At 38.5% G+C, this 144,179-nt stretch overlaps 2 protein-coding genes and 2 long non-coding RNA genes across 5 annotated transcripts; 3 read left to right on the top strand and 1 right to left on the bottom strand.

Annotated features, from left to right (window-relative positions):
* Window positions 1–78,899: 78,899 nt before the first annotated feature.
* Window positions 78,900–115,770, top strand: LOC135719182 (protein FAM107B). 2 transcript variants are annotated; one of them, XM_065241767.2, is made up of 5 exons: window positions 78,900–79,045; window positions 96,572–96,632; window positions 109,008–109,248; window positions 111,992–112,148; window positions 112,240–115,770. In XM_065241767.2, exons 1-5 carry the CDS (start codon window positions 79,022–79,024, stop codon window positions 112,354–112,356), a joined length of 600 nt encoding a protein of 199 aa, XP_065097839.1. In that variant the 5' UTR covers window positions 78,900–79,021; the 3' UTR covers window positions 112,357–115,770. The 2 variants fall into 2 exon arrangements, with proteins under 2 accessions (XP_065097839.1, XP_065097840.1); XM_065241768.2 differs by lacking the exons at window positions 78,900–79,045; window positions 96,572–96,632 and adding an exon at window positions 98,368–98,545.
* An 8,343-nt stretch (window positions 115,771–124,113) lies between these two features.
* On the top strand, window positions 124,114–125,259 carry LOC141280714 (uncharacterized). The gene is made up of 3 exons (XR_012335004.1): window positions 124,114–124,234; window positions 124,665–124,722; window positions 125,125–125,259. It is a non-coding gene; the product is annotated as an uncharacterized lncRNA (long non-coding RNA).
* On the bottom strand, window positions 124,994–127,050 carry LOC135719181 (uncharacterized). Its single transcript, XR_010521028.2, has 5 exons — window positions 126,480–127,050; window positions 125,846–125,939; window positions 125,614–125,747; window positions 125,430–125,531; window positions 124,994–125,319 (listed from the first exon to the last, which is right to left on the bottom strand). It is a non-coding gene; the product is annotated as an uncharacterized lncRNA (long non-coding RNA).
* Window positions 127,051–127,667: 617 nt separating this feature from the next.
* ccdc3b (coiled-coil domain containing 3b) lies at window positions 127,668–143,752 on the top strand. The gene is made up of 3 exons (XM_065241765.2): window positions 127,668–128,363; window positions 138,176–138,350; window positions 142,467–143,752. Exons 1-3 carry the CDS (start codon window positions 128,008–128,010, stop codon window positions 142,749–142,751), a joined length of 816 nt encoding a protein of 271 aa, XP_065097837.1. The 5' UTR covers window positions 127,668–128,007; the 3' UTR covers window positions 142,752–143,752.
* The last annotated feature ends 427 nt before the right edge of the window (window positions 143,753–144,179 follow it).

The following is a 144,179-nucleotide window of genomic DNA, read 5'->3' as shown; positions in this document are numbered from 1 at the left end:
TTTATTAACTGATGACTGATCATAGTAGTATAGGTTATAGACGGCTTCCTCAGACGCACGTGCACGGTCGTGGTTACGCCTGTGGACGAAACTGTTTGTTTAATGGTCTGGCTAGTGGCTAAACTTAATGCTGGAACAAATACCTAATCGAAAATAATACATGTTTTGCTTTCCGAAAGACGAGGGGAGATGGCGATCATGGATTACCGCTATGTAAAGGAAGGTCTGGCCAAACAAAGTAGTTTTGCAACGAAACACACAGCGTCTGCTCAACATGGCAGAAACAACAATGCTACAGCGTGATTGAAAGTTACGCCCTCTATCTTTGCATGTACATTAGGGCGGTTTTATTTAAATGCTCAAATTAGTATGACGTCTAACTGCATGGGCGTGTTTGAACGAGCCATTTTAGGTAGGAGTGGATGAGGCTTAACTTTTAAAAAAAAGATATCTTTGGATTTGAAACCATTTTTTGCAACTTTACTGATCTTTTATGTGCACAGACATCTTTTACCACTCAAAAAATATGAAATCGGGTCATATGACTCCTTAACACATTAAAACATGGACAAAATTCATATTTTTAGCATTAAGAACTTGCCGGTCAATATTTTTGACAATGTTTTGCGCTTAAAGGTGCAGTGTGTAGATTTAAGCGGCATCTAGTGGTGAGGTTGTGAATTGCAACCAATGGCTCAGTTCACCGCTCATCCCTCCATTCCGAAACAAATAAAGTAGCTACGGTAGCCTGCACAGGACAAACATGTTGTCATCAGAGACGCACTCTGTAGAGCGGTTTGTCCATTTAAAGCTACTGTAGGAACATTATGGCGACTTTCATGTAAGGGGACCTGCGGTGTATGTAGATAAAGATGGCTCATTCTGAGGTAATAAAAACAGTTCATTATGTAAAATCTTTATACACCACTGCAAATATAGTTATGTATATTATATTGCATTTCTGTCAAGAGATCCTCCTAAAATGTACACACTGCACCTTTAAGCTTCGTGGATTTCAGACTGACTTCCTGTTTGAGTGGAAATTATGTCAATCCATCAAACACAGCTGCGCATTTAAAAGCACTCTTTAAAGCGTGATTCTTGAAAAATGTAACATTTGATTATGTAAAACAGTGTTTAGGTTCACAATCCTAAATTCCCCTTCTTTAAAATCAGCAGATAAAGGTTTCGGATAGACCTAAACGTTTACCTGTGATGCACATCGGTGTCTGGGAGCCGGGCTTTCAAAGCCTTCGAAACTTCAATCCCTTCAACTGACAGCTGAGAAATCAACTGTTTGCCCCACCAACCTAAACTCCATCAATACAGCTTTCAGTCTGATTACACAAAGCAAATGTGGACTCAGTGAGTGGCAAATGGATAGTTTAGAAGAAAGATTATGCAGAAATGAGAAATATGTGGAGGCAAAGAAATCAAAACACTTCAAAACCCTCCTGCAGCAGTCACACTCATCTACATGAGACGCACGCACTCTTCTGAAGCAGAGTCGCCGTCCTCCCTCCACACGCATTTACACACACAAACTCACCTGCTGTGACATGTGAATAATGTCCCTTAGCTCACCGCCCCCACTGAGGGCCCGGCCCCTATATTCTATTACGTTTATGAAGATATGTATCTGACGGTTGTGTAGGGATATGAGTCTGAGTGGCTTTGGGGGACAGGTGATACATTTCAATAAATCTAGAAAGCGGGAAGTGAAAGAAGTTCACCTCAGATTTTCTTCGCTGCTAAGTTTCTATACATATTTTAGCTTTTTGAATAAAGAAGCTCTTTTCTAAGACCGTATTTGGTGGGAGCTTTGAATAAAAAGCATGCGAACACTGACATTTGGACATGTTTGGATCTCGGGAAGCTGAAATGTTATCTCTGTCAAACAGCATACGACTATCTCACTGTTCTATAGGTGACCGCTTCCAACCTAAACCATTATTCAGCAACGTTTGAATTTTATTTTTCCCCATGCATGAACGCCCTCTCCTTACGCAAAGTACGCCAACTCGGGCGTTAATACGTCGATGTCATGGCACCTGTTTCCTTCAAATTTGTCCTAAACGCTACGGCATCCTAGCCGGTTTTTGTTTCCAACCACTTGACATTTCCCCTAAATGCTGGCGTGCCACAGCGCATCCGAAAACAAGTTTGAAAGGCGAGCCATTAAAGCCAGAAACTCCTGCCTTGGGCTGTTCCATTTTATTTGCCTCTCTGTTGTGATTGAAGGGCAAGCGCAGCTCTCCCGTGGAAAAGGCACGGTTTTACATATATCTCTGTGGCTCATTCGCTCTTTAAACCCTACCCCCGTGCCTCGCCATGAAGGCCAATATCACTATTATGGGATGAAAAAACAGCGTCATGCTGTCTACAGCCACATAACCACAATTGAAAGGGACTAAGCCTGTTCACCTGGGGCTGAGAGTGAACTGAAAGCGATCTTTTCCCCGCCACTGTCTGCGGAGATTAGTATTGATTCGTCCCTTTTAGATGACTTTGCTGCACCTTGCTGGGCAGTTTTAATCTGGCAGTGTACCAACAGCGCTAGGGAGCCACTTGGCCCCCCCTCCGAGTGTATAATCTCCACCTTCGTGATGGTTTCATCATGGTGTCGGATCAGTAGGAGAATGCACGAACTGGCCCATTTTTCACGTTATTAGCCATTGTAATGCATACTCGTTGGGTGCAAAGCCAAACACGGTGAAAAGGTTATTGGTATATGCCAGCTCCATCAAAGACATGAATCTGAATTTGTATAGTGTGCTCTGAATGGTGGGGTGACTATACTGGTATAACTGGTGTGCTATAGTATAAACCAGACAAAGATAATCTTATTTAAACTGGTCTTATAGGGATTTTGACCCAGGTCGGCAAAACCATCTACTGTAAACCACCAAATGCTGTCCAGATCACATTTATAGCACACAACAGTCCTTTGCACAGCTTTCAGAGAAATGCAATAGACTGTACAGTATATTAAATTGTGCTTGTTATAGGAGCTTGGTTCTCCTTTCTGTTGTGCCGTTAACATCTAAACAGCTCTGACCTCCATGCGAGACAAAAGAGAGGAAAGGAGCGTGGGAGATGTAGTTTCAGGTCAGAGACGTCTTTAAATGGATTAAGCTACTAGCAGAGCAAGTTTTCTCATTAGAGAGGAAACCAAGACTTCACTGCTGGTTTTATGGCAAGCTTATGGGTTTAAATGACAGCTAAAGTTTTAGGATAGTACAAAGGTAAAGTCGAGGTCATGTTAGTAAAGCTATCCATTAGTATGTAGGGGTCATGCACAAAAACAGAAATGGGCTGTACATTGATATTAAAATTTACGAAACAGACATAACCAAGGGTTTGAACCGGTTCACGAAACGAAAACCAGAAACTTTTGATGTTTTGCAAGGAACAGAAACGAAACCAGAAACTTTCAAAAAATATATGTTCCGGAACAGAATCGTTTATTTAAAATAATGCTAACCGTTAATACCGTTATTTTGTTAGTTCTTTGGCAAGTAGCCTATTTAAGCCCAAGCATCAAATGCTCAATCATAAGAGGTAAATATTGTAGGCTACCAAGTATCTCAAGATGGTTTTTTACTAATATTATCAGTTGATTTGGGATCCGTAAAGATCACGACCCACGGTTCGGCTCGCATGCGATTCGCGGATAAATACACAAATATAAAATATGGTGAAAGTTGATCATTTGCACGTGTTTGAAATGCTTGCAAATGTTAACACTTAAGTGATTTTAAACAATTTAACCGCAAACGGCGCTAAAGTGAGCAATTTTCTGTATGCACAGACGCACATGCGGATGAATGTGTCCGGTCCAACTCCAATCAAACTTGATGATCCCTATGACCTTCAAAGATCAGAACTCTTGATGTATAAACTTGAGAGAGAGTTGTGCTACTGTGTCTCATACTGTATTCCATTAAAATACATTCGGGGAATAAAGCACTGAAAAATAACGTAATTTTCACTTTATGTGGAGCGAGTTTGGAATTCGTCCTCCGTCTGTGTGTGTGTGCGCGTGTTTAAGTGCACTCACAAATGTAGGATAGTCAGAATTACAGTTATGCCGCTTACATAATGTAGCCTTTTTTAATAATAATTTAAGTTTAAATGTCCTAATGATCAGCCTATTTATTTATATGTCCCACAGCTGGCATGGAACGTTATTAACCGGTTCGGGAACTTTATTTTTTTGTTCTAACTGGTTCAGGAACGTCAAATTTAGGGTTGATCCGTAAAACCGGAAACGTTAAAATACTGTTTCTGTTCGGAACGAACCAATTGGAAAAAATCTGATTCAAAGCCCTGGACATAACTAATTGAGCCATCATGTGTTAGAAGTAGATAATTAACTCTTTCACCGCCAGCGTTTTTAAAAAAAAGTTGCCAGCCAGCGCCAGCGTTTTTCATGATTTTCACCAAAGTTTAATGCCTTTCAGAAAATGTTCTTCTTTAAATATATAAACATACAATATTCCAAATGAAAGAACAGACCCTCTGCTTTCAAAAAAAAAAAAAAAACGTTTCATCCTACCTTCAGTGGTTCTTCTGTAATCAGCTTTTGAATATGGGTAGGTTTCTGCAAAAACACCACATTTTGAGCAAAAAGCAGAGATAATTCAATTTTTGTGACAAGACTTTTCATAGAGATCCCATTCAGAGCGATCTTTAAAACAGACACGGATGTGAATTGCAACCAATGGCAATACTTCCGGGTTTAAAAAGTTGCGGAAGGGACGGAAAATTCCGTCATTGGCAGGGAACCGTTTTCTCTTAATTGACGAGATATCTCGTCAATGGCGGTGAAAGAGTTAAAGCACAATTGTTTTTGTGCATGTCAAGCCCAGACCCCTTATAAATGCAATTCTGCTTGATTTGTTCATGTAGGCTACTTTATTTTTTCTTGTTTTTTTTAGATATAGGAGATACAGGCTCTTTGAATTTAAGGTCTTAAGGTTCAGCACAAAATGAAAATGTTATCATTATTTACTCACCCTCATGTCTTTCTTTGTTCTCCAGACCTCAAGTGTAGATGAGTGTTTCCATTCTTTCAGTACACATTCTCTGTGTCAGAACTGTTGTTTAGGCAGTTTTATGATGTTTAAACTGAAACAACAGCGATATTCACAACCAGAAAGTAGAAGAGTAAAGCCGGAAGTATACTAGGGATGTCCGTGTATACGCGTTGTCCGCATGACGTCATTTTCGTCATCAGGTGGGTCCGCGGCCATCCACATGCACTGTCCGCATACTGCCCAAAATTAGTGACCGCACGGACAAACCGCGTCCGACAGCACATGCGGGTGAAAATGTTGAGGCAAGACACTACACTACAAACAATTATACGGCAATATACAGCGTTGACACACACCATCGTCTTTCTTTCTTTTATTTTTACTTCATTCAAGAACAGGAAGCTATGGAGCATTTTTGTCACCATAATGTTTGATTTCTGTGCTTTGTTTTCCTGTTGTTAGTTTTAAACTTTGTTGGCATTGGTGAATCCGCTTTTCTTCATCTATCCAAATTTTTTTTATGTACCGTAAATGTCGTGAATCAGAGCTGCCCTGACGGCTGAGTAGAGTAATAACTTGAAAAATATATCTTTTTTTTTTTTGCTAACTTGTCGAACACGGCCATCTGCGCGTAGCCGCGATGGGTATTCTTGGAAAGCTGCACGACGTGTGTACACAGACATTCAACGTATGCGCACTGCAACAAAAAGGTATGCATTTCCTGGGCTACATACAACATTCTCATGTACACCCATACACGACTTACACGTACCATGTACATAAAAACGTATCAATACTTCGGCCTTTAAAGGGGTGTAAAATTAAAATTATCCTATGATTTACTCACCCTCAAGCCATCTGAGATGTATATGACTATTATCTGTAAGATGAACACAATCAGAGTTATATTAGAAGCTTTTTCTAATATCCAAGCTTTATAATGGTAGTAAACGGTGTTAAGGATTTTGAAGCCCAAAAAAAGTGCATCCATCCTTCACAGACGTAATACACATAAAAAAGGAGTGTATCTTGCAATCTATAATAAAACATCCATATTTTAAACTTTATAATAACTAGCTATACGGACTAGAATATGTTCACTAAGGATTTTCTTATGTTTTTGTTCATTCTTATATAGTCTTTTTCTGTTTAAATCAGTACATTAAATAATTTTTGAGAGTGCAGTTCTGATTTTACTTATTCCCACATAATCCACAAATATAATCACACATGCATAAGAACGTACTGTGTTAATGAACAATAATGTCTTGCCTAGAATAAAATGCTACTGCAAGCTCTCCTGTGTGCTATAACATCAGCTGAAGCCACAGCTTAATTACTTTTGTGCATAAGTTGATTAAAGCATATTTAAAATGCACATAATGCACATTACGTACATTTGAAAAAAAAACTAATTTTACCCACCTTCCTAGCAAGGAAACACATTAAGAACTTTGCCTCGCCACCTACTGTATTTTCCCATCACGCCTTTCTTCTCGGAGGCTATAATTCACACAGTTAGTGGAGGCTAAGATGGGCAGCCAGTCTGCTGGCAGATAAGCACATGTTCTGGATGTTACAGGCGTGAGCTGCGGGGTTGGAGGTGGAGGCGATTTCACAGTGTGCTCTGTCTCTCTGTTAACGGCGGGTTCATTAGCTCTAATGGGACATTAGATAAAAGTCAGGGTGATTCTGCAAGGCCCCGGGGTCTTCAGCACAAGGGCAATTAAAAACACAGATTGTAGCATAAAAGCCATTTTAACGTGCGGCAAATGCTCACTCATCACACGTAGGGCCGTCCCCTTGGGCGAATATCGTTGTGAGGGATATCTCATTTTTTAACGTGTAATGTAGAATTATCAGAAAAATGATCAATTTTATCGGCTCCAAATTCAGAAGTATAAGAATATTCATGAGCTGCATGAGCTAAAAGGGTGTTATGGGTCAGAATATTAAACAAATAGAGTATATTCTCTGATTTTCTTGGTAACACTTTACTTAAAGGGGTGTTCATAAGACTGACATGACACCTTCATAACACGTGTCATGAACATGAAGGAGATTTTATGCACATTTATGACAACTGTCAATTGTTCGATTATGTCATTTTTAATGCAAAGATGACATTGTTTGAAATATCTTTGTTATGATATAAACCAATACATCATAACTTGTCATAAATCTGTCATAAACGTGACATAGCAGAATAATTATTAAACTTAAGAAACTACCTAGCTGTATGGGTTAATCTTACATTAAACTATAATTAAAATGTCATTAAGTGTTAATACTATGTCAAATAATTTTAAATACCTTAACAAAATGCAACAGACATGTCAAAAGATTATACTTAACTTTATGTATGTGCATAATACATTTAAAAAAATTATTCACACAGCGGGTTCTGAAATTTTCTGACATAGAACAAAAAACTAACAAAACATTTAATTAATTTAACTTAATGTAATTAACTTAGCAGCGATATGGACCCAACGCTGCATGGCTTAACCCATTATTGAACTGTTTTCATTTAAGTTTACATGAATCTGTCTCCAAATGCTATAAAATATAATTGTATCAATTTTAATTATTATTATTATTGGTATATTGATTTTATTTCTTAAACACATGGATGAAACTGTCAGGATCCTGCCAGATCCTTGTTTGTATTTAGATCTAGTTCAGCATGGCAGGGTTCTGACAGTACAATGTTCTATGTGGGAGATGCGTGGTTTTAGTATTGGTTTATTCTGACCACGCATTTCCCGGGTCTCGTCACTTTTCCCCCGATCCCTTACTTGTAATGATTTCCAGGTGTATGTCATTTATTTTGTTCGTATTTAAGAGTCCTTGGGCTCTATTTTAACGATCTGAAACGCAAGTGCGAAGCGCAACGCGCAAGTGAGTTTGTGGGCGGATCTTGGGCGCTGTTGCTATTTTCCCGGCGTGAGAAATAACTCTTGCGCCGGGCGCAAATCAATAAGGGGTTGGTCTGAAGTAGGTTCATTATTCATAGGTGTGGTTTGGGCGTAACGTCAAATAAACCAATCAGAACGCTAGCCAACATTCCCTTTAAACGCAAGGGCGCAAGTTCCATGGCGGGTTGCTATTATTATGACGGATTTACCAGGCGCACGCCAGGAGTGGTTCACAGCCGAGGAGACCGACGTCCTTGTACGGGGGAATCCCACGCTTGCCAGCATAAATCGGGCACGCCGTGTAACGGGAGGTGGATCTGCCTCAGGACTTGACGCCAGCAGAGGACATCGCTGCGTCCACCCTCACCGCTGAAAGGGTTTGGGGGCTTTGAAATCGGACCCAAGAAACGCAAGCAAGGTCCAACCCCAAAGTACTCTTACAAATCAAGTTCATATACATTAAGGTTTCTTATGAAAACATTTTAACTATTATTTACATAAAATAAACGTAATACAGCCACACAACAAAGTTATGAAAATATTTTAATCGTTATTTGCATGAGAATAAATAAAAACTATCACCACAATGCTCACCACTATGATTCCCCTTATCTCGTGTATTAATATTTTTAAGTGTAACAATTTATGATTTGCAAAAATAACTGTTGCATCTGTGTAGATTAGATAAGCAAAGTGTATGCGCGTTGTGCACGCTATACATTATGGTCAAGCATGCGCCCTTAAAATAGCATAATGAACCACGCGCAACGCGCCACTGACTTTAGACTAGTTTTTTTTTGTTAGTAGCGCAATTGTTTTTTGAAACGGCAAAATAGCATAAGAGATGGTTTGCGCCGCAACACGCCTCCTTTTTGCGCTGAACCGCCCAGGGAGCGCAAGTTCATTCCCTAGTTTGCTGACGTGCATCTGTGGAGGGAAAAACCCCGCTGTGCGCCGGCGCAAAATACGAATGATACATGCGTCACTGACAAAGTCAATTGCGCTGGGTGCAAGATAGGGCCCCTTGTGTGTGTTGTTCAGTACGGGTTCGTCTGTATGACTACGTTGGTTTTGCCAGTCAGTGTTTCCATTGTGTTCCTGTTTAAGTTAAGTGTATTGTGTTCTAGTTTAAGTTTAGTGTTTGTTTATGTCATGTTTAGTGTAGTTCTGTGTAGGTTAGTGTTTGCCCTGTTTGTTTGCCCCTCGTGGGTTTTGTTTTCAGTTTGTCCCTATCCATTTCTGCATTTGGGTTCTCTCTGTGTCCTGATTCCTGACAGAAACTTAAAAAAAACATTATGAACTGAAGAATATGCATGACATTGTTATAAAACTATTTGACAGAGTATTAACACTTAATGACATTTTAATAATAGATTATAAACCACTGTAGTTGAGGTCAAGAAAAATATTAATATTTATGCTATTTTAACTTAACAAATTAACTTGTTTTTCTTAGTTATGTCAACTTATCACAAGTCAAGCCTACAAAAATAGTAGGTTAAAGGGGCCATGAATTTGTCGATTTTATTGTTTTATACTGTTGTATGAGGTCTACTAAAGATGTCTGCGTGGTTTTTACATTCAAAAACATGAAAAGCAATAAGTAGGCTATTTTGTAACATGGATTAGTGATTCTCTGGAGAAATGGCTCGTTTGAAGGGGCGGGCGCATTGAAGACCTGGACGTAAACACCCACTGCTATGATTGAACAGCTTCATTACTCGTCATTACATGTGGGGAAATGTTTTAAAAACATTAATGTGTAAAAATAGCAGCCTAACACATATATGTTTGAGCCACAAAAGATTTTGGGTGCTAAAGATGATACACATAAATGACAATACGTATAGTAAAGTAGAAACAAAACTTTAAACTTCACATGACTAAATTACCGTAAACAACACAGTAAACACGCATCAGAATCTAAACCGCGGCTGATAAATCCTTATCAAGGTTGCTCTTACATACACATAACGTTATGTACCACAGTTATATGATAAAAACCTTTGTTGAGTGTTGGACCTACAAACGAAACTTGCCTAAATTATCGTATACAATACAGTAAGCGGGCATCAGAATCTAAATTGCAGGTGGTAAGTCCTTCCTTATCACTAACTTTGTATATTTCTACTGTTATATTAGAGTCGTATTGTTAAGTGTTGCACCTTATTAATCGTTTAGTGTTTTTAGTAAATTAAAACAGTCAAACATACGTGTTCAGACACGGATGTTACAACAGGACATCTCTTACAAAGCCATAGTGAAACGCAGTAACGTTATCTTCAATAGAGTAAAATGTTACTGTGTATACTGCTGTGTCATTTTTGTCAGATGAAATATTAGTGGTGCTTTTAATCACAGTCTCTCTGCAAATCCAACATCGACTTTTGGCTTCTTTGAATGAATCTGCTATACACAGAGTAAACAAACACTCCCCACGTGAGCTGGAACTTCTTCAAAAACAAACTTTAACCACACATTCCTAATGTTATGTTCCGAGCCTCCAAGTTAAGGTATAAAGCATCTAAAATTGATTAGTTTAGATTTTTTTTATTCAAGAGTAATGGTTTAGATAGACAAATATTAATTGTGCTGGTTTTAATATGTTACAATATATTTATATTTAACGATTTGCGATGAAACATGCAATATAATGAAAACGATTGGAGAGTGTGGCTTTTGAGCTGAAAAAAAGTATAATTAAAGTAGTCACTGTGCACTATTTCAAAAGTCATCTAAAGCTGTATGCTTTGTGCGGGGAAAAAATAACATTTAAGTCATTATCATTTGTTTAAAATTGTCTTTAAGCCTTATCTTTCCAAATCTGCATGCATTCAAATATGACGCTTTGGCTTGATTTAAGCAGCTATTTACTGTTATGTACACAGTTATAAACATGTTTGTTTGTGTCGTTCATGGTAAAAAAATATACAGAACAGCAGAAAAATTAAAAGTTAACTTCTTTTTGTATGAGTATATAATTCAAGCTGAAGTTATCGGGCTGAAGTCTGTTATGGGTTTTGTGTACTGTTAAGATTTCACCAGCATCAGCCAAAATCTTTTCCCGAGATCATTTCCCGTGAACATTTGGCGCATAATGGGTGCAGTCTGTCTTATGTGAGTTACAGCGAAACATTAAAGGTTTCTCATCTAGTTTAACAACACGCTGTCTGTAACAGCAGGGGTTCTTCAACAAGTCTCTGTTTGGACTAAATGAATTTGAGCCTAGTGAAGAAGCATAAATTACTATTGCTTCTTCTCTTGTCAAAATTTATTTATTCATTGGCGAGACGCTCATTAAAACATTCGGTAGCAATTAAAAAACAAGCATAAATCCATTTCTGTATGGATGGTGATAAGTTGCTTTGGTGATGATAATTCTTGGCGTTATCTTCACGTGCAATATTTAGATCATGTTGCAATTTGCATTTCTTCCTGCCTATTTCCTTTAGTCTGTTTTTTAACACCACCCATCATGAAATGACTTTCTGAGATTAGAGGTTTTATCTGTAAACACTGTGAAAAATAATTTCTACTGCATGTGTTTGTACTGGGTTTGCGATTGTATTGTTTATAGCAATTGAGCGCTTTTCCTAAATACCTCTTATACCACACGGCTGTTGAATGCTTTATTCTCATTGGCTAATAAATGTTCCACGGGTATGAATTATTTTTCGATAATTTCTTAGCAATGTCTGTGGTAACTGTGGTATAAGCATAATAATTGACTCTAGCCCTTTGAATTATTTGAAAATAATAACGCGGTGTGCATTATTATTAATAATTTCGGATTTCGGATCCGATGTATGCTGAAAAAAGTCTGAACAGTCACATTTCTTGGTCAAACAGGATTAGGTTATTTCATAAAAAAAAAATCGATTTGTGGCCTTTGAGAATCGATTTTTAATTGACCACGTAAAAACATTTAGATTGACTATATGATTAAAAAGTAACTATATTTGCTCACTGTAAAAAATTTGCTGTAATTATGCAGCTGGTTGCCAGTAACTTACTGTAGAAGATAAAGACTAAAAATGTTTTATGTTCATTTAACTTTAAACAAACTGTTGCCAGTAAATAACATAAATGTAAAATCTACAGTAAGTTACTGGCAGCTAGTTTCCAGTAATGCCCATTAATACTGTAATTTCTATAGAATTTTTTTACAGAGTACTTCAATTTGACTACAGTATTATTGGTTTATTTAGAGAAAAAAATGTAATGGACATCTATTATGCATGTGTGTGGCCATAAATGTGTGTTGGCAGTGTGTGAACACAACAACCGTACAATGAAAAAATCCACCCACTCCTTCTTTTTAATCTCAATTAAACCATAGCACTCTCATTATAGACATGCTGTTTTGATTCTCTTGTTAATGTGATGTCACATTGATGAAGCCCCGCCCATGAGCTTTTCTAAATCTGTTTGTTAGCATGTTGTTTTACCCACTGTCTGTTGGTAATGGAGTGAGGGCATTGGCTCATTTGCATTTAAAGGTACACACATGAAAACAGCGCTTTTTTGCTCCCACCCAAATAAGGGCATTTTGGACATGATATAACAAATGATCTGTGGAGTATTTTGAGCTGGAACTTCACAGGCACACCTGAGACTAAAAATGCTAATATGTGTCCTTAAATGTCATGTACAGTCTTGTTTCAGTCATGTACACATTTGTTCATACAAAAGTAAAAAATGATTAAACTCTGAAATTGTGCCCACATTCACATTCAATGCAACATTCTACACATCTAAAATGAACAAATCATTGTTGATAAGAGATGCCTTTAGCTAAAAGAGGCAGATGTGACCTTGTTTGAGTCCATACTTTGTCAAACAGATTCAGATCTTTTTCCTCTGAAGTCCCTGGAGATGTATGGTCTTTTCAAGCATCTGATGCCTTTGCGTCCTTTAATCATTAAACAAAAGAAAATGAAAGTTTGTATTGATATTGATACTTGATATGCATTGTCACTACAATACAGAGAAAGAGAGGGTAGTGGAGATAGAAAGATAATGGCTAACATCTACTCCAAATGTGCCATAAAAAGAGCCAGCTGTCCTTTAATCACAGCTTTATCACTTTAATTAGGACCCTGTGAATGCAAACACACGTGCTGAATTACGCCTGTCACATGCAGTTTACATCTTTAATACATCAGATCTGTCCATCTTACTGTGCCTCATCACTATGTGTCACTTTTTCATCTGTACTTGACTCAGATGATGTAATTTCTACATCAGTGCCTGCAGATCTCCTCTACGTTCATTATATCTTTAATAATAAAGTTACATTTTTTATAACAAACTTGTTATTGTTAACCGTACAATGTCAACACTCTGTTATTGCACAAACTTGGAATGTATCTATTTTTTTTTAGCAGGGATCAGATTTTTTCATCGAATATTTTATTATTTGTAAATATAATTATTTAACAAAAATTGCAGAATATTATGGGGCATCAAGAAAACACCCACATGATTCATAAGTTGTCCTTATGATATTTTTATAACAAAGTTTGGAAGGAGTATGTTCAGATAATCAAATAATTATGCTTAGATGGATAGATGGATAGAATCCTATATATAGATATATAGAGCGTTCTCTCTCTGAGCTAAATTTGATTATATGTAAATACAAACTCGTGAATTCAGGCATTTTCATCAGCCAAGCCTGTCCACAGCAGTCCAGAAAAGTTAAAGATGTCTTCTTCATAACTCTGCATCCACTTTCTCATCTTCAAACACAATGCTTTGCTGTTATTGTACAAACTTAGATGGTTTTATACTTCGTACTTATCAACCTCCCTGTCTATTTCTGTCTTGTATCAATGTCCAGCAAGTATCATTATCCATGCGTTTGGTTTTATTGCTAAAGGGCACAAACACAAAGGGATTTGATGTTTGAAAACACCACATATATTTGTATTATGCAGTATATCTATTTTTGTTTCAAAATTCAGTTCACATGTTGTGTGCCAAAATAATGCCATTGTACTTCGAATAATCATTTCTCACTAATATATTTTGCTGAATCTCACAGTTGCTTCAGACCTGTCGCGGTAACTAGCAAAGCCCTTGAAGATATGAGTGTTGATATTTAGTGGGTTTGCCGCAGACGCACGGGCCTTGTTATGTTTAAAGAAACCATCAGACTGCGACGAGCTAAAGCGTGTTTGTGAAATTAAAAAGCACTGATGCAAAAATACTGGGCAATAAGGCCAAGCAACCGAGGGGCGTTTACTCGGCGCTAAGCACCAATGACGCAGAGAAGAACTGATGAAAACTTTCTTGGTGATGGAGACAATGTCAAACGGCACAGTGTTGTACGCAAAACAGATGAAGGAAGGACACGGGCTGAGTGATGTCATATTACAAGTAAATTTACACTTGAGTGCTCTGTTAGGGGAAAGTGTGTTTGTTTAGTAAGTAGTATGTGTCATTTTGGTTGTGTTTGTGAAAGATAGAGGAAAGCAGTATGTACAGTAAGATGCCGTTAGAAATCATCCCGTTGAGCGGTGCCAAAAATGTAAAGCTGTCTCTGAAGCTTCTAATTAATAAACAATTACACATGCAGACGGTGTCAGCCAGACAGGCCATATATATTACATGGTTTAAACGCTGTCTTGTAAGTTTTCACAACAACAGTCAATTGAATTGGGGTTTATTGAAGAAGAAAGACATGTTAAAGCTCATTAAGAGTCCATTAGCAGCCAGCTGATGATATCGTATTGATAAGATCACATGAGCTCTCAGAATTCTCTGATTAATTAAAAATTAAGTAAACTACTGAAACTAGATTTATCTGATGTTCCTAAATGTAAATTAGGGAATCCATTATACAGATGTCAGACTTTCTTTAGACCCTATAGTTTCTTCAATCTCTCCCAAAGACAAATGATTAACTCAATTTAAATAGGATCAAGGCCTGGGTATGCATCACAGACAGGTGTATGTAGGCCAGGATAGGTACTTCAAATTAAGTATACTTCATTAAGGGTACGCCTGCGAACGCGTAAAAAAAAGTCTACTTGCACCTTTACGTTAGAGTTACCAAGAGTTGTTTGCTTAGGTTAGCATTGCTATTGCTGTTTGAGTCAGGTATTTGAACAAACATTTGTATTACTCAAGAGCAAAGCAACCACATATGATTAAATAATCGTCTCATTGCGATGATTTCAGATCACTGCAATGATTACACAGCTCTTTAAAAAACATAAGGGGGAGCTGCAGTGCCTGTATAAACGAGAAAGTATGAGATGGCGCTCTTTAACTGACAGTGTAACGGTATACATTGCAAGGCCAATCAATACAGTGGCATTTAAAAAAATCATGCAAAACTTTGATAAGAAGTATGAACTGCCAGGTTAACATTTCCAAAACAGCAATTTCAAATTTAGGGAAGTGAAGGATGCTGTTCTTAAGGATCTGTAAGGAATTCATTTTTTTGCAGCCACTACAGACATGTGATCCAGTACTTATATGACGTGTTCTGGTATATTCAGGTTATTTTTATTGCATTATTATTATTATTACACTTTAATGTGTTTACTTCGTATGAAAAATTTTCAGTTTTGAAAGATATATTCATTAAATAATTACTTTTAAATATGTGTATGTGTATTAATATTTACTAAATTTATATAATCACAACAATGTGTGAAAATTATTCCATGAACAAACAAAAAACATGAATTAAATGTAAAAGCAATAAAACAGACATCGTCATAATCGTCAAAAAGTCTTAAAACAGGCAATTAATCGTCACGATTTGTTAGACAATTAACTGTCAGCCAAATGTCACAGGCCTATCTGGCAATGGCCCTTAGCACCAAATTCACATATATCAATGCCCTGACAACCAACTACAACAACTTAGCAACCATATAGCAATACCCTGACAACTACCCACAAGAACTTAGCAGCCATGCAGCAATGCCCTGACGACCACCCATTATAACTTAGCAGCCCTGACAACCACCCACAACAACTTTGCAACCTCATAGCAATGACCTGACAATCACCCGCAACCTGGTGCTTAGCAACCCGATAGCAATGCACTGAAAACTACCCACAACAACTTAGCAACCATATAGCAATGCCCTTGCAACAATTCACATCATTTTAGCAGCAAGAACATAGCCCTGTCCTGACAATCACCTGCAACAGCGTTGGACCGAAGCAGGGTCCATTTTTTATGCGTACATGAGGGTCCCCGCAATTTGAGTGCGCACGTACTCCCATACGCCAAAAATATATATTTTCAAATATAATTGTTTAAATAATTTTGAAGTATGTTTACAAAAATTGATTTTTCACCAATATATTTTTGTCCATTTTTTGTATATTTCGAAATATATTTTTCTATTTTTTATAAAGCATTTATATTCACATTGAAAGAAAAACTTTTTAAAAACTTTTAAAATATATTTTCAACTGCAAAAATACTTATACAAATAATACTTGTATATTATACATTTTATACAACTTATATATTTTGGCAAGAAAAAATATATTCCGTACTTTCCGGACTATAAACCGCACCAGAGTATAAGTCGCATCATTCAAAAATGCGTCATTGAGACAAATGCTATATAACATAAGCTATATAAGTCAAAGTGGACTATGTCGCGTTTATTTAGAAATATATTTCACAAAATCCAAGCCGAAGAACAGACATATGATATAATCTGGAAAGGCAAGTTATTCAATTAAACAATAGCGGACATTTCAGCTATTATCAGTTATTTTAACGATAAACCATAGCATACAGAACTTACCTGGAAGGTTGAATGGGCTAAATTTACCGAACAAGCCAACTAGCCTGACGTTCGTATACTTGTCATTCCACATTACTGAATCCATTGAATTACATAAATACAGAAGCAGCATATGGCGGACTCTCGCGGCTGTAGAAGGTAATGTTGTCTCTTGAAGTTCTTGCCTCATTAATGTCAAAAAATTTTCATACTGACTTACAAGGCGCACCTGATTGTAAGACGCAGCACCAGCCAAGTTATGAAAAAAGCGGCTTATAGGCTTATAGACCGAAAAGCGGCTTATAGACTGAAAAATATAGGGTTATTTGCCCTATGGGTTGAAAAACTAGAAATGTACTTGTTGCCCCAGAAATACACTTTCTACTAAATGTATTTAGCATATATTTAAAACATATTTTTGACCAGAGATGTTTTATTTTGGGGGGGGGCTGTACGTGCCAGATTTTTTAAACCTCATGTACACTATACTCATAGATCGCACATGCACTTACAGCCAGAGTGTAGCCAAGGAGATGCATTTTGTCGCAAAATGTCTGTTTACACATACGAGTCAAATAAACTATGCTTTGCAAGGCTGTGTGTTTACCGTGCACGTATTTTCATGTACACATAAAAAACAGCTTATACTCCGGGCACCACTCACGTTTCCTTCAGTAATTGTTTTAATGTAGTATTGTTTGCTAGCATAATACAAAAGGGTCAGTGATTACAGTGATGCATTGCTTGCGCCAGGCATATGGTGACAATATCGGCCACCAACGTGCGTTATGCCTCGGCTAGAATGGAATGTGACTTTGTCCAGCAGTATTAGCTGTGAAAGAAATTACTCTTGGCTTGAGAGGCTCTGGCAACGCAAGTAGATAATGATGGTTGGCAAACACATCACCTGCTGTTGTGCTTGTTTTCCTCCCATCTGAAAATGGCAGTTTTTCAGCATTTGGTACGTTGCCAAATTGAAGGCGTTTTGTGGCTATTGTTGGTGAGGAATTTATCACAGATATGACTGCGATTCACACATTGGAGAGGTGAGGCTCTGACATTATTCTTCCGGCACCATCGTTCTTCACGCGGCAGCCATTATTCTGGGCCTATCAGGCTCTGTGGCCATATGGTGCTTGCAAAGTACACCTAATCAAGGTGGCTCTTAGCTTTGTATCACATGCTGTGGCCAAGCCATTTCGCTCGCTATACTGCCATTTGTACTGGAGTTATTCTGTGAAATAGTAGTTTTTATCTAAGGTTCTTTAAAGTGTCAGTTTTGTCCAAATGCTTAGTTGCACTTGGTTAAACTCGGTTATGATCTTAATATGGACAGCTGCAAAATCTTTAGCTCTGTTCCAGAACCTACAATCATAAAGGGAAATTCCACTTTTTTTGAAAATATGCTCATTTTCCAGCTCCCCTAGAGTTAAACATTTGATTTTGACCGTTTTGAATCCATTTAGCTGATCTCCGGGTCTGGTGCTAGCACTTTTAGCATAGATTTTGCACAATCCATTGAATCTGATTAGACCATTAACATCGCGCTAAAAAATAACCAAAGAGTTTCAATATTTTTCCTATTTAAACCTTGACTCTTCTGTAGTTACATTGTGTACTAAGACAGACAGAAAATTAAAAGTTGAGATTTTCTAGGCAGATATAGAACTATACTCTTATTCTGGCGTAATAATCAAGGACTTTGCTGATGTAACATGGCTGCAGCAGGCGTAGTGATATTACTCATTGCCCGAAAATAGTCCACTTGGTTACTTTCATTGGCAGGGGACTATTTTCAGGTGCTGCGTAATATCATTGCACCTCCTGCAGCCATGTTACGGCAGCAAAGTACTTGATTATCAGTTTGAATGTATAGTTCCTAGCCATATCTGCCTGGAAAATCACAACTTTTAATTTTCTGTCGGTCTTAGTACACAATGTTAGAGGTCGACCGATTTATCGGCCGGCCAATTAATTGGCCGATTTTTGGCATATTTTAAAAAATCGGCTTTGGTAGATTTTGCTGCAAAATTAGGCTGATTAATAGGCAGGCGCATCTGCGGGCACCTAAGCTTTGTTGTAGAACTCGTGACGCTGCCTCTTGCTGCAAGCAGATCGCTCCTGTGTGTGTGCAGCCATGCCTTGTTCACAAAAAGCTTTAGTAAACGATGGCGGGATCACGCGAATTAAGCAGCCAGTACAACAGCGCGACAGGTTTATGTCTCGCGGTGCACTGTCCGTGCTTAGGCTCATTTCATGTGATTAATGAGTGATGATGAGTTTTGTTTGCGTGGCAGAGAGAGCAGAGCCGCGCGCGCACGCTTTCTGTCTTTAAACTGTCTCCCTGCTTTTATTACTCAAAACAAAACTGACTCAACGGCAAAAGGTCTTAAGACCAAATCATATCCCCCGAGGAAATGTTTTTCGTGTTGTTACAGTAACACTTTGTTTACAGTTTTGCGCTGCTCAGCCTGGATTAGAACACAGCGAGTCCGATTCGCGAACTGACTCCTTTGAACGGATTCGTTTGAATGAACGGTTGAAACAACAAATCTGTCCCAACACTAAACTCACAAGACGTCACTGTCAGCACAATCAGTAGCGCCTCAGAAATGAGAATCTAAATGTGTTTAGAAAGATTTGCCCTAAATAACAGTCTCAACTAAAAAACATAGACATTTACTATGTTAACTTGATGATGAATAAATTATTTATCAGGTCTACCAAATAAGGATTTTATCCTACAAAGCAATAAAAGCCATGGTAAAAAACTGATCAAAGATTATGACAGCAGAGTGTCAGGTAATATCTGTGTCTGATAAATGCATGGTGCAGAGGAGGTTGTAAAACTCTTCAGAAAGACCAGTCATAATTTTTTTAAATACTTTGACTTAAATAGTGTCATTTTTACATTTAAAATATCTGCTTATGATGAGAACATTTTGATTATTATGTACATATAGAAAATCGGCCAAACATATCGGCCATCGGCTGCCCTGATTTCTAAATATCGGCATCGGCCAGAGAAAAAGCCATATCGGTCGATCTCTACACAATGTAACTACAGAAGAGTCAAGTTTTAAATAGGAAAAATATAGAAACTCTTTGGTTATTTTTAGGGCGATGCTAATTTGTCTAATCAGATTCAATGGATTAGGCTAAGCTATGCTAAAAGTGGTACCGCCACACCTGGAAACAGCTGAATGGATTCCAAAACAGTAAGAATCAAATGTTTACCACTAGGGGAGCTGGAAAATGAGCCTATTTTTTTAAAAAAGTGGAGTGTCCCTTTAAAAAATGCTGGGTTATTTCCAACTGCTGGGTTAAATCCAACTGCTGGTTTGAATTAAACTAGAAATTGTCCAACCAAGGTTTATTTAAACCCAGCAATTGGGTTTGTCCATATGATACCAAGCCATGGCTTAAAAGAACCTTTGTTTTGATGTCTTTCATGCATAGAGTCTGCCTGGTCTTTTAAAATGCTGGCCCCGGCAACCTCGGTTTTAAAGCTTAACTGGGGCTAGTTTGTGTTGGTGCCCAGACCAACTGACCAAAGAAACATTTCCCCATCATGTTTTGCCATATCTCCTTCTTTTGTCTCTCTCAGTGTCTATCTCACACTCAAAGTCACCCTGCTGGTATGATCCAGGTGTGTCACTGGCAGGTTTTACTGAGTCACAAGGTGTCCCTCGGCCCCCATGGCCACACCAGCTGCTCCAATCACTCTAATTAGCCAAAGTCTGTGTCTCAGAGCCATTGGAGAGGACAGGGCACCTCTGGGTCTATGGTCTGATTAACTGAACCTTCATAATAGACCATTTTGGAAGATGTAAACAACACTGGTCCAGAGGCACTTCCTGTTTCAGTTTTGTAACACTAGACAAGTGTTAATAACGCATACAACATACATATGTGTCAGCATAAATATATTTTTTAAGCCATCTATTTCACACAGCAACACATCTTCCAAAATCAATTTGTGGTATGGTTAAAAAACAGTGTGCAAGAAGAAAAGCGACATCATGAGGTGTCAGGCGGTTGGCTTACACTTATATTCCTTTAGCATACAAACTTCATCCAGTCAGACTACATATTGAATTTACACTTTGATGCTTTGAATGGGTGAAACATGTTATCTGAAAATCAAATGTGAAACAATAGGTCATAAATATTTCAACACAATCCCTTGTTCGAAGCAGAATTATTCTTCTGAAATTCCAGCCACCCTTGAGGCAATCATTACGAGTCTAACTGATAAAAAAAACTGAGATGAAACAACACTCATTTCATTCCCCAGAACATTTTAAATGCATGCTTTTCCTCTTTTTCCTCTAGCTAGAGTGCATGCAGATTGGATCTGTTCCTGGGTCAGCTTGCCACCTGAATCATTAATCTGTTCAGTCGTTGTGCTATCCTCTCGCTGACCTTATGTCAGTTCAGATGACAGTAAGTTGTGGTTCTGCAAGTTCTAAAATTCACATCAAGGTCTCAGATGTTTTCAGACTTTTTGAGTGGTTTTCCCATGTACAAGTAGAGTCAAGTCAAGTTGTTTTATTTATTATTTGCACAGAGGTACTCAAGGTTTACTGGGCATTGAAATGCTCAAGACGAGGAGTTAAAATGCAAGATGCTGGTAATGCAGCAGAAGACTTTCAATGTCTGAGACCTTCTACGCATTGTTTGTCATTGACGCAATAGAAGTGATGCACCAATCATGACTTTTCATGGCAGATTCCAATGGCAGATACCAGCGATTTCCAGTTTTATCTTTAAGCAACAGACAAAAGAGAATGAAAGAGTACACAAACTTTTCTTATTAACAGACTTTACTAGCCTTAAAAAAATCTGTAGCTATTTAAAAATAAGAGACAACAATGCATACAATTCATGAATATTAGCTGACATCACTCACATCTCAAACTTGTCTTCCGGCATTTTGAGTACCTGAAGTTCTCGCAAAAGAATTTAAAGCTATGCCTTCCATATGTTTCAAATGCTACTTTAACAACACTAAGAAGGTTCGACACAACATAATACTTTACTCAAAGTATCACCTGGGTCTCTACACATGAACTCGAGCATTGAGAACATTGTTTGTGTACACAGAGTTTAAAACAGAAACAGTGATGTGTTGAACACCCTGTGGTGATGACGCAAGGGTTGCAACTACGGTAGCTGAGAAGGCCATTCTTTGTGTTCTTTTTTAAATGTTTCTAAAGCCTGATGAAATCGTTATAAATATGTGTTAAATACTGTCAAATACGCATGTTTACGCTGACCTTGCCTTCCTGAATGAAAGAAAACATTTTAAGTTGAACCCATTGTAAGAGCTGTCTCTTTAGTACCGCGTGGTTTATTTACATGTTGCTGCTGATTGGACTGCAGTTCTGACACACCCACCAAACAAGAGAAAACGTATCTCAATCCCTGTTGCACACCGGTGCACACTGTCTCCAGGAAACATGCTGTTGCGCACCTTTTTGAACTTAAACGTGCCCCACGTGACTCTCCGCACAAAACAAGACAACAATAATAAGGGCTACCATGATCCTGTCACATGAAACATGTAAAAAGACATACAGGGCTGAGAGGACCATGACAGTATATATCATATTTATACATTTTAAGGAAAACAGTGATCTAAGTTAAATAAAACAAAACTCCTGAACAAAACAAAAAAGCCAGACGAGCTGAATAAAAAGGAAAATCCGCTTTCTAACAGTAAATGGTGCTCAGCAGAAATTAAGCTGTTACCGAGGTTACCCTGTAAACAAATCAGCCGCACTCACCTAGGCTGTCCGAAATAGCCCTCCATACCCTCATTTCCTTTTCCCTACATTAACAGTCCACTTGAATGAGTGAATGAAAATGATTGCAGATTGAGTAAATTTGGACACTAAGCACTGGAAGCACTGCGAGCTGCATTTCATGTCGCAGGAGTTAATTTGGGAAGTGCCTCGCAGTGACGGTACATTAACATGGGGCAAAAGCGTTAATGCTTGATGGAAGGCTTGTCTGAAGCGTGGCCAACAGCCAATCACAGTGGCTGCAACACATGCTCCAGTCTTGCATAAACGTAATTGGCTGGCTCGCACTAGGTTATTTGCATAAGACAATCTGATTGGCTGATGCACACGTTGGCACTTGAAAAATTAAGAAATTTTCAACTTGACGCGACGTTTGACGGAGCCACAATTCAGTTTGGCAACGCATGACGTCACTCATTAACAGTAAATGAGAAGTGTTACCGTTTTTACCATGTGTGAATGTACTGTGAAGGGATAATGGCTAGCTTTTGACTGCAAATCGGCTGTACGGTCATTATTGCAGTGTATTATGGGATTGAATAAGTGCATTCGATAATGTTCACAATTATTTTGGAAACCACTACAAAATGGCTGTCCCCTTAAACAGTGCACTATTGCCTCAATACAGTGCACAACCGAGGCATAAGGGTCTTATCTAGGTAAACCAGTGGTTCTCCGTTCCAGTCCTCGCCCCCCCTCCCAAAAAATTTTAGATGGCTCCATATATAAAATCACCAGCAGTCTCTGTAACTCAAAATGCCAAGGAGTTGTTGCGTGGTTAATTGTACCAACAGAGCCAGTGCTGGGTTCCTAATGTTAACATACACCGGTAGATGCGGCTATTACATTACTTGCCTAACATGATAATTCATACATGTATCACAGTAACACTGCAAAAATAAAGACAGACTAACGGATCCAACTAAAATCATGTTATATTTAGTCAGCAGTTATATACAAACAATAAAGAAAGCTTCAATACTTAAAGCAACACTAAAGAGTTTTTGCTCTTTGCTCCCCCTAAAGGTTGGAAGCGGAATTGTCCATTACCACTGTCGTAAATAATTTAGCCTACTGCAGCATAGCTGGCTCTGATTGGATTGTAGGTCTGCCTTAAAGCAAGTTTTTGTAGTTTTCACTCGAACTACAGGACCGCGACCTGACGGTTGGAAACTTCTTTAGTGCGGTTTTGGCCGATAGAGGGCTGCAAAGCGAATGTGAAAGTGCCGTTCACCCTGTTTCGAGTGGATGAACAACTGAAACTTTTTTGGAAATGTTATTTTAAGGTAAAAAAAACTCTTTGGTGTTGCTTTAAGGTTGTTGCAGTAGGTTGCACGCACCCTGTAATGTTTGTAAACATAAAACCCGTGTATAGAGGATATATTATTTATAATAGGTAAAAAAAAATTACAATTTTATGTGGTTTAAAACATAATATATTTGTATACAATATATACACGGATAATTGTTATTATAAATGATCTAGATAAACAAGTGAGGAAAACTTCACCTTCATTCAGAGAATTATCCACACAGTGGGTCTAAATCATGAAACGCAATGAAAATTAATTTCTGTGTGAATCGCATTCATTTGCACACATTGATTGAAATGGGTCTGAATAGTCCTCTGACCAATTTGGAGGTCTTTCAATCAAACTATGATAAAAAGAAACAAAATTGTTATTTCTTCCTCTCCTCATTCCGTGTTAAATCAGGTATATTACATTTCTGCCCTCTTTATTATTTTTAGACTCGAAATTGCTATCCGTTTTTCTGGTTGTTTTGTCACAACCATTATTATGCCTTAACAAATCACAAATTGCAAATCACAAACCACAACACGAATATGAGGATAAATGCCGGCAGCTATCAATTGTCACAAAACACGTGGCATGCCACCCCAACCGTATGTGCGGCATGCTTGACCACATGCATGATCAACAATAATGGCCTGCACCTTCCCATAGGCTGTATTGCCTAAGAAAATATGCCTTTATAGATGAGAACCGAGTTTAAATGAGAAGCTTATAGTATAGAGGACTGAAGCACATCTCTGAATAATGAGATCATCATAATGACCAATTCGTCTCTGTGAAGCATAGCTTCAGACTGACCTAACAAACAGTACTGATACCGTAATTAACGTCAGATTGGGAGAGAAGCGCCTGAAAAGGGGCTTTTAACAACTCTTGCTGTGCGGGCGGGAAAAGGTCCTTCTGACAAAGAGCAAAGCTGACAGTAATTAAGTGCGCATTGCTGGCAAAGACAGGGCCAGCGCTCTGAAAATTTCATCTAAAAACAACAGCAAAGCAATCTTTCACAGTAAAGATGCATGTGGGGTTGGTTTAAATCGCTATTTGCTGTTAAGTGGCACACTGCCCTTGCTTAAATCTTCAGCTGTACAAACAGTAGAGGGGTTTAAAGTCTAAATCTGGGTGTACATTGCTTCTTCAGTCCATTATAATATATGTCTTAAAATTTTGGATCAGTAATTAGCCGAATTTGCACTTATGTGAAATTAGGATAACATTGTCAATGCAGACCAAGCCAGGCAAGGTCTTGCGCTTACATTTTAAATTGTTGGCAAGGTTTTGCTTAAGGAAAGAATTTAAAGCAAAATACAAAGTCATGAATCTCATAAATCAATCTCATGGGTCATGACTGAGTGCAAGGAATTTGTGCTCTTTCTCAAAGGCAAATTGAGTTAAAATTCACAGTAATATTTAACACAATCTCGTGGCAATTCAAAAGTATTTAACATTTTAACGAATTGGTGGCTGATTCATATCACTTTCTCTGAACTCATTCAAACACATTTTTACAATCTGCTTTCGCCCCAGTGATGGTTGTGTTTATGGGTGGAGCTTCATGGTTGGTTTTTCTAATAACTGTACATTTTTGTAAGATTTACATCGTACAAATTTATCCAACATTGTGTAAAGTATTTAAATATGTTTACTTTTTTCAAGTGTCTGTACTTCATCAGAGTGTTTCTCTTTCACTTCACATTCTCGGACAGTTCATTGCGATACAACACAGTGACGATTATCTTCACAAGTGTGATGCAATGTTTCTCGATAAATCAACAATTCTTCGATGCAATTACGATTTGATTCGATTCAATTAATTTACTGATACTTTAATATTACGATCGAGGCTAGTTAAGCAGTTACATTTTTAACTCATGAATGCAACCAAAATATATAACATGAATGTTTTTATTAAAGGTCCCGTTCTTCCTGATTTTACAAACTTTAGTTAGTGTGTAATGTTGCTATAATAGCATAAATAATACATGTAAAAGGATAAAGCTCAAAGTTCACTGCCAGGCGATATATTTTCTTTAACAGAATTCCCCTTTCAAAGCCAACGAACAGCTGATTTGGACTACAGCCCTCTATTTCCTGGTTGAATGGCTTCAAAGCAAGATTGTTTGACTAAACTCCGCCCACAGGAATTTGTCAGTCAGCTCAAACGGCTCTGCTAAGCTAAGCTGCTATCGAATCACAACACACTAAACAAACTACACAATCAGAACTTGTTACATATTTCTGAAGGAGGGACTTCATAGAACAAGGAAGACATCAGCCCGTTTTTAGGACAGTGAAAACAGCGCTATAGAAATAAGTAAATTGTGTGAAAAATACTGAACAAGTTATATTGCGCACTGTAAACACAATCAAAGCTTCAAAAATCCAGGAAAAACGGGAACTTTAAATGCTTTAAAAAAGGCACAATCTCTGTCCCAATTGGGACATTTACAACAACAAACTAAGAATTGTTTTACTTTTTAAATAAAGAAAAATAAATAATGAGTGAAAAATGTCACATAAAATCAAGCTTATGATTGCAACAGTCAAAGTCTTTAGTGCTTCTGCTGGTGCTGGCAAAGGTTTTCTGCCAATCTGTTTATCCAATCCATTTTCCAAATACAAAATATTTCCAAACCCACGATTTGCGTCCGATAGCAGTCAACGTCTTCTGCCTTTTTCAAAAATGCATAGGCGGACACTACTTGAGTATTTTAAATAAATTTTCCAAGCATATGTACTTTATCAGAGTGTTTGTATTGGGAAAAAATGTACTTTAGTAAAAAATGTTTACTACATTCTAAAGCATAGAATCATACTGTGTATTCCTTTTATTCTGCAAATTAAAATTTATTTAATACCTAATTATATAAAATTCGGTACTTTTACTTTCTTAAGTAAAAGTACGAAAGTACTTTTTACTTAAGTAAAAGTAAAAAAATACTAGATGTTTAATGTACTTAAATATTAAATATAAACCAAAAACTTAACTGAAAGTAAAAATTATGATAACATGCTTTGAAATTTATGTTTTCCAAAGAAAAACACTGATAAAATATGAATACTTAAACATTTACTTTTATGTAGAAAGTATTGTCCGCCTCTGTCAAAAAATGTGCGTTTTGGCCAAAATGCGTAGATGGACATTATGTCAAGAAGATAAGGAAAGTTTTAAAATGAAGGTATCTCATGTTGATATTTTATGTGTGAATCGATATTAACTATTTTATACAAATGAAGATATTTTAACTCTTTCCCCGCCATTGACAAGTTTTTTTCGTCAATTAAGAGAAAACACTTCCCTGCCAATGACGAGTATTTTCGGCAATCTGTAAAAACGCTATTACCCACCAGTTGGCGCTCTTCCAAACTTATAAAACCCGGAAGTATCATCCTAGAGAAAACAGCTGTATGTCCGTGTATGTTGAAGATTATCTCAGCTTTTTGCTCAAAATTTGGTGTTTTTTGAAGAGACCTACCCATATTTGAGAGGTAAAAAAAACGAGAACTAATAAAGGTAAAATGAAACGTTTTTTGTTGTTGTTGTGGTTGTTTGAAAGCTGTTCTTTAATTTGATATATTGTATATTTATATATTTAAAAAAGAACGTTTTCTGGAAGGCATTAAACTTTTGTGAAAATCATGAAAAATGCTGGCACTGACTGGCAACTTTTAATAAAAAAGCTCAAGGGTGAAAGAGTTAAACTATGTTTGTAATCAAGGAGATCAGTGACATCATTGACTTCTATAGTAGTAAAAAATAATACTGTGAAGGAATGGTGCCCCAGATCTGTTCACTGTTAAACCAAACAGTAAAACTAACTTATAATAGAAAGTACCTGTGCCCGGTTGCATGAAACTCCTTAAGTGAGGGTTTCCCTGAGGGAGAAAAAATCCCTGATGTAAGGGATTTATTTAAGAGCGTTGCAACAAAGGTCTTAACTGTCACCCTTACCTAAGTGTTGATACTAAGTATTTTACGATAGTCTCTGCCAAAACACGGCAGCGGAGAAGCAGTTGCTACGGTTACAAAATCTCACAGCGTAAACAAATCAACGCACGCAGCTCAACAGACGGCGAATTTGTGTACAATGAAACATCGCAAATAACAGACTGTAAAGTGCCGCATGCATGAATACTCAAAGTAATTCAAACTGGAAACACTTTATTTTGACGGACGATCAAACCGCCATTCTTCTGATAAATGCGCATCACTTTTCTCTAGGGATTATTTTGATTGTTAGAAATGCGCGTTTGTGCTTCATTTTCTTAAAAAAACCATAAAATCAGCCATCGCGTGTGACGTTAAGGGACCTGTTTTAGTCCCTTAAGTTTTTAAGGGAAAATGGGACTTAAGGACTTTGTAGCAACGCATAGCAGAACTTAAGGTAATACTTTAGCATTCAAGGGTAAATACTTATTGACAGCCTTATGGTTCACTTAAGGGTTTTTCTTGCAACCCATTTTTTATTAAGGGTACCCTTAACCTTATATTTAAGCGATTTCTTAGCTTAAGGACTTTCATGCAACCGGGCACTGGTACTCAAAATGTGCCAAAAAGTTTAGCTAACTATTATTTCTGAGTTCATTCAACATCTATCATAGATTTAAGTTAACAGTAAATATGTTTTTGAGTTTTTACAACTACACCAAAGGTAAAGAGTTTAGGGAACTTGAAAAGTAGATTCAACCATAATTAAACTCAAAAGCCCTCTAGTTTTTACCAAAAAGTGACGTCCTCATTGAAAGGGCACTCAGACATGTTTTAAACGGATGAATTTGCTGTTGGATGCAAATAATTACAAACTTTTGGTGGTTGTGATGAGTTAAATTTGCCAGTTAAGCTAAAAAAGAGTCTGTCACTGCAAATTTACTTCATTTTAAAGTTAAATCAACACCATTGGTTGAGGAGGTTCAGTTCCCAGCATGCTTTGCATGAGCCCGCAAAACGAGAGCATTTTCTTAAATTAAGTGATATTTTATGTGGTTTTTAGTAAACAAAAAGACTCAGTGGTTTTAAACATTTATTTATCTTGGAGATTTAGAAAAGTTTGCTATTTTTTTAGTTTTGTGCTTAACATTGTTCAGAAGTGTAGTGCCTGTGCTTAGGTCAATAATGTGTTGTTAAATAATACCTATGTGAAAGTCAGCATTGAACTCAGTCTCAACACTGGTATCAAATTTTCATGATATGTTACATGATCATGTTTCTATGATTTGTGAACAAAATTAAATGGTAGTTAGTTAACTTAAATATTTTGAGTACTCTGAACTTGTCGGGTTCTATTAAGTTGTAAAATGTAGATATTTGAGTACAGGAAACAAGAAAAACAAGGCAATCAGTTGCCACAAAATATTCAAGTAAAAATACTACTACAATTTAAGTTACATAAATTATATAATTTAATTTAAATAAGACTTTTTCGAAGTTTAGATACATTTTTTTTATTTGAATTGAAGTTGTCAGTACTCAAAACTTTTAAGTTGGCAAACTTAGAAAAATAGCGGCAATAGTTGCCTCAATTTTTTGAGTTAGTAGAACTTATCTGGGTTTACAGTGTTTAGTTATTAACATTTCTCTTCATTTGTGTTCAGCAGAACAAAGACATTTATACAGGTTTGGAACAACTTTTAATATCGGGGTGAACTAAGGGTTAAAAAACAACAACTTGTATTTATGAAATGTAGCGGAGTAAAAAATACAGTGTTGTGCATGGGAATGTACTATAATAAAATTTTGCCAAAGAAAGAGACTAGAAAAATGTACTTGAGTAAATTACAAATACTTGAGTTCTTTACAACTCTGCAATATTGGCACCTCAATTTGATGTGTTTTCCAATGAGAACATGTTGTAAACGAATCGTAAACATGTCATCAGTTGCTATGCTCCTATTGGCTCTTTGATTGAGGGATGTCGTAAGAATAGTCACACTGTGCCCCAAAATGTATGAAACTACCATCCTGAGACAATTATTCGTCCAGCAATGAGCATGTCATGCAAAGTAATCTAAGACTGGCAATTTTGTCATATTTTAGGATTCCTGACAGTATGTGACTCTCATACAGTGTACACCCAGTTAAAATAAAGGACTCATGTGCCCATCACCCTGCTATGTCTACAACAAAAATTACTGTTGTTCTCTACAATCATCCTCTCTTTTGAAATCATGTAATCTTCACTTGATTTCCCTCTTGCAGGGTTGAGTAGCCTCTTCCACCTTTGTTCATGATTACGGCCTCAGTGTTTTTTTGTCAGCCATGAGCCATAAAAATTTTATCCGCTCTCTATTTTCTCCTTTGTTTTTTTGTGGTTTACACACAAGCGTTTGCCGTTCTGTTATTGACGTGCAGGTGTTAGCACTGACCGGCTAGTAAAATATGAATATTATTATTTAAGCCATTCACATGCATGTTGTTTGTATACATGTACACAAAACAATATTGTACATTAATAGCTATTAAAATAGTAATTTCAGTTATTTCAGTCATGCGAGACTAAAGTCCTATCTACTTAAATAGGGAACATTTTCCAAACAACATATTTCCCACCAACATTTAAAACTGACATCAACTGTATTATAACAGTTGTTCTTAAGCTCAAAAACACATTTACTTGAAGTCGTTTCAACTACTGTGCCTGTGCGCAGGTTGGCAAGTGCCTAACACAACTGTAAAAAAATCTCCCCCATAAATTCATCAATAACTGGAAGGCGGGATTTCCATTGCCAGAGCGGCTATAATGGGTTGTGGCTAGAAGGGATACAGCTATGGCTAAATCTTATCAGTCCCTCCAGAAAAAATGCGATTATGCGATCCCATGATTCAACGCATGATCAGCCAAGGTCTGCATATTTATGCGGGGCCACATTTTTTCATAAATTGCAGATTTCTGTGCGCAAAATATGCGGGGCTTGCATGATTTCATAATCCACGCATTTTCGTAGCAAAAATCACATATATCTTAGCAGAAAGTTGAAAAATGTTGCATTCACTTCACACAAGCACAGCCATGTCCCTTGTTTCCATGGGAACGTTATGACGTGAACGTAATTATGTGACGTGAACATCATTGAAAAGCTGCAAACAGTTTTTGCAAGTTCACACAGTTTTTGCAAGTTCCTGCCATTTTTGCAAGTTCACGCAATTTCATTGCATAAAATAGCATAAATATCCGCATATTCCATCGCATTTTTTAAGAAAGTGTGCTGCAAGATCAAGGATTTTTGCTCGCAACAATCACAAAAAAACTCCATATTTTTCTAGAAGGACTGTCTTATGATATCTTGCCGGATGAGCGATGTTTTTATCCTAATCTTCTCCCTAAACCTAATCTCCATATTTTACGTTTTTTATGCCATAGCTGTATCATATTTAGCCAGAAACGTTGTTTTTCACCCTAATCCTACCCCCAAACACAGCGGCTGCGTCCAAAACCGCATAGTGTATAGTAGGTACTGAATAAGATGAAGTACCTACTTACTTGCCGTTAAAACAGTAGGTACTGTATAGTATGAAACCTGGTAGTATGAATGAGATTCGGACGTACTACATCCGCCATGTTGCTACATCACGTGACATACGTCGTCATCACGTCATGTCATTACAGTGTGAAAACAGCGGTATGCCTCTTCTTCTTCGTTGGATAACTCCTCTGCCAGGGCGTCATGGGATAGTGAAGTGACCATCGTATGCACACTGCAAAATCTAACCGGAAGTAGTAGGTCATCCGGGTACTTTTTGCATACTGTTTTTCGAATACTATGTATTCGGACATACTACTCGCCTCGCCTACTGCATTTGGCGTACTATATAGTATGAAGTAGGCGGTTTCGGACGCAGCAAACATCTCGTGAGATTTGGCCGTAGCTGTATCCCCTCTAGCCAGAACCCATATAACGGTGCTCAATCTTGTTATACCCAATATCTATGTCTAGATATGGCCTGGATCTCTCGTACGTTGTAATTTTCTCATCTTTTAGGCAAAAATATTAGTTAAATTACTTAGAAAAGTAACAGCACACCAAGTTATCTCCTCAATAAGCCAAATGATTTGAAGTACATCACTCATGCCCAGAGCACAGACAGTGCAGGACGTAGTGCCTTACTAAACTTATGTGTTTTGCCTTTATTTGCATAATATAAGTAGATATTTAAATCAGATAGCAATGTTGTACTGTTGCAGTGTCAGTTTCATATGACAACATTTCCACCATGCTATCATTCTTGTAATCTGTTACTGTAACTGCCAGCAGCCTCCGTAATGTTATTAGAGGATGGGTGTGTCTCGGTTATCACTCCTGTATCCCAGGTCTGAGACCTCTGTGGCTCTTAAACTGCACCAGAGCTTTACGAGTGTTTCGGTAAGGACAGTAAGAATCTCATCAGCTCAGACAGAGAACCCAAGATGAGATCTGCTGATAAGTTGTATAGCCCTTCCCTGAGGATATGACCCCAGAAATCCAAAAGAGGCCAGACTTCAAGTAAAAACATACTTAACTTGGTCTGTGAAACAACAAAATGTCATTGAGTTGTATAGCTGTTAGCATATTCAAAGCACTTCATTCTACTTGCAAATGAAGAGAATGGGCCCATTGTGTTGTAAATTTGGGCTCAGACTGTCATGTTCTGTCCCTTCAGAATTTGCTTTGGGAAATGGCGAATGGACTGTGCTTAATTTGGCACTGTTGCCTGGCATTTGGTGCATCTGAATTAAAACAAGGACAGACTGGGCTACAGGCATAATAGAGTGCCGAAATCAGGTCTTGGTTGTGCCAAGTTTGTATTCAATGTCGACTCATTTTTATGAAACTATTCAGCACCATTTAACCAGGCAAAGCTATTTTTCTGTTATACAGTATGATCTTTAAGCTTTTGATCTTAACAATAAAATATAGCTCTGTGTGGCTTTATTATAATAGCCAGATGATATTTTGTTCCTGTTCTGTCTCCATACCCTTGCAATAAAATACAAGGACACCCACATATTGTTCTTCATTTCATTGTATTACTTTTTGGTACAAATGGAAAATTCCAGCCTGCCGGTGTAACTGTGTTTAAGAAATTTAAGAAGGCATTGAAACGGTCAGGCTTTTCAAAACAGACTCCAAATCAGAAAATCCAATACAGGTGTATAAAACATGACAACAGTGACACCAATGGATGAGAAATGGCTATGAATCAAAACAAACCACCATGCATAGGTCCTTATGTGTACATTAAATACACTCGGTGTGCCAATGTAGTGTATTTATACCTTCTCAAGTGACATGCAGTGCATATGAACAATAAACTTGATCTCAAAATCTATACATGTATTGATATATTAAGGTCTTAAAAAGATGATATGGTCTCCATTGGTAGTGTTGATTTCTAATGAGCTCATCAATTTAAATTCTAGATGGACGGTCTATTTAAAACCAGCTGTCATGCATAAAGTATAATCAATTGTTATTTTGCTTGTTAATTTACTGGCACATTTAGGCGCGGTTTCCCGGACAGGGATTAGACTAGTCCTAGACTAAAATTAAAGTGAGAGCTGTCCAAACTAAAAACAACTTGCACTGACATATCTTAAAATACATCAGTACCCTGTGTTTTGCCTCAATATGGACACAAGTAATGTTTTTAGTAAGGAATGTTTGTTAAAACTAATTATATTTCCATATTATTCCTGGCTTAATCTAATCCCTGTCCTAACCCCAGAGAGTTAAAGTAGGGATGTTTGTTTGTTTATTTATTCTCAACACCATTCCAGCATATATGGCTATATTCATGGCAAGAACTGGTGGGTGTGCCTCATAAAGCCCGGAATACACTGCACGATTTTTGCCCTCCTATTAGATCATTACCTTATCACACTGTGCGACATGTATCGTTTAAACTCAGGTACGAGAGGCATGTAGACTGTACAATGATGACACGGAAGCTTTGGCGGCAGCGTCACACGTTGCGCAATGTCACTAGCATGCGCTCGTAGCAAACAAATACCGGCGCGCAGGTCGTAGCAGCAAACACACTGTGCGGTGATCATGCCGAATTTCTGACACTGTCAGAAAACTATCATAGGCTATCTTTGGACGCAAGACCGGGAAAACGACCGTCTTTGAACCTCTCTCATTGTACGACATAGGACCACCGATGAAGAGCCACGATCGCAGAAATCGCAACAAGTGTTTCACGATAGTAATCTTTGGCCTGGGACAGCCAATAATCGTGCAGTGTATCCCGGGCTTTAGTCTTGAAAAGTGAAGCCTCTGGCTCTTTGATCGCCCCCTGGTGGCTGGCTGCAGTACAAGTCATAACCCGCCCTCTCCATTCAAACGAATGGGACTCTGCTCTAAATAAAAAAATTATTTTACACTTCCAATAAAAGTCTCCGAAAGATGGTTTTGGTCCTTTCAGGTAGTTGTAATCACGCTGATATATGTTCAAGTGTGTGTTTTTGTGATAAGTTTCATTTTAGCTAGTAATTTGATGCAATAGAAACGGGGCGTGTCGTTAAGATTGGCGTGGTTGAATTGGTCGCACGAGCATTTGAGCGGAAGTTTGATACCGCAGCTCCGCCTCTGGCTCCACGGACGATTTCTTCTGCGCATGCCTTGGCTCCAAACTGACGTTTTTGCGTAACATGGCGGCAACCATGGTCGGACATTTTTGGCTTCAATTCATTACAATAGAGGGAGGCGATGTCGCGTCGTCCATCTTTTTTTACACTCTATGATCCATACACATGTTGGTGGAGGGGCAATTGGCATCTCCAGTTAACCTAACCTGCATGTTTTTGACCTGTGGGATTAAACCGGAACACAGAAAGTAAACCTACTCTGACACGGTGAACATAAAAAAAACTCCACATAGAAAAAACACCTGACCTAGCCAGGGCCTGAACCAGGGACCTTCGCCTGAGGGGAGATTTTCAAATACTTTATTTCTATAAACTGTTACTACTGTATATAGTAGCGCAAAATAATGAAGATTCAATCCCAGGGGACACCCATACTGATAAAATGTATACCTGTGGATAAAAGCGTCTGCCAAATGTATAAATGCACATTTATATGCCACATGAATATGTGGAGTCAGCCACAAATAAGCCATTTAAAGTATAAAGAGTGCTACATTTCAAAACATTGCTCAGTTTATTTCAGCATCCCTGATGACATTTACACATTTGGCAGATGCTTTTATCCAAAGCGACATATTTTTAGCAGTACTTGCCTTCTCTGGAAGTCGAACCTAGAACCTTTTACAAAATTGAGCTACAGGAACGATGAGATCCGGCTGGTGAAGTGCTCATAAAAGCTGTCATTATTTTAAACATTTGTTTTAATGGCACAGAAATCACACATTTTACCTTTTACAGGATGTTACCGCTTTCCCTCACTGTCAAACGCATCGCCTTGTCCCTCAATATTACAGCTGTCAGATCATCTCAATTGCACACAAAATAAAATCACGAGACCTGTTTCCCACAGGTTGCCATCTCATTATTTCTTGAATGTGGTGTCTGTCCAAGATTTAAAGAGCTATCTGCTGGAAGTGTGAAAGGGAGATTAGGTTTGTAACTCGGCTAGACTCTGAGCAATCACTCTCTGTTTCCTTTCTTTCATAGACAGCTAATCAGCACCTTCAATTACCCAAATAAATGAATCTGCTTTCTCTCCAGCCCGCATGAATTAAAGTTCACCATCCCATCTGAGAGAAATAAAGACTGCTGTAATTAGCTTCTGCACTTCAGTCTAATTGTCAGTACGGCTGAAGCTGCAGGTCTATCCGTTTATCCCTACTCTGTGATGCTGTGTGACAGAGTCTGAGGAAATGTAGAGCTTCAATTGTCTTCTATACTGTATGTAATCAGGATTTGTAAATAAGCAGGCTGCTGGTGCATTTGTTGGTCCTTTGGCATCGTGAAATAGGAACAAATGCAGTATATCACATTCAGGCACTGTATGGTGTAATCTCTTCCCCCCGATGCAATACGAAAATCGAACTCCTGTCACAACTAGGGATTAGCTGAGGCCAAGAGAAAATAATGATAATAATTACAATTATTGATCTCTTGTACCATGTGTGCAAACGGAGTAAACCTGGACCATTCCCTTTCATTCGCTTATGTAACGTAGCAGAAACCGAGCGATTTGTTGGGATAGAAGTACTAGAGGAACAGTTAATCCAAAAATTAAACGTCCTGTCATTTGTATTTTTGATTTCTGCAGACACTTATCTAAAGTCGCTGTAGGTTCGAACCCATTACCTTTCCATAAACAATTCTCTTTCACTACATTCATGGATATGCATAAATGACGACTTTATTTAAAGTTTTAAAAGATGTTACCTTGGCTGTTGCAGACACTCACCATGGTCATCACCATGGTAGTAATGCTGGGACATAATGGGACAAGCCCAGCAGTTGAGTAAAAAATAACCCCAAAAAATGTCCAAATTTGACCTAACAATGGGTTTAAACTACCCAGCTTAGGTTTATTTACAACCCTTTGAGTTGGGTTTGTCTTGTTTTGACCCAACGCTAGGTAGAATATAACCCAGCATTTTTTAGACTTTAACCATAACATACCAAACAAATGTAACAACTATAGAGTGGTTGAGCAAAAGTGTGAGAATGGATTATTCTTACTAAAAAAAATCATTTGACTGATCATGGTAAATATCCAACCATTTTCCATGTGGTAGCAATCCAGACAAGCAGTCAGTCAAGTTTATTATTTTATTAAGCAAATGGACTTTTACTTTAAATGAAAAAATATACTGTATTGTATGACAAATGTAACCATTTAGAAGAAAGGAAGATGTATTGTTTAAGTTTTTGTAGCAAAGGTGACGCCATCTTGCAGTACCACAGTCTGTGATGTAACAGGGTCGGCTGCGTTCAACAGATACAATGGTAGAGAGACAAAGACAGACAGTGGAGGATAGACAGAGAAATATGGGAACTGAAAAACAACAGGACATTTTTGCATTGCTCCTGAATGTAAGAACAAGTTTAAGGGGCCGTTCACATGTGCCCCTAAAATGTGTGGAAAACGCTAGGCGCGTAGGTTCTTGTCACATGACCTGCGGTGGGCTTGCAGCACTCTGAAAAGTTGAGATGTTTTTAAAAAACAAGCGTGCCTGGAAAAAACAAGCGTGTCGCACCTTGTGCGCGTCGCTTCCATTATGAGCGTGCATAACGCGCACCTATATGTGGAAAAATAAACTTGAACGCATAAAAGATGCAAAGATGAAAAAGATGGACGACGCGACGTCGCCTTCTTCCATTGTAATGAATTGAAGCCAAAAATGTCCGACCACGGTTGCCGCCATGTTACGTAAAAACGTCAGTTTGGAGCAAAGGCATGCGCAGAAGGAATCGTCCGTGGAGGCAGAGGCGGAGCCGCAGTATCAAACTTCCGCCCAAACGCTCGCGCGACCAATTCAACCACGCCAATCTTAACGACAAGCCCCGTTTCTGTAGCATTAAATAACTAGATAAAATGAAACTTATCACAAAAATGAACACTTGAACATATATCAGCGTGATAACAACTACTTGAAAGGACCAAAACCATCTTTCGGAGACTTTTATTGGAAGTCTAAATTTTTTTTTATTTAGATCAGAGTCCGATTTGTTTGAATGGAGAGGGCGGGTTTATGACTTGTACTGCAGCCAGCCACCAGGGGGGCGATCAAAAAGCCAGAGGCTTTACTTTTCAAGACTTATGAGGCACAACATATAAATCAGTATTACAAACTATTTCTATTTACATAATAAACAAATAAGTATTTTTAACTGCAGTAACTGGCGAGAGACGGATTACGTGAACTACACTGCTTCGCTCTCATTGTCGATCCTGAAAATCGCTCATCGTTTGCAAAAGTTAAGCTTTTCTCAACTTTGTCGCATCTGTGGACATGCCCCATCCAGTCAGCATTGATCACTGTCGCTCGTGTTGCCGAAAGTCAGCAAGCTTTCATTGAAATGAATGAGATCATGTCACTCTACTACAGCTAGTTGCTGGTAGTCTGAATGGGGCATAACAGACTAAGGCAATCTATAATATGTACAGCTAGGTTCAGCATGAAACAGTGATTTAGGCCTAGTCCACACGTACACAAGTATTTTTATAGATGTTTCCCTTATTTGTTAAAACAAAATCTTCACGTCAACACGAACACGCAAAAACCCGGTATGAAGTGCTTTCAAGAGCATGCCAAACCAACAGATGGCAATATATCCCTAACTGTAAACCCAAGTTGGCCATTCAGTAGCCATTGCAGAGTCTCACCTCGGCACGAACAATGGTGTCACAAACCAAAAAAGTGCAGTTAGGGTCACACGATACTGCGCTTGCATGTGGACGAATGGCCAAACCTCGTAGAAAAAGCAATGGTTTTGAAAATACCCATCTACGTGTGGACAGGGACTTAAAGGGATAGTTCGGCCAAAAACGATATTAAACCCATGATTTACTCACCCCCAAGCTGTCCGAGTTGCATATGTCCATCGTTTTTCAGACAAACACATTTTCGGATATTTTAGAAAATATTTTAGATCTTTCTGTTCATTAAATGTAATGTCACGGGGTCCAGCAATAGTCCACGACCTTCAAGTCCAAAAAAGTGCGTCCATCCTTCACAAATTAAATCCAAACGGCTCCAGGATGATAAACAAAGGTCTTCTGTGGGTAATCCGTGCGGTGTTGTTGTAGAAATATCCATATTTAAAATGTTATTAACGTTATAAACTACCTTCCGGTAGCGCCGCCATCTTGGAGTGATCCGCATTCAGGATGAGAGCTTACGCAGCGTACAGAGTTTCTCTGCTGCTGCTCTGTGCCCCCGCCCTCCGAATTTGTCATACGTCACTAAGAAAAGTGCGTACACTACGCTAATACTCTCTCCTGAGTCTAAGATGGCGGCGCTACCGGAAGGTAGTTTATAACGTTAATAACATTTTAAATATGGATATTTCTACAACAACACCGCACGGATTCCCCACAGAAGACCTTTGTTTATCATCCTGGAGCCGTTTGGATTTAATTTGTGAAGGATGGACGCACTTTTTTGGACTTGAAGGTCGTGGACTATTGCTGGACCCCGTGACATTACATTTAATGAACAGAAAGATCTAAAATATTTTCTAAAATATCCGAAAATGTGTTTGTCTGAAAAACGATGGACATATTCAACTCGGACAGCTTGGGGGTGAGTAAATCATGGGTTTAATTACGTTTTTGGCCGAACTATCCCTTTAAAGGAAAACACCATCGTTTTTCAATATTTTACTATGTTCTTACCTCAACGTAGACAAATAAATACATCTCTATCTTTTTTCAATATATGCACTTCATCTTTGCACTGTCGTGAATGTGTTAGCATTTAGCTTAGCCCCATTCATTCCTTAGGATCCAAACAAGGATTAATTTTGTAACCTCCAAACACTTCCATGTTTTCCCTGTTTAAATACATTATGTTATATAATGAATGTCTATGGAGGCCTGATCTCATGAGAATTTGTACGCATTTTACCAGTTGGCTAATTCGTATGAATTCGTATGAAGTCAAATCACACAAAGCGTACGATTATCATTGTACAAAAATGTACGAATGTGGTCATATGAATTAATACAAACTATCCACCTCATAAAATACATATGAATTGCCATGAAATAGCATTGTCTATGCCGTGAGGAACGAGTTTGGAGATTTTAAGCTCCCTGTCATGAAGGGACGGTCTGACAGACAGCCAATGCTCATCTTCCTCTTTATGTCTCTTGCTCTCTCACCCGCAGCTCGGAAATTTGAATGTCACGCTGAAAACTGAGCCCTGTCTGTGCAAGGCTGGTTTGGTTCAACCAACAAAAAATCAGTCAATCATACAAGATGCTATTGAATGGGCCACAAACGTATGAATGACGTCCAAAAGACAGAAATAGTTAAAACATTGTCGATTTTTAGATTTTGGCCAACTCGCAACAATGCAAGGCTGTTAAAGTGTGAGGGGCTTTAAAGCAAGTTAGGAGGTTGCTTTTAGCTTCATGTTGAGTCTTTATGATGTTCTGGTTGCTACCGCTCAGGTCCTTTCTTCGACGTTTACATTTTTTTTTAGCCCTTTGTCATTCTAGCAGAGGAAACTGAAAGTCTGATAACTTAAAAAAGTAATGTCTCACTTCTCAAAAACCAGCCTGATCTCACAAGAATTTGTACGTATTATACGAGTTAGCTATTTTATATTAATTTGTACAAAGTACAAATCTTTGAAAGTCGCTTTGATAACAGCATCTGCTAAATGCCAAAATGTAAATGAGTTATTTTTAAGCCATGGTGGGTAAATATTGGACAGAACACATTGCTAGGTTAAAATTGACCCAATGCTGTGTTGTTTTAACCCAACTGCTGGGTTATTATAATCCATGGTTGCACAACAACAACCCAACATTGGGTCATTTTACCAGGCATGTGTTCTGACTAATGGGTTAAAAATAACCCAGCGCTTTTTAAAATGAAGTAAATCGTACAAAAAATAAGATTATCATTAAATATACAATTGCGAAACCCCACCCCTAACTTCTCCCCAACGTCACAGGGGTATTAGCAAATTGTAGAAAAATGTACGAATTTGATTGTTGAAATTAATATGAATTAACCACCTTGTAAAATATGTACGAATTGCCTTGAGACAGTGCCGCAACAACCCACATAATCTGAGTTCTCATTAATGTCCAAAATGGTGCATGGTGTGCTACTGTACATATTCAAGTTAAGAAGAGAGTTAAGAGGTTTTTTTTAAATCCCTAATCCCTACAATGCATGAATAATAATAAAAATACTAGTGATCTTTGCCTTATCAGTCACCACTTAGAATAGATAGAGAACTGGAAACAAATGAGAAAATGTCACGACTTAATGGCTATCCGCTTGCCATTTGGCAGGAGTATATCTTTCACATCTTTTTCTCTGCACAAATTAGCCTGGTTGAGGAAATTCGTGCCTTCGGAGCGCTCTGACCTTTCTCTGATGAGCTGGCTGCGGTAGCCTACTGTTTTCCGGCGCTCTCAACGAGGCGAGAGGAACACGCACTGATCCATAATTTAGAGAGCAGGCCGAAATCAGACGAGAAGAGATGCTTTGAAAACAGAAAGACAGACAAACAAGAGTTCGCTGAACCGTGGGAAGTAAAACCACGCCAAATGGCAGGAGCTCGCCGAAACGCTCAGAGCTTTATCCATCCGGGGGCATTGCATTACATTTGGAACATCACAGAGACATGTGAGGACGGGCGCCTGGGAGCTATAAGATGCACGCTTTCGTATCTACAGTATGGAGGATCTCTTCACTCTTCGTCTTTTCCGTAATCAAATTCTCTCTATTTCAGATATGAATTACAGATGTCAGTCTGCGGTGTTGTAATACAAGGATCAATGTAATACTGAGTGTCATTGCTCACAATGGCCAGTGGTGCGGTGGTAAAATCAGTTGTTGTGAATCAGTAGAGCATTCATTTACTCTGCAGGGGTTCATCGACTGATTTCCAAGAACTAAATGCTTGGTGAACCCTGCGTTCGCTCCAGGTTGTAAAGTCAGCCGGAAAGCTTTCATTCATATCTAACCACCTGATCACTTCACCTAGACTACTTTAAATGAAAATTTGGTCATAATTTATCGCAGAATATCCTATCTAATTTTTCCGTATAATAAAGCGAAGACTTCTTAGGTCCAATGTTTTGAGTAACTGACTGAAATTTAAGTCATGTAGATTTAATAATATGATATGAGTTTTCATTTTGGTGGGAACTCATCGGTTGTATCAAACAGTGCTGAAGTCCTCTCTAAATAGCCGCTAATCGTCATGTTTGATGAAGCTGAAGTCAATGACCATCCCCAGATCTACTGCGAGTACTTCATTATTTTGTACCCTGTGGAGCGAGAGATACTGTAGTCATTATTCACACAGCCAAGGAGACTTCAACCCAGTGACCATTAAGAATGAAGTGGAAAATTAAAACAAATTGTATTTTTGTCTTAGTAAATGGTGAATGTCAACCTCAGATAGTCAAACTGAATTTGTTTGACAAAAATTTAATTTCGGCTAGGCTAAAGTCATATCATATTATGAGATTAGGAGCATCAAAGATTGATTTAACATTGATTTTAATCATTGACATGGCCTAAGGTGCGGTTCACATTTTGTGTTTAAAACCGTGCAGAAAATGCGACCGCACCACTTTCCTACTTTTTTTCAATGCCTTCAGTGTTAAAGATATCAAGGTTATATTTTCAAAGAATTTTTTTTACATTATGTAAGGTGATTTGATGTAGAAAACAGTATATCACACATCAACGACCTTAGCTGGGTTTTCACAGGCAGGATCACATATTTTAGTGGAATTGGGACACACAGTTTAAACCCTGATTTGATCATAACAATTTTTAACAATAACAATTACATAAACATCAAAAGAGTTTTTGGTTACAGTCTATTTCACAGTATATGCAGTGTGTATATATAAAATGATTGTAGACCAAGGCATTCACGCCAGCAGCCGATGTTTGTTTTCAATTGTTTCCATCGAAAGTGACGCGCTTTTTGAAAACAGCTGGCACAGCGGCTAAATTCTGGTAATCGACATTTTAATTGTTTTAAATTTGTTAAATTTAAAATTGTTAAATTTGTTTTTATTGCGAATATAACAAGATATAAAAAAAAATATTTGTCAGTAGCGTACCGTTGGGGCCCACCAGATGGCGCTTCGGGGACCATTGGTGGGCCGTGGCCCACCGGTTGTGAATCATTAGCCTAATGGAACATCATAGGACCTTTTTTAAGGGGACTGACAGACGGGGTACATATTTTGGCCATTGTTTTTGAGAGGTCAGAGCTCTCTCATAGTTTATTCCATAGAAATGCACCAAAATAAATAAAAATTGGTCATCACAAAAAAACCTTTTCAACCCATTACATTACAGAAAGATGTGAGTCTCCTTTTTTCCACAAAAATAAAAATTTCAAATGACTTTAGCTGGGTTTTCTTTAGCTGGGGCAAATATTTTAGCGAAAAGGGGACATGTTGTATAAACCCTGATATGTTCAAAAAAATTTCAACAATAAAAATTTAATAAACATCAAAAGAGTTTTTGGTAAGAGTTAATTTTACAGTATATGCAGTGTATATACCTAACAAAAATCTGGTAATCACTTAGGGGGCGTGTACACCAAGACGTTTACGCTGGCGGCGGTGTATGTTTTTAATTGTTTCCAATGGATGCACCTCATTTCTTTCCAAGCTGGGGCCCGTGCTCACTGTTTTTTCCACGCTCAACGTTGAACATCCAGAATTAAAGAAATTCAACTGTAGGTGAAACACTAAGCTTATCAATATACGCACAACCGGGGCAACGTCATAGAATGTTTCTGAACAGGTTTACGCCCACTTTTGGGGGAAAACGAACTAGACTCCCCATTGACTTCCATACAAAATAGCGGAACAAAGCAACGTTCATACACATTCGGCAGGCGTAAATAACTTAAGCAATCACTCAGATTAAACATATTGAGTAATTATCTGTCCACCCTGCCTGCCATAGAGCGCAAAAGATACATTAACACATTTAATTTGGTCAATATAAAACATGTTTCACATAAAACATGTGCATCAAATTTGTGTAACAACGCTCCCCATTGGCCAGAGGTGTCGTACCTCATCGAGTCAACAGGGAAGACAGTGAACGAAGTTACTTCATATTTATATATTATTTCTTTATATTTACAGTACTGAGTGCACTTTTTCGTCCAGACATACAACTGGCTTAGTGATATTTCCAGCAATCACTGGATAGCGCTGTTACACAAATTTGACGCTGGGAGAATGAAAGGGACATCGTTTTAAATTGACCAAATTAAATGTGTTAATGTATCTTTCGCACTCTATGGCAGGCAGGGTGGACAGATAATTACTCGACATGTTTAATTTGTGTGATTTTTAAAGTTATTTACGCCTGCTGGATGTGTACGAACGTTACTTTGTTCCGCTTTTTTGTATGGAAGTCAATGAGAAGCCTAGTTTGTTTTCCCCAAAAAAAGGGGCGGTGACGAAATTTACAGTCAAGTTCCTGGATGTGCCTGTTGTCCGTATCATTTCTCACTTGGCCGTCCAATCACAGTGGAGGAGGGGCGGGACAAATATAACAACAACCAACCGCCGCATTGTTCAACGACTGATAAACAAAGCAGAAGTATCATAGCAACCAAAGCACACAGTCGGCATCCACCTGGCGTTTTTTAGCCGCGCTTAAATGCTTTGGTGTACACCCCCCCTTTATTTTCCCTGATATGGTTAGGTTTAGGTTCAGGGCTGGTACTTACAGTAGTACACAGTTACAATAAAATAGTTAAATAAATAAAGGTACTGAGTTTTTTCTACACAGACCAGTTATCAGTTGAAAGAAGTATATCAAAATTATATCATTGCTGTATGATTTTGATTGTTTGATACAGAAGTGAAAGTCAAGACCTGTGATACATCGAAATTAAAATCGACCAATTTCCTTCACACCGTAGCTGTGCTAGTTTCATGTTTTTATATCCCTCTACAGTCTCATTTCCCCCACAAAAGTAATAATTTCAATTCAGATCGATATTTCATGTTGATTTACTTATTTATTTGGTAAAAGTCTATGTAATAAGGAGGATAATGTACAGTCAGCCAGTACTCATCACAAAAATAAACCACCTCGGGGTGATGCAAGACCCCTCAGCTTCACGGGCGATAATGACCAACTGACTGTATATTACCCCTTACTTAGTCTCCAGGAGACTCGGAGAGGATGCTGAGATTATTAATGTTTTATTTGTCGAAGCACGGTTTTGTCATTAACACATATTTGCCACACCAACCACTCCAGGGTTGTAGCTTTATCTACAGCTGATATAAATATTTTCCCTGCTCCCAGTGGATGCAGCTACAGTAGATTCATTTCATGAGCTTGTTTGCCCGTGTTGTTTGTCACCTCCGTGCACAGATGGGACGTACAGGATCTTCACGACTTATCTGTGTTGCTATCTTAATAACCTCAGCCTCTCACCACCCAGCTTTATTTCTCGCTACCTACGGCATGGGGAAAGCAATGTCTGATGAGGACAACTACTTAACCATTTGTGCAGATACACGTGTCCCTTTCTGTGCTACAGTTGTTATTATAGTATTAAGTTATTCTTAATAAATACAATTAAAATAATTAATAAAAAGGTTATTAAGAACAAATAAGGGTTTAAAGAGAAAAGGGCACACTTATAAAAATTTATTAGAGGGGTTTTTAATACAGTCACAGCAAATTTGCCATGAGGTCATCCAACGCAATTTCAAGGCAATTCGTATGTAATGTGGCTGATTCGTATTTCGACTGTACAACCCCGCTCTTATTTTTATGAACGATTTGCTTTCGCCCCTTGTTACACTGGGGTTAGGGGCAAGGTTATGGGCGGGGTTTCATACTTGTTTTTTTATGATAATCGTACATTTTTTACTTCTAACAATTTCATACGAATTAGCAAACCTGTAAAATTCAGGCAAAAGCGGCTTTCCATAAAATGAAAACATATAGAGGTAGTTTTCCAGAAAGGTCATATCCTTGTCCCAGACAAAAATGCATGTTTGAGCTGCATTAAAAAAAACACCTTGTATCTTATCAGTGCTATTGTTTTGTCTCAAGATGCACACCAGTAGTATTTTGTAAGGTTTGTTTGTAAAAACTACTTAAATGTCCTAATATAACTAAGGCATAGTCCTGGATTAATCTAAACCCTGTCCGGGAAACCGCACCAGTGTCCAGTTCGAGCTTTAAAGCATTCATTAGTGTTCATGTACACGGAAGAAATACATGTTTTATCAACAAGGGTAAATAATTGGCTTCATAACATAAAACCGCAAACAAGTTATGTAAGAAAAGAAAATTAAGGATCATTAAAGAAAGCCCTGTGATTTCTTCAACGATCCACCGCTTCTTTAATCACTGTGAATCTTCATTTGTTTGCCAGTAAGGCTGGGTTTAATGGCATACTGCATCACTGTATTGTGCCAGCGCGCACAAGATCCATTAAGTTGTTTTTATTCATTTTAAAGTGTGCAAACAGGCTGGCAGCAGTGCTGAATGAGGACTAGAATAACTGTTATCTGCACAAAAAACAGAAAGGGAGAGTAGTAATCATATACCGAAACACTATCTGCCTACCTAGTAGTATAGTGTTAAAAGCTGAAATAGTGAATAAACAGTTAAAATATCAGCTTTTATGTTCTCTAATAAGTACAGACCGATGAATTTAATTGTGGTTTTCAAACGTGTTATTCACAGTATGATACTAGCAGTCCATGTACATGTACACTTTGCAGCTAAATATGGTCCTTTCTGTACTCATTTAGGTCAGTGCTAATGGTGTTCGTACAGATAAAAATGACAATTTAAATCTTAATCTTTAACAATTAAATTAAGTTAAATTAAGCATAGATATGCATATTATTTTCAAGTACCTGCATGTGTCTTGAACTAAACTGAAAAATTTTGATACCAGTCTTTGCCTCGCCACTAAAATCAATCAAGCTAGAAAACACGGTTTAAAGACTCCCTGTTTCCGTTTCATTATTGTACACATCCTTTTGGTGTGTAAGTGTGTATTAGTACATGTTACCAATATGCAAAGTTACAAATCCCAAAGTCTACGATGCCGCAAGTTATCATTTCCAACTGAAATATCTTTTCTTGGACAACAGCATACACAAAGAATTGTAGGCAACAGTTTACTTCCGCAACGAGCTGACGTGAACACGACCGTCATTATTTCTGCTTTGTTATCAATCTGTTAAGTTAAGCACTGGCAAAGTTGATCGATCAGCTTGGTCATCTGCATTTTCTGCATTTGCATGTTACAAACTATGAAAAATAAAAAGTACAATATCGCCCAGCGAGTCTTCAAGTTCGTGTAATCGCAAGCGGCCACCAGACTCCACCAGATTTCGTGCGCTATTTGCAAGGGGAGGCAACTGATATCATTGCTGCTGTCATCCTTGGGATGTTGTCACTGAACTTTATTGACAGCGATCAGCTGTAACATGTTTTGCTTCTGCTTGATTTTCGTTGACTTTGAGTAAAATAATGAAAAGTTTTTCATAAGATCCCCTGGGATCAATGTGTTAGCATGACAGAAGCTTGATTCTGTCGGGAGAAGAAGCAACAGCTGGCATTTTTCCTTCACCCGAGTCTCAAGTAAATATTCAATTTTGATGGCTTACGTTTCTTCCCCGCCACAAAAAACCACCCCAGGTTTATCAATGCCATCAAAAGTATTCTTTTGTTTTTGTTTGTTTGTTGATCAGGAAGTACAAAGTGGATGAGGAAAACTAGGATTCTGTGTGTATTCAAAGCGCCGCCATTATTGTTTACAATGCATGGAATGGTGCGCTGTGATTGGTTAAGAGGATTTATTGTATTCTGCAAAGAAGTAGGACTGGCGTTGTCGCGGTTTGGAAGAAAGGGAGAAAAGATGACAAAATAACACGGCGGATATCTGATTTTGCGTAAAATGAAGAATTTAATTTTTAATACTGACCGGATACAATATTGATTTTGGTGGTAACTATTTTTTATGCCATTTATTGCGTTTTGGAACCAAACTCTTCATATGCATATAAAGTCCGTTACCATTGCGGTGGTAAAATACTCCTAGTAAGGAGCGTCACATTTCCGTCAAACGCTTGAGGTATACGGACAATCCCAACACACTAGATAGCCGGCCAATCGGAGCACACCCTGCCTTTCAGAAAGATGAGCTTTGTAGAAATCAACACGTTTCTAAAAGGCAGGGAATAGAGGAGCAACAATAATGTACGATATTTGGAAAATAGTGTGTTTACATTGTAATACACTTAATGCACAAAATACAATTCTTTTAAGCTACGCAATAGGGGATCTTTAATAGCTAAAGCTTATGGATATAAAACCAATAGGCAAGTCTGCGTAATATTTCTCTACGAGCTCCCCGTAGTGTCTGAAAGCAAATGCTTTCAAACACACTGTCGTAAAAACGAACTGTTGTCCCTCCCCCCTCGGAACCAAGTTTATCAGCTTATTTCCCATCCAGTAATGTTTCCCTTCTGTCAAGGGTTTTCGATGCTTCTTCCCCGGCTCTGCCATTAGCAACAATCGCTAGCCGTGTTTAGCTCGCCTGCCTCTGTGTTGTTTGCCGCAAAGTGATCCTGCTTTTCGCGATATCTGAGACTTTGCGAGACTGAAGGACACCGGGTCGGATACAGCGAACTTGCAAGTGGGGTATCTTCCTACAGAAGGTAGGGGCAGGCGAGAGAGTCTTCGTTCGTCCGGTAATGAGTCATTTAACCATATACCGACTTACGAAGATGATTTATTAACATAAAAATGCTGCCTTGTGTCCCTTTAAGCTTAGTCAAATATAGCTAATAATGATCAGGTTAAACTGTTGGCATTGGTGTTTCGGCTTTACAAACACAAAATAACAAAACATTTCTGGTTGTTATTTCAGATTTCCACACTATCAGAAAATAATTGTCTGTTAAACTGTTGGTCCATAGCTTTCCCCAATGCTGTATAGCCTTTCAAATAATTCACCTTTGCACTGGAAAAGGTCATATTGGTATCATTTTTGACCATATCTATATATTCAAATTTGTGTTTATAATCTACTTAACAGTCGTAAATGGCAAAGTGAAACATTTCATTCAGCATGCGTTGTTGCTGTAAGCTAAATGTAGTTATTTTTTGCAATTATTTAAAAATATATCTTAAAATGCCTTACAAACTATGCCATGCTTCCCGAGTGTTTCTCGCTGGTTAGCATACGTTTCTACTCATTTTATCTTTAGAGATTTGTCAACGCTCACAGAACCAATAGCTCGCGCTTCACGGGATGCTTCACAGCCACCGCGTGATATAAATACCACACGTTTGATAAGCAGCTTGCCTCAACCTGTGTCTACAAGGTAGAAACAATTCTCATGTGCTTTCAAAAGCGTCTCTCTCTAGCGTGAATTAGAGTCTGCTTCTGGCTTATATGCGCTGGTTCAAATCTCCTAAAGACGCTACGGCGGGAACTTTCTTATCTGTATTGGGAACTTTGTTATCTCCTCATGCTGTCTATATTGAGAGAAGCCCTCCTTCTGGAGCATATTTGTGCGAAACGTGTATCAGCAGCACCTACTCGCAGTAACACTTCCACTTATCCTGTTTAATAAACTTGTCGCAGAGGACGGGACTAAAAAATATCACTCACACAAACTCCAAATGCTTTTTCTTATTGCTATTCATTCTGTCTCACTTCAGCCCATTGTTGTTCGCCGTAGTGTTTGCGCGTAGGAACAGCAGTGTGGGTGTCTCCACCGAGGGCCGCCGAGTTGTGAGAGCTCTCTTTGCATCTTAATGTCCTTGCCTTCAATAAATGACCGGAGAGAGAGCATCACAGCGGTGGGACTGAAACAAAAAGCATCATTTTGTATTGCGCTCGTCCTCGTTCCAGCTACAGGTTTAGATATATGGCTCGCTGGCTCCCCCTGCTGAATGGATTGAGAGGGGAGTAAAAATGTGCTGTCAAAATACTGCCCAAGGCCAAATACGACTGTCATGTCTTTGCACATGTTTCTTTTTATCTTATTTTATACAAAACCTTTTATATGGATCATGCTTTTGAAAATCTAGGATGTGAAACATTTAAATGTAATGTTTAAGATTCTGCACTGTCTAGGGCACAAATCAAATAACATTTTTGACATTGATCTTGTTAACTTCTTTGTATTTAAGGTCAGATGCCTTTGCTTCTATTAAATCATTCAAGATGCTCAGAAGATCAATCATTCTGGAATAACCTGGACGGGTTGGTGTCTCCAGTTGTCATTGAAATGAATGTGGCTCTTAACCAGAAACAGTGGGTTTGTATTTTCCACCTGGTATTTAATTATATTTGACATTTTAATGTTTCTGAACGTATCAAAGTACAAGCTTGGGGTACATTAAAATGGTTCATTCACCGTGTAATGTTAATCTTGCATAATGGGATAGAGACCGAGAGAGATTACACATCATCAAAGTGATGTTTGTCATTCAAGGAAAGGATATTTTAGAAACGCACACACTGTCAGAAAAAAAGGTTTAAAACTGTACCTTTTCTGTCACTGGGGTGGTTCCCTAAGGTACTGTTTTGTACCTTTACAGGTACATACTAAACATAATAAAAATGTTGTGTACCTTTAAAGGTACAGTTAACTGTTTTGTACCCCTATACAAAATTGTTCCTTAAGGTACATGATAGGGTATAATATTTTCCCCCAAAAGGTACGTTTCAATGTGTTGTATACCCATAAAGGTACAAAAAGGTACCTTTGGGGGACCACCCCGGTGACAGCGAAATTTTGTAAAATTTTGTACCTTTTTTTTTTTTTAATTGTCAAAATATCTATCCAGATGTCACTGGGTTTGTACCATTTCAAAAGGTACAGCATTGCACCTACCTACAGAGTTCATATTAATAACTCAAAGAAACATCTCAATGTATACAAATCTGTACCTAATGCATACTTGTCAACATTGGGATTTGAAATTAAAACATTAATACCCCCCTTAATCCACGGCCCACTTAAACAGGTACCCACCAAAATTATTTTTATAAAAATATGCAGAACAAAATAATTTAGAAATACAAAAAAAAATGTGTTTTCTTTAAAGGATTAGTCAATTTTCTTAAAAAAAAAAAAAAACATCCAGATAATTTACTCAGCACCATGTCATCCAAAATGTTGATGTCTTTCTTTGTTCAGTTGAGAAGAAATTATGTTTTTTGAGAAAACATTCCAGGATTTTTCTCATTTTAATGGACTTTAATGGACCCCAACACTTAACAATTTTAATGCAGTTTAAAATTGCAGTTTCAAAGGACTCTAAATGATCCCAAACGAGGCATAAGGGTCTTATCTAGTGAAATGATTGTCATTTTGGGCAAGAAAAAATATGCACTTTTAAACCACAACTTCTTGTCTTCCTCCGACTGTGTGATGTGCCAGCGCGAGCTCATGTAATTGCGTAATGACGTAGAAAGGTCAGTGTTATATATATGAAACGCATATTTGTGGACCATTTTAAACAATAAACTGACACAAAGACATTAATTATTATCATTCCACATACAACAATGTTGGAACGGTCCTCTTTCTCCACACTTGTAAACACTGGGGTGTAGTTTCGATATTTCATCCTTGACCTCTTGACGTCATTACGCAATCATTACGAGAAGTTGTGGTTTAAAAGTGTATATTTGTTATTTTTCTTGCCAAAAATTACAATCATTTCACTAGATAAGACCCTTATGCCTCGTTTGGGATCATTTAGAGTCCTTTGAAACTGCATTTTTAAACTGCATTAAAACTGTTAAGTGTTGGGGTCCATTGAAGTCCATTAAAATGAAAAAAATCCTGGAATGTTTTCCTCAAAAAACATAATTTCTTCTCGACTGAACAAAGAAAGATATCAAGATTTTGGATGATATGGTGGTGAGTAAATTATCTGGATTATCTTGAAGAAAATGGATTAATCCTTTAAGAAGAGAGTAGTTTATCTTTTCAATGTATGAATTGAACGCTACCTGACATCAAAACCATTGCCATTAATTTATCATTAAAGAGTACACCACTTTTGAAGATGGGGTCCATTGACTTTTCATAGTAGGAAAAAAAATACTATGTTAACTCAATGGGCCCCATCTTTAAAGTGGACTACTCCTTTAATAGGACAAACATATAAAATAGTGATTTTGCGCAATCCAGGTGTTCCTGATCCACTGAATCTCCAAAGGACTTGTTATACACACAGGTTGCAATCCTTAACATCTTCTAAGGAGTGTATTTGTAAGCTTGACCCTGTGATTGATTTTACATTACAGTAAAGCACAAACAGCAGTGTTTCCCAATGAGCAAAGTTACAAAGAATGTGCTGCACACCGCCGTGCACATGTCCAAATGTGTGAGTTTGTGTGCGTAAGGAGTGGGCGGACGCACGGCTCTGCATCCTCCTTCCTTGGGATGCTTTTCTTCTTCTTCTTGTTTTATTGGCGGGTGTCGTTTGAGTGAGACGTTACAGCTAATACTGCCTGTAGCAAACATATCAAATACGCCCAGTGGGGATGTTTTATAGAAAGATTAAGAATACTGGAAAATATTTAAACGGAATGATAGCGGGATTGAATGGGGTAACATACTGGAGAATCCCGGAAAAACGGAAGGGTTGACCGGTATGACCTTTTATTACACGGCTCTCTGGAATGCTTGATTCTGATTGGTCAGTTGAGACATTTGCAGGTTCGTTCTTTTCGAATAATAACCGCTCCAAAATAATAACGCATAGCCGGTACTACTTTTACGAGTAAGATCGCTCCGCGCCAATAAAGATCAATAAAGATTACTGTCTGTTTGGCGCCATCTTGTGACAAACACTGGACAACCACGACAAGACACAGACAGCTTACTGAGACTGAACTTGACAAAATAGAGCATGACAGCTACAAAGCCAACACACAAAAAAAATACAGAATGGGCATTAAAACTTCTCAAAGACTGGCTAAAAGAGAAAAAATGGAGACAAGTATGAAGCAGAGGATCTTAATAAGGTATTACGATCATTTTATGCATCTGTGCAAAGTTTCGCGGAAGGATAAAAATGTTAATTTAAAACAAATATGCCAATAAAATGTTTCAAATTCATATTCATGTCCAGTTTTTTTTCTTATGTGACAAGTAGCCGTGTAATAAGCGGGATAATGTAGAGGCAGCCGGTAGTTATTGGGAAATAAGCAGTGGTGTAGTCTAGATTTTTGTAGTGAGTATACTGTGATTTTCCCCTCTCACCTTATGCTCACTCGTCCTAGCGTGACACCTCATAAGCACCACCACACTCACAGATGCATACAGTAAAGATATTCATGTAACTTAGAGCATTCTGAAAGTGTACTCATAAACACATAAACTGAATGTGTTATCAACATGTCAGTTTATTATAAGAAAAAAAAAGACTTTAGAGCCAATGGGTTTACAGCTGGGGAAACTGGACTGATTTTTAGACTGGTTTAGTGTTAATCAACATCTAACTCAGGAACAAAAGTTACTTAACTGTTAATTAAAATTAAATAAACTGTTTACAATCTTCAATCCGTGGCAAACACATGCATTGAAGGAGAAAAAAATATTCACTCTTTCAAAAGATATTATCTGACAACTATATGTTTTTAATTAATACACATTTAAGATGACCATGAATTAACTATAATTTGCATAGTCATTGATATTAAAGCTTATTTTTTTGCATATTATATAAGCATTGTCTAAAAATGAAAATAGGCTTATACTTAATTATTATTACAAGACCATCCTGTAGCCTAAAATTTGCAAGTCTAAACTGAACATCAACGCAGACATGAATTTCCTCACAGAAGTTTAAGATCATATACATCTTGTCAAGATGATCTTGAACACAGATATATAAATGAACACAGAGAAGGAAAGTTTAACACTGTGAAGCACAAGCAAACATGCAGAGGAACTGAAGGCAGCTAAAAACCATCAGGATATTATCACGAGCTTATTTTATTGCATTTGGAGCCTTACCTCCAGATAAAGTAATAAACTGGACTGATGATTTAAATGTTGTACTCACATTTGCGTTGTAAGCTCTATGGATTTTATGTTGCAGCACTGCTTCACTCGTTCACTTCTCAGTGTCGCGTGAGCAGCTACACTGCAGGTTCGACTTCATTTGGCGCTAAGCAGACCTCTTGGTGATGTCAAAGTACCGCGAGAGCGATTCAAAGCAGATTTCTCCATGTGATAACTGGAGTCGCTCTCGCGGTGCTTTGTTGTCACTTCCCTGTGGCGTCACACCAGTCTGCTCCCCAGTCACTTTCGCGTCACTATAGTAATTTGATTTCATAGAAATTAATACGTCGATCGGATCGCGCAGTTCGGCAGGAAGTATATAGCCTAATATGTATTTCAACCCGCTAAAGTGGCAAGTGTAGCATGCTAATGATCAGTGCTTCACATCTATATTATGACTAAAAGTTTAAAAATATGTCACAAAACCATGCTGTTACGCATCCTCGCGCTATTTTTAGTGGGTATACGGAAATCCTTGACCATTTCTAGTGGGTATACGGCGTATACCTGCGTATCACGTAGACTACACCACTGGAAATAAGCCCCTTCAGTGTGATACAAGACCCTCCGCTTCGCGTCGGGTCCTGATCACACTGTCGGGGCTTATTTCCCGATAACTACCGGCTGCCTCTACATTATCCCTTACATGGAACATATTAGGACCTCTTTAAAGGGTACTGACAGCCGGGGTACATATTTTCACCATTGTTTCTAAGAGGTCAGAGACATATCAAAAAGCCAGCACGCTCTTGTAGTTTAGTATTACATTTTTTTTTGGTAATCACATTTCTAAAAATACCTTTTCGACCCATTACATTATAGAAAAAGGTGAGAAATGATACCCTATATTTGTCTAATTGGTTTTATCTTTTAATTAAACATTCAATCAAATAAATGATTTTCATTTGGATCATTCTTGGAGCATTTCTGAGCAGAAACCCACAGGCACGTGCCTTCTGATTCATTACTATGTGATGTTGAATACAGGGACTGAAATTCATGAGGACGGAGAGAACGCAAACTACACATCAAAGCAAAAGGGACTTTGCTGGAAGCCAGTGAGCTGCGCTTCAGGCGCACAAGAAACATCTGATAATCGCTATCTCTGAAAGCTAGTGAACTTCTGCCGACTTCAGAAAAACAGAGAAATCGGTGCAATTACACAGCCCTTGAGCCAAGCTTCCCACACAATGCGCTTTTGAAAACAAAAGGTTAGATCTTTCTGTCGTTATCTGAAGGTCTATCTAAAGATGCAACTTAGGAGAATAAGCAGCAATGTCTTTTAATGTCAAAGCCTGCTGGAACAGTCTTTCAGCAATAACAAAGAGACACAATTCAACATAAAGGGGAAAATGAGAGCGACTGTCTCTATAGTGCATGTTTCTATTCTATGCTGTTTATTCTTTCTCTCTATTGTTATTGTGCTAATTCACCTTGTGAAGGTCACACTAAACTTTTCCACTGAAACAGATAAAACTTTGGGTCGTTTTTGCTGACAGTATTAAAAAGGAATTGAGTTTTCTACTTACTTAAAAACTGTGACTTAATTCAAACGCAAATGCAACAATTTCCTATGTCTTTTGAGTTACGACCTTACCATATTTTAATCTCAATTGCAATTCATTACCATGAATAGGGGCCAATGCAACGCATACTATAGTCAATCTGGCAACAGAAGTCCCGCCTTCCAGTTAAAAGAACCAATCATTAATTGATAAAGACTGATAATTTTCAGGGGGAGGGGCTTGACAACCCGTGAGCATGCACAGTACTTGAAACAACTATGAATAAAGGTGTTTCTTATGCTGCGTTCACACCAAATGCGAATAGAGAGTCTGGAGCAAATGATTTCAATGTTAATTCAATGTAAAGACGCGTTTACTGCCTAGTTTGCATGAATGACGCAAATTGAGCATTGCCGTGGGAAATGCGCGAGTTGAAAAATCTGAACTTTGACGGGAAATCGCGCCACGTTAACCAATCAGGAGCTTGGTCTTAGTAGTGACGTGTTTACAGGATGTGAGCGGAGTCACAGAAGCCCCTCCCATGACACATGAATGTCTTGAATGACTAGAATTTCACGTGGGGCTTTCACAGGCGAATGAAGCGAGTAAACTCAAAATGTTCACGTGTCCAACTACGCGCGAATAGCGCGTTTTTGATGCCTCTACCACGTTTGGTGTGAATCCAGCATTAGTGCTTTTTGAGCTTAAGAAACAAAAGTTATGATCCAGTTGATGTCAGGTTTAAATTTCATTTACAAAAATACACTGTAAAAAAATTCCGTAGAAATCGCAGCTGGGTTGCCGGTAATTTACCGTAGATTTACATTTATGTTATTTACTGGCAAGAGTTTGTTCAAAGTTAAATGAACATTAAACATTTACAAGTCTTTGTCTTTACAGAGTAAAACTAAAAAAACAGCATCAAGCAAAACATTCTGGGAAACAAAATATGAAGCAAAAAACAGAAAAAGGTTGATGATGATTTCTGATTCCCAGAATGCTTTGCATGAGGCTGTTATTGTATAGTTTTATTCTGTGAAGATAAAGACTTGTTAATATTTAAAATTTATTTAACTTTAAACAAACTCTTGCCAGTAAATAACATAAATGTAAATCTACGGTAAATTACCGGCAACCCAGCTGCAATAACATTGAAATTTCTACGGACTTTTTTTACAGCGTATGTTGTTTAATCATGATTTTAGATGTATTCTTCTTTTCTCATTCAAGTAGATCAGACTTTAGTCTTGCATGACTGTATTAACTGTGCGTAGGCATTGCAAAGATGGACGCCTAGTGGCGGGAATATCCTAAAGGTGACACTTCCGGTCACCAACGGTCTTTGGCCCTGTCCCAAATGGCGCACTACATGTGGACTTTCGGTCTTGTGGCCTTAAATTGTGCGTGCTCGCTTAGTCTATGAATCTGTAGGGTGTCCCATCTGTCATTTTTACCCTCCGAAGTGTGCTCATCAGTGCTCCCTTTGCACCCTTGATGCTGTCTTTGGCGAAGCCAGCACTGCTGCAGGCTTGATGCACTTTACCACTTTTCACACTGATGGGCAACTTCTCTTCCTATTTCCGGCATGACGCTCAAGACTGTCCCAAAATACGACTTTGGTGCACCCTTGTGGACACACGTAAAGGGTCCCTAAGTTCTGCGCTACATGATGTCATCAAAAGTCACAAGTTTACATTGAAATAAATGAGGTCACAGCTTTAGATTAAAAGAAAAAGTATTTTGATAAAGTTGTAGGGAAAAATAAAACATGACCTGTCTGATAAAGTCACACTTTCTGCAGATCATGTGTTTTCATTTCAAAATGATGTCTTTATTTAATGTACCCTACCCAATCTTATGTTGCTCCAAGTGTTGGGTCACCCATGTTTTGAAGACAGAACCAGAACTAAACCACTGGACCCGTGCCTTCAAAATTGTACAGAACTACATAGGTAATAAAATGTGTTTTTGTCTTCAGTGATTTTTTTGGTGAGTTTGTCTTATCTTGCCTAGGGCGTAAAGTGAATCAGGATTGCCCCTGGTGCCCTTTCTACAAAATAGGTGCCTGAGTATGTGGGATGTTCTTCATTCGTATTGAGCGAGAGCCATTTTTCTTTCTCGGAGGTTGACCTCAAAACATATGCCAACTCCCTGAAGGCGGAAGTGCTAACGAAATGACCTTGAGAGCCTGCTGTTCTCATCTCAGTTTCCTGTCACTTTAGGTTAAAGTCACACATGTACTAAATCTGGTAAATATATTGATTCGTTGAGATCTGATTCTTGTCAAAATGTTCCTGTTTTATGGAAACCATAATGCACATTTAAAAAAAACTGATAAAATGTTTTCCTCTCTGTGTAACGAGGAGAAAGGGGAGAGTGGGAGAAAAGTCTAATTTACCCATTCTGCCTCTGTGATGAAGGTCCATCCATTATACCAGCACACATACGGTCCTAAGAGGATCTTCACGTAATTACGGTGGGTGCGCTAGATTAAATTGGGCCCGTGTCCAGCTCTGAGCGAAAATACACTGGACCATTTTCAGTCAAACATTTTGAGCTGGCTGATAAGTCATTCGGCACACAATGCTTGGCGGGGTGCGTTATTGCCCTTAAATTATCCTTTTACATTTTCATTGGATTTCACGTTGAACCTGTTAACCCTAAACCTGTTTTCCCTCCAGTTCCGATTTTCTGAAATGCTACAAACAGTTCAACTAAACGTGTGAAGATTACATTGTTCTCGTCTCTTTCACATTAGCCGTGGCACATGAGCTTTGTCGGATGAATTGAATTACCACTGGTTCTCATACAGTAGCTTTATTTTTCCCTACATTGGATGTTTTCCATTACATTGGGGGAATTTATCAAAATCTCCATGTTTGTCAGGCTGTTTTGTTTTATTTGGAAACATCCCTTATCATTATTCTCCTGGCAGTAATCCCAATATTTCACTCCGGCTGATCTCTATGCAAACAGGATTATTTGGATTTGGTGGGGTGTATAGAAGATGGGGAGTTGAAGAAAGCAAACTAACAGATTCGTCACTTGAGATCAAGTTTAAGAGTTCATTCAGAAAGGAAAATTCTGTCATCATTTACCCGTTTATCGTTTCAAGCCAGCGTGGCTTGTTAGTATTCATGAACATTCAAATTTGGCATTACAGCAGGTTTGATGTCAATGCCATTAAAGGTCACTGACGTCAAACCCGAATGGATGCGATTTGATGGACCGTATTGAAATGTACGTAAACGCAAACGAGATTTGAGAGCCTCAGCCAATGCTTGCCATAACATCATACTCTTCTTCATCCCTACCCCTATTATTTACAGTAATAGTTAGTAATATGATTATAGTCATTTGTGACCATGTCAATAAAATCCAGGCTAAAGTCTCATAATCTAATTATGATATTAGGAACATAGTTTGATTTCAATCAATGATCTCACATTGACTTTGACCTTACCAGAGCCAGAATGTGCTTTACATTATGTAGGATGATTTCATTAAGAAAAAGTTTCTATTTCAACTATTCAGACATCATATGGGATTTGTCCTTGCCACTGTAGCTTTTTATTTTGCTCACTGGAGGTTTGCAGTGCACAATTCCTCATAAACCGCTGACAAACAAAATGCATGTGGAAAGCACTATAAAAATATCTGAAATTGAATCGAATCGCTCTACGTAAGAAAGTAAGACCTACAGTATGGGTTTGAAATGACACACTGGCGAGAAAACGATGACAGAAGTTGTATTTTTGTGTGAATTATTTCTTTTACGTGTTGATGTCTGTGCTGACAGACCGAAAGAGAAAATGTGATGGTTGGTTCATGAACACCTCGTCTTTGTTCAATGCGAGGCAGCTTTGAGACTGTGAATAAAAAATCAAGAAGGCTCTTTACAGCAAGTCATACTTCTAAGAACATGCCAGCTAGCAAAGACGCTGAATTATTACTTAGATCTGACTCAGATCTGTGTACCGAGGCCTGAGGCTTTGGTCTGATTTGCAGTAAATCACTGTTAAGGGGACGGAGATCTCAAGGGCTTGCAAACATCAATTAAATCGAAGTAGTTAATGTGTATATACTGTATGTTGCTCCATTGCTTTCTTAAATAGAAAGTAAGAATTTACTCGCAACCAATGTTGTACCACAGTTAGATTTCAGAGAATGTTTATGAATAGCTTCTGGAACGTAGTACACTGAAAAAAATGATTCATTCAATTTATTCAAATTTTTTAAGGTAAATTGTTGCAATCAATTTAATTTAGATACATTTAAACAAAAAAATTAGGAATACAACATAAAACAAAAAACTTTTGTTTAAAAGTAGCTTTAATAAATTGATTGCAACCACTTACCTTAAAAAAAATTTGTTAAATTGAGTGAATCATTTTTTTCAGTGCCACCCCAGTGACAGCTTTTATTAATTTTTTTCATACAATTTAAGCTGCGTCTGGGCCTGAAATCAAGTTAATTCATCAGTCAGAGCACAACATGAACTGAGAATATAGATGGAAAAGTCATGTGAAGGTTATGAATTTTTTTCTAACAAATGCAAATCCTTTCATACACCTTACAGAGCTGGTTGGCATTTATCACCTTAAGACGATTTGATTTATATTTTTTACATTAAAATCAGTCTTTGAGAGTCAATGCGGAAGATCAGATCTTGTCAGACATTAAAAAAAAGGCCATGGCATGCCTCTTTCATGACGAACATAAAGGTGGTTTGCTCATTACAAGTGAATTCTGTTCACCAGTTTGATCTCTGATTTATTTGATCTTGGCTTTGTCCTTGAACCATGCAATGAAAAGAGGAAAGTCCCTATTTATCTATTTGACAATTCATCACCATATACTTACCTATTATAAAACTCTAGAAAACACTGGGGTATACGTTTTACATTGTACATTTTTCATAAGGTACCGCCTTTCATCAGACTCAAATACATTAGCAATTCAATCTAAGGGTTGAGGTGTCTGCTTGAATATGCCAAAAGAATATCTAACCATTTTGTCTGTTGACTTTCTGAAATAATCAGATCCCGCGGTACCGCCGGTGTCAGACTTACCTTGGCCCTTTGAGACAATCTTGAACCCAATACCACTAGCAGGGCTATTTTTAGTCAGATAAACACTAGATAAACTCTCATTCAAGTCTATAAAGAAAAGACCTTGTACATCCAGGACTCTTAAAAATAAAGGTGCTTCACAATGCTACAAAAGAACCATAGAAACGTCTATATTGTACTCTTCAGCATCTATCTAAATGTACAGAAAAGTATGTTTTGTGTTTTTAAAAGTTACATATTACAATGAGACCACTCAGTAAAAGTCCATTTGACTTGTGCACTACCCTTTCACAAATGTACACATATCTGTACTTAAATGGTATTAGGGACATTTAAAAAGGTTATTGCCCCAGTGACAGCTTTTTTTACCTTTTTTCTGACAGTGTATATTACACAGTATACAAAATAGTCTTTGTGTCATCTATCGGTTGATGTTTTCCTCTTCAAACAGAGATTTGCAGTGATTGCTTTTCTTTTTCTCTCCTTGATGCAATTAAAAAGAGGACTTTGGTTTGGATAAAAATAACACTTCAGCTTGTTTTTAAATCTTCTCCCATAGGACAAAACAAAAGAGGTCTCTTAACACGGCAGACACACTGAAGTGGCACAAAAAGCAAATGCAGGAACAGTTTTCTTTGTCCACATCAGTGACACAAAGATGCGTTTGAGCCAGTAATGGACTGTGATGTTTTGTAAATACATTTGATGAGCAGAAGAGGAGTGTCTCAATGTCATCTGCTAAAAAGAAGAATATCTGCCATGGTGATCTAATGGGCCTAAGCTGATGTTATACACATGACAAGATAGGCCTACAATTTTACCTCCCATTAGTTTGAAAATGTCATTAATTAATTTATTTTATTGTATTTTATTCACATTATCACTCACAACTACCCTTAAAATGACTTATGCTCAGTTGTCCTCATTTGAATTAGAAACATTTTAAACTCATGAAATGCATAAATACTAATAGGCCTTTTATAAAACAGTTACTGCTGTTTACTGAAGAAAAGAAGACTGTTTTCAAACTACATTAAACATTAAAGGAACAGTAAGTAGGGTTTTAAGTGTTTTATTAATCAAAATCAATGTCTTTATTGATAAATATGTCTTCTTTGGTGTCAAATGACCTCTGCTAATGATCTGACTTTTCTTTGTAAGCTTAGAATTTCTTCTCTTTACTTACATTGAACGGGAAAGTCCTAGAAGGCTTCCATGTGGTTCCCTCATATTGAAAAACTATAATAGCAGAGAGGGACAAAAAGCACCAGCCTATGGCAACGCGTTTTCACAAAGCGTTTTCACAAAGCGTTTTCACAAAGCGTTTTCATTCAGAACACATGAACCAGCTGAAACGGATAAAGAGATCAGTGATTACATAAAGGCTGCCGTAGTTGCAACACGCATTTGGAAAAGCAAGGCGCTAGAGAGCACTATTCGTTTGAATGCAAAATACAATTTCACCACCAGATGGGGAAATCCTACTTACTGTCCCTTTAAAGGGATAGTTCATTATTTAATCACCATCATGTTGTTTTCAACATGTCTAAGTTTCTCTATTCTGCTGAACACAAGTGATGATATTTTGATAAATGACGTTAACGACACAGCTGACGTACCCATTGACTTCCATAAAGGAAAAAACTCAATAGGTCCAATCAACTAATATCTATCATTTGTTAGGGTTAAGTCATACATGTTAAGAACAACATGAGGATGAGTAAACATTTGGGTGGACTGTTTTTTTATTTGTTTGATTTTAACTTTTTAAATAAGTTATTGCCGTCTATTTGTTTATCTGGTTTTGTTTTCTGTGTCGTAATCACAATATTTAAAATCTGTTACATATTACTTGATTTTTAAAAATAATTATTTGAATTTAAACATTTCTTATGTTTCACAACATAAAACACACAGTAATAAATTATGAACAAATATAAAGAGTTTATGGTTAAAAAACACATTATTTTCCCCATACCGTACATCTTTGTAGCTCCAGATTTCACTCTCTTCATGGATTTGAAAAGCTCTGTGTCCCTGATTGGCCAGATAATCTGTACATTGTGATTGGTCTGAATACCTCTGACCGCTCCTGACCATGTTTGAAAGATTCGCTCACAATGCAATGCTAACAGGAGTTAACTTACAGGCTGCAAGTCAAAGCGGGAGGAATTATGATAATGTCGTCTTTACTACATCACCAATCCCAGGAAGTAAACTTTTGACTACAATCCGTGTGTTTGTTATAGTCCAAGAAAAGCGCAAGCACTTCCAGATGTCGCATGCAATCTTGGTTTACAATCACAGTGTCAGTTAAGTAGGAGTGGAGTAATGATGAGGCAAGTTATTCATTTATAGGGCCCTACAGTATGATTTCCGCTGTACGGATAATGCGGACAGAATCACGGAATTCCTGATGTGTGGAAAATGTTTCCTTTTGTGTAATGTTCGACGCGCAAACAGGTTTCGTCAAAGCCGTATATTAAAACCTAAAGTCTATCTTGGGTCTTAAAGTGACAGTAGCCTGCTGCTTTCTGTGTCAGAAATGTTCATTTCATAACAAATATATTTACATTTAATACAGATGCCTGAACATTAAAACAAGATTTTAGTATTTGTATTTGTCCAACCCAGTCTCACCCCATGGCGTCAATATTTGACGACACTTGACCATGCGTCAATATGTTGACGCGGAGGGTATACCTTTCGCGTCATTTTTTGACGAACTGGGGACTTCAATACTATTAAGTCCGTTGCATTCTCTTTCCTATTTTATTACCATTTTCACGTCGGTTTAGGGTTAGATTTACACGAAAATGGTAAGAAAATAGGAAAGAGAATGCAACGGACGTAATAGTATTGAAGTCCCCAGTTCGTCAAAAAATGACGTGAAAGGTATACCCTCCGCGTCAACATATTGACGCATGGTCAAGTGTCGTCAAATATTGACGCCATGGGGTGAGACTGTGTTAATTTGTCATGTTCTGAATAAAAAGTAGTTTAAAACCATAATAAATTGTCTGGTTTTAACAACTTTCATTCAGGAGCAAAAATCATCCTTTAAATTTGACTAAAGATTTGTCATTTATCATAATAATTATCAATATCTGATATGGAAACATTTTCGTGATTTTTTTTTTTTGGCCATATCGGCCAGCCCTACTTTGGGGTACCTTTTGCATATCGTTAACATGTACTAGTACACAGTTACACACCAAAGGAAATGTAAAATTGTGAATCGGGCAATAGGTGCTCTTTAACTGATTATTTCAAACTAATTTCGTGTATGTAGATTTTTGCAGTTTTGTCTGTCTGCAAATGAACATTTAGTTTATTTTTAAAATTTTCTTTGCCATTAATGTAAAACAGTTTTTTACCTCTTTGGGTACTGTGGGTGTTCTGACCTCACGTCTCAACAAGTAAACATGTTTTTCTCTTAATGCCATTCTATTTAGGGAATAAAGCGTTGTTGCAGAGACGAATGCAAAAGAAAAATGACTTTTTAATGAGGCTCTCAAAGGCAATTTGCCCTTTATGGATGGTTGTGTATGAAATGGATCTGCGATGGGAAAATTTGTTAATAATGATTTTGCAAAGAGTTGTTTTTCTGCATGCACCCATGTGACCTTTAACTTGAATTATTACAATGAAAAATAGTTCACCAATATTTAGTTCAACTCTTGATTACAAATTTAAATGTATTATTGTTGCTCTGTAATTTAATATTGCCTTTACACTTACCCTTCCTATGATGAGCTCACCAAACCTACATTTCACTGCAAGTTGTATCCTGTGTATACATGCGTATGTGACAAATTGAAAGATTGAAAAAATATTAGGCTGATGTGTTTAGATGTGTTTGAATTCCCACTTTTACTTAAACATTGTTTGAAAATGTTTTTTAAGTTTTCACCTTGACTGAATGTGCAAACGTGATTTAGTTTTAGATGTTTTACGAACTCAAAGCATTTATCAACCTTTATTTTGTCTTCATCACGTGCGGTAAGGGTGTCGAGTGCAAAACTCTTGGTGGGCCTAATAATGACAAACATTAGCCAGCTAAACACAATTAAATTCTTTGTAAGTTTACAGTTAAATGAAAAGGTCTACAATACAAAACTGAACATAGCATTTACTTGATTGCTTGTCTTCATGTGTTTTGTGTTTGCTCTTGAGCTTTACCTCCTCATCAGAGCGAACAATAGCATGACTGATGATAGCGTATAAGCTAACTACTTCTGCTTTGACAATGCATTCGTCAGACTTTGGATGATGTTATATTCGGTTTTGTTTCAGCAGTAGCCTATATGGAGGCAGGATTATACCCTTTAACATACATTTGTTTATTCGTGTTTAAGCACTTTTATTGAAATAAGTTGTTAGGAAGTGAAATTCCCCACTCCAGTACACCTGTCTTTGATTTTCAAATGAATAAAGACCTTAATTAGCCGGTTTTGCGGTGTGAAGTAAACTCTGCAGGAAGGTAAATCAGTAGGGGTAAGATTGATTCATTCTGCTCTAATGGAAAAACTCCCGATGTTATAATCAACACTGCTCACAGATATTAATACGTTTTTAATTATACACGTTTGACGTATTTCCCACTGAATTTAAAGGTGAGGGCAGAACATATCAATAGTAGGCCCTACTTTTCGCTACCAACCATGGTTTTGGTTTTCAGTTTTAGAGATTTTTAGTGTCAATGCAAAACAAATCCACCATATACATAATAAACTGTTTTTAAACAGAGAGAATAGGCTAATGACTATTAGATTTAGCTTTGAGATAATCTATGCATGTCCAGCAGGTGGCAGCACCACTCTTTAGCATCACCATGGCTATCATGAGAGCCACTGACCTTTCATGTAAAGGAGAGTCATGCACTGGGACAGATTAACAATCACACTATTTATTTCTGTATTAAAAAATAGTATAATAGAATTATAATTATTTACATATTTTTTGTATCATTGTTGGATTGCCCTCTGGTATAGAGCTGAAGTTTTTGCAGAAGTGGTTGGACATAATGACCAAAAAGCTCTTGACTAATCTATGATGCCATTTGCTACATTAAATGTGAAATCCTATGCATTAGTTAGATAATTATCCATGTCTTCTTTTTTATTCTTCATGCTATTCCAGCATCTATGGCTATATTCATGGCTACAACTGGTTGATCCATACACAGGTTGGGGAGGGGCAATTTGGTATCTCCAGTTTACCTAACTTGGCCTGTGGGAGGAAACCGGAGTTAACCCACACTAACACAGTAAAAACAGCATACAAAAATTTGTATGAATGTGATATTAAAATGTCATATTTATCATAGTTTTAATAAACTTTGAAAAAATATTTTCACTCGTGTTGTAGTCATGAAAATTTTGATTTATTTATATGTGTCCATGGCACGAAATTCACCTTTTTTACGTGCCTTGAGCACGAATGTCTTTTTCGTGTCACTAATTTCTATAAATAGTTTTCGTGGCCGTGGCACAACTTTCTTTTTTTTAATGTCATTTTATGCATCGTTTTCTCATTGTTTTTTCCTATTTACCCTTGTCGCTTGGGTTAGAATCACTTTCTGTTGCATTTTTAGACATCCTAACCCAAACCCGAGAATAGTTTTAAAAGCCGAAGAAAAACATGTAGAAACCAATATATAAAAGTACCCCAAATCTAATCCTAAGTGACAAAGATTTAAGTCATGAATAATTGACTCCGGCCCATTGAATTATTAAAAAAATAATGCATACTTCGGGTGTGCATTATTTTTTAATAATTCAACAGCCCGGGGTCAATTATTCCACTTATACTACGATAACCACACCTAAGACATCGATCACATGATATATTTAAAGGGATTTGTCCAGTTTTTGTAGTTAAATCACTATTGTGAGTAGGACTATTTTTTCCGTGTCTCATCCAACGGCTCTTTTGCTTGTTCCAAAACGTCATTTTAAAGCTGGCAATGGAGGCTTGAGCCGTTGATAGCATTCTAATGCAGCTAATAAAGAAGTTATTAGAAAAAGAGCGAGAGCGAAAGAGACACAGAGAGAAAAAAAAAGAAAGAGAGAGAGAGGGCGAGCGAGAGAGAGGGCGAGCAAGCTAGAGAGAGAGATTGTGTGAACGAGGCTACCTCTGTGCGCCTCTACAAAGCGCTGTTATTAACTCGGAAAATCGTCTGTCATGATGTTTTTGTTAGTCCGTTATTACAGTTAACTATGCGAAGTGATATGGAACTGTAATGCGGACAAAAGAGCTGCCTGGAACTATACTCAAAAAAAATATTTTTGCACCTTGTCTAATTTACTTAAATGAAACAAGTTAATACAACACAATTTTAATTTTTTTTGTCTCAACCTATTTTTATAATGTTCAATCTGCTTAAATTTAAAAATATTACATGAACTTAATAATTTTATATTGGGACCACATTAATGATTTTTGTTGCTATTACTTACTGGGCCGTGAATCTGTATTTCCCAGCATGCTTTGCATGCAACTGCCTTTGGAGAGTAATTTTTTTAATTAAGTGTTATTTTATGCATTTTTAGGTAAAGGAAAGACTTTATAGTGTTTAATGTTGGTTTATCTTATTGATTTAGAAGAGTTTGTGTTATATTTTTGTCACAAGCCAGGGGCTGGCTACTAATGGTTTAAGCCACGCCCCTTCTAAACTTCCACCTCGAGGAGGTCCCCAAAACCAACCCAATGACCAGACAACAACGAGCACAAGTAAGTATAAAATGTTCTTTATTAATTTAAATAGTTAAAAATATAGGGGGACTTGGGAAAGGGGAAATTAAAACTAATTTCAAGATCCGCCCTCCAGGGGGGCCACGGCCCAATGAATGGCTAAGGGTGGGGGGTCGTACGTGGGGGAACGGGCTCCTGCCTCGGGTTCCCTCTACTCGTGGCGCGCTCCTCTTCCTTCCTGGAGGCAGAATAAAAACACAATGAGTGCTGGTATGGGTCTCTTTCTGTTGGTGTACCTTGTCTCAGCGCACGGCGGTGCACCGCCTACTTCCCACCGGTCCTTGCTCGTTGACTCACTCGCTTCCTTATTCTCTCTCTCTTCTCAGGTTTCAACTAGGACACGAGGACACAGTGAGTCGACTCCACGACGTTCGCTCGCCTCTGCGCTGGTTACAGCTTCCAGGTAAGTATGGCTCTCTCCACAGCTCAATATCTCAGTGTTCACATTGGCTCTCTTTCTCTCCACAGATGGCTGCTAGGATACAGGGACACAGTGAATCGTTCCTAAGACGTTTGCTCACCTCTGCGCTGATTACAGCTTCCAGGTAGGTATGGCTCTCTCCAAAACTCAATATCTCCGTGTTCACGTTGGCTCTCTTTCTCTCCACAGATGGCTGCTAGGATACAGGGACACAGTGAATCGTGCTCAAGACGTTTGCTCACCTCTGCGCTGATTACAGCTTCCAGGTAGGTATGGCTCCCTCCAAAGCTCAATATCTCAGTGTTCACGTTGGCTCTCTTTCTCTCCACAGATGGCTGCTAGGATACAGGGACACAATGAATTGTTCTCAAGACGTTTGCTCACCTCCGTGCTGATTACAGCTTCCAGGTAGGTATGGCTCTCTCCAAAACTCAATATCTCCGTGTTCACGTTGGCTCTCTTTCTCTCCACAGATGGCTGCTAGGATACAGGGACACAGTGAATCGTGCTCAAGACGTTTGCTCACCTCTGCGCTGATTACAGCTTCCAGGTAGGTATGGCTCTCTCCAAAGCTCAATATCTCGGTGTTCACATTGGCTCTCTTTCTCTCCACAGATGGCTGCTAGGATACAGGGACACAGTGAATCGTTCTCAAGACGTTTGCTCACCTCTGCGCTGATTACAGCTTCCAAGTAGGTATGGCTCTCCCCACAGTTCAGTATCTCCGTGTTCACGCTGGCTCTCTTTCTCTCCACAGCTCTCACGACTCACTCACTTTCCTGTCAATCAGCAGACATAACAAGTTACATGGAACTTACAGGGTGGCGAGCTTACGCTGGCTGGGTTCTGCAATGTGGCGATTTAGCAATGATTTGTAATGGGACGCCGGGGGGCCGAGACCCTCTCGGCGAACTCGTTGATGAACAGAGGGGCGAGGAAGCCACGCCGGCACACCGGGTCGAGCGCTGCCCTTTCCTCGAGACCCGTTGGTCAATCGAAAACTGGACCGGGGCGCCCTTTCGTCGAGACCTCGGGCCAGCGGATCTCTCCTGCCTCTACTCTGTGATGATGAAAGAACACAAGTTGGGTAACAATAGTAGGTGCAGTACTCACACACACACTGCCACTCGCACAGTTCTTCGCTGCCACTCTGTATTTCTGTGGGACTGAAAACACACTACAACATTATTGTACAGGTTTTTCCTAGCGCCGTTCTTTCCTCTTCATCGTCCCGGGACGAGTGACTGAAAACGGGATTACGTCAAACAGGACACAGCACTCACACTGCAATACACGGCATTACACAGCACCACTTCAAGTGAAAATCTCCAAAGACTCACCCCACCACGCTCAGTGCACACAATAGACACCCGTCCTCTTCCACGTCGCTCTGGGCGAGAATAGGGAGATGGTATATGGCCTAGCGTTTGTTTGCTATCGTTGCTGTAGCTGCTTTCCCACGAAACCTTCGGCTCACCCACCACGCTGGTACAGGGGTAGGGCCACTCGATCTCTCTTAAGAGCACTCAAACAATGTATCACTCAAATATATCCAAACACTCACTTCAAGGGATTTGGTTACTCACGATCTCTGTCTTTCTTCGTCCCAGGTTGTCTTCATGCCAATAGTAACTCCAGGTATCTAGACAGGGCGCTTTCCAGCCACCAACACCACTTTTCCCACAGATATATATACTCACAACTGCAAGTTTTCCTCTCCTTCCGTTTCTTTCAACAAATGTCAGTATCCGTCTAGTACTTCACCTATAAGGTCTTCGATGTCCTCATTCCCATCGATCTACGATCCACACATGGAGAGAGAGAGCAATACAGCGATCCGAATATAGCGTATCAGGCGAGCTCAACTCAGCACTACAATACACACCAACACAACAGTGGATAACATCAGCCAAGACTGTGGTTTAACTTGTCTTTTTTATACTCCCCTGGGTGCTGTTCTCCTCCAATCACCCGGCGCTCCTCTTAATCGCTCCCAGCTGTGTGTAGTTTAGCTGATTACAGCGTTCGCGACGCCACCGGATGTCCGGTGTTTGCTCTTACCGGTCCGGGCGGAACCAAAACTTCCCAATTTTTGGTTCCGCCTAAAAGATCGTCACTCCTGTGACATCCTCCCCCACCAATACATTCTAGTCCCTAGAATGCCTCGGCGTTGTCCACTCCCCGTACCGGGCGGGGGGGCGTCCTCGACTCTCTCGTTGGGAGCGCCTTACGGGTGAATCGGGCTCGGCTGGCCCGGGTACTATCTCTGGTTGTATCTGGGCCGCCGGGGGCTCAACCGGCTCAGGTGCCAGCTCAGGCTGCATCTGGGCCACTGGGGGTTCGACTGGCTCGGGTGCCACCTCTGGCTGCCTCTGGGCCACTGGGGGTAGCGCTACCACGGGTCTCCCCGGTACCACAGCCCATCCTTCCAACCAGGGGGCCTCCGGTACTGGCTCCGCGGGCCCTTCTATCACGGCCTCAGGGTAGTTCGGACAAGGGCGAAGCATATTACGGTGTACCACACGTTCGGGGCCAGGTTTTCCCTCGGGTCGGATGGTGTACACCGGTTGTCCCGGCCTCTGCTGTTTGCAGACCACATACGGGATAGCCTCCCAGCGATCGCTTAGCTTGCCCTTTCCCTGCCGCCGGTTATCTCTCGCCAGGACCCTCTCACCTGGTAACAGGGGGGCATCTCGGGCAGTCCGATCATACAGCCGTTTGTTCCTTTCTCCTGCCGTCTGTATTCTCCTCAACACCTGGTCATACGCAAAGTGTAAGCGCTGGTGGTGACGCCCCACCCACTCCGTTACTCTCACTTCTTCCCGGTCTGCTGCTACTCCCAAGACCAGGTCAGTGGGCATGCGCACGTGCCTGCCGAACATCAGGTAAGTAGGGGCATACCCCGTTGTGCTATGAACACTGTTATTATATGCTTGCAAAAGGCTCGGTAAAGCACTCACCCAATCTCTTTGCTGCTGTTGGTCTAAAGTCCCCAGTAGCCCCAATAGGGTCTGATTAAACCTCTCGCAGCTTCCATTCCCCTGGGGATGATACGACGTTGTGTGGGTCTTCGTGCATCCATACAACTGGCACAACTCACGGATTACCTTGGATTCGAAATTCGCCCCTTGGTCGGAGTGCAGGAACTCGGGGCATCCAAATGTCTGAAAGACATGGCGCCATAAAGCTGTGGCGGTGGTGTTGGCTGTCTGATCAAGCGTCGGAACTGCCCAGGCGTATTTGGTAAATAGATCGGTGATTACCAGAATGTTTTGATAACGATCCTGAGGGCGGCCCAGCGTCAGGAAGTCCATGGCCATTATGTGGAGGGGGGCTTTCGCATGGATAGGTACCATCGGTGCTCGGACCTCTCGTCTAGACTTGAACAACATGCACCGGGGGCAAGCTTGAATCAAGTTGTGCACAGACGCCTCCAGCCCCGGCCAGTAGAAGAATCTACGTAATAAGGATACGGTTCTCTCCTGTCCCTGGTGTCCCAACTGGTCATGATAGACTGAGACTAATGCATTTACCTGGTCGGCGGGCACCACAATCTGGCACACTTCTTCTCCCAATTTCGGGTCGCGGGTTTTCCGGCAAAGCACCCCCTCCTGTAGCTCCAGCTTCTCCCACTGTCCCAGTAACCTTCTCCCAGTCTCCGTCTGGGCTAGTCTTTCCGCCGGCGTGGGCCGTTGGCCCTGCTCCACCCACACCTTCACTTGGCGCACGTCCCGGTCCTGAGCTTGCCTCTCTATCCATCGGCGGGGGTCCCACCCCCAGTTCCCTGGCACGGCCTCCTTCTGGCCTCCTGGTGCTTCCACGACCCCTATCATATAGCCCTCCTCGTGGCTATCCTCCCTTTGATACCCTGGGCGTCTGGGGCTCTTTGCCTCCGGCAATCTTGAAAGGACGTCTGCGTTCGTATGCTCTCGCCCGGGCCGATACTGCAACTTGTAATTGAAGTTGGCCAGCTGAGCCACCCATCGTTGTTCCACAGCCCCCAACTTCGCCGTCTGTAAATGCACTAGAGGGTTATTGTCTGTAATAACCGTTACCTCAGCTCCCCAAAGGTAGTCCTTGAACTTTTCGCTCAGGGCCCACTTCAGGGCCAGCAGTTCCAGCTTAAAGGAACTATAATTGGCATCATTCCTCTCTGCCGGATGGAGGCTTCGGCTCGCATAGGCGATCACCCGCTCAGCTCCTTCTTGTCGTTGGGCCAATACCGCCCCCAGTCCCAGGTTGCTCGCGTCTGTATACAAGACAAAAGGTTTAGAAAAGTCAGCATACGCCAAGATGGGGGCCTGTAACAACTCCTGCTTCAGCCTCTGAAAAGCCCTCTCACAATCATCACCCCAGTTAATAGAGGGCGATCCACGGCCCCGGCTTCGTCCTGTGCCAACCAGCAACTGGTTAAGAGGCTTGGCAATCTTGGAGAAATCTTTAATAAACCGTCTGTAATATCCCACGAACCCCAGAAAGGATCGTACTTGCCTCACAGTCTTAGGCGCATTCCACTCCTTTACGGCGGAGACTTTCTCGGGGTCCACGGCCACCCCCGCTGCACTGACCACATGGCCCAGGAACTTCACTTCTCGCCGCAACAGGTGGCATTTGTCCGGCTGCAGTTTCAGCCCGTATCTTTCCATGGCTCGAAAGACTTCCTCTAGGTGCCGGAGGTGGGAATCGAAATCTGGGGAATACACAATCACATCATCCAAATATACCAATACCGACTCCATCAACTGACCTCCAAGGCAGCGTTGCATCAAGCGTTGGAAGGTGGCTGGAGCGTTGCAGAGTCCGAAAGGCATCCGGTCCCATTCGAACAATCCGAATGGGGTCGTGAAGGCCGTCTTCTCCCGGTCCACCTCGGCTACCTGCACCTGCCAATATCCACTGGCCAGATCTAAGGTGGAGTATCAGGCTGACTGCGTGAGGCTAGCGAGGGAGTCTTCAATTCGTGGTAAAGGGAAAGCATCTTTCTTTGTTACCAGGTTCAGCTTGCGATAGTCCACACAGAACCTCCAGGCTCCCGTCTTCTTTTGTACGAGCACGATGGGGGCCGCCCAGGGGCTGCTACTCTCTCTAACGATGCCCCGGCCCAACATGCCCTGCAGCAGTGTACGTACTTCCGCATATAAGGTAGGTGGGATCGGTCGATACCTCTCCCTGCTTGGCCCCGCATCCCCAGTGGGGATGTGGTGTTCCACCACCCGGGTGCACCCATAGTCCTCATCATGCCTTGCGAACACATGTTGCCACTTCCGAAGGAGTGCCTGCAGTTTCTGTGTCTGTACCTGTCCCAGATCATCCCCCTGCAGTGACTCACCCGCCAGATGTTTCGGCACACCTCCCCCCTGGTTACTCGCCGGGGCATCCATCTGGGTCAGGGCCACCTCAATCACAGTGGGGCACACCTGACGAAAACTGACGTCCCTTTCTTCTCTCACCTGGTGGGGCGTGACCGTCGTCAGCCGGGCCAGTCGTTGGTGTCAATATAATTGGACTGCGTAGGGGTGCTCATTTCTCACTCTCACAGGGATCCTTCCCCGATAGACCGCCGCTAGTCCCCGTGCCACCTCCACTTGTGGACAATCCGTGTGTGGCTCTACCAACACCCACTCCTCTGGGTTCGCTTCCCGAAGGGGCACTCTTGCCCATACGATAGCCTCACTCCTAGGGGGAATAGACAAAGCAAAACGACACATTACTCTTCCCACTTCCTCCCGATCTCTACGTACCTGGTTCATTTGGACCCGGCGACAGTCGGCCACTACGCGCTCCCACTTGGGCCTCTCGGCAGGTGAGATCCTTGGACCAGGCCTAGCCTGGAATATCTCCTCCCAGCACTCAGAGAGAACGTTCATGCCCAATAGGGCTCTGTGGGTGCCTAAACACCTATCCTCCACAATGACCACACCTTTTTGGGGGACGACCACCCCATGTACTTCCAGATCCGTTAGGCGATAGCCGATGTAGGGGATTTCCAGGCCATTAGCGCCCTTCAACGTCAACCCAGGGGCCTCCGCTCCTTGTACTCCTTCCCGTCCGAATATCTCCTTGGAGAGGCTTTCTGCAAACATCGTTACCTGTGAGCCCGTATCTACCAGGCACTGAATCCACTTGCCACACATTTTTACTTCTGCCACCGGGCTATGCCCGATCATCTGTTGCCTCGAACCGTTCCTTCTTCCCGGGTCTTCTTGAGGGGTCCCGGCCACACGACCCACTGTGGCTGGCCGTCCTAAAAACCCCCTTCAGATGCCCTGCGAGGCCCACACTGACGACTGCAATGCCCGGGCTCACCACAACGATTGCAAATTGGTCGTCCCTGGTCATCCCACTCAAAACGGGGTCGATTATAGCGGTTTGGGCATCCCGGCGGCTCTCGGCTCCTCTCCGAGTATATTCGCTCTCGGGGTGCCGGCCTTGGCTCCTCCCGCGCCCTACCTTGGCGCAGCTCTCCCAGAAGAGTTTTCGATAATTCTGACATCTGCTCCCGGACATCCTTCAACAGTTCTACTTTTAGAGCCTGTTTCCAATCCGTGCGTTCTGGTGGTGGTGGCACGCTTTCGTTTACAGCCGCACATACTGGGGTCTCACTCACCTCGACCTCGTCGCCCTCCAAGGCTAACGCCTCCTTCCTTAGATCTTCAAATGTGAGGTCTGGGTCTCTGCGAAACTGGACCCTCAGACTCTGTCTCACGGGGCCCTCTTTCATCCCCAGAAGGAATTGGTCGCGCAGCAAAGTCTCTCCATCTCCCAATCCATGATCGCGGCGGGCCTGGAGCCGGGTAAACTGCTCTCGCAGTCTCAGGGCAAAAGCTCTAATGGGTTGTCGGGGGCCCTGTTTACTATTGAAGAATTGGGAACGGAGGACGGCTACGGGGGTGTGATCACCATATTGCTCGGTAAGGAACTGAAATATAGTTTGGGCACTGGCTCGGACAGCTTCCGGGGCGGCCTGTACTTCTCGCCGCGCTTCTCCCTCTAGGGAGTTTAACACGAACTGGAGCCGCTGGGCTACACTAAGGCTTTGCAGGTCGGCTAGATACTCCAACTGGGCCTTCCATTCCGTTAGTCGTACTCCCGACTCTGTCCCTCCATACTTTTGGACCCAAGGGCTGCCCATAAAGACAGGCACCGCACGGGGTTGGGCTGCGGGCCCCGCGTTGTCGGTCATTGGGCTAGTCTGGTTACTCAACTCGAGGTGGAGCCCTGCCGACTACGCCAAAATCTGTCACAAGCCAGGGGCTGGCTACTAATGGTTTAAGCCACGCCCCTTCTAAACTTCCACCTCGAGGAGGTCCCCAAAACCAACCCAATGACCAGACAACAACGAGCACAAGTAAGTATAAAATGTTCTTTATTAATTTAAATAGTTAAAAATATAGGGGGACTTGGGAAAGGGGAAATTAAAACTAATTTCAAGATCCGCCCTCCAGGGGGGCCACGGCCCAATGAATGGCTAAGGGTGGGGGGTCGTACGTGGGGGAACGGGCTCCTGCCTCGGGTTCCCTCTACTCGTGGCGCGCTCCTCTTCCTTCCTGGAGGCAGAATAAAAACACAATGAGTGCTGGTATGGGTCTCTTTCTGTTGGTGTACCTTGTCTCAGCGCACGGCGGTGCACCGCCTACTTCCCACCGGTCCTTGCTCGTTGACTCACTCGCTTCCTTATTCTCTCTCTCTTCTCAGGTTTCAACTAGGACACGAGGACACAGTGAGTCGACTCCACGACGTTCGCTCGCCTCTGCGCTGGTTACAGCTTCCAGGTAAGTATGGCTCTCTCCACAGCTCAATATCTCAGTGTTCACATTGGCTCTCTTTCTCTCCACAGATGGCTGCTAGGATACAGGGACACAGTGAATCGTTCCTAAGACGTTTGCTCACCTCTGCGCTGATTACAGCTTCCAGGTAGGTATGGCTCTCTCCAAAACTCAATATCTCCGTGTTCACGTTGGCTCTCTTTCTCTCCACAGATGGCTGCTAGGATACAGGGACACAGTGAATCGTGCTCAAGACGTTTGCTCACCTCTGCGCTGATTACAGCTTCCAGGTAGGTATGGCTCCCTCCAAAGCTCAATATCTCAGTGTTCACATTGGCTCTCTTTCTCTCCACAGATGGCTGCTAGGATACAGGGACACAATGAATTGTTCTCAAGACGTTTGCTCACCTCCGCGCTGATTACAGCTTCCAGGTAGGTATGGCTCTCTCCAAAACTCAATATCTCCGTGTTCACGTTGGCTCTCTTTCTCTCCACAGATGGCTGCTAGGATACAGGGACACAGTGAATCGTGCTCAAGACGTTTGCTCACCTCTGCGCTGATTACAGCTTCCAGGTAGGTATGGCTCTCTCCAAAGCTCAATATCTCGGTGTTCACGTTGGCTCTCTTTCTCTCCACAGATGGCTGCTAGGATACAGGGACACAGTGAATCGTTCTCAAGACGTTTGCTCACCTCTGCGCTGATTACAGCTTCCAAGTAGGTATGGCTCTCCCCACAGTTCAGTATCTCCGTGTTCACGCTGGCTCTCTTTCTCTCCACAGCTCTCACGACTCACTCACTTTCCTGTCAATCAGCAGACATAACAAGTTACATGGAACTTACAGGGTGGCGAGCTTACGCTGGCTGGGTTCTGCAATGTGGCGATTTAGCAATGATTTGTAATGGGACGCCGGGGGGCCGAGACCCTCTCGGCGAACTCGTTGATGAACAGAGGGGCGAGGAAGCCACGCCGGCACACCGGGTCGAGCGCTGCCCTTTCCTCGAGACCCGTTGGTCAATCGAAAACTGGACCGGGGCGCCCTTTCGTCGAGACCTCGGGCCACCGGATCTCTCCTGCCTCTACTCTGTGATGATGAAAGAACACAAGTTGGGTAACAATAGTAGGTGCAGTACTCACACACACACTGCCACTCGCACAGTTCTTCGCTGCCACTCTGTATTTCTGTGGGACTGAAAACACACTACAACATTATTGTACAGGTTTTTCCTAGCGCCGTTCTTTCCTCTTCATCGTCCCGGGACGAGTGACTGAAAACGGGATTACGTCAAACAGGACACAGCACTCACACTGCAATACACGGCATTACACAGCACCACTTCAAGTGAAAATCTCCAAAGACTCACCCCACCACGCTCAGTGCACACAATAGACACCCGTCCTCTTCCACGTCGCTCTGGGCGAGAATAGGGAGATGGTATATGGCCTAGCGTTTGTTTGCTATCGTTGCTGTAGCTGCTTTCCCACGAAACCTTCGGCTCACCCACCACGCTGGTACAGGGGTAGGGCCACTCTATCTCTCTTAAGAGCACTCAAACAATGTATCACTCAAATATATCCAAACACTCACTTCAAGGGATTTGGTTACTCACGATCTCTGTCTTTCTTCGTCCCAGGTTGTCTTCATGCCAATAGTAACTCCAGGTATCTAGACAGGGCGCTTTCCAGCCACCAACACCACTTTTCCCACAGATATATATACTCACAACTGCAAGTTTTCCTCTCCTTCCGTTTCTTTCAACAAATGTCAGTATCCGTCTAGTACTTCACCTATAAGGTCTTCGATGTCCTCATTCCCATCGATCTACGATCCACACATGGAGAGAGAGAGCAATACAGCGATCCGAATATAGCGTATCAGGCGAGCTCAACTCAGCACTACAATACACACCAACACAACAGTGGATAACATCAGCCAAGACTGTGGTTTAACTTGTCTTTTTTATACTCCCCTGGGTGCTGTTCTCCTCCAATCACCCGGCGCTCCTCTTAATCGCTCCCAGCTGTGTGTAGTTTAGCTGATTACAGCGTTCGCGACGCCACCGGATGTCCGGTGTTTGCTCTTACCGGTCCGGGCGGAAACATCCGGGCGGAACCAAAACTTCCCAATTTTTGGTTCCGCCTAAAAGATCGTCACTCCTGTGACATTTTTACGAATTTTTTGGGTACCATCGTGCAGAAGAGTGGCGCTTGTGGTTAAGTTGTGGATGTGACGTATTGTGTTAATGCCTGTTTGAAGATCAATCTCTTCTCACATGTTCATCTTATGTGTCATTAGCATGCTAACGTGTGCTTATGCTAATTAGTATTATATAGAAACTGACAATTGGTTTAACTAGACTTTTTTGAACTTTGTTGAACAGACCAGAATTAATTGCGTGGAAAAGTTTTCCTTAACTGAATTAAGTTTATTGAACAAGATATTTTTATGACCAATGAAAATATATTTATTAAGTTGGTGCAACAAAAGATTATTTGTTTAAAATAACTTATTGTATTTTGTTGTACAAGCCTAAACTAATTTCGTGGAAAAGTTTTCCTTAATTCAATTATGTTGAATGAACAAACAATTTTTTTTGTGCACCGTGCGTTTCCCAGAAAATAAATGCACACCTCAGAAAACATTCATCAGCCAATCAGATTCAAGCATTCAACAGACCCGTAGTATACAAATATAAAAAAAATTGAAAACAATACCTAAAATAACATGGAAAAGAAAGTCATGCTACGGAAACGAAAAACTAGTTTTTTTAGTTAAATTTGTGTGAGTGACACAAAAAATACATTTGTGCTTAAGGCACGTAAAAATGCTGAATTTCGTGCCATGGACACAAATAAATTAATACAAATTTTCGTGACTATAACGTGACTTTCCGTGAGATCATGGAGGTCAAAACACAAAAACTATTCTTTGGTTACAGTGATAACACACTTTGACACCAGGATAATCGTTTTACGACTATGCATTTTGCAAATGCTTTTATCCAAAGCAATTTACAATGCATTCGATCTGTATTTTTTTGGGGAGGGGTCAAACCCGTGACATTCTACCAGTTAAGTTACAGGAACACAAAATAATCTTGTGTTATCTAGTCAGCACTGCAGTCTCTTCAGAACCCTCTGTGATGTCATCAGTCTGGGCTACTTGCCCAAGTAATGGTACTTGACCCTTTGTGGTCAGATGCCTAATTAGGAAGCCTAACATCTACATCACACTACAAAAATAAACACAAAGCAAAGCGCTGCCCTACACTCTTAAAGGTGCTGGGTTATTTTCAACCCAGCATCGGGTCAAAAAAGCGCAAACCCAATCCAAATTACAAGGGTTGTTTTAACCCGTTTTTTTTTTTTTTTGACCCAATGCTGGGTCAAAAATAACACATTTAAAAATTAAAACACATTAACAAATTAAAAATAACACATCACTTTTTGGGATGTTTTCTACAAATGCTTTTTATAATCCCAGCATAAACTGCCCACCATCCTGGAAATCCTGAAAGTGAGGGCATCCTACCATGAGCTTCCCCAAGACTTCCTATCCTGTCAGTGTGAATTAGCATAATCTTCCCTAAATGGACAAATCCTATAACTAAAGCACACAAACAGGTGTCTTTGACGGACTCACATACTAAACTGGCTGTACGCCTCTGTTTAGGTCTAAATCAGTCCATTAAGTTTGAATTAAACCTAAGAATGGAAGGCAGTGAAAGTTGATAACAAGCTGGACATTATTATCTAACCAGGCAAGCCACTTTTGCTTCTGCCAGTGAGAGCGCGAGGGCTTTTCAATCTTCAGCTCCCCCTCCCTGGTGGGGCCGGAGTGGACATAGCTCGGGTTCTGGTTGAGCCGAGTTGTGGAGCAGAGTTTGGAAATCTCTGGAGTCTGGGACCCAGCAGACAGACAGGAACCTCATCACACCCCACAAAGCCTTAGCATGGGGGCGTCTTACGGAAAGAAAGTAAGTGAACGTTTGTCATTTATATTAAGCTGTTAATTGTGCGACTGGTGAGTGGACAACAAAGGCCGCAATGTGTTTACACACTTGACGTGTGCCTTTTAAGAGGGTCATATGGTTTGAACGTTTGGAAAATCATCATCAGTAATCTAAGGCATTGCTACATTTATGCTTTATTATTGAAGAAAGGTGTTGTTGTGAATATATACAGTACTTAATGTTTTAGTGTTTTTTGTTTTAAAAGGTCAAGCAGCATTCATGGTTTAAATTGTCTAGGGCAGGGGTCTCCAACCTTTTTGTGAGAAAAAGGGCTACCACAATGGATAAAACAATGTGGAGGGCTACTTTTTCATAGTTATCTACTCAAATGTTTGTTTTACTTGTTGATTCTAATTTATTTTACTTGTTGATATGTTTTGTCATTGTTTAAAATGTTAACACATAAAAGAAGCAAAGCTAATATAACATCCCAGACTCTGTGCGGGCAACCTGGTGCCCGTGGGCACCCTGTTGGAGACCACTGGTCTAGGGTTTTTCTCAAACTTATTTGCATTGGATATGACATTTCAAGATGCTCTATGATGATTTTTGTGATAAACCTTGCTCCACATCATAATTGTTTTATATTGCAGTTTTAACATTGTTATACCAAACTGCTTTAGGTTCATATTGTACATGGCACAAAGTTTTAAACTGATGGTCTTATTAACAAATATTCAAGCTATGGGGTGGGCTGCATACTGGAAAGGTGTGGATGAAGGGTGTGGTGGTGGTGACTGAGTTGACTCATTGCCAGTCCTTCAAGTGACAGCTGACAGCTGCTATAGAGAGGGTTACTGAAGGATTATGGGATTCTGGAGACACTTCTTATTATCGATGTCTGAGACATTTGACTGTACAAACGACTGTAAGATTTATCAGAGCAAAGAGTCACAACCAAAGAATCAAAACTAAAATCCTGATTTACACTTATAAAATGATAATACTGGAGAATGTGTATATTGTGACTATTTAAGGGTTAATTATAGTTGTGCGTACGTCCTACAGCGTAGCGTTGGTTTTCATATATACTAGTAGCGATGCAAAGTCTGATTCATTTCCACGAACCGGCTCTTTTCAGACAGTTCGGCTCATTGAACCAGTTGCTGATTCACCGGTTCCTGACGTCATCAAGAAATGACATTACTACGCATTTATTTTCTAACTACTTTTATCAATCAAACATTTAAATTAAGTCGTTTTTGTCAACACATTAAAACATTTAAATAAAAATTTGTTTTTGTGAAGGCATAGCTGATTTATTGCCTTTCATTCACAAGTTAGTAGTTTGTGGTCATAGTTTCAATCGCGGATTCTTGGATAAGATTCCTAAAAGACACTGATGCAGAATTGCAGATGTGTTCTACATATCCTAAGTATAAAGAATAAATAAACTTGTCTTTTAAACTCCTTAAACAACTAAAATATGATTTGCATGCACAATAAATCATTCAAATCCTCAGTGATACACACTCAGCGTCAACAACTCATCTGTCAGAATCGTCGTCAATCCTCGCCTAAGCAATCATCGACAAACTTCATTTCGTTGTTTTTGAGTCCGACGTGCTATTTCGGCTGTGCGTCCTGTGTCATCAACCCAGAACCTATGCCCAAAACTAAAGTTAGATTCGGTTAGATTTGTGAACCGGCTTGACCAGTTACTTCCTGAGAACCGGCTCAAAAGAACAATTCACAGTTTTTTTACCTGACGGGGGGGTTCTAGTGGACCAATTACAGTGCTTGCGGTCCGCGAAGAACTAACACGCTGTTAAAAATTTGGCAATGTGCACGTCAGGCTACGCAGTGGTTATGGATAACCTACGGCATAGCTACGGCATAGACCTTACACACAACTATAATTTGGACTTTATTACACTTACATTTTACATTTATGCATTCGGCAGACACTGGGTTAAAAATGACCCAATGCTGGGTTGTTATTACCCAATGTCGGGTTGTTTTAGCCCAACTGCTGGGTTATTATAACTCATGGTTGGCAATTTTTGCAATTTTTAGAGTAGGTATACTGTAAAAAAAATCCTTACATTTTTAAGTTTAAACAACTTGAATTAACAAGTCATTTCAATGTTCTTGACTAGTGAGGAGTTGGTATTAATTTTAGCAATGCTGACATCGCGAGCACTCCCGTCGAATATCTGAGGCGAAACATTGTATCAATCTGCTTGTTACTTTAAAATGCGTGTGATGCAATATCCACTTCTCACCGCATGTTTTTTTTACTAAATACTACAATAAATGCTTGATGATTAACTAACGGAAGCATTTGATATTTTGAGCTTTCAGTACTGAGGTGTTTTTATTTTACAGCAACTGTTTTTTGTGTCACTTTCAACCGGTCGTTGTGCTTCCGCTAGACTCGAGGCACAACTGAAAAGTAGGGTTGACAAAATATATATCTTTTATATTGGTACTGACGAAATTTCATTAAAACCTAGGAAGGAGAAGGTATTTAAATAAATTGCGGAAATATGGTAGTCACGTTTGTGGTGGTAGATTAATCACAGTGCTGGGATCAATTTTTGGGATCAAACTCATAACCTTTTAGGTTGCTAATGCTGCATGTTATATTTTTATATGATCTTAAACCAGATCTTGTAGCTCAGAACGTAAGTGAAATATGAATATTGGACAGATGGTTGTTTTGATAACTCGGCAGTGATTGGGATGTCTGGAGTGCCATTGGACTTCTGTTGTGTCTAAGGTGCAGGAGGAGAAAGCGGTTCTCAGTAAGGCATCTGAAAATGTCAACTCGTCAGAGCTGTAATTTCATCCTCTCTGCCAGCTTCCGGGGCTGCTTGGCATGAACTGAATACCTCGATTCGCCCTCGCTGCGCTGTTATAGACCCTCACATCACCAAACCCCCCTTTCACTTTCCCACACGGGCTGCAAGTGGAGGCCTGCAAGAGTTTAGACAGATCATGCAGACATTTTGTTGTGTCTGGTTAACTTTGCTCAGTGTTAAATCTTATTCCATTGGAGCGCGGATCCTGCTGGTGGCATTTCACACATGGGAGCACAAGAAGCACCTGCGTAAGGCGCTATCGCTGGAACCTTGTGCTACAACTGACAGAAACCGGTTTCGTTCCAAGCTAAAAAAAAAGCACCTCTGTTGAGCCTGGCTGTGTTTGGAAAGTACTGTCATGATGCTTTTTACAGTATGCAGTATATGCATACTGTGAACGATATGCAAATTGTCTGTATTTATGTAATACCCAGAAGACCCACTAGATTAAGTTGATGGAAAAGCAGGGCTGGTAGCTGGGTTTGAGAATATGGTAGCAAAAATGAATTAATGTACATTTTAAAAAGTAATTGTTAACAACAAAAACCAAGCAACGGTTTAACTATAACCCAACATGTGTTCTGTCCAATATTTAGAGAGTAAATAACATTAAAAAAATACTATAATAAAATAAAAAATATTGAGATTTAATTTTTGATATGCATAAAATATAAAACTTGAAAGCCTAAAATTGACCAAATAACCAAAAACTACATTGCCTCAAAAAACAATTCAAGAAATTATAAATGTATTGCTATTAAACATTTTTAAATTATATCATCTGACAATCCAACTGTTAGCTGGTTTGCTGCTAATAAACAGCTTGGACCAGTTAATGACTAGTAAAGAAAATTTAGAAACCACGACCTACCAAATCTCAAAGCACAGCTACCAGCTTAAGTCCCAGAATGGTTGTCAAAATTTCCAGCAAAATTGGCATATACTGTAGTGTTGTATCCCAGAATACATTGCACTCAACCTTCTATTTCCAGTATGACAACGTAAGATTTGTTTGTTTAAATAATAATTATAGAATTTGAAGATCTGAATTAAACGTGTAACAGAATTATGTGACAACAGAGTTTGGGGGCAAGTCTAGAACAAATTATGAATTTTTCATGAATTTTTAATGAAATACAAATATAAGAATTCATATTTTATTCTTCTAATCTTAATATTTTAATGGGTATACTGGGTAAATTGAGGCTAAAATAGTTTTAATTCATTTAAACCATATTTAAGTCTTTCCCCACCATTGACGAGTAATCTCGTCAATTAAAGGCACACTGCGGAGTTTTTAGTCACTATGGAGTGCTTGACATGTATTTTTCACGTCTAGCGCCCCTAGAGGCCACAAGCGCCACAGCACTGTTGCATAGGAAAAGAAGACAACTCTTTAGGTCACAAAGTGTGCCTTCCAGCATGTCATATAAATATAATTTCATGGGTTTTATTTTTTTTTAAACGCCAAAAGATTGCGTAGCTCGCGTTTACAAGCCAGTTTTAATGGTGGTCCCTTGGTTAAAGTTTATATTAAAAATTACCTTAAAGGGGAAATGAACCGGGATCGCCCGTGTCGTAGGTCCATGAGGTTACCACGGCGCCACAGTGTCACATGATTTAAGTCTCTCTCTACACTCCTCAAGTAGCCTCCAGTAAAATTCACGTAAAAAATGTGTTTGGGCGCCAGACAGGACTTATATATGCAAGCATTATAACATTACTTACTAGTACAAAAGCATGCGGGCCAAGTCAGCATTGTCAGAAACCCCTCCTCCTCCTTCTTTAGTTCACGTCAGCAAGCGAACGCTGGCCCAATATAATTGATCCTCGTCCTTTTTATACAGTCACTCTCCTGTTTTCTCTTTCTGGCCTATACTCCGACAAAACCTTGGGTTTCTTTTTCTTAGTTGCTGCTTCGGCCATGACAAAAACATTAGGAAAATAAATAGTTGCGCTCTCACGTCCCAATTTGAGGCAGTGGAGGAAGTGACATATGCCGTAAAGCAGATTTTTGTAGTTCCTTTTTGTGCTCGGGTTACTACACGAAAGCCCAAGTCTAAAAGTACGAGTAAAAGCGATACAGACCCCATCAGGCTATGGTAGACATGTCATTCAACCTATTTTAAGTCGATGTACCATCACAAGAGTCTTGAAAATATATATAATTAAGGCTGAAAAACTTCAAAGTGTCACTTTAAGAGAAAACATCTCCCTGCATGCCAATTATGCTTTCCATTGAGTTTTTGCGGTAGTCTGTAATTTATCTGTAATTTAATCTGTAATATAAACTCTATTATCCACTTGATGGCGCTCTTTCCCAATTTATAAAAAACTGAAGCAAAAACTAATTAAATTAATTTTAAACTCTGTGTATGTTTTGATAATCGTTCTGAATCTGATCTCTAACAAAATTCCTTTACATGATGCAATTATCACAGCTTTTTGCTCAAAATGTTGTCTTTTTGAAGAAACCAACCCATATTTAAGAGGTTATAAAAAAAAAAAAAAATTAAGACAGGATAAAGCGTTTTTTTTCCGGTTTGAAAGCAGAGGGTCTGTTCTTTAATTTAATATATTTGTTTATATATTTATAGAAAAAAGTTTTTCTGCAAGGCATTTTGTGAAACTTTTGTGAAAATCACAAAAATTCTGGCGGGGAATGAGTTAAAACCCATTAAGTTGCACTCTCTCGCTAATCTCAAGTATTGCAGTATCCTTGTTTGCCGTTAGGTGCCCCCTCCCAAACCACAAATGCAAAACACAACAACAAGCAAGCACACCTTAAAAAATGAAGTTAAACAATTTTAACTTGTTTTTATAAGTTATGTCAACTTATCACAGGTAAAAACTTAAAACAGTAAGTTGAAATGGCTTGCAAAACCAAGTTGTTTGAATTTCTTTACAGTGTATACTGTGCAATATCCAGTAATCAGTAAGCTAGTATTGAAGTGACCCCTGTTTTAGCTTTGTTGGTGTTAAGGAATAATAAACACTTAAATCTTCTCTGCTATAAAGCTGGTCTGAGATCAGCATTATTAAGAGGACTTCATCAGCCAACTCCCAAGCAGAGCACTTGCATGTGATTGCCCTACTGCTAAATGGGATGTCAAGTTGTGTTAATGCCTCCTGTGCCAGAGACCCACAGAGAAAGATTAGACCAATCAGACCAAATCTTTACTAAATGATCCAACAACAGCCAAGCTAAAAATAATTACTGCCTTTCAAAAACAACCACAGTTATGTTTTTTCGTGGACAGTTTATGGTAAAACTTTACAATCTGTACTACTCATATAAAAAGTTGATTATAAGAGCTGCATGGGTGCTGCATCCAGAAAAGTTTTTTGTTTATCAATACCATTGTTTAGCAATGAAACTGGAAACCTCATGTTGAATAAAATAGCCCACTATAACTGTAGAAAAACAAGCATTATTTGTTCAATTGGATTGCAAATACTATATTTACACAAAGCAGTGACGCAGCTTCTGATTGGCTGTTGTCAAACAGTAAATGCATACCAGCATAAGTGGGTCAGATTCAAAGATGGATACAAATCCCTGCATCTATAAGAACCCGAGAGGCGAGTAACCGGACCTTCAGCCCGGGCAACAAGCGAGTCTCTGATCAATGTACCCTTAAAGCAGAAATTCCTCTCTTTCTCTCATCTGTCTCTCTTTCAACATAAGTGTGGTTTCAATTTCACTCCATTAACAGAAAAAAAACTCTGAAATAAGAAACAACACTTCGATTTGAAGATTGAATTGTAGGCTGCAGGATGAGACTGGTTGTAAATGTTTACCTTTTAAATAAATATTTAGTATTTTCAACAAAAAAACACTTTAGAAACTCAAAAATGTAAATGCATTTTAGTAGATTCTACTGTGATCATGTTGCACTATCTCATATAATATTACGTAATTGCCAGTTACAGACGGTTAGCATTCAGTTCACATACATAAAGAATATAGTTTACAACAGAATGTGTTGAGCTAAGAAAATCCTTCCTAATTGCTTTCAACATGACCACAAAACCAGATCAGGAACGTCGTGTTACCCGATTAAACCAGAGGAATTCAGTAAGCTACATGAACTGGAAGAGGTTTAATTTGTGAGGGAAAAGCAGAAGGGATAAAATATGCATGGATTATGATACACTGCTGCCCACAGACCCATGAATGAGATCTGAGAGCAAAACTGCTTTCCTCATATGTGGATAGCAATGCCAGGGTCATGGGTTTGATTCCCAGGGAATGCACATACATAATTCTACCACATATCAGATTATTGTTTGTAATATACATAAACCTTTAAGCAAAGTAGTGTTCTTGGTGGGAAGCCAAATCTTACTATTTGATGCAGTTTTGCTTCAGGATTACTATGATCTGTTTAGGTCAATATACAAAAAACACAAAAAGTCACATTTGTAAATGCATAAACAATAGCCGTTAGAAATGGTTTTCTCTGTTTTATTATCCAAGAGGAATTGCTTATGTTGTCAGGGATAATACAACTATTTGGACTCATGAGCTGTGCACCAAAAACATTATTTCATGTTGAGGATTACCTAAATTTATCTCATACACATTTGAAAATGTTATTCATACTATTCCCCACCAGGTGGCAGAATCAGTCCAAATGTTAAAACGCCTAATAATTATTGTGTTAAATGTTTGATTTAAAGGACTTTGTCAGAAAAAAGACTGTATTTATCTCAAATCTGTATGAGATAAATTTTCATCATGCAATATTTATATAATAAAATAAAAAATAAAAAGTAAAAGTCAGTACAAAACTCTATAGCATATAGTATTGCAGACATTAAACATTAAACTCTGCAATCTAAACATTAGCGTGCTATTTTTACAACAGGTCAATTCTCAGTGAATTCTCAGAAAAGCTTATTTCAATATATCTTGGTTTTTCTCAAAGGGTTTTTACTCATGTGGCAAGAAGCCATACTTGGGAAAATGTACAGACTATATGTTATTCATTACTTGACATACACTGTAATTTGTAAAAATTTTCAAGTGATGATTTAAAGTGTCTGTGTGATAAGAATATGCAGCACTTCAAAAATAACATTACAACATAAGACGTTTTCAGTCATTAGCAATGCATGCTGTCTTAAAAATAACATGCTAACAGCTGATAATATTGAGCTGTTAAATAACAACTTCACAGAAACTTATTTTTTTATTTTCTGTCATTTATTGTTAGGCTAACTAAGCAGTGACTACTTGAATAGCTATTGTGACTGTATATACAATGAATATATTGTTTAGTAGTTTATCGCTCTGTTTATTACACAGCAAACGTTTTTGCATTTTCTGTCATCTTTTGTAACTTAAGCAGTGTCTATTTGAATAGCTTGGATAACTTTTATCTTTATAGCTTTAATATTTTAGTGAAAGTGCTCTAAAGGACCATTGTGTAGATTTTTAGAGGCATCTAGTGGTGAGATTGTGAATGACAACCGGCTCAGTCCACAGCTCACCCCTCCCTTTCGAAACGCATAGTGAAGTTACGGTGGCCGACACAGGACAAATATGTCATTGTCTGAGACAACATAGTGACAAAACAGTTTGTGTCAGTCCATTAAGGGCTACTGTAGAAACATGATGGCGACTTCCGTATTCATCAGGACCACGTGACGTCACTGTGTGTCATCGCCGCCATTTTTGTTTCCGGTCACAGCTACGCGCTCTGCTTTACTCTATGGTCACAGCAGCAACAACTACCAGATTAAGATCAATAAAACACTCCCAGGAGGTCCACAACAAGATTACAATTTGCCCGGGATATGTTGCGATATTGGCTGTAACAACAGTCGTCAGAGGAATCCCGAACTACAATTTTATTCTATTCCAAAGGAGTTAAATCTGCAGAATAAAGGATTGCCTTCAACAGAAGTGACCAAGGATAACTAAAATGCTAGCCTAATATTAAATGAATAGAAAAAGTTCTCAAGTAATTCAATAATCAAGTAAACAGTAAGTGATAATAATATAAGAACAGAGAAACACATTTAATTTATTATTAAATAAATAAATATAACATTAAATAGCAGACTTTCTTTAGTGTCCCAGCAACTTATTTTAAGGGCTACAAAACAATAAATTGTAAGACATTATGAGGCTGTTTACACTTGGCATTAACATGCGTTTTCATCAATCGGATCACAAGTGGACGACGTTAATGCCAGGTGTAAACGGTGTTCAAAACGTTTTGAGCTCGTCCACTTTCGACCACTTTCAACCACATCCAGAGGTAGTCGAAACCACTTTCGATCGGATCGCTTTGGAGTTGCGGAACGCAAATGTGGTTGAATGTGTTCGAACAGCCACACGCGACCGCCTTCTCTCCACCCATTTATCTAATCTGAGGTATTAAACACAAGTTTTAAGTATTTTCTGACTTCTGGCGTGAACATACGGTGAAAAGCGCTATTTTTAGCCTTTCAATGATAAAACTAAAGAGTGTGATCTCCGTAGTTTCGTTTTGAAAGCGTGTGAAAGTTGCACGATCCTATTTCATCAATTGCGCTGAAAATTCAGAGAAAGCTCTAACATACACACGTACAAAACTCTGTGCAGCATGTATATTTGCTAAACAAGCAGTGGACTCTGACATAATATTAGTTTGCGTCCATATAAACTCATCATTTATACTCATCCCGCTCGTGTTTGAATGACAGCAGAGAGACTCGCCCACCGTCTCACAGACCACCCCCTCACAGTATTCAGGACAGAAGCGTTCGAAAGTGGACAAAAGAGACGGATTTAAATACCAGGTGTAAACGTAATGTGTCTCTCTCGTCCACTTGTGATCCGATCGAGGAAAACACATCTTAATACCAAGTGTAAACAGCCCCTATGATATTGGTTTACCAGATCCATATGAGACAGCATGTGCGTAAAGCAGGTTTCACGAGGACTTTTCATGTGTGTATCGTCATATATGCAATAATGCATTATAACTTACCATTAAACTTAGAAATATAGTAGAGATAATGGTTTTATATGTATTCAGAAGATGTTATTCACTGTTAACTGTGGGGTGCAGGACTGTTATGATAACGGGATACAGCGTGCTATGAGAGTGTTAGTAAATTGTTTATTCGCGTTAGTAAATTAAAGCCAATATTAAAGCCGATATTCACTAAGTTGTCTACCCTATTTGTAATGACAGAGATATTACATTTAATGTATTTTTATAAGGCATTTTTAATTTCTGGAAATATTTAATACAGAATATGATGATCCCATTTTGTTGATTTTGTACTCTTCCGCGATCGTGAACAACTGGAGGGACTGACTGGCAGCCAACATCTAACTCCAGATTGTAAAATCAGTCATTTGTCTTTGTTAAACCCTCATAACACTAATAAATGTGACCATTAAGTGCATTAGATATGCTGTTTTCGCTGCCGAGTCGGACACAAATATGGCGGCGGGCATGGCGGAAGCGACGTCTTTGGTACCCATGAATAAGACCCGTGGTGTACGTAGATAAAAACTCCTGATTCTAAAGGATAATAAAAACAATACAGTTCATTATATAAGGTCTTTATACACCACTGATAATATAGTTATGTAGATCACATTGCATTTCTGTCAAGAGATCAATAATGCACCTTTAAATGGGGGTGACTTTAAAATACCAACTTCTCTGAGAAAGATTTAGCATTTGATTTATGCTCTTTAAAGCACCACATCTAAAAAAAATCTCACTTCGAAATCTAGGTAAACTCACTCGACCCCACTAATCTATTGGTTGTTTAATAATATAGTTAACCATCCTGACCTGAATTGAATTCCAGTGAGTCTGTGACAACACAGTGACTGTGTTTAGCCAAACAGGTCTGTTTGTTGGCACATAAGTGAGTGTATTTGAGTTGGGTTATGCAAGCTTGCACACAATCGACAACACGACACACGTACACTTGTTTAACAACATGGCCCTGAGCAACCCCAGATTTATTACCGTCTCAGCTTCTTTTCATCTCATCAGGAAAGCACAAGATGGACTCTAATCTTGCACAGTCTTTACCATTCCGGCCTCTATTAAAAACACATAATGACCATTAAGGGAAAAGGAAACGTTCAACTGTGTAAGGAAATGAGGGTTTAGAGGTCTCTAAAGGTCTTGAGGTTTAATTATGTAGATTTACATTCATAACAGGTCCAGGCAATGAACCTTAAGATCTGACAAACAGAGCGATCAACTACATTACAATGTATTTGTCGCACATAAAATCACTCTGTTTCATTCTTTGTTTGGTTGCCGCAATGGGTCCCAGTAGATGACTGAAGCGTTGATCCATGCCCATGTTCTGGTAGGTTCTTTGGGTTATTAGTAAGCTGCCTCTCCTTTTCCATGGCCTCCGCTAATTGTTTGTGTTGTCTGGGAAACTTGAGGAGCCTCGGCATGAAACCAGAGCGGCAAGCAGAGTCGAAATCTATTAAAACCACTCTTTTTGTCTGTGACTTGTGCATGAGGATGCAATGTCTTTTTCCAGTATGTGGGTATGGAGATCTGTTCTGATGAGCGTAAATAAAACATGAGATATCAGACAGAAAGGTCAAACGATCACATCGGCCAGTAACTGGACACTACAGGTGGGTCGCTGTGGCATCCAGCCCGTCTTGGAGGACAATGGTGCATTCTGGAGGAGGTCACGCTTGGCTCTCCTTAGGGTTTACTGATGCCAGATTGATTTGGCTGTGGCCTATATTCTGTCCCTTGCGATAGAGGAGAGGACAACTTTGATTTCAGAGACAGATATTGTTTTCTGCATAAATGTTTCTGACTGTTATTGAGCTTGCTGCACTTTTATTATACAGCACTGCACTGTACTGTACTGTATAATATCATACTAACTTATACTGTGTTGTGTTATGTTGTGCTTTACTGTGCTATTCTATAATGTACTGTACTATACTATACTATGACTTTACATTTGTGGATTTCGGTAGGGTTAGGTATACAAGGTTTATTAGTGGGTGTGTGCACTGGGTATATAATTCTTGTGACGTATATTTGAGTGTAACGGGCCAACGGCTTCTGAAATAAAAAAAAGGTAGGCCTGGACTTCGTTCATCGAGAACTGATTGGATTATTTGGGTCATCTTGCAAATTGCTAATCGCTGCAATCTTTTCCCTGACCCCATCCAACTGCCATACCATATGACTGGAAGTAAAGAGAGATTGTTTCGAAAAGGGAAGGAGATTTGCGTTTTGATTAAAGATTATGAGGGCACATGAATTTTTGAAAAATATTGAAGCTCACAGATAAGTAATTTGTAAAAAGAAATACCACAATATTCTAGGGATGCACCGATACTGGTATCGGGTATCGGCCTCGATACCACATTTTCTAAAGTACTCGTACTCGTTAAAAGTCCCCCAATACCTGGAATCGATACCATGGTCTGAGAAATGTCTATGTTTGAGCAGCGTGTAAGGGGTTAATGTCTCTTGTGTTGTCCAAAGAGGCAGAGTTTACAACAAACTGGAAAACTAGTCCTTTGTTTGTTTTTTATTATATGACTAAAGCTGTTACCTGTCAATTTAAATAGTTTTTTTATTAAGTACTCGGTATCGGTATCGGCAAGTACTGAAATGCAAGTACTCGTATTCGTACTCGTATTCCAAAAAAGTGGTATCGGTGCATCCCTACAATATTCCAAAACAAATGAAAGTTTTTCATTTCCATTTCCATTTCATTTTAATTTTTATATGATTTAAAGTGTGATTTTTAAGGACTTGTATTCTTTGTATAGTTCCAGTCTTCAATGACATCATAGTGATACATATCAATTACTGTTGAAAACATTTACCACACAATCAGGACGTATGCAGCATAATTTTTCATTTTTATGGGCTGTAGGTTATTTCGTACTGTACTGAGGGCAGAGCCTTTACAGCTGAATAATCTAATTCACATTCCATTCATACTGAACACAGCTCTTCCATTCATGGATTGACTTTCAGTCGGCATAAGCTTATTTCGACCTGACTTTATTGTTACTCGAGGAGGCTTTGCAGCAGCCTCTTAGTAAGTCTTTGTTGATTATAATACTGTATAAAGCCTCCCTCCACCCAACGAGAGGAGACACAAATCCCCTTTAAATACAAGCAAATTAATTACATCTCAATAAAGCTAGCTTTTCATGTCAGAGCCCAAGAGCTTGTTCACAGTCAAAAAACACATTTGTGCAGGTGTACAGTACATAAACAGTTGGTTTTGTCTGCAAAGGGTATTTAAGGAACAGCTTAACGGAGAAATATTACACACTGGATTTTCCCTGTAGGTGAATGAGAGGTCTATGTAAGCCTATGTAGAAGAGAGAGAGGTGAAAGGAAAGAGATTTGTTATTCGCTCAGAAATGCCATTGTACCCTGTCCTCCATGCCCTCGCCGGGGACACTGAGGTCCTTGTGAAGACCTCAAGCCCGAGCAGATCTCTCCTAGCAACAGCATGCAACCACAGCAACAATATCTATTCACTAAACCAGAGCGTGCCGCTGTGCTTTGAATGTAATTCGGGAAAGAGTCACAAGCCCTCGGGCATTAATCTGCAACGGTTGGCTGATGAAAACCTGGTTGATGTGAGATCCACTGAAACGGATGGGTGGCGTACTCAACCCTTAGTTTCCACTGCAGGATCCCAAAACTCTTAAAGCTGAGAGCATGTTGTTTCTCACACGCTGTGCGTAAATCCTCAGCCAAGTGTGGATATGAAAACTGTTTGACTTGAAAGCTGTTATTACTTCATGCCTGGATTAGAAAGCTTTGTCGACAGTGTTCCTCAGGGTCAACAGAGTAATAAACTATCCAGGTGAAAAATGGATGCATTGTATGTGGAAATACTTAGAAAAATTGTTTTTTATTGTTTAGCTTCTTAGAAAACATTTACTGGCGCGTTATGGTGTGCAGAAACGAATACGCCCATCTACAGCACTTAAAACATAGCATCAAACAATTTTAAGAAGAAGCCTCTCCATGTTTGAGATAGCAGTTTTTGTATATTTAAAAGCGTACATTTTCCGGTTAAAATAGGCTTGTTTTTCTGGAGATTCTAGCGTGCAGCGGGGGGCGTCATTGTCTGTGTGTATAGCTTGTGTTTTCGCCTCCGCCCCCAAAGGGAACAGCATGACTACTAAATAAGGATAGTTCACCCAAAATTGAAAATAATGTCATTAATGACTCACCATTATGTCGTTCTAAACTCAGAAGACCTCTGTTCATCTTTGGAACACAGTTTAAAATGTTTCCATGTCCAGAAAGATAATAAAAACATCATCAAAGTAGTCCATGTGACATGAGTGGGTCAGTAAGAATGTGTTGAAGCATTGAAAATACAGTTTGGTCCAAAAATAGCAGAATTACGACTTTATTCAGCATTGTCTTCTCTTCCGGCTCAAGCGTGAAGTCACGTGACTGTAGTGACGCGGCTGCCCTGTTCCTCAGACATGTTTGCTAAGTTTTTTTTTTTTTTTAAATAAAAGCGTGCGTCTCCCCAGACTGTAAATGAAGCTTGGCGCACAAAACAAAAGAAAAATAAAAGAAGCTGGGGCGGAACAAATAGCAGTCAGCCGCGTCGTACGTCAGCCGCGTCACTGACTTTATGCGGCACCACAGTCGGATGACGTCAAAGTACCGCGAGAGCTCTTCAAGAAATTTAGTTTAATTTCGACTCGCTCTCACGGTACTTTGACGTCTTGCAGCGCAGCATGAGTCCAAACACACAGAAATCGTTGTATTCTTTATATAATTGGCTACATGTTTTGTCTATCAATATTTTCCATGAAGTCACTGGCTGATGGAGGAACGAGCGAGCGATTGGTAACATCTCTAAAGGACGTCACGTTTTCGACGGCGCTGTTTGGATGATCAATAGACCTTTCTCACAACTTCCGTATTTATGACCGGAAATACGCAATCGTCGCGGAAATCTACTTCCTCCGCAGTCAAGGCAATGTAAAAAGCCGTATCTTTTCCATCAATTCCCTGTTGATGGTGAAGTTAGACAGAAGTGGATTCAGGCTATCCGGCGAGACTTATAATGTGTCGTTTTAGTTAACAGTTCAGTAACAGTTAGACTCGCTCTCTACTTACCTAAAAATGTATGGACAAATTCTTCATGGAAAACGTTTTCCTCCATTAGTCGTGTCACATTAGCAAATGTAATATTTGGCAAATCCGTTAACGAAGTTGTGTAGACTCTTTGATCCATTTAAAACTTGCCCGGGTTTATGTTTTTCTAGTGTGTTGACGCTTGACAAGAACTCTGCTTACACGACAATTACGTATTTCCGGTTACTGTGAGAAAGGTATATTATACTACATCCCTATTTAAAATACAAACTTTGAAGGCGTGTTCATGGGTTTAACGGAGTGTAATCTGATATACCCTTACATGTTATGATGTGAATAGTCCTCAGATTGTATAATATATTGTATTACCAGACATTCATGCGAAATCTGATGTAAACAATAGACTATACATCTATATTTCACGGATTATACGCATTTGTGGACAAAAATGGTCATTGGATGATTCACACATCTGAAACAGACTGGATTCGACTTGTGAAAAGGTAATAAGTCCTGTTTATTTTTGCATGTTGTCATTTGGACTTCTGTCATAAAATACTACATATGATGCTAGAACATCTGTATCTCAAAACGGCTTTACAGGGGGTATGGCTTAGCTAATTGAGATGTAAATGAGCCCTGTTGTCTCCCCCAGTTGGAAAGAAAAGTCCCTTTCGTCTCGATTTTCTCGGTTTGAGTATTTCTGAGTTCCTATATACAACTTCTCCAAATCTTATCAGATTTCCATGTGTTACACATCGTTGGAAAGCTTAGAAACTGCCCTTTCAGAATCTGTGAATAACTCAAAATGGCCCAGATCCGACTTGTGTCACATATGTGGTAAAGGCTATTTTTAGGAGTTTTATAGTGTTTATTTGTCTGTTTTTTTTAAATACTGTGTATACACTGCCAGAAAAAGTTCCTTAGCTGTCACTGGGACAGTTATCTTTCAAAAAGTACACCTTTGTACCAAAAAGGTGCATATTAGAAGCCAAACAGTACATAAACATACCTAAAAAGCCTCTTTAAAGGGTACCGTCCCAGTGACAGCTTTTGTATCTTTTTTCTGCCCGTGCATGGTTACATACAATATGGGATATTCATATATGTGGTAAATGCTATTTTTTTAAGTTTTACCGTGTTTTTTGTCTGTTTGGTATGTAATATGGTGTATACACTGGCAGAAAAAAATGGTCCAAAAGCGTCCCTAGCTGTCATTACATTTACATTTATGCATAAGGCAGACCCTTTATTCAAAGCGACTTTAGCACTACGAGGAAAACATTTTCTTTCAGTTTGTGCATTTCCTGGGATAGAACCTATGAACATTTGCACGGCTAAAGCACAATGCTATACCACTGTGCTATAGAGGGTATGCAACAACATTACTTTTCCACGCCAGAGCTCGCCCTGTTGAGTGGCAAAACATTCAACAAAATGGTTGGTTTTCAAAGCAGCTGGTGCAAAAACGCCAATAAAACTGACTATTATCAGCTTAAATTGAATTTAGTTGGCCTTAACAGTGTTCCTAACAACTTGCCAAGCAACCAGTAGTCTGTGGATATTGGCATACCACCTTGGTAGAACACAAGGCTCATCATTATGGATGTTTTTTAATTAAGGCTCACAAACTTTGCAATTACACAGAATAAGAATATTCATTGGTGTATTTTTCATAGGAATGTTTATCCCAAAATTGTACATTCCTGACATATGGCTACTGCTACTAATTTACTTCTCCTTTGAGTGTTTTTGCCATCTGGAAAAAGGTTGCTCCAAATTTTTATTGAATCTGTTTGCACAGTCGATCACACAACTACTTTTTCCATTTTAGACGCGTTTTTCATGCTATGCTAATGCTGTCGCTCAGACTTTTTGCCACTCAGTGGGTGTAACCGCAGTCACTTTCGCCGAAGGTGACATCACGTGCATAACCTCTATACAGAAGCATGCCTCAGTCACTGGGGCTGTATAACCTTTCAAAAAGTAGGCTACAACTTTGCACCTAAAGAGTTTATATTTGTAACTCTGAGGTAAATATTAGTTCCAAACATATACATATCTGTACCTGTATGTAGGCATATTAGGACCTTTTCAAAGGTTACTGCTCCAGTGACACTTTTTTTTTCAAAAATGTTTCTAATAGCATACTTTGGTAAACTACTATTTTGGTTTTCCACAGACGAAAATGTCTAAAATAAATTTGGATCAACATAAGAGTGAGCAAATAATTCTCATTTTGGACTATTTACAAATAAAAACTAAAAAACACTATAAGGTACTCTAAGTATTCATGATAAATACTGTATGTTTTAAGAAGACTGGCACCTCATGCTAGCACTTATCCGAAGAAAAAAATAAGCAGAAAAAACAGTGGGTTTCATGTTTCAAAGTTAGAAGCATAAGGTAATGCGCTTCCAGGTAATTCCTGGGTCTGTGACTACTGATGTCTCTGGTAATATATCCTAAATCAATTGCAGGATGGCCAAGAGCATCAGTAATGCAGTGATTGATGAGATTCATGTGGATATTTGTAAACTGATAAGCCTTTTTTCTTTCTCTCTCTCTCTCTGTCTCTTGCACAGCGGAAGGCGTACAACATTGAGCAACAGAGTGTGAAAAACGCAAAACACCTGAATGGAGCGGGTAAGTCTACACTCATGCATCCTTCAAACAATGAATGAAGAAACAATACAGCACTGCCACAGCTCCTCGTGCTTTGACCTTGTTTCTTGACACGTCACGGCTCAGTCAAAAGACTTCCGATGTTCCTGCCATTCTTCCTGCTGTAAAACAATATAAATGTGCCATGTCCCATTGACCTTGAATAGAGTCCAGAACAAAACATTGTAGGATTGGGTGGTACGTGCAACATGCAGTGGCATAAATGTGTCAACCGGTCATTTTGTTGTACTCTTCGTACTGCAGCAGATATATTTGCATAGCTATCAGTGAGGAAGATTTCTTATGTGTGAAATTTGACAACAAAACATGTCATAAGGATGAGCATGTTGTTACACTGTAAAAAGAGATGATTCAACTTAAAAAAGTGAGTTAATTCAACTTAACAATATTAGTTGACAACTAATTTCTTTGCAGAATTGTTTTTTATTTAACTAATTGAATTAACTTAAAATATTATTGCAACCAGGTAATCTGAAGTTGCACCAACAAATCTTTTTAATAGTGTAGACCTAATGCACACTGTAAAAACTGAAAAGTTGTATCAATTAAAAATGTTTAATTGGTAACACTTAATAAAATGAAATTTTATCAAACAAATTTTTTCACCTAAAGTAAAATTTTCAGTAAAAAATGAGGTTTACCAATTGAAGTAAAGGTTCACTTTTTACAGTGAATTTTGTTTTTCAGATAAGGGAGCTTCATCGCAAACTTAACACGAATGTAACTTTTGCGCAACACAATCTCAAGGCAAGTCGTGGTATAGTAACAGATTATTTAAATTATTTATTTGTTTTTATGGATAAAATTTTTTGCTTTTTTCATGCCATTGAGCAAGAATGTCTTTTTCGTATCACTCAGCATGAATTTCTATAAATTGTTTTTGTGTCGACTTTTCTTTGTGTCATTTAATATTTTGTTTTCTCTTGTTTTTTTTCCTCATTTTAAATCATTGTCGCTTGATGTTTGGGGTTAGATTTTAGGTTTGTGTTAGGATGTAATTTATGTATTGTTTTCTACATGTTTTTCTTCTGATTTTAAAACTATGTTTGCTTGGGGTTGGGGTTAGATTTGGGCTATGATGTCTGAAATGTAACGGAAAGTGGTAACCCCAACCCCCAAGTGACAATGGTAAAAAAATAGGAAAAAACTATGAGAAAACAATACATAAAATGACTCAAAAATGAAAGTCATGCCACAGCCACGAAAAACTATTTATAGAATTTTTTTGCGATCACATCTGTTGCAATTACAATAAGTAGTAAGTTCATAATAATTTAGTTATTATAGTATGTATTAATTTATTTTTATTTGATCATATATTATGTAATTCTTATACCCACTACCCAGGACTATATGACAAAAAAATCTATTGTGCATATTAACAAGTTAAATTAAGCCTTTTTTTAACCTAATGGTCATCATTAGCTAATGCCCAGTGAGCTTGTTATAAATGTAATGGAAAACATAAGTGCATGAGTCTCTGTGTGTATATGATGGATGAAAGCTTTCTCTTAAACTACTGTTCAAGTGAGATTTACCAAAGAGAGGGGGAGAGAGATTAAACTCTCCACTAATCCTATCAAACTCGTGGGAGAGAGTGAAGTGGGCGGGATTGTGTGTAAAAAAGGGAGGAGCAGAAGGGGCGTGTCTTTGAATGTCCAGTGGTCATGTGACTGTTTACACTCTAAGAGAGCTGGCATGTGTGTGAGAGAAGAGCAGGACCGGCCCACACATAAACATGTAGAATATCTCACACATACACACACACATACACACAGAGTCAGGCAGAAACGGGATGGACCAGAGAGTTGAACACAGTTTGTACCCCTCTGATGGCCACCCCAGCAGACCCAGAGATGTGATGATTAAATCAGGTAAGACAGATAAACACTCTGACTGAGATTAGATGACGTGTTGTAAAAAAAACTTTTGTAGAACTTCGGGAAAACTAAGAATGAATGCATTTTATGGTCTTACCGTAGATTGTGGAAGAAAATAGCAGAAGTATGTTTATTACAAAGTAATACTAGCATGTTGTATCAAAATATATCAAATACAGTACACCATAGTTGGGTAAATGTATGAATAAACCTACTGGGTTGTTGTTAACCCAGCATTTGTGTTTAAACAACCAAGCATTTGTTTATTTATAACTCAACTATATGTTCTGTTTGATATTTATACAACCATGGGCTAAAACAACCCAATTTTTTTTAGATATACAGTAAATGTCCAAAGTAGATGCATTCACACATTTGTTTGTGCACTTGTTTGTTTCAATTCACGCTTGGGTGAAATAGTAACAAACACATCCTTTTGGGTTTAATTGAATCTATTCCGAGTCAAATATGGCCGCTTTCTTGGTTCATTAAAACCAGTGGTTGGGTTTTTCCATATTTTACCCAACAATGAGTTAAAAACACCCACTAATTTCTCTCTTCTGTACTATATAAAAAATGAAATCCGTACAAAATTTGATAGACAAAGATATAAGAATGGTAGAGAAGCACATACAGTTTTCTTGAAAATACTAGTGCATTACACAAATAAGTGTTACGGCAATAAAACGATTAGTTTTTTTTACTTAAAAAATTAAGTTTTTGTGCTGTCTTAAAATTTTGAGTTAATTTAGCTTAAAAAATATTACTTAACTCAAAAAAATATGTTAAGTCAACTAATATGGAATAAACTCAAAATAACACTTACTTTTTCATGTGCTTTGGTGCTCCAAAAAAATAACAACGTCATAAGTCGTTTGTGCAAGCATCTTATTACGACGTAAAGTGACGTATTAAGGCATTAGTGTCCTCTAGTGGCAGTAGCTTATAAATACAACCTGTTGTTACGTTTTAAGGTTTTTGCCTTATACATCAGATAAGACATTTAATTTAATGAATTTGTAAATGTAGAAACGATTTCAAAAACATATATGGTTATAAAGATATTTTGGATCATCTAACCCCACCCTCACCCTAAACCCAACCACTTGTCAACCATATAAAACACAACACGCAAGTAAAAGTACAGTCAGGTATTTATTGCATTAAACAGTATAAAAGTATTACAAACTATTCACATTGCAAACCTTGCAAACTGAAGCCATACGATTACTTTATATGAAGAACTCTGTGATAAAAACGCACAGTCAGATCTCATACAAACATAAACCAGCATGACGTAATCGGTCACAAGAACCAATAGCGCTTCACATTCTTAGCTAACGTAATGTTGCGATTGGTCAGGAGACACACGAAAGCCAATGCCTTTTCACAATCATAGATGACGTAGCATCACGGCAGTTTTTGAATCAGTCTATACCAGATCTGATATTTACAGTGGATTGTCCTCACTTTTGCATCGTGTCTTCAAATAAACTGATCGTTTGACCTCGGTACGCTTGGTATATTTTTTAAGTACATTTTTAAAAAGTTGTGACTGTTTTGTATGTTGTTTTATATCATATGATAGATAAATGGATACTTTATTTGCCCTAAATGCCTGAATAGTGTAATAAAATACAATTAATCCTGGCGGTTTAAATTGAAAATGTTATCCCTGATGTCATCATAGCAAAATTATACCCCAAAATATAATTTTATACGTTAATATATTAAGTTTCGGTAGAGGCGCTAATTTAGTAAATGCATCTTTTGGTCGTATTTGGTGAAATGGACAAACGACCAAAGCAATCGTATGGGTTGGAGGATATGTTGACATTATGGGTGTACGCTTCAAAAACTCTTTATTGGCCATCATAAATCCAGTTTGGCATTTCAATGAACTGACATGTTTTACTAGGACTACATGAACTAAAACACTCTTATGTACGTTCAAATGAAGGAGCATCAGACACGTATGCTATAAAACTGAGTGTAGGTGTTTTTAGGTTTCGCTATATCTTTGCATCCTACTGACAAGAATGAGCATCTTTCACAATTTTGTTATTTTAATGTTTTACCAGTAGTATCTTGCTGTGTGTTTGTTTTAGCTGAAAAGCACAAGGTCCACGCTTTCTTTGTGCCTGACATGATCAACACCAATAAACCCTTCTCCATTTGTTTGAACAGTTATCTTAAATCATTCAACTCACATTTTACTGGACATCTATTCATCTGTTCAACAATTAACGCAATTATTTTTCTGTAAAAAAAATCCGTAGAAATTGCAGCTGGGTTGCCGGTAACTTACCGTAGATTTAAATGTATGTTTTTTACTGGCAACATTTTGTTCAAAGTTAAATGAACATTAAACATTTTCAAGTCTTTGTCTTTACAGAGTAAAACTAAAGAAAAAAAGCATCAAGCAAAACATTCTGGGAAACAAAATCTGAAGCAAAAAACTGAAAAAGGTTGATGATGATTTCTGGTTCCCAGAATGCTTTGCATGAGGCTGTTATTGTATAGTTTTATTCTGTAAAGATAAAGACTTGTTAATATTTAAAATTGATTTAATTTTGAACAACTCTTGCCAGTAAATAACATAAATTTAAATCTACGGTAAATTACCGGCAACCCAGCTGCAATAACATTGTAATTTCTACAGATATTTTTACAGTATACACAAAGTTTTGAGTAAAAAAATTACATTAACTTATCCAAGTGTCACTGTGACTCTGCAGCAAAGAAATATTAGTAAAAAACAGCATTATTTTTATTTACACTTCCAGTTAGAAGCTTGAAATAGGTTTTTATGTGTTATTGTCCAGAGAGACTGCTGCTTTGATTCCTGCTGGGGACTTTTATAATGCTAATTCCCTGTCTGAGAGCCCTGCCTAAATTTTACTGCTTGCCAAGGACCTGCATTCAGAGGGGATTATGGGAAATAACACTGCACTTCCACACACACAAACCCATGGGAAAATGGGATCCCAGGGCATCCTCCGAAAACGCTGACGTCGTCATGACAACTGTCAGCATTCTGTTTGTATACGATCCATTCTGGGAACAAACTCCTTACGTAACAGAGGATTTTTTTGTATAAACAAAAATGGTCTTTTTTGCTGAACGCCTGGGACAAAACATGACAATAAGTTCAGTGATGCAGAGAAATCCAAGGTGTGCTACATAACCATGAAGCCAGGCTGATTAAATTATTTGTTTTACAAAAGATAACATAATATTATCATATCAAAATATCTTGGAAAAACTAGTCAGTGGCTGCAAAACCCAACCAAAGTCATTTTTTTGTGATATACTGTTTTCTAAAACCCTTTCTATAAGAACTGGCATCATTGATGTTTATCTCACCAACTTTGATGTTCCTTATCTCATCATTAGATTATGAGACTTTATCCTGGGCTTTACAAACAGGGTCACATTTGGTCATTTTATGCTATGATGGGACAGTGGCTGCAAAAAAATACTTTTGGTTGTCAGCTAAGGAACATGGCAAAGCACATTCTGTCATTTTTAATGTTTTGCAATATAATGCAATGAAATGATAGTTTTGTATATGTAAGTTTTAACAAATCTTTTTAAAATTGTATTTAAGCACACGAAAGTTAGGGCAACTACACAGTACAAATTGAGACCATGCATCATTTTTAATTATGCTGTATACAGTATATGATTAAACAACGGCACCCGGTGCGGCGGCATCAACAGTCTCATGCAAATCTAATTGACCCCAGCGTTTCTTGGAAATGGACTCAGATTTGATCAGCGCAATGCAATGATGTGTGACTCCTGGTTTTGTGGGGGGATGTTGATAAATACATTATGCCCATAATAGAAGGATATTCCCTTTCAGAGCAGATACAGTCCGACCTCTGCTGCTCCGCAACGTGTTATAGATCTCTAATCAATGAGACCAGGATGGACTTCTATAGTAGAAGATTATGTGGAAGTACAAAGTGGCGTTTGATTCTGTGTATGGATAAAAACTGTACTCTAGGTGCTAGACAACTAAAAAAATCAGCCCATTCTCACCAAAAAGCGTACAAATGACACGCAGTGTGATTATCGTGCAATACATATGCCAAATTCCGCTTTTGCGTGCATATGATACGCCAGCCCTTCCCATTCACTTATGTGGCGAATCGTTTCGTGTCATTTTATTTATTGTTTTCTCATTTGTTTTCTGTTTTTTTTTACCATTTTCGCTTGGGTTTAGGGTTAGAACAACTTTTTGTTATTTAAAAATGACATCCTAACCCAAACCCCATCTCTAACCCCAACTCCAAGCGACAATGGCTTAAATATAGACAAAAACATATAGAAACCTGTATATTAAATAACCTGCTTAAACAAATCTGAAATCTAACCCTAAACCCAAGCGAAAATGGTTTAAAAAACAGAAAGCAAATGAGAAAACAATAAATAAAAGACACGAAACGATTCGCCATATAAGTGAATGGGAAGGGCTGGCGTATCATATGCACGCAAAAGCGGAATTTGGCGTATCTATTGCACGATAATCACACTGCGTGTCATTTGTATGCATCTTGTGAGAATGGGTTGCAAAAAATAGAGATTTGTTGGTTCAACTTGAAAAAGTAAATTACCTGATTGCCTTAAATATTTGAGTTTATTCAACTTAAATGTGCACTGTGTACCTTTTAGAACAGTGTTCTTCACTCCCAATCCTGGAGAGCCGGTGTCCTGCAAAGTTTAGCTCCAACCTTAATCAAACACACCTGCAAGCTAATCAATGTCTTCATGATCACTAGAAAATCACAGGTAGGTGTGTTTGATTAAGGTTGGAGCTAAACTCTGCAGGACACCGGCTCTCCAGGATTGGGAGTGAAGAATAGTGTTTTAGAAGGATCTCTTGACAGAAATGCAATATAATATACATAACTATATTATCAGTGGTGTATAAAGGCCTTACATAATGAACTGTATTGTTTTTATTACCTTAGAATGAGCCGTTTTTTCTACATACTTGTACACCGCGGATCGTCGTTGTCATGTTTCTACAGTAGCCCTAAACAGACAAACTGTTCTACATGGTGTTTCATCCATAGACATTATATACGTAGACGCCTCATAGACTGACACTGTCTATTGGAGCTGATGTATCAGAACAGCCGCCATCTTGGATGGGTCCCCAATGCGCCTCCCCTGCATTTATTTCTACTGAGGAAGGTGTATCCCCAACTACAATAATCGTAACTCACCAAATTTTTACCAGATTTTCACACGTCTTGGTAACACGTACAACCCCAAATCAGAAAAAGTTGGGACACTGTAGAAATTGTGAGTTAAAAAGGAATGGAATAATTTACAAATCTCATAAACTTATATTTTATTCACAATAGAATATAAATAACATATTAAATGTAGAAAGTGAGACATTTTGAAATGTCATGCCAAATATTGGCTCATTTTGGATTTCATGAGAGCTACACATTCCAAAAAAAGTTGGGACAGGTAGCAATAAGAGGCCAGAAAAGTTAAATGTACATATAAGAAACAGCTGGAGGAGGACCGATGTTTAGGAATAGGAATGTTGTCCTATTCTTGTCTAATACAGACTTCTAGTTGCTCAACTGTCTTAGGTCTTCTTTGTCGCATCTATCTCTTTATGATGCGCCAAATGTTTTCTATGGGTGACAGATCTGGACTGCAGGCTGGCCATTTCTGTACTCAGATCCTTCTTCTATGCAGTCTTGACGTTGTAATTGATGCAGTATGTGGTCTGGCATTGTCATGTTGGAAAATGCAAGGTCTTCCCTGAAAGAGACGACGTCTGAATGGGAGCATATGTTGCTCTAAAACTTGGATAAACCTTTCAGCATTGATGGTGCCTTTCCAGATGTGTAACCTGCCCATGCCACACGCACTCATGCAACCCCATACCATCAGAGATGCAGGCTTCTGAAATGAGCGCTAATAACAACTTGGGATGTCCTTGTCCTCTTTAGTCCGGATGAAATGGCGTACCAGTTTTCCAAAAAGAACTTCAAATTTTGATTCGTTAGACCACAGAACAGTTTTTCACTTTGCCAAAGTCCATTTTAAATGAGCCTTGGACCAGGGAAAACGCCTGTGCTTCTGGATCATGTTTAGATATGGGTTTGACCTATAGAGTTTTAGATGGCAACGGCGAATGGCACGGTGGATTGTGTTCACTGACAATGTTTTCTAAAAGTATGCCAGGCCCGTCATGATTTCCATTACAGTAGTATTCCTGTATGTGATGCAGTGCCGTCTAAGGCCCCGAAGATCACGGGCATCAAGTATGGTTTTCCAGCCTTGACCCTTATGCACAGAGATTGTTCCAGATTCTCTGAATCTTTGGATGATATTATGCACTGTAGAGGATGATAATTTCAAACTCTAGGCAATTTTTCGCTGCAGCATTGGGGGAATTGGTGATTCTCTGCCATCTTGACTTCTGACAGACACTGCCACTCTTACAGGCTTTTTTATACCCAATCATGTTGCCAATTGACCTAATAAGTTGCAAATTGGTCCTTCAACTGTTTCTTATATGTGCATTTTGAATTTTCTGGCCTCTTATTGCTAACTGTCCCAACTTTTTTTGGAATGTGTTGATCTCATGAAATCCAAAATGAGTCAATATTTGGCATGACATTTCAAAATTTCTTACTTTCAACATTTAAAATGTTATCTATATTCTATTGTGAATAAAATATAAGTTTATGAGATTTGTAAATTATTCCATTCCTTTTTTACTCACAATTTCTACAGTGTCCCAACTTTTTCTGATTTGGGGTTGTAAGTAACTTTAGTTACGATGACATAATATTATAAATGGTAAAAAAACATAATTATTGTTTAGTCCTACTTGTGAAAGGTAATCCATGCGATCTGGTATCAATACTGCGCCGGTTATTGCAACCATAAGCTGCACAAAATACAGGCATAGTTGCTCTGATTGACTCTGGTGCTAGCGTAGAGTGAGAAGGGTTTTGAAATTGAGGTTGATTACAATTCGCAATCTCACAGCTAAATGCCGCTAAAAAAAATCACATTACAGACATTTTTAAAAATATTAGTTAACTCAAAAAAGATGTTGTTAAACCAGGTAACTTACTTATATATACTTATACAATATATTATCCCTGTATATACAATAATGAACACAAACATAGGCATACTTTCTCACAGTATACAATTCACCTATAGACAGCCATTGCAACATAAAAAACAATTTTGAATTCAGCCCACAAACAGCATTTCATGTATGAGTTTAAATAGTTTTGCAAGAAAAGTTTTCAACAAAATTTCAGTATGCGGTCTATAAGCTCAAAATTATATTTTTTGTACTTTATTAGGCTTCAGCTAAATGCATATTTAATCTTACACCATTTCTAGAAAGCATAAAAACGTAACTGCGTTTGTTTAAGAGCTGCCTTTTTGTCACAAATATAGAAATGAAATAAAATAAAGAGTTAGGGGCCAAACAAATTTTAAATGTTTGGAAACGCAAGGCGTGGCTTTTAATATTGCTAGGCCACCACCGAGAAGCTGTCCTGTTGATCAAATATTGAAGTGTGAGTGCTCTTTTGCTGTTAACTTTCATATTAGCAGAAACTTTAAAAAAGAGGGTGCAAAAGCACGCAGTGAGAGGTGCACAAACACGCAGGAAAGAAAGAGTGAGTTCAGTCTGGGGTGCGTTTCCCAAACAACGACGCAACTCGCTGCTGAACCAACATAGTACGATGCATAGTTGAAGAAACTAACTACCTTGTCACGACTGTTCCCGAAAGCATTGTAACTTTGTCGCACATTCGTCGTTTGAACCATGTTGGTTTAACAACATAGTTGATGATGTCACGTGGGAGGTGAAGTACTAATTAATCTTTTTAAATCAATTTAATGTAACATATATTTAATCAGAAGACTGATTTTGTTATCGTGATTTAGTAATCTATTGTTTATTTTCAAGATATTTAATTCAAGCGCAAGTTCCCTCTTACGTCACTCCTCCCAGGGATTCCCCAGGGTCTAAAAGCTCGAATGCACAGTTTTCAAATGCTGAGCTTAAATTCTGTTTACAAACTGTTTTTTGCTTACTTCGTTCAAAAGCATGATCAACGTAAGTCTACATATAATAACAAGGAACGATGCTTCTAACCACAGGTGAAGAGCTGTCGTTCAAACCACACAAGTTTGCGATGCAATTTGCGAATGTTCGTTTGAACTATGGTTTCGGGAAACACCAAATCGTTAAACTTTGTCAGTAATGACGAAACTTACGATAGTAGTTGGCTAACGATGCTTTTTGGAAACGCACCCCTGGTTGTTCCAAACAACTGTAAACTTTCGTCACAACAAAGAAAGGCCCGCCTCTCCCCTCATTCGATTGGACAATGGAAAGACACAAATGACATCGGACTCTTTTCCGCTCTCAGCGCTTCTTCAGAAACATGTGGTGTGGCAGGTGGCAAAAAATGCAAGGCGTTTGGCACGCATAAACAGCACGCTTACTGCCCATAGAAAATCATAAAAAAATGCCTACAACTGCAATAAACGCATTTGATGTGATCAGCCCTATACTGTTCAATATTTAAAAGATGCTCAATTTGACAAAAGTCTTTTATTTGTTATTTAAATTTCCTTAAGTTTGTTAAAAATAACGAGTCAATTAAATATGTATACGCTCTGTTGTCTAATATCATTGGAAATGCTGTATGTACTTGTTAACCTCCGATACCAAACTCTGGAGCAAAAAATACTTTCACATGCATGAATTCTCTCTGCATGTCATCTCCTTTCACACACTGTGATTGAGAAGTGCTAAGAATTGAGCTCAGCTTTTTTAATATTGTATGGTGGAGAGTGTCTCTGGTTCCTCCTCCCAAGGAAAGCATTGTTTTTTTAGAACATATGACACCTGATCTGCTGTCACTTTAACACGGATCACTGCACTTTTAATCTGTCCGATCCGGAGAGGAGTGGCCCCATCTATGATGCACTGGGTTGTGTTATTATTGATGTGCAAGCTCCATAAACCTATAGTTTTGTATGAGTAAGTAAGCTTTGAATTTTACAGTTTATTACACTGCAAAAAAGACTTTCTTAATTAGTATCTAAAAGTTCTTAAATCAAGATGCATTTTCTCTGAGCAAAATGATCTAAGAAAATAAGTCAAATTTAAGTAAATTTGTGCTTAAAACAAGCAAAAAATCTGCCAATGGGGTAAGAAAAAATCTTAAAATAAGTTTACTTTTTTTCTTAAGCACTATATTTTTTAAAAAAATTCTTACCCCATTGTAAGATTTTTTTTCATGTTTTAAGCACGAATTTACTTAAAAATTTTGTCTAAAAAATAGTCACTTTTTGCAGTGTATAAAGTGAAATAAAAATTAAAAGTGGGGACATTTCCTAATTCAATTGTCAAAATATAATTGAAATCTTATTTGTTATTATTTATAAATTAACCCCCTCAGGCTCTGCATCCAGTGGAATGGACATCACATGTTGTGTGGTTCAAACCAATAAAAATGGTCTGAAGGGGTTAAAAAAATTTTTTTCTTTGTATTGTTGTGGGTTTGTGGAGGACAGAACGCCAAAAAACAGGTCATTTTATCATAAAGTAAACTTGGTGTTTGGGTGAATTGTGATTTAAATTTAGTTTTGGGTTCAATTCTCACTATTTTCTAACTAATAACTATGACTTTTGCCTCTTTATACTTTAGGTATAGGGTATGATTAAAGGATGTAGAATACGATCATGCACAAAATAAGCCTTTTAAGTGCTAATAAACAGACAATATAGTCAAAAGCATGCTAATAAGCAACTAGTTAACAGTCAAAATTGGAACTAAAACTAAACTGAAAGGTGAATTTAGCAAAAAGGTCTGGTAAAGTTTAATATAAATTAGGATGTTAAATCATTTTCATTATCATAATTTCATCTTGTTTGTGTTTAAAAGAGGACTCGGGGATAAGTGATATGGGGGTGGACATTACAGAAATCATTTTGTGGATAAAAGATAAAAAAGCCACCAAAACTAAACCCACTGTTGTGGTCCATGTATGGTGGTGTGGTATGATAGAGGTCTGGTGTTGTTAAAATCTTCAAATAGCTGGCAACCAGGAAATGAAGATAAGGCATTTCCGCCCAAACCCAAATGAACGTAAACACTGTGTGTGTCCACCTGCTGCCTTTGCTCCTCACAACTCAACTCACATGGAAACATTTAAACTGGTAGACAGAGAAGCTGTATGCAGTAATATATGTCCTGTAAACGCAGGCTGTCTGATGTGGTTTGTTTATAGCACACAATGTCACTTCCTGTTGTTTATGTTCTTCTTCTTCTTCTTCTAGCATCATTCTGCTTCCAGTAAAAACAGTCAATGACGGGAAAACTTACTTCCCTTTAACATAATCTTCTCATTCAAGTTTTCTTTTTCCCCTCTTCAGCTTCAGCATATGCCGATATCCAATGGGAACAGCCTCACCAACCGAGAACCCCGGACAGAGACCCGTTCGGTTTCCCTCCCCATGGACCGATCCCTCCACTGGCCAGTTATGCTCCTCAGCCCGATTACATGACAGGGGATGATGATGATGATCTCATCAGGCCTAAAAAGCTGGTTAATCCAGTGAAAGCCTCTAAAAGCCATCAGGAGCTCCATCGAGAGTTGCTTATGAACCATAAAAGGTATGAGGATACACATATAGTATATAGTTTTGCATAGATGACACATTTAGCACTGTACAGTTTTTTTATGCATGAAAGGCATTGACATTAAACCAATTTGGGTAGCATTCTCTGCACTTATGCAACAAAAAAGGCAAATACATGACTCATTATGGGTCATGTTTAGGTTCAAGGAGTGCTGAATCAGTCCAGACCTTGGGTCCACCCATCCTTTTTGCATTAGCGCTCGGATTAGCATTGCGCAGTTGCTTGGCAACAGCACACTTTAAATCATGTGGGCAACAGAAGCCCCTTTATGCACCTTTTTCCCACTGGCTTTCTTTTCGAGACACTTTAGGGGCTTAAGATGTAAGGAACTCAGGGTTGAGCCAAAAAAAGGCCAAGATAAAGCGCTCACATGCCACTCGGGTTCTGCCTTGTGTTTTCACACAGGGGATATGAGTGCTTATCTAAAGTGGCTGACCAATTGGTGTTTGTGCCTCAGATCCTGAGCAAACAGGAGAACTCAAAATGCTCCTGTTGACTGTGTCGTTGTTGTTTCCAGCATTGAAGTAACTAAAAAGGTAACACTACTAACTTGTGCTACCAGCAAACAGTTGTTTAACTCAAGGAGGTTGCAGTGTATAATGAGATTCCTGTTTTCATTTCCGATTTGCCATTCAATCAATTCTAAAAGGATTATTACACCATATTTAAATGCAAGTACTGGGACCAGCGGTTTTAATACTCAGACTAATAAACCATTGAGTAAAGGACCAGTAGAATGCCATAAAATTACAGCTTGCTATATTGACATACTATATATGTTTGCAACCATGTAAACCCAAGACACTCGCTGGCACATCGCCGGCTCCACCATTAAGCAGGTATCCGTTAGTCCCCATTGGCACTTGACGCGGCAGAAGACAGTCAATCTGTGAAGATGTTAAAAAGAAGAGAAAGAGATAAAGCGTGAGGACAGATAACAGCGGGTGGCGTCAGGAAGGGTGGCAAAGGAAATAGGTCACTCTTTGAACTGTGCCTGTCCCTTTTCTAAACCGTTCTCAAGATAAGATGTTTTATGTGCCATTCTGTGCTAAACCAAACACTGACAACATCAGTCAACAGCAGAGATGCTAAAAGAAGAGACCAAAAAATACAGACAAATACGGATCGGATGTCACCATATCTCCGTCTAATATGGCCACGGCATGAAAACGGACACCATCTATGGATCATTTCAGGAAGAGGTCGATGCAAGCCATACTGGCAAGTTACTATTCATAGCTGTGAGTTCAGGCAGGACTACAGACCAGCCTGATGTTATACGCGGACCCTCAGGAGCCGTCCGGGGGCCTGATGTTTCTCTTGTATCTTCATTAATTTCCCATCACATTTGTTTGTTGTTGTCTGGGTGGTTTGAAGGACGCCATTTAAATTAGCAGCAATGTTAATTTGAACTCCTACATGTGTTCAACTCGCGTACACACACACACACACATGCGCGCGCACACACACAGACTGTTAATTAAATTAGGTGTGAGCTTCATCGGGAGGTGACGCCAGGGGTGCTTAGAGGATGGAAAAGGAAGTTTGTGTGTGTGCGTGCGTGTGTTAATAATTATCTGTCATGTTTACAGCAGATTGACACTTTAACAGTTATAGAGTGTATTTAAATTCGGATACCGGATGAAGATGCCAATACGTACGACCCTGCAGTTAGCAAAAACAAGCACAAACAATCACACAATGTCAAATGTCAGAGCTGTCAAAATGAGCCCTTTTTTTCCAACCAACATGCAGGGTTCCCACACCTTAGTTACCTTCACATTCAAGGACTTTTCAAGGACTTTCCAGGTCCAATACCCTCAAATTCAAGGACTAAATGTGGGGACAGATTTCAAGTGAGGGCAAGGTAACATCATGTTATATTTTAAGATACATTGTTACAGTTCCCTTTCGAGGGAACTCGCGTTGCGTCACTGCGGTGACACTTTGGGGACGCCTCCAGGGGTAAGTGCATCTGAATGTGTATATCAAATTCAACCAATGGTGAGGCTTAACGACAAAGACAGGGTGAAGTGGGAGCCAGGAAGTATAACGCTATCTGAAATATTGGCAAAGATGGCGTTACAGGGACGCAGGAAGTATGGCAAGGGAGACGCAGCGTCTTGTTCCCTTCTAAGGGAACAACAGTTACATACGTAACCCGAGACGTTTTCATGTGTCAAACACAACTATGCAAAAAGCATTTTGGTATGAATCAACATTCACATACAGAAAATATAAGCATTTAAAGCAAACAGTTTAGCACGTGTGTAGAATTTTTATGATATTATCCTACACTACACAGGGAATAAGATGGATTTTTCCATATTACAGAAAACTTCCCAGGGCCTTGATTTTTTTCCCCCAGATTCACAAACTTTCAAGGATTTTAAGGACCCGTGGGAACCCTGAGTATGGCCATGACTGTATTGAATGAATGTTCTGCTTTGTTGTGTGAGAAAGAAATGAATGAAATCCAAATGCCAAGAGTCCTGAATATCTTTTATATTTTACATATTTGCATAGGCTAAAGTGTTACAGATACACTGACAGAAATCATACATTTTCATGCAATCCCACATTTTTCATCTTGTTAAGAGAAGTGAATTGTGTTGAGTGCACCAATCTTAAACATAACAATACTGGCACCTACTGGATGGCTAATGGACTACATTGAACATTGTATTATACGCCTCTATCCTGCTCTCTTTTTCAGAGGTGTCGGTGCGGAGAATAAGTCTGAACTGCAGCGTGTGTTGGAGCAACGCAAGAGAGATCAGATGATACGACAGAAAAAGGAGGAGGAGGAGGCCAGGAGGAAAATCTCTCCGTTGGAACAAGAGCTCCTTAAGAGACACCAAAAACTGGAGGAGGTACAAACCACACAGCCACTATCACCCATCATAAAAAAACATTTCAAAACATGTTTTGGTATTTGCTGAATGGTCTTTTTCTGCATTTAAGTTGGAGAAAGAGCAAGCAAAGCTGGAGAACAGCGACGGCAGCTCTCCGGAGTTCATCAAAGTAAAGGAGAACTTGAGGAGAACGTCGTTCACAAGTCCTGGAGAAAAGGAGGTGTAGAGATGCAAACACAGATGGCATTCGTATCTGTATTTGTGCACATAAAGACCCGCTGCAGCTCCCAAACGTGACCCACACGGCTGTGCCCATGTCTCACATCAACAACATCCCGTAGCAGACTCAAAGAGGGCGGAGATACGACCCAAGAGCATCTGTTACACCCCTGTTAGGACGTTTGTGATCAAAGGGGTTTGTGATATACTACTAAGAGGAATGAACGGATCAGCTGTTTGTGGATAAATGGACAGCTACTGTAAAAGGTACAGGTTGTTTCAGTGGGAATTACAGACATGTATTAGTAGCATTTACAAGGCGAATGCATCAGTATTACCAGACACATGTTTGCACATCAAACCGCCAAATATTTGTTCATCGCCCAATCTGAACAGCGTCTGTAATTCTAAACAATCAGCACATGTCACTTTTGAATAAAAATATAGCAACTAAGATTACTTTCATTCATTTTGATTTGAAGTAGGCTTTAACACCATGAGACGTTGCAATGGTGTGAGCAAACGTATTTACAAATCAGAAATGTCAAGGATGGATGTTAAAATGATGACTTCGGGGATGGTCACAATTGAATTTGACAGGACAGAGATTAACTGTAGTTTTGCTTGAAAATATTTCTTATTTCAGTGCCTTTGTTAAAGTCACAGTCTTACTGTTACTGGGATTTAATCAACATATTGTACATTTATCATCTTATCTTTGTATAATGTTCCTTAACTCTTAAAGGGTACCTCGACTAAATAGACCTGTAGGCTTTAATACTTCTACTACTAAAATCCATTGATAGAAACACATTAAAGGAGCTGTATGTAGGTTTTTTACTGTATTAATTTAAAAAATACTACAATATTTTTGTAGATATAAAGTGACACAGGCATGGCATATTTTTGTAGGCCAACCCGCAGATCCTTCGCAAAAAGCCAATTTATTTTTGCCATAGACTTTTGGATTATGGCAAAAAAAATAAGATTTGTCGTTAACAAAAGTTAAAGAGATTTACATGTTTTGTCAACAAGTTAAAGGCGGGTTGGATTTGATAGACTCAACCTTCATTTGATAGACCCGCCCCACACATACGCAACCCAGGCAACGATGTTGGTTAGTAGACACGCCCCTTACTGCTGTTTGGCTACAAGTGTGTTTTGGTACTCCCGACTCCCTTTTCCAAAACCTCTCTCAAAAATCGTGCACTCCAGCTTTAATATTTACAGATGAATGCAAATTGTATGAATTTTGAAGGGTAAATGCATTTACTAGAAATACCAAAAGCGGAATTTTGACTTCATAAAAACACGAGTGGACAAAAAGTGTGTCATAAACTTTTATTAATCACAGTGCTTATTTTTTTAGATAATCCAAAAGTCTATGGGAAAATGAATGGGTTTTTTTGCGAGGGAACCAGTATCCCGCAAACTTACGTGTTTCTCTTTTCTCTACAAAAAACGTCATCCCTGCAGCACGTGGTTTAGGAAACATGATTTCACATATTTGTTTCTATGTAGCCAGTTATTATTTTTTTTAAATGTATTTCGGCATGTCTGTTTTTGTTTTGGTCTGTGTGATCCTGCCCACCGCCAATTTACCCAATAGTGCATTTTCGAAGCTTAGTTGCCAGTTACCTTGGTTGCTTAAATGAGACCGCAATGGCCCATAAATGCTACCTTCGGTGGACGCAACCTTCAACCGCATATTTAGAGTAATAAAAATCCACACGATTGGGTTTGTAATTTGCAGACAACAACAAAAAAAACCATTGCAAACGCAAAAATGAGCTGATAAACTTGTGCTTTTCATCGACAGTTGCGCTTCTGTGGCCCTGTCCCAAATGGCGCACTTCATGTAGACTTTCGCTCTCGTGGCCTTAAATTGCACGTGCTCGCTTAGTCTAGGAGTCCGTAGGGTGTCCCATCTGTCATTTTTATGCTCTGAAGTGTGCTCATCAGCGCCCCCTTTACGCCCTTGCAGGCTCCACACACTTTACCAACCCAGAAGTTCTGGCGAAAGAGCAATCAGACGACGGAAGGGAGGAGTTCACTGATGGGCAACTTCTCTTCCTATTTCCGGCGTGACACTCGAGTCTGTCCCAAAATACGACTCCAGTGCACCCTCTTGGACTCGCGTCAAGCGTCCATAACGTCTACATCAAAGTGTGGACTCTGAAGAAGTCCATAAGTCCAGTGTGTGCCATTTGGGACAGGCCTATATGTGTCTGGCAACATGAGATGGAGGCAGAGAAAAATCATCTCCAATATTTTGAATTTAGACTGTCATACCAAGTTGAACCACTAGAAGTCAATGTTACATACAGCTCCTTTAAATATTTTCATTACTTAAAAAAAAAAAAACATGTAATACTCATTTTAAGCTGTGGAGGCCGTCGTTATGTTTCTCGCATTATGATGTCGCAAAATATTACTACAGTTTACAATAATAAATACTATGGTATTTACAATAGTTCATGTGAGAATGTTTCACTCCCCATTATCAGCTTTTAACCTCTTTAATTTTTTATGTTTTCTGTATTGTTTATCATTTATGTTACTCTCTGGTTCATATTGAAAGGGTTTAAGAGAAGACATTGATGTTTTTGCATTGCATGTAGATGTCAACACCACATACAGCCACCTACTGTCTGTGTGCATTTATAACTCTCATCTTCTGTTTTACATCATTTTACAATCTACTGACTTGTTTACCATGTTCACCACGCTTTAGCCTTTATAGAAAAGGTTTTGAATGCAACTTTTTGACGTCATGTATTGTGATGTAAACATAATGACGGGCTCCGAGTGAAACGCATTTTTTAAAAGTTACATTTGTGCCGTTTATAATTTCACATTTATTTGGTCAATCCCAGTGTTAATCGATTACGCCATACATGTGTTTATAGTCGGGGACAGGGTACCCTTTTACTCACACATACATATATATATATATATATATATATATATATATGCATCTGTGTGTCATAAAGCAAAAGAAAAGGAGTGTCTTTCAAAACACTGAAAGCCTGTTTTGAATGATGACTACTTTGACTGGCCGCAAGTAATACAAAATAGAGCTAAACTGACAGTGAATATATGTATTAAGTGCATCCATTTGACAATGATTTATTTTCTTATTTGTCTTTTTCTAACACACAGCATATTTTTCATTGTTTTCAGACTGTTTTACAACTGTTACCGTTACTGGTTACTAAAGCCATTGGATAACACAGCAAACCTGTTACTTTTCTACCCTAACTACAGTAATTTAATGTTAATTTAAATTGATGTTGCTAATGACCATCTGACCCAATGACCCAAGTGTGACCCTACTTTTGTGAGTAGTTGTAGCCATAAGTGTACAGCATAAAGCGGAAAATATATGCTTAATATAAATAAATACTGTACATTAATAATACTTTGAGTTTCTGAGCCTTTGTATTGAAAGGATTTATTGAAATTCATGCACTTTAATAAAATGTTGGGTTGTTTTAACTCATGCAGTGTGTAAATATTGGACAAAAAACAGAGCTGAGTTTAAACAAATTACGCAATGCTGGGTTGTTGTTGTTGTTGTTAACCGACCCAGCATTTTTATGAGTGTTTCTTTTTTGGCAAAACACACACCTGGATAGAAAAACATCTTATCCAATAACATCCAGCAAGTTAACAATAAGCTATCAAGTTCATCTTACTCCCATTTAGATCCTGCCAGCTCCATGTAATGGTATGCAAAGTGAAGCAGTATAGAATAATGAATACATGTCGTGAATTTTAAGTAGACGCTTCAGAAGTGAAATGGCGTGATGCTGCCGTAGGTCACGGGGTCTGGACTGGGGTTATCATGCTCGGTTTCACTTTAATGGCTCAACGGAGGTTTTTTTTCCACTGATGGAAAGTCTCCATCTCTGCCTTCCATCCAGCTTCTCGATAGCTTCTTAATTAGAGGAACAGGTAACACTATATCCCGAATCACAAGACCCTTTGTCCAGAAAAACACGCTATCCACCTCTAATCTGTTTAATCCTGAAGAATCTTCAGGATCCGATTTGTTGTGCTCTAGTAAACAAGGGCTAAATTGTTTGACGTGAGGCAGTTGTGAACCTGAACTGAATGGAGGCAACACACTTTCACTGCAGTCAACACAACAGTCTGAAACAGGTGCACTTACACTATAAAAAAAAATGATGTCAATTCAACATATATTTTTATGTTACTTTAACTAAACAAATTAATTTAAGCTATTTCAACTTTTTATAAGTTATGTCAACTTATCGCAAGTAAATATTTTAAATTGTAAAACAAGACTTGCAAAACAAGTTATGTTTTGTTTAAGTGTATTGCTAAATGTAATAAATCGGTAACACTTTACAATAAGGTTCATTAGTTAACATTAGTTAACTAACATGAACTAACAATAAACTGCACTTATACAGCATTTATTAATCTTTGTTAATGTTCATTTCAACAATTACTACTTTATTAAAATCTTCTTAACGTTAGTTAATGCACTGTGAACTAACATGGAAAAACAATTAAAAGCTTTATTTCAATAGGAATAATAAATACTGTGTTTATTAAATAATGTATTGCTCATGGTTTGTTCATGTTAGTAAATAATGTTAACTAATGAACCTTATTGTAAAGTGTTACCAATAAATCATGAAGTATTCCAAAAATATGATTATCATTTAAGTGTAATGTATATCAAATATCAGCTAAGGTGAACTGTAAAATGGGTTGGCTGGGGCTAGTTGTCCCACATTTTACTGTAGTAGTATTTTTCTTATTTGTAAATTTCTTTATGTATTTGCAAATACTTAGGCTAATTCCTGTAAACAAGTCCAGCATTACTGCAGACAGGAAAACAATGATACACCAGATATAGTTTTTAGGAAACCTACATACAGTAAGGGCATTTTGTACTTTATGGGGTTAATTGTCACATAAATAAATGACCTGTTAAAGCAAATTTAACTTTAAAACAATTTTGAAACACAAAACTTTATACAAGTTATATAAAACCACTGCTAGGAAATAATAACATTTGTAGAATTGGGCATTTGACTGAAAATGTAACCAAAACATCTCCTAATAAGGACTCCCTTGTGTCCAATGTTTACTTCTCATGGTTTCTTATAACACCTTAATCCATGCCATAACTTGGGGTTGGGTAAACTTCACTGAGGTTTATGTAAATTAAAATTCCTGTCTTGGTCCAGTTCCACCTGTTTAAGGTGGATGCTCTAGGCCACGCCCCTCTGAGACAGCAGCTGTGCTTGTTGATGCTGCGTTGGGAGGGGCTTAATACTCAGGTAAGGTACAAAAGGAAAACTTTGAGCTCAGACCTCAGATAAGAAATGGAGCCAAATAGACAATTGATAGCACTGCTTATCCTCGTGTTTGTGACATACACCTGTGAAGCTGGTAAGAGACAAACTCTTTTACTTTCATTAAAAATGTTTTCTCTTTATGTTGTGTTTTATATGTTTTGTGCCTCCTTTTAAATTTAGAATTGGCAGATTGTTTGTATCATAATGGTAGTATATTGAACAGTACTGAATAACATTTACACACTGTAAAAAAATCTTTGTTGCACTTAATGTTAATGTTTAAACAACTTGAATTAATAAGTCATTTAAACTTTTTTGTAAGAAGTTGCTATTAATTATAAAAAATAAAGTTGTAAGCCCACTTTCTTCACTACACTATAAAAAGTGAAAAGTTGGATCTAAATTACTTTATGTGAAATTTTTACGTTACAACTAAGAAAATTAGGTGTTACCAATTAAAGTAATTTTTTAAGTTGATCCAACTTTTCACTTTTTACAGTGTAGTGAAGAAAGTTGAAGTCAAGTTGCATAACTTAAAAATTTTAAGTGCAAGAAGTTTTTTTTAACAGTGCAGTAATTTGCAAGTTTTATATGCATCTTACAGTATACACTTATATACAAACAATTAGTTTTAGTACATTTTTGTTAATACTATATTGAATTATTGATGTGATTTTTCTTAGCTCTGCTCCGGAAGTCTTCCGCTGTGGACTTTCTGAGATCTGGGCGAGAGAGACGTGCGGTGAGATGTCAACGCGGTGGTTGCAGCTCTGAAGACAGTGAGGCAGAAGAGCTTCTGGAGACCTCAAACTCAGAATATGTGAGTTAACTACAAAACAAAGCACCTAAAAGCTTACACCCTAAAAAATGCTGCATAGGTTATTGTCAAGCATTGGGTCAAAAAGGAACAAACCCGATGGGTTGTTTCAACCCAAAATACATTGTTGGGTAAAACATAAACATTTTCTGGGTTAATTTAATGTAAATAGGCTGGTTTGTCCCGTTTTGACCCAAGGCTGAGTTAAAAGCAGATTATGGCAGTCAAAAAAGTTTGTGTTTGCATAATATATGTATATAATATTATATACGACATGGGTCTCCAACCCTGTTCCTGGAGGGCACCTGTCCCGCAGATTTTAGTTCCAACCCCAATCAAACACACCTGAACCTGCTCATCAAGTTGTTCAGGGCTACCAAAAAATTAAAATCAGGTGGGTTGGAGAGGGGTTGGAACTAAAATATGCAGGACAGGTGCCCTGCAGGAACATTGGAAACACTATAAAAATGCTGGGTTATTTTTAATATTTACACACAGTACATGCACATGAATAATGCAAACACAAACTTTTATTTTGAATGCGATTAATTGTTTGACCATTCTAAAGCAGATAGAGGACACCAAGATTTAGGGGTTATGTTTAAAGCTGCGGTTAGCAACTTTTTTGATCATATTTTTTGATCATATTCACTGAAACCAACAGAACAACATAAATTAGACTGTTTACGAAAAAAAAACGTGCTTCTAGCTCCACCTAGAGCCTGTTATTTGTTTTGCAAAATTCCACCGCTCCCGGTTGACTTGGTCCAATCAGCGCAGGCCGGTTCATTTGGTCCAGCCCTCACTTTTTTATTTAAGAAGCCGTTTCAATCGTATATACGTCACCACGGGGAAAACAAGACAATTACTTCCGTTTCATGGTGACTTTAATCTCAGCTGTCAGCTGTTAATATATTTGGTCTAGTAATTTAAGATGCATACAGTGTGATTCTGTGATGCAATATGTTTTGTGTTGCTTATATATCTGATAAGTAGCATAAGCTAATGCAAACTACTTTTCATCCATCAGGAGCAAGAGAACCCCAAGACGTTCTTCAATGCTGTATCTCAAGTAGGGTTGCCAATGGTAGGACTAAATTCACACTCTTGTAAACAAAATAGTGCAACAGTGTGACTTGTTATATGTAAATATTCCCATTGTCTTCATTTCGTAACGTATACTATTCCCTATATGATAAGCTGTACTGCATGTTCATGTGCTGGCACACATTTCTCTAGTATGTAAAGTATAAAGTAACTTAATCCATCCATCCATTGAGGGTTCCTTTGTTTTCTTTTCCCTCTCAGAGGCCTGACGGTGAGCTACAGGGTGAGGGTTCAGGTATGTAGCGGCTCACGGTTCAAGCGCTGCGAGCAGGAAATCTCTTGGCTCTTCTCTCAGCATTGCATACAAGCACAGGTGCTTCAACATGAAATAAAGCAAATACTTCAATAATATAATGAATTGTGGTAAAAGTAACCACAAAGTTCTGAGATGGATGGTGAATATCATGTGAGATGGATAAGTTTCTCACCTTGGTGCTTTTATAAGATTGCTGCTGAAACTTACTCAACCTGTTATGACACTGTTATGGTGCTACTAAACTTACTAATAATATTAAGTTACTAAAGTCATATTATTCTTTATAAAGGACAGTTTACTGTACATATAAGTATATGGTTATGGCTTGGTTTTAGGACATGGTACTCTCATGTACAGGTAATTATTCGGTATCAATCTCCTTAAAAATAATCTTGTTAATACTAAATACTTGTTGACCAATAGGAGAATTTATGCAGTAATCCAGTGCTACAATAACCTATAATCAGGAAGCTAAAAATTATATCACTTTATTTTCGTAAAAAAAATATACCATGAAAATATAAACGGAAAAGGATACCATGTTGTTTTGTTTTTGAAATGCCTTTCAGTACCTTCAAATATAATTATAAAAAAATATGGTACTCAAAGGCAAGCACACCTTAGTATTTACCATCTCTCGCACTGTATCATAGTCCTGCTATAGTACTTTTTTGTAAGGGGTTGCTTTTGGTGTTGCTGCAAATATATAAATAAATATGTAAATATTATTTAAACATTATGAGGCGGTTTCCCGGACAGGGTTTATCCAGGACTAGGCCTTTTTTATATTTTTACAAACATACCTTACAAAAAAATAAACACTACATGTGTGCATCTTAAGACAAAATAATGTCACAGATCTATGTTAAAATTAAACAGGACAAGGTGTTTTTAAGTTAAAGCAGCTCAAACATGCATTTTAAGCCCTGTCCGGGAAACCGCCCCGATATGTTAACTTAAGAAGTCTTGCTTTCAGAGAAACCAACTTTTTTTATTTTTTTGCTTAAAACAAAAGAAATGTGATTGCCAATGGGTTAAGGAAATACAAGATTAGTTTATACACTGACCAAACACTTTTACTTGTTTCAAGCATAAGCTTCACAATAGTCTGTTAGCTTTCACTGAAATCAAAACATAAATGTTTTTGCTTCTTAAGTGTGTATATATCATAATAATGTCTTGTTTTAAACATTATATAACTTTTGTTATGGAAATAAAGTTTAACTACTTTAGAAAAATCACAAATGCTGTTTTTTAGAGTCTAGCTGTAAGCTGTGCTTAAAAGTTTGCCTCTTTGTTGTAACTTGTAACCATTAAATTATAATAGTATAAATGTTAATCTCGACCTTCTGCTTCATTCATTGGTTTTTTCACTCAAATATGAAATTTATATGACATTTATTAACCCACTGGAGTCATTTTGGTTATTTTATTTGTATTAATGGATGAATGTGCTTTCTGGATCATCACAATGTTGACTCGCATTACCTGATGGCATTTCAATAGAAAATGATTTGTTTGTGTACAACAATAAAAATTTTATGTTATATACATCTGGGATGGTATGAAGTTTAAATGATTAGACAATTTTCTCATTTGGTTAAACTATTCCTTTAACAAATGACTCGGATTGTTTTTTGCCCAAGCTCTGTAATTGTATATAGTGCCACCTGCTGGCTGTAATTCATATGACACACCAACAGGCGGAGAGTACCGTATTATTTGACTAAAATACTAGCAGTTTTATACAATACAGTATAGGGACATACAATGTACGTCTTTGTCTACAAAGCAATGATGCATAGTGCCGACCTGTATATAGCAGCCAGATCCGTAAAAAAAAGCTATGTATCGGTAATGTACAGTGCACGCCACTGTGTGTGTGCGGCGTTTCTGGCGGCAGGTTGCTAGGCAACACCAGGTACTGTCTGTACAGTATGTACAAGCAGAGGTGTCAGTTATACCGTGAGAGACTAAATAGGGGGCAAACAGGGGCCATATGAACGGATTTTAGGAGGAAACAAAATACCCTATTGCGATTAAAAAGCAATACGATCTGTGCAGAGACTTTTGTGAAGTTGCTTTAACAAAAATACAGAAACACTACAGGCTAAAAGGAAAATATGTAATCTCATAAGCCTAATGTGTGTTCAACAATACACAAAAAAATACTTTTTTTACTAAAGACATTTAGTGGACCGTTGATGAAACACCACAAGGTGGCACTAACGCTCAGGATAAAATATTTCTCGTCCTGAGTTAATTTAAAGGTTAGATTTAACCCTGACATACCTGAACATGTTCATCAAGGTGTTCAGATAACTTCAAAAATACAGGCAGATAGGCTATGGGTTTATTGATGGTACTAAACTCTGTAAGACACTGTTCCTACAAGACTGCATTTGAAGAACCCACTGAAGAATATATATATATATTATATTATTATTATTATTATTTTTTTTTTTGCAATAATACATTTCTTTCTTCTGTGCATGCAGTTTAAACTCAAGCTACCTTTTTCTTATTTTTATTTCATTATTTTATTTTATTTATCTTGTTTCATCCGTACTACTGATGAAAGTCAATATGTATTGGTTCAGCATTCATGTTTATTTTTGTGTTAAATCTGAGCTTAAGTCATCTAAATCTCCTTGAAATCTGCATTGCAGAGAATCAAACAATGGGCTTTAATGTCCGGACACAAGACTTAACAGTGGATTATCTGAAAACTGTTGGCTTTTTGCTTCAGTTATCTTTTGGCACAAACATTTCTATCCATATAACACTTTTGATGTGAAGGTCAGTTAAATCATTCTTCTGTTCATTAACTTCTTTCCCTCATGTTGTCCCTGTCATTTCTTGTGGATATCAGCAGAATTAATTCATTGATATAAACCTCTTAAAGAAAGGAATTCAGACACTGCTTCTTCTGAGATGAGGGGCTATTCTCTAGGGTAATAAATATTGTGCGTGTTGTTACATGTTATGCATTGTACTGATTTGCTTTGGGGTAAGCGTGCCTGACAACCTGGGGATGTTTATTCTGACCCTTAACCTTGTGTCATGAGCAAATAATTTATAATCTTTAATCCTGATGGTAAACAAAATGCTAAATGTGTATTAAAGGTATTGCGGAGGATTTTCTTTTTCCGGGTGGATCATCAAGACTATTGGTCCTCCTAGTTGTCAATCAGGAGTGTTGCGCAATTACATTTTTTAAAAAAGTGGAGAAGGCGTTTCTTTTCTAAAATTCGAGAAAATCCTCCGCTACACCTTTAAGACAGCTATTTCTCACAATAAACAAAAACTATACACACATTATTGGCTCTGAAATGTTTTGGCGATGCTTAACCCTTGGTCTGTCATGAATGTTTTGCAGAAGCCTCAGAGAAAATAAGCACACTGGAGTGAAGTTCATTAGCACTAAACAGGGACAAAATAAAATATGATCACAAAACAAGTCATAAGGGTCCATTTTTTTTAAATATGAAGATTTATACATAATCTGAAACTGAATAAATAAGATTTGATAGGATAGGACAATATTTGATAATCTGGAATCTGAGGGTGCCAAAAATCTAAATATTGAGAAAATCACCTTTAAAGTTGTCCAAATAAAGTCCTTAGCAACTGCATCCACAAAAATAAAGTTTTGAAATATTTACGGTAGGAAATTTACAAAATATCTTATTGGAACATCATATTACATAATATCGTAATGATTTTTGGCATACTGTAAAGAAAAATTGATCATTTTAGCAAATTCACTTCTGGGCTTTTACCTGTGCTACTTTAGACTGGTTTTGTGGTCACAAATGTTTTCATATTTAACACATAAATAGCTTATAAACATTTAAAGAGCACCAATTATGCTAATAAATGAGCACGTTAGCACGTTATTGTAATATCCCATAGTACATACATGTTATTAAAACTTGAACTAATGCACTGTGAGTCTTATAAATTGCTTACATACCTCACCGATTTCCCACTGTCTGGAAAACGCTCGGTTTAGTTCCTGTCTCCGCCTCCCAAAATGTCTAGTGTATTCGGATTGGTCAGATGACTACTCAACTGTTATTGGTCAACTGGGTTCGGCGTGTGTTTGAAAGGTTACGCCCCTGACTACGCGTGGGTTTTCCGGTTCTGACTGAGAGTCACAGGCAACGTAAACAAGCGCTATATTTCTCTATAAACGATGGTGTCTGTACTGCCTTACCACTTCAAGCTCGATCCAGAGAGTTCACACGGCGTTACGATATAAACGATCTCCGTCAATTAACGCGATTGGATTTAACTTTTTTAGGTGTCCTTAGCTCTGCCAGAATGCTAAACGAAGACGAAAATGTGTTGCAAAGACATCCAAAAGGTAATTATAACGTACTACATTACTTTGCAAACTATATGGAAACACCAAATGTAGCACATAGAAAGTATTTTTTGAAATGATTATAAAACTATTTCACTTATTAACATTATTTACTATAGTAAACTTTATTAAAAAAGCCTGCTTACATACTATATTACTGTGCAAACTATATGGAAACACCAAATGTAGCACATAGAAAGTATTTGTTGAAATGATTATAAAACTATTTCATTTGTTAACATTATTTTACTATAGTAAACTGTATTATAAAAGACTGTTTACATACTATATCACTGTGCAAACTATATGGAAACACCAAATGTAGCACAAAGAAAGTATTAATTGAAATGAATGTTCTACATTATTTCACTATGGGAAACTTTATTATGAAAAACTGCTTACTTATAAGTGCTATGTTTTTACTTATTAGGTTTTAAGGAGAATGCAACAGGTTCCAGGGCCTCTTACCTGCGTGATTCATCATCCAGGTTTTGCACAAATTGTCTAAATCCCTACACACAGAACATTTATTGTACCGACTATAAGCCTTTGAGGTGCAGGACTAGATTAAGTTTTATTACATTTTTAAACCAATAACACTAAAGTATTATTATAGTAACAAAGTACCCAAAAGAACAAAAGATGTAACTTTAAAGAAAATATAATAGTCAGTCAAAAGTTTTATTTATTTATTACAAATATATATTTAAATGTTAAACAATATACAAATAAACATACTTTAGTAACCATATTGTGCTCTTGTTTCAAAAATTGTTCAATTCATTTCTTACAGCTATCTATTCAGATAAATGGCATATCAAAGCTTTGTCAGCTGGTGCTATTTAAGACGACACTATAAGGTTATCATCCTGTCGTGTGTTGTTCTCCAGATACGCTTGGAGCTTCCTGATCAGATCGGTCACAATTTTGGCTTTCGATGACCCCTGCACTGAAGATGGCATGCAATCACGTCCTCCTTTGAAGGTCTCTCAAACTGTGATGCCAGGTCCATTGGAATCGGGGTTTCCTTCAGCTTATCTTCAAATACCTCATCAAACACAAGCCTGATCACATCCTCCACATAACTGTAGAAATATTGCAGTCAATAAATCTTTTGTTTTGATCATTTATTTCCCTGCTTCATACATTAAGTTTTTAATTATGAATGTATTTGAAATAAAACATTACTGCTTACGGTATGTCACTTGTGTGTTTTGGGAACATAGCCTTGTACTTTCCCTCCTGCTTTTGTTACGGCTTGGTGACATTGTAATGGATGGCTGCAAGGTACACATACCTGTAAAATATAAACAAGCAATTAATTTATTGTAAAAGTAAATACTACTTTATTTAACAAAGTTACTAAAATACTTATATACCTGCACAGCATTCCAATAAATGAGAAAATCAAAAAATTTTTGCTGCAAATCTGAAATCTCAGGCTACGGACGGCAAAGGCATCCACTGATGATGGTGATGGAAACATTGTGAAACGATGCTACTGCCTGGGTTCCTATGATTATGCAGAGAAAAAAAACTTTGTCATCATCAGTTATACATCTAAGACTGGTAGTGGTTTCACTAGCTAAATACATCATGTGTGTTACACACCTTTGCTCCTCATATGCCAGTCTGACTCCTTGTACTGTGTGTTATGATGTTGCATGTTTGCATACAGTGTAGAAGGATGTGTCCAGCTGCGAATCTAAGATATAGACAAATAAAACAAACATGTATTCAGTCAAAAAGACATATTATAACAATAGAGTACCATGACTGTAAATCGTTAGACTATTCATTAAAACGTTAATGTATTACATATTCCATGGCCCAACATTAGCAACACACATTACGTGTTTACTTCGTTTCAAAATCTAAGAAAGCTTCAAGTAAATACAACAGTAAAATACATATAACTTTAAACAAATCATCTGTACTTAGAGTTTCTTGAGTTTGATCATGAGAACAAATTTTACTGGTAACAGTTTAGCTGGCATTTGTATTTGTATTTAGCTTAGCAACTTAGCAAGTTTGTAAACATGTCTAAACCAACATCGATAAAAAAAACGATAGTCTGCATAATTCAACATACACGTGTGTAAATATGGTAGGCCTACGTTGTTTATGAAATACAGTATTACAACACAAGACAATTAGCTTGCAAGCTTAGCTCTACACGCACATTATGTTAATCTCCGGTTACGTAACGTACAGTAAAAGGCAAATAATAAACGTGAATACTTACAGCCTGTGATCCAGAAGTGCACAGTAATCCAACTTTCAAGAGGAGACCTCGCGCAAATCCAGCTTTGGTTCATGAGAAGCAGTTATTGTGAAAACTCCGTGAACAACTTCTGACTGGATTTTTCCGGAACCGTATTAAACATGATGTCCTCTGTGTAAGTCCATAAAGTGCTATTTTGCCCTCGCATCTAAAGAGACAGCGTCTACTCGAGAGATTTAATCGCTTAAACAATGAAACAAGAGTTTGCAAACAGAGTAAAAGCAGGGACTCCCAACCTCCGCCATTTTAGCTCTCTTCTGACTCGGCGCTCCCCACCCTCGTCTTTGAGGGCGTACCCAAGCAAAGCAGAGAGGGCTGAACTATGATAATGTTGGTCTTATCTACGTCACTAATCCCAGGAAGTAAACTGTTGCCTACAATCCGAGTGTTTTTTGTAGTCCTCGAACGTTAGAGACGATAACTCGCGTCATCGTTTTCTTTGAGGTATGTACTTTTTGAATATCGTTAGCATGTACTAATGCACACTTACACACAAAAGGATGTTTAAAAACGTGTATCCCATAATAGGTGCTCTTTAAATATGTATAACTATTACGAATACTTTACTAAAATTACTTTTACATTTAATATACATAATGCTTATAATGTGATTGTGGTCAATTACCAAATCTCCCATTAAAATGCATCTGCAAAGTTTATTGTATTCATGTGGTTTCATGCATTGTTGAATAAAGCTTAGTCTAAAAAAGGGAGTGTAATATTTCTTCTTCAAGTTGGTTTAATGATACGACTGGTTATGTTCTTTTTACGGTTTATGATTTTGACTAAGTTAACAAACTTTTTTTATTGTGTAGGTCAGGAATTTATGGCCATTTAAAGATATTTCTCTATTAAGATCTCTTTTCTTAAAGAAATAGTTAACATTTGTATTTGGGATATAAAAAGCATGTGCATCACAGAGAAAACATCATTGATCACAACCTCACTGTAAACCAAAAATGTTGTTAATGTTGACCCACTAGGGGGCCTCAAGATGACCTAAAATGATTTAATATAATCATCAAATGTATTACATAAATTCTATAGATATTATACAGATATTTCAGTGTTTGTTAACGATGCATCTTTCTAGTTATGACAAGTTAGTATAGTTTACTGCGTTCTTCAAATATTGTTGTGGACAATAGAGAACCAAAGTCAAAAGAACCACTACGTAGTCAGGCATGAGATGAAAGCTCTACCCAGAGTCTCCTTGCGATTGTTTTCTTCTTCAGGGCTATAATAGAGCTGAGCGTCACAAAAGGGATCTCCGTTATCCGAGTGGAGCTGCGCGTAATCTCACATCATCTCCATGCGCAAAAGCGCGCACAACAATGGAGAGGAACAGGACATCAGACTAAATCCACAGACATGCACACTATTTACAGCACTTTTTAACGCATATCAATTATTGCATCAGAGTTTAGATTAGGTTTACGACAGGGAATTGCTTTTATTAGTTTGCACGTGTGAGGTAAAGTTGCACGTGATGGATAATCTACTGGCTTTAATATTCGCGCTCTCCATAAGCGCATCATGGGGATGCCAGCTTCCACACGACTGGAGACCTCAGACCGAAGCGTGCCGCGCAGAGCTGGCGGAGATCATCGTCTTTGCCAAGGTGCTCGCCATCCATAAGGAGACGTACAGCTTGTATAATTATCTGCCGTGGCAGCACGACACGGATCTGCTGTTCTCGGCGGAGATCGAGCTGCTGTGCGATCAGGCGTGGGGCAGCATGCTGGAGGTGCCAGCCGGATCCAGGTTCAATGTCAGCGGACTGGGATATTTCCCCTGCTATTCCTACAGCGTCATGGAGAATAACTCCTACTACTTCTTTCTGAGGTAAGGTTATTTAACGCAACTTAAACATTAGAGAATACCTTGAGAGATGCATGTGTTTGGGAACTGTCAGAAATTATATACATAATGTGAGGGGCTTGCTATGGGGTGGCATTATTAAGTCTTGGATTATCAAAAGTGTATTATCAGCTTTGTGATACTGAATGGAGCCTTTATTTTTAAGAGTGTACACATCTAAGAAAAATGCACGCCTTATTAATGCATCAGAGACTTGTGCAAGACCTCCACAGTCTTTATTTTGACAACAGACAAAGGATTAACTTTGTGTACAATGACCATGAGTCTTGCAAAACATCTGACAGACGTAATTAGCTCCGGCTTGTGTTCCTAAGCAAACTGAAATCACATTGGAATATGAACAAAGGATGAGGTTGCTAACAGACCCACTGCGTAGATTATGACCCATGTGCTTTAATTATAGAGACAGATCTAATACATGGTTCCCACAGTTTTCCGTCTTTACTTTCGTCCTCTATACTCACAGTTTGGAAGTGATTCCCATTGCATTACTGTAAGGCTTCAATCTCTTGACAACCAGACTGTTTTGCTTATGTTTCCTGTCTAAGCCTTTGGTCCAATCAGTTATGCTGAAGGATGTTTAACTCCCTCATGCAATGCTGTACTGGATTTATCAAACTCAGCACTTTTCTGGGCAAATCCTTTACCCTGTCATGTAGCACTTCACACACTGATTGCAAACCAGCATCATACTATTCGGACGGGATTAGTTTTACATAGGGAGGTGGGGTAAAGCAAGTTTTTATCAGAGCTTCTCAGTGATTTTAGTCCAGTCCGAATGCTCTATGTCAGTAATCATTACGGACAATGTCAGTAAAGATTACGGCGTCTTTTACCTTCTGTAAAAAGGTCCGGAGAAATTACCTCAGGTAATACTAATCCAGTGCGAATAGACCAGCTGTAAATATCCACGTAAATCGCGTCATTTCCTTTCAATTTGCTGGTTTATTTTAAAGGTGACATAGAATGATTGAACGGAGTATTTATCCTTGTTCTGTGATGTGACATGTAGACAAAAAATGTTTTGTTTGGGTCTGTAATGCCTTAGAAGCTTCCTAAAAACCTCTCTCAGATAGCTCTATTAGGGTGGGGGATTTTAAACAAGTGGTTTTGCACCTATTTGGCTCCCCCTACTGGCTTAACTTGCAATCTCATTACTGATTGGCTGACTTTGCTGCCACTCAAAAATTGTAGCCAATTATTTTAAAGTGGAGGGGCAGTTAGATGCCTGTGATGTCATAAGCATCAGTTTTTCGTACACTGTGTATCGTACACTTAACTGGAAAACCTGTGAGAATGTCAAAGTTCTGATTTGTTGAAATAAACCAGAATTCCGGGAGACGCAAGTTTCACAATTTTCCTCGGTTCGCCGGGAGACAAAGTTGTGTTTACGTGGCTAATAATGAGCAGTTATCATGATCAGCTACACTTTGCATTCTCAAAAATATAAAAGTTTCTGGTATAGACTCTCTAAAAGACATCCAAGAGTTTTGCCTGAGGCTAGGGATCGACCGATGTGCATTTTTTTAGTGCCGATATTGATTTTTGTTTCATCAGCCTTAACTGATGACCGATACAGGCTGCCGATTTTCTTGAGCCGATATTTGGAGCCTATACTGCTTTTGCTCACTCAATTTACATCATAATAATGACACAATGATATGGGCAAATGTTAGTCTCAATTTTAAAAAGTAACATTTATTGAACTTATCAAAAACTATATTTAACAAATAGTAAAAACAGGTGAGGGTGCTATGGAACCATGAAATGCGCTCTCCACAATGACGAGGAACTATCAGCAAAGGATATTGATTTCTAGCACTTTACTACTACAAACATATAGAGATGAGAAATAAAACTCGCTTTGTCCAGCTATGATCAGCTGTTAGGCCGAGCATTCGATGCTGTCATGGGAAGGTTTGTTGTTTTTAGTCGCATGACCTGCAATCCCTTGCAGCTTCCAGCACTCTGTCTGTAAATAATGCCGGAAAAAACTATCGGCGAACACAGCAGCCACATATCGGCCGATGCACATAAAACTTGCAAAAATCGGCCCGATCTATCGGCCGGACGTTATATCGGTCTATCACTACTTGAGGCAGTTAGTGGAGTCAAAAAGATTGCAGCTGACGTGTGGGCCCTATAACAAACTGTGATTGGTTGTTTGACATGTAGGTCTTGGGCGGGCATTGGCCAAAAAAAGCAGCGAAAACCACGCAAGACTAGAGTAGAGTAGAGTACAACAGGTGCAAATGTCTACTTTTTGAAAGGGTACCTGCCCAGTGACAGCTAGGGAACATTTTTGACCATATTTTTTTGACAGTGTGACTGGAGGCATTACTAAATTGGAGAATGTAATGTTGTACCTTTTTTTCACTGGGACGGTACCATTTACAAAGGTCCTAATATGTACCATTTATGTTCAGATACCTTAGAGGTACAAGTATGTATGTACAACTTCTGTACCTTTTTTTCTTGTGAGTGTACCATAATAAGCACACGTACATGCTTTGCAGTATTTCATTATTTACCAACCTTGGTAAGGTATGCAAACCAATCAGAATCCATTATTCATGGCATACTGCAAGTGTCAAGTATAAATATGTATCACTGTATAGATTTAAAGCTTTATTTTGTATTTATGGTTCTTTTTTCCTTCTGACACAAAACTGCAAGGTTGTAGGATCGAAGCACAGGAAACAAAGGTTGCAAGTGCTGTGAATAAAATGCCACAGTGAACAGGCTAGCACTCATTCTCCGCTTTAAACAGCTCTGGAATTTCTTCCACCCGCATTTATTGCCCAGTACATACAGTGTCTAACTGCCCGGGGTGACCTGAGAGCAACAGGTTAGAGGTCCAATGGAGTGCGAACAGACTGCATATCAAAGGTTTAGACGTTCAAGCCTGCAGGTTTTGTCATCTGTTACCTGTAAGGGTTTTCATCATAAAGTCTGTGTAGTACTAACAGATAGCCCCCCTTCTCTAAATGTGTTGCCTTTCATCTCTGCCTTCTATATGTCATCTCTTCCTGTATCTATACAATATGTGCATAGGATGTTGTGCAAACAAGTTTAGACCAGTCTCCCTCACCCCTTTGTTCTTTTGTTCAATCTCATCACTGATAATGAACACTGTACACTCATCTGCAGGCATTTCATATAGTAACCCTCGCTATGACCTATGAATGACATTTGAAGGTGCCAAAGAATGCATTTGATACAATAGGTTACTTTGTTTTCTAATATCTACATAAAAGCTATGTGACTTTATTAAGTGCAAAATTGATCCAGAGACAGTTTTAAATGTCCATTTACAGCCATAGAACTTGTCCTTTTAATGAAATGGTCTATTATTACCTGATTTGAAAGGGTTGTGAATAATAATCTTGAGCCTTGCTCTGATTGGCTGTTTTTTAGAGCAGCTCTTTGGAATAGCTTTGTGTGTTTGCAAACAGACCTTTGAGCCTGTATCAGACGAATATACAGATTTTGAGGAATAATCAATTGTTTGGAGATTGTTAATGGACGCTTCTGAGTGGTAAGTTTGTGTTTCGACGCTAAGCACTTAGTTCCGAGCAGTTCTCACATGACTTTTATGTGACCGGAGAACTGTTATTTTGTAAGTTTTGTCAACGCTCTGTTCACTGTGAGCGCAAAGATACATGCACATGCATGCGCTCTCGCATCTGTCCAAAGTCCGAACACAAATCCTTATGTATTTGTTCAGTTTTATGCATTTCAAGCGAGCTGAGGCAAACTATCCCTCGCATTTAAAATATAATCATCTGCATCATGGCGCCGCTCTCTGTCTCTCTTTCGCTCGCACGTGCAAAGAGCTGCGCGCTCATGGTGTCCCAAGTCAGATCGATATCCTGTGAATGTTTGTAAAGTTATATGGATTTCAAGCGATCGTGTATAAAATATGAATCGCGTTCTGCTGGACCGATGTGTTTAAGGCACTTCTGAAGGCACCACTGCTTTGACACCTTGTTGTAGCCTCCAGAAACAACACTAAACAATGCATTTAATTTAGTTGTGTGTGTGTGCGCGCGCGCATGTGTGTGTATGTTCTGGTGTAAATGCATGTTTTACAGTCATTAAGTAATCGTGTTATCCAGTTTTTCCCCAAATAATTTACATTTTAATCATTAACATTAAAGGCACACTCTTTTTATGACTAATATAACAGTAAAGGGTAAAAAAAAATTGGCAAAAATGAAAACGTTAAAACGGAATTTGCAAAAATTTAAACGGAGAAAACGGAATTTGGGAAAAAATAAAACGGAATTTGGGAAAAAATAAAACGGATTTTATAGGGCCCTACCTAAACGATAGCATGTAATAATAATTAATAATAATTTAATGTGTAATTTAATGTTGGGGCGTACATCTCGACTGTAATGTCACAGTTGGTGTTATGTTAAGATTGGCCTGTTTTTAAGCGGTCTTCGGCGGGCACAAGGTTTACATAAGAAGAAGAAAACAAACACGTTTGAGGCTCATGGTATGTCATTACCATGTACAGAAGTCTTATTATTCATCTATGCCAAGATTAATACAGTTTTACATTCTACCTTAAAGCAACCAACCAGTTTATTTTGTTTTTGCGCGCCAACATTACACCAATAAAAGTTGAGTCTCCATAAACAGCCAACGGCTTACTGAAATGCAAAAATACATTTTGTTTAAACTGGCCAAACACTATAAGATGAAAACTGTTGCTGTTCTCAATGTTATTTAAAGAGACTGTGGTTTTAAGGAGAGTGTAAGTGTGGTTTTAATAAAAAAAAAATATGACAAATCTGGCTTGGGAAACGTTGGCTGAAGAAGTTAACTTTTTTTCTGTTTTTTTTTTAGAATTTCATAGTAAGACCTTGGAGTTGTGCCTATGTATCTTGCAGTGAATGATTTCAACAGGGACTGATGGGGGGTGTTTTATCCTGCATCATGTTTTAGTTAAAATACAGAAAGACATCATATATTCACACTGCAGGAAAGCACTTAAACATACACTAAATCACGCAGATAAGCGTTATGACAGGTGTGACACAAGTATAGTATTCCAAGCACTGCACATCACACTCGCTTCATGTCACAAACGCTGAATCAGCAAACGCTTCTATTCTGTTATATGGTGACTTCCATATTTAGTGTGAAATGCATCAAACCAAAGCCAGCCAAGCCATTGATAAATTTGTTTTATCATTCTGTTTCCAGACTAAACCATGCCTTTGCCTTAGCCCACAGACACAACTTTCCTTCATTGTCATTTTACATCCCAGTCTGAGCTAACCAATCAGACAGCTGGTTCCAGTTTGGCAGGACCATTCTCACCAGTCAAACCATCAAAAGTCAGAGAAACTGGAGACGCTCTTGCATGGAAACAGTAATTAATCCAATGTGGTACATAGTAGAGCTACATTGAACAGCGACCAGGAGCTTTCCTTTATACTTTTGGTTAATAGAGGGTGGCCAGTGAATAGCTGAAGAATTGAAGTGGCTTATTCCTAGATATGCACACCAATGTGTAGGATATCAAGCGTTATAGTTGAGGAAACTTGAACTAATACAAAGAGACATCACATAATAATTTCAAAAAACACTAACTCTCTTGTATCTCTCAGAAATGTAGCAGATGCCCCATGAAGGCACAATAGTAACTGCTGTAATCTGCCCATTATCCAATCATTTGTTTACTCCAAAATGTTTTTCTGGAAGTACAGGCACTTTCACTTACATTCAGCGATGGGCCAGTATGCTAGATGACGTTTACTAAATATTTATCCTTAACTCATAGAGGCCTCGTTTGAATGCTTAGTAGATTGGAACAATAACATCCTTATAAAGAAATATTAAAAATTCAAATCCCATTCACTTGCATTTTCTTGACCTAAATTTCCCAAAAGAAATTACTAAACAATACAAAAGTATCAGTAAATTAAAATAATAAGGTGATCATTTCAGGTTTTCCACATACTGTACAGTAGTGGGCATTGACATGTCAAACCCAGATGCCAGTTTAAAGCCACAATATGGATGATTTTTGTAAAAAAAAAAGACTTGCATAGTGTGATTTATTTCATGCACTCCAAAAATGGCTGGGTTATTTTTAGGGGTGGGACAATCCGATATTCAATATCGATATTAGTCCGATATTGGCAAAAATGGCCAACTCGAATATTATCCAATCCGATACCAACACAGGCCTTAACTGTCATGGCAACTTGACATAAAGCGCGACTTGCTGAGCAACATGCTGTAAAGCGTGACATAAGCAACATGCCGTAAAGCGCAGCGAGTAGAAATCTTAGCCAAAGCAAGCAATAGATGAACCTGTCCGTTCTTATCAAGTCCACAGTTTGGAGTTATTTTACAGTCAAGGAAGAAAAAAGACGAGTTCAATATATGTATATACATAAGCTCTGTACGTCTTATGGGACACTTGAACCAAATATTTTAGTTTACATTCCAAGTCTCTTTTCATTCACGAGTTGAAGAATTAAACATTCAGACTGTGAGCTGATCAATCGTAAAAGCAAACTTTGCACATGAACTTGGGACTACAATGTGAGGATGCACAAATAAAAAAAAAACATTCTAAAATTTTAAGCCGCCAAACAGGAAGTCATTTATATCTCAGGAACACTGTCACGTCTTGAATCCAAACTTTGTACATGAACTTGGGACTCCAATGTGAGAATGCACAAGATAAAAAACTAAATCAGCGGCACCAGAGCAAGCACACTTTCACAGTTCCTCCAGAAATGCATTTTCTAGTTTTAAATAATGTCTCGTCCTTCCACATGGTCGCCTGCTATCCAACAGGTATGTAGTAGATCCTATGGATATAGACGGTTTTATTGGACACACGTGCATTGTTGTGGTTATGCGTACGGACGGATCTTAACTTCTGGTCTCTGTTTGTTTAATGGTCTGGCTAGAGACTAAACTGAACTCTGGAATAAATACCTCATCGAAAATAACTAATGTTTTGGTTTTCTAAAGAAGAGGAGATGGTGATCATGGATCACCGCTATATGAAGGGAGATTTGGCAGCCGATCTTTAGTTAAGATTGTATACATTATACACAGTAATGTAAGCTCAGTGTAGTTTTTGATACGCTTGAACTTAGGTAATCTACTGCTTGTTTATTTTGCTTGATATCAGAAATAAAATACTCTAAAAGGACTTCTTTGCACGAGATTACCGGAAGTTATGTTTGTTTCACGACAGCCATTTGTTTATGTTGTTACTGCTGAAACCATCTTTACAGTAAAGCAAAAACTGACATTTTTAAGTTGGCTCTTCTATTTAGAATAGATAGCAAAGAAAATTTCAATGTGGAATTAATGTTGAAATCAAAAGATTCTGTAGCTCAGTTAAAATCCATCAGAAAACCCTAAACCTTTTGAATCTAAATGTTCAAATCAGGCTTCATACTGTATAGCACAGGCTTCATAAAAGTCCCTGAGCCTTTAATGCCCCTGTAGAGAGGTTGAAGTAGATCCAGATGGAGGGAGACTCTGCTGTCAAGACCCAAAGCAAATGTTTCCGCCAGACACAGGAGAAAAATCGGCTATAGAAACCAGGTGGAGTTTACAGCAAACATATTTCCCTCATTGTGAGCAACAGTGTTTTGATGCCAGAAAGTTTATGGACGAACTTTACTATGATTTTATGTGTTTGCTCATATCAACACCGGGATCATAAAGCAAAGATTCTTGATTAATCACTTTGTTCATTAAGCTGTTTAAAAAACAGATAATATACAGATAACACAAAGCCACAAAGGGAATTTGGGCTTTCGACATGGAAATCGTTTTTACAAATCGATGTGTAAATACGTTTGGATAAAAATTAATTAATGAAGGTGGTTATTAAAAATACAAAACTACAGTCCAGCCATTAGGGGCACCAATGCTTTCACATTTAGGATTCTTACTCATCTAATCCATCTCTTATGGGAAAAGCAAGTTAGGGTTTTACACAAGGTCAGTGTTTGTGAGGCTGGGGTTGGTTTGGGGTTAGTAATATATTCTTCTGGTCTCATACACAAACTCATTAACTCTTTAAGCCATTTGTATAAGGTAAAAGTAATTTCCTTTTTCAGACCAAAAGCTACATCATTTAATTATTCCCAGCTATTTACAAATGACTCAGATGGAAATTACAGATTGTTCCCAATGGTCAATTTCTGATGAGTGTACACACTTCTGTAAACTATTAAGTTTGCATTCCCCTGTCATTCGAGATTACAAAGACAAACTGAGACCAACATTTATTTGATGTTCCTGTAGGCTGATGTGGCGAGTGTCCAAAAACCAACCAGCGAATAAAGGAGAACAAGTGTAGCTAAAACTCTAAAACAGAGGGCCAACATAAGCATGGCTTTTGTATTGATATTTTTCAAACCACCCCTGAAACTTTTATAACAGAATTTAGTAATTTCTTTACCACCGAGAGATGTACTGTTCATCGTGTAGCCCAAGTGTTTTGATGTGTTAACATTTGATATACTGAAAAAGCAGAAGTTCAGTGAGAGAACATAAATAGTCAATAGTCCCTTTCACACATACAGTATTTACTGGTAAATTAACAGGTCATGTGTAAATCAGTGCTGCCAATTTACCAGTAAGAAAAGTTGTAAGATTACCAGCGTGAACGAAAAATAAAGATTACCATTTCGAACGGACGACGTCATACCGCGCTGAAAGCTTCGGGCCAATCATAACGTTTGGATACAGATGACGCGTTCTGTTTACGGACATTTCCACACGCACGCTGCTTAAAAGTCGAGCACAACTGAAATTAGCGTCCAAATTTCTTCACCAAAGTTGTTTAAAACAGCTTACCATCTATTTGCCGGGTTGTCGACGTCCTTAACACACTTATTACTGCTGTTCAAGACGCAGATTGTGTTGTGTCTCTTCCACAGTTCAGTCACGTCTGAAGTCACCTAATGCAATGTTGCTTTGTCACGAGCAATTTCGCGACCATCAGCGTTTGCTACAAATGTGAAAACAACAAAATACGACCGTGGATATGAAGTCGTAACCCGCCATTGTTTACAAATACAACACTAAATTCGCCGCGCGGCATAGGTAACTTCCGCTTTCTCACCGAGTTTACCGGTATTTTGGTACTGACGTGTGAATGATGTGGTAAAAACTACGGAACAGCTGATTTTTGTATTTACTGATAAAGTCATTTCGGTAAATTGATGGTAATCACTGTGTGAAAGAGGCTAATGACATGTGATGAATTCTTCACTAATGGACAAACAAAAGAGATGCAAAAGCAAAACAATCTACATTCATATTTCCTGTGACACTTTATTTATATATAATTGATAACATATGTAACCTCTTTATATGTATTTTATATATTTTTACCCACAATATTTTACCCATAAATTTGATTTATATTTAATACTGTTAATGCTTTAAGAAAAGTAGAAAGACAGGTCTAATGCAAACATACACCTCATGTATAGAACACAAATATCCCAGCATTCCCTTTCCTGATATCCCCCAGTCATTTTCCCATGTAAGAATGTATGGGTCATTGCCATTAAGTGTCCCAAGTGTCTGTGAACTAATACAGCAGCAAGGTCACACAGAAAAAAACAATAAGTAAACTTTCTGGTGTTACATAAGGAAAAGCAGGAGTTTGCCATGTTTGATGCATAGGCTATTATAATCCTAATCAACATTATAATTCATTATACATTAAAGCAGTTTTTCATGATGCAATTGCATGTTGCTTTTCTCCATAGGATGGATGAGAACTACAGCATCATTCCTCACGGTGTAAATTTCCAGGATCCCATTTTTTCGGACACACCAGAGAATCACCGCATGTTTGCCAGCTTGTTCCAGTTTTCCAACTGCACACCTGGCACACAGGTTCACACATATACCCCCGACTGGGAAATTCAAGAGGACAACCGGGTGAGAAACTATGAATGCAATAAATCAATCAAACCAACAGTAGAGAAAACACCTTTCACTTATGTTTGGGGTTAGGGTTCAATAACATTAGTTTTAAAGACAAAACTTTTTTATCACAAATATCAAGCATGTTTGTCTTATTATGTGTCTTATTAGAAACACTTAAAAGTGGTTTCAGCTTAAAGGAAAACACCACCGTTTTTAAATATTTTACTATGTTCTTACCTCAGCTTAGACAAATGAATACAAACCTATCTTTTTTTCAATGCGTGCACTTAATCTTTGTACAGCGCGTCGTGAATGTGTTAGGACTTAGCCTAGCCCCATTTATTTTCATTAGGATCCAAACAGGGATGAATTTAGAAGCCACCAAACACTTCCATGTTTTCCCTTTTTAAAGTCTGTTACAGTACATGAGTAGTTACACGAGCAAGTATGGTGGAAGAGCACTTAGTTTGCAGCACTTCGACCTTAGTGGAGTGCTGTAGGGGGAAATAGTCAGGATTGATAATGCTACTGCGCGCCGAGGTCGAAGTGCTGCAAACTAAAGGTACATTCACATTATAAGCGGCTTTGTTGCATTGGTAGTCACTCCAGAAAGTCGCTCATCATTTGCATAAAGTTAAACTTTTCTCAACTTTGTCATGCAACAGGACACGCCCATCCAGCCGCCAACGGTCACTCACGCTCGTGTCGCCGGATGCCGCCGAGCTTCCATTGAAATAAATTGAAATCAATACTGCTAGTCGCTTATAATGTCCCCCGTTTTATTTTGTGCCGCCATACTTACTCGTGTAACTACTCATGTAAAATGTCTTTAAATAGGAAAAACAATTTTACAACATTATAAATGTTCATCATCTTTTCCAGCTATACCATCTGGTGTCAGTATGAAATCCAGGGGTCTTTTATAAAGCGTGCGTACCCACGTGCATACACAAAAATCCACGAGCAACATCCAATTTTTGTAAAATCTGTCTTTGAATTTGAAAACGTGTTTGCGTGTTTTCTATGCATACATTTGTTTTATAAATCACAGGTTTGACCAATGATTGTAAGATCAAATTTAGGACGTTTTCTATGCAGCATTTTAGATACTGTATGTTGACATATTGAAACATGACAGCAAAACATCAAAAAATTACAAAAGATACAATAGGAATTGTTAGAGATTACAATGTTGGCTAGGCAACCATGCTCATTTCTGATACTGTATGTGTTAGTATGTCCATACAGTATACTCGCACACTCGCAAACATACTTTTAGTGCATAGTATAAATAGGTTAATTTGGATGCAGCATGAGTATCTGTGGCTGTTATACAAAAAAAAAAGAAGATGAACAACTTGCATGTTAGCAGGTTTGCCACATAAACTCTGCAAGACTAACTTCTCTACCAAAGCAGTAAATTTATGCGCACTTTTAAGTGCATTTAAAGTCTCAGGAGAAATGCGTAAATATGATCTCAGATATATTATCATTTCTCTCTGGACACCTGTACATGCATTCACGCTGTTTTTATAGTACAATTTCTGTTATATCAGATGGAAACGATGAGCTCTGCATAAGTTTGCCATGCTTCATGAGAATCTCTCCACGGTCATATAGTTGTGTCAACATGGTCTGCATGTTGCAATGCTGAATTGCACGTGGTCAGCTTTATTAAAATTAATAACTCCATTGACCTTTTCAGTGACCTTATTGATGCCAGTGGGGCTGGTTTCAATCAGGTCCTGAATCCGTGGAAGATTTACGGTAATGATCAGAATGGGTTAAGTTTACATTATTACCGCATTTCTTCTTGTGTCGTAATCAGAGCAAAGGCTTAGGTTATGTAAATGCCATTCCCTTTACTGATTTATTCATATTCCTTATTAGGTAAAGCAAAGAATTTTCCGAGCATGAATAGGTTTTTGGATATTTTAGCTTTTAAACTGTCATCAGACCAGAAGCTCTGGGTTTTTTATTTAAAACTGGCAGTCATGCAAAGAACTATGCAGTGAGGCAATAATAATTCACATGCAATTGCCTTATTTCCCATAAGATTGGAATTGAAAATAGCAGCCAATAGAAATCAAGTCTGTCACTTTCAATTAATAATGACGTGAAGGAAGTTATGTTTGGCAAATAGTGCTTTGACGGTCTATTTTGTGCTGCTTTGCATTTACATTCGTTCGGTTTCATGGTTACCTGTATTTCCATACTGATGCCATCTGACCTACAAAAAAGTTTAGGTGCTAAACATGAAGGTTAGATCTACCCAGGAAGTCTACATTTACAGCAAGGGTTCAGCTGTGACTAATTTCCAGATGTTTCTTCAGGCACGATTTGAGAACACATGTGGGAGGCGAACATCTAATGCTTGACTTTCCAGGGGTTATGAAGTTACCGTCACATAACAAAAACATAAAATGCATTTCGGCTCTTTTGATTTCAGGCTGATAGTCGTAGCCTGATTATAATACATCCAAATCACATTTTCTGCTTACATCATACTCTAGGCCTAATCTCATGGGAATTCGTTCTTATTTTACGAGTTAGCTCATTTCTATGAATTTGTACAAAGTGAATCATACAAAAACATACAAGTATGAGAAAATAACAATAATAGAACCCCTCGCCTAACCCCAATGTCACAGGGGCAGAAGCATATCGTACAAAAATGTACAAATGTGGTCATACGAATTAAAACACGTTTATAAATTGCCTTGAGATTGTGTCGTATACTTCTTGATAAGCATGCATGATGTGGGTCAAGCATTTTGTTTTTAAGTTTAGCTGGTAGAACTATTGCTGAGTTTGAACCATCTGCATTTGAGGCGTCAAAATCACGTCTACCGCGCCTAGTTTGCCGCTTTAACAGTTTAAATGCATTCGAAAGCATTTGACGCGCGTCAGAGGCGAAATCCGCTTCTTGTGGGAGGGGCAAGTGCTATGCGGTTGTCTGTTTGCAAGATGGCTGATGTTGATTGTGCATTTATCGAGAGAGTTACGGGTTTGTAATTAGTCACCTTACTATAGGGGGAAAATAATCGGCGCGGTCGATAAACGTCACGTGACTCAAAAGTGAAATCTGTTACAACTTACCAGGTCTTCCAAGCGAGGTCCTTTTTTTCCTGTCTCTATAGAAATAAGAACTTGTATCTGGGTGACTGCTCACGGACAATATCAAGCATTCCTTCATGTTGAATGAGTGACTCCGGACGGGGCTGCCGCCACAGCAGCAAGCAGCCTCCTGATTGGTTAACGCGGCGCCAAAAATCCGCCAAAGATCAAGATTTTAAACTCGGGTGTCAGCCGCAAATTCGTGTCAAACGCAAAATGCACAAAAAGCACAATTGTGCGCCAGACGCTCAATTCGTGCCTCCAGACGCACGTTAATGCGTCTTCACATTGACTTAACACTGAAATCACTTGCGCTTGACGCCTCTACTGCGGCTGGTGTAAACGCAGCATAAGGGTGTGTTTGACTTTATACGGTGCCGTGCAGACCGAAATGCGGATGACATCAAAATACGCAAGAGCGACTCAAATGCATACAGAGGAGTTGACTCCCGAATCGCTCTCATTGTGTTTTGATGTCACGCGTTTCACCGCTACAGTTTTTGTTATATATGGGAATTTATGCGAAATTGTTGTTTTTCTTTTGGACGCATTTTGAATTCGCTATTTTAAACGCACAATTTAAAGGGGAATGGAAGTTTTCTACATTCGTCATTTTGCATTGTGTAGCTCCGCCCACTGTGAAATCTCATTGGTCTTAAATCCTGCTCCTCATTGCTGCAAATTAAACATTTACATTTAAGTGACTTACAGTGCAAAACTATCTATATAACGTATAAATCAATACATTTCAGTATGTGGCCTCAACCCCATGGCTTTTGCATTGTGAATGCAATGCAATGCCAACTGAACTACAGTGAAACAAAATTACTTAAGGCTGAAAACAGTACACAGTGTTCCTTCATGAATATTTATACATAATCCCCCAAAAATGTTAAACTTCTGGATTACATTTGACATAATGAGAATCTGCTTGTTTATTTCTTGCACAGTCGCCCGGGGTTTGTCATATTTATATCAGATGTTAACTTGCTGTTGATTCCTTCCCTTTAGCTGTGGTGCTCCAACGTGCAGAAGGCCTTATTTGAGGAAGAAGAGAAAGTCAAAAATCTATCTCAGAAAGTGAAGACCCTGGAGAAGGCCAACAACCACTTGAAGGACAAGGTGAAGAATATGAAGCGTCTCTTGAGGCAGGCCAAACGAGAAACAAAAGAGTCGGTTCAAAGCTTTAAACAGCTTCACGAATCCGAACCAGAGTCACGACATCCACAGCAGGACACTGATCAGGACCAGAAACCCACTCTTAAGAAGATCCTTCCTAAAAAACTCAAGAACTGAGACATGATCCATCCTTGAGGAACACCAGTTGTTATTATGGTCTTTCGTGGATCTAGAATAACATTAATAGACCATGGGAATCTGTAAAAGCATGGTATCTTTTACAGTAAGGGGTTCACATGTGTAACGAATCTTATATACTGTGGATTGTCCTGCAGAGTATGACTCCATACATTTTAGCTAAAAAAAAAAATCATAGTGCACACTATATAATAGAATCAAAAGAACAAAAAATAATGTTTTGATAAGCATCCAAGTGTCATGGTCCCTAATGAAAATGTGAATCTACTGATATGCATTACAACATGGAGTTAAGGCCAATACAATCCCACGAAATTTGGTAATGTTTTATGAAAACAAACTCAGGCTTTATGTTTAGTAGCTGATGTCACTGTTGATCATGGAGAGTTATGAATACAGATGAGTGTTTTATGAATTTCTTTGACCAGGTGTTTATACAAGGAACTATTTTGGAACAGTCCAGTGATATTAGTTTCCAGTCTACAAAAACCTCATCCAATTTCCCATTACTGCAGAATTTTTTTCAGCAAGAAACATCCATCTGTCAGTAGAAGAAAGACCAAAAAATTTGGTTTTAGGCTATTATTAAGAAGTGGTTCCATACTTAAAGTTTCATTTGACCATTTATGGCTAAAAATACAATCTAGAGAGTCGATCCATCAGGAATCCGCTAGTTTAGGATCAGCTTTTGTTTTCCATTTGATACTTATTCTCCATTTAACAATTCCAAGTTTTGAATGAGTGTTTTTATACTTGTGAATATGAGTTTTTAATTACGGATAAGGTGCTGAGCACCTAATATATACGTAACCTTTACTCAGTGAAGCTTATCTTACCGTAAAAACATGAAACATTTACAGAACTGTTTTTACTGACATGATTTAATATTTTAAAGCTGGTGATTATGCTAATGTATAATGGTACATATTACCATTTCATGTTTAACACATTTATGCTAATAAGTAATAAAATAAACTTCACTTTTTGCTAACTATTTGAGTTTTTTACATATTCCTTTTATACTCAATAAATTTAAAAGCAATGTGTGTACTTTCTAATTAAATGCCCTTTATATATGAATATCCCATCTAATCTAATTTCTGCCTGTAAAGGATGATGGCTCTGTGAGGTCACTGCAAAAACTTAATTTAAGCTTAGTATTTTGTTTTCCTGTAATATCTAAACTTCAAAACAGTTCATATTTGGAGGTAGATTTGGTTTGGAGGCAAGATATTGTCATTTTTTCCACCTTGTATCATCAGCACGCAATCCAAGCATTGTTCAGCCAGCTCAGTTTAATATCTATGGATAGGAACAAAGTCTCTTTCGGGAAGTCACACCACTAGGTAGCCATGTTTGCAATGCCTCCGTGGCAGTTATTTTAGTCTTGAAAGACTAAAGTCCTAT

The sequence above is a fragment of the Paramisgurnus dabryanus genome, chromosome 14, assembly GCF_030506205.2.
Source record: "Paramisgurnus dabryanus chromosome 14, PD_genome_1.1, whole genome shotgun sequence".
NCBI lineage: Eukaryota > Metazoa > Chordata > Actinopteri > Cypriniformes > Cobitidae > Paramisgurnus > Paramisgurnus dabryanus.
Note: the sequence above shows the minus strand (reverse complement) of the source record. Positions and strands in the feature narration are given on the sequence as shown.

Excerpts from the sequence above, each read along its gene's own strand:
- ccdc3b (XM_065241765.2), top strand. The coding sequence starts at position 128,008 with ATGGATAATCTACTGGCTTTAATATTCGCGCTCTCCATAAGCGCATCA. Across the intron at positions 128,364-138,175 it reads TCCTACTACTTCTTTCTGAG|GATGGATGAGAACTACAGCA; the intron begins GTAAGGTTATTT and ends TTTTCTCCATAG. Across the intron at positions 138,351-142,466 it reads AAATTCAAGAGGACAACCGG|CTGTGGTGCTCCAACGTGCA; the intron begins GTGAGAAACTAT and ends CCTTCCCTTTAG.
- LOC135719182 (XM_065241767.2), top strand. The coding sequence starts at position 79,022 with ATGGGGGCGTCTTACGGAAAGAAA. Across the intron at positions 79,046-96,571 it reads GGGCGTCTTACGGAAAGAAA|CGGAAGGCGTACAACATTGA; the intron begins GTAAGTGAACGT and ends TCTCTTGCACAG. Across the intron at positions 96,633-109,007 it reads AAAACACCTGAATGGAGCGG|CTTCAGCATATGCCGATATC; the intron begins GTAAGTCTACAC and ends TCCCCTCTTCAG.